General features: G+C 40.5%; 5 protein-coding genes and 2 pseudogenes across 11 annotated transcripts; 5 read left to right on the top strand and 2 right to left on the bottom strand.

The window, feature by feature from the left end:
• Window positions 1–2,983: 2,983 nt before the first annotated feature.
• Window positions 2,984–5,896, bottom strand: LOC308078298 (coiled-coil domain-containing protein 39-like; the record flags this gene model as incomplete). The annotated part of the gene is made up of 1 exon (XM_080419417.1): window positions 2,984–5,896. The coding sequence occupies one exon, from the start codon at window positions 5,894–5,896 to the stop codon at window positions 2,984–2,986; it is 2,913 nt and encodes a 970-aa protein (XP_080275543.1).
• Window positions 5,897–12,192: 6,296 nt separating this feature from the next.
• Window positions 12,193–38,690, top strand: trappc13 (trafficking protein particle complex subunit 13). The gene is made up of 13 exons (XM_080419910.1): window positions 12,193–12,318; window positions 14,193–14,261; window positions 19,022–19,121; window positions 19,411–19,495; window positions 20,825–20,952; window positions 21,661–21,733; window positions 22,664–22,708; window positions 25,192–25,209; window positions 30,680–30,816; window positions 33,426–33,624; window positions 36,906–37,006; window positions 37,552–37,699; window positions 38,365–38,690. The coding sequence occupies exons 1-13, from the start codon at window positions 12,273–12,275 to the stop codon at window positions 38,470–38,472; spliced, it is 1,257 nt and encodes a 418-aa protein (XP_080276036.1). The 5' UTR covers window positions 12,193–12,272; the 3' UTR covers window positions 38,473–38,690.
• A 4,319-nt stretch (window positions 38,691–43,009) lies between these two features.
• sgtb (small glutamine rich tetratricopeptide repeat co-chaperone beta) lies at window positions 43,010–56,932 on the bottom strand. The gene is made up of 11 exons (XM_080420518.1): window positions 56,912–56,932; window positions 55,223–55,329; window positions 52,952–53,055; window positions 52,190–52,265; window positions 51,322–51,421; window positions 49,976–50,080; window positions 48,763–48,901; window positions 47,848–47,913; window positions 45,334–45,371; window positions 44,907–44,990; window positions 43,010–43,626 (listed from the first exon to the last, which is right to left on the bottom strand). Exons 2-11 carry the CDS (start codon window positions 55,320–55,322, stop codon window positions 43,515–43,517), a joined length of 924 nt encoding a protein of 307 aa, XP_080276644.1. The 5' UTR covers window positions 55,323–55,329; window positions 56,912–56,932; the 3' UTR covers window positions 43,010–43,514.
• A 4,772-nt stretch (window positions 56,933–61,704) lies between these two features.
• nln (neurolysin (metallopeptidase M3 family)) lies at window positions 61,705–122,381 on the top strand. Of its 3 annotated transcripts, none has more exons than XM_080418573.1 (14): window positions 61,705–61,815; window positions 66,221–66,471; window positions 67,522–67,670; window positions 69,021–69,125; window positions 69,559–69,661; window positions 70,136–70,296; window positions 73,322–73,457; window positions 74,573–74,715; window positions 77,023–77,246; window positions 80,253–80,454; window positions 81,749–81,935; window positions 83,189–83,317; window positions 92,567–92,703; window positions 94,086–94,269. In XM_080418573.1, exons 2-14 carry the CDS (start codon window positions 66,243–66,245, stop codon window positions 94,233–94,235), a joined length of 2,055 nt encoding a protein of 684 aa, XP_080274699.1. In that variant the 5' UTR covers window positions 61,705–61,815; window positions 66,221–66,242; the 3' UTR covers window positions 94,236–94,269. The 3 variants fall into 3 exon arrangements, with proteins under 3 accessions (XP_080274699.1, XP_080274698.1, XP_080274697.1); XM_080418572.1 differs by lacking the exon at window positions 94,086–94,269 and adding an exon at window positions 122,198–122,381 and having other exon boundaries at window positions 61,761–61,896; XM_080418571.1 differs by having other exon boundaries at window positions 61,761–61,896.
• LOC308078190 (pyrin-like) lies at window positions 95,695–97,414 on the top strand (annotated as a pseudogene). The gene is made up of 2 exons: window positions 95,695–95,826; window positions 95,979–97,414. The product of its transcript is annotated as a pyrin-like (transcript).
• LOC308077706 (zinc finger protein RFP-like) lies at window positions 104,134–143,227 on the top strand (the record flags this gene model as incomplete). Of its 3 annotated transcripts, none has more annotated exons than XM_080418575.1 (2): window positions 104,134–104,208; window positions 141,572–143,227. In XM_080418575.1, the coding sequence occupies exon 2, from the start codon at window positions 141,581–141,583 to the stop codon at window positions 143,225–143,227; it is 1,647 nt and encodes a 548-aa protein (XP_080274701.1). In that variant the 5' UTR covers window positions 104,134–104,208; window positions 141,572–141,580. The 3 variants fall into 3 exon arrangements, with proteins under 3 accessions (XP_080274701.1, XP_080274702.1, XP_080274700.1); XM_080418576.1 differs by lacking the exon at window positions 104,134–104,208 and adding an exon at window positions 128,556–128,626; XM_080418574.1 differs by lacking the exon at window positions 104,134–104,208 and adding an exon at window positions 140,583–140,660.
• Window positions 130,134–132,186, top strand: LOC308077707 (E3 ubiquitin-protein ligase TRIM39-like; annotated as a pseudogene). Its single transcript has one exon. The product of its transcript is annotated as an E3 ubiquitin-protein ligase TRIM39-like (transcript).
• Window positions 143,228–144,179: the final 952 nt, after the last annotated feature.

Below are 144,179 nucleotides of genomic sequence, written 5' to 3'. Positions count from 1 at the left end.
TCCTAGGTGTAAAACAAACTCAAAAGCAAAACACAATAGATAAGAATATCATTAATATATAATAAAGAACTAAAACATATAAAAACAAGCACTAATGTAAATGAGATCAGTCTACATGTTTTCACATGTATTGCTACAAGTTCATCATTCGTTTTTCCCACAAAGCCTCAATTCAATCAGAATGTCCTATCTTCTTTTTGTTTGCCAACATATGATCAAGAAACTGCATCTGTTGTGTCCTCACTCACTCCCTCCCTTTACACATTATACACAAATGACTGTATTAGCCCCTCAACCACCAACATCACATACTTTAAATACTCTGATGACACTGCCATTCTCGGACAGCTTCATGACAATAACTCTTTTACAGAGTGGTGTACTGACAACTATCTAGAGTCGAATGTGGACAAAACAAAATAACTGGTCATTGAAACAACCTACACTGGACTTAACCCACTCCTCATTCATGGTGAAACAGTAGAACAGGTTGACAGTTTCACGTATCCTGGACTCACTTTGATAGAAATAGATTTAGGTTTGATCGACACATTACATCTACCCATACATGTTTTCAGTAAGTTAAGATCATTATCTGTTGTCCCTCATCTTCGGTTATTACAAAAGCATTATTCAACGGCCTGTTCTGTTGTATTGTTCGGTTGATATGAACAATAAGGCCATCACACGCTTAGCACTTTCACATCAAATGACACTGATCATCCCCTGTCTCGCTACTTCGACCTCATGCCATCTGGGCGAAGATACAGAACCTTGAAGTGGGAAAAGGTTCGTTTTAGCAGGAGTGTTGTCCCCTCAGCCATTGCGGCATTAAACATACTGCCCTGTCGATAGGATGTTTTCTGTGTACAGTGGGGACCTCATGTATTGTCTTGGTGATATGTTGTTTTGTGCTTTATGGTTATGTGTTGTTTTTGGTTGTTGTTTTTGAACAGACTGTGAAGACAAATATCCCTTCGGGGACAATAAAGATTATTATTATAATTATCTTAAACTAAAACAAATGCATATTTATTTCAAAACTCTAATTACTCTGGTGTGTGTGTGTGTGTGTGTGTGTGTGTGTGTGTGTGTGTGTGTGTGTGTGTGTGTGTGTGTGCGTGCGTGCGTGCGTGCGTGCGTGCGTGCGTGCGTGCGTGCGTGCGTGCGTGCGTGCGTGCGTGCGTGCGCAAGCTTGCGCGTGCATGTGCATGTGTGCGTCTGCCGTCATTAACAAAAAATACCCACCAAACCCATGGGCACAAGGCTCTCAAAGTCCTGCTCAGTCCTGCTTCTCTGGATTGTCACGGCCCAAACAGTCACACCAGCTGAGACTTGAGTGACAGGTAACCTTGGTCCTGCCCAGTTATTGCTTCTACTGTACTTCTAGCTTTGTTTAATTATTAGCTTCCTTTGGTGTGTACGAGGCTTAAAGGGATACTAGGCAGGATCACAGATCTGCGAGTACACACACTCCCCCCCTCCCCTCTCTGACAGGTATCAAAGTGATCGCTGTCTTTGATGCATTCATTGATTAGAGAGAGCACTAACGAGGTTGACACTTTTATGGCCCAATCAATCAACTCAGTGCGCAACCCCTTCGAAGTTCAAAAGGATCAATTAAGAGCTCCAGCCGAGTCCCCCCTCTCCCCCCACAGACATTTCAGTCCTTGCAAAGGGGTGAATGTCAACATAAACAGTGGAACAAAACCAAAATAGGGATGTGACTTTCTGCAGGAAAACACACCTGCATAGTAATTATATATTGGCTGATAGAGGGGGGGAAATGCTAAATATATACTGTATATATGTATTTTAAATTTAGGCTCAAAGTTACCTAGTCTGCCTTTAAGTTCACCAAGTGATCTTGCCTACTATGCGACCAACCTCTGGTTGTGACCCTGAAAGGCCACCTCTGTGACCCTGGACACCCAGGTCACCTCCACATCAGAAACATGATTCATGATTCATGATTCATGATTCATGATTCATGATTCATGATTCATGATTCATGATTCATGATTCATGATTCATGATTCGTGATTCATGATTCATGACCCATTATTCATGATCCATTATTCATGATCCATGATCCATGATCCATGATCCATGATTCATGACTCGGCATGACAATCTAAAGCCTGTTTATATTTCGTCATATGCCAACGAAAATCTGCGACACGTTTGAGCTTATAGATCAGCTTTTTTCGGTCTGCAACCTTATAAAACAATCATTCATATCATAAATCAGGCTTCATTCTCATTGAAGGGGCAACAGTGCCAACTCCCCTTGGAAAAGACAGCTCTCTTCCATGTGATTCATCTATATTTAGCTCTATGAAAACTATGAATACTAAATAAAAACTAAACCTGTCAATTCCTAAAATAAAGCTAACAAAAACTAATCTGAAATCAAACACCAAACTGAAAAATTAAATAAAAACTAAAACTAATTAATATATCATAACTACAGGTCTGCTTAAAGAAACCACAATCTAAAACGAACAGCAGAAGCACTACACAGGTGCAAACAAATGTAGTTAACTGTTATTAAAAGAACTGTCATTGATCAGGAAGTCAAGTCAGGTCATCTTTATCTATATAGCACATTTAAAATAAACATTTAAAAAGCTGACCCAAAGTGATTTCCAATGGAAACATCAAACCATACGTAGACCACTGTTCATAGTCCACAAAAGTAAGACTAAAATATCAAATACATACATTACAATGACATTCTAAAATCAAAAACACAGTAGCAAAACAAACTAATTAGGTGGAGGTAAAAATAGATGAACATTCGTCGGACTGCAAAAAACAGACCGTATCCTTACAAAAACTATGCTAACCTTAACCTCTCAAAAACTATGCCTAAACCTACAACAAACCTAACCTTAACCTCACAGAAACTAACCTAACCTCAAAACCACGGCCATCCGAGGTGAAACCCTCGTGAAAGAGCGAGACTGGTTTTCTGCAGCTCTCAGCCCCTTCCCCTCCTCTGTGCCTTTGAGCTTCTGCCGCCCTGTTGCTTGGTGCTGCCATTGCTGCTGATGCTGCTGCTGCTGCCAGTGCTGGTAGTGCCACTGCTGCTGTTGCCATTGGAAGCACTGCTGGTGGTCAGCGGAGTCACGGAAAGCCCCAGCCCCAGGTCAACAGTGGGCTTAGACGTGGGAGACAGCACGAGAGATGTCGGGGGAGCGCTGCTGCCGCCGGCTGGAAGCCGGGACGACGGCCTCAGAGAGGCCGCGCTGCGTTGGGAGCTGGTCTTACAGCTCAGTCTGACGCTGGGAGTGGATGTAAGAGATGGAAGGAACATCTCCAATGGCAGCTTAAGCTCTGGGTTGTCCTCGACGACGTCCAGGAGCATCACGTTGACCTTCCTGCCAAAGTCCCGCCACTCGCTCAGGGTGATGTCCCTCTCCGTGAACGTCACCTCTCTGGTCCTACAGGCCGAGCGCACCTCCTTGGTCGCCCAGGAGCACTGCTTCGTCACCCTGACGAGTTTCTCATTCTGAGAGACCAGGTCTTTCCTCAGGTGAGCGATGTGTGACTCTATCTGCTGTATCTGCTCTCTCTGCACGTGCACGTCCTTCTCCAGAACGCTGTCTAGGTTGCTGTTCATCTCCTCTATGGCGGCCTCCAGCCGTCTGATCTCCATTCTCTTGTGTTTGACCTTCTCCTCGGCCGCTCTCTGTTGATCCTCCAACTTCAGCTTGTTCTGGTACTCTGCGCTCGACTCCTCTGTCACTTTGGTGAAGGCTTTGCGGTATGTCTCGTTGTGGCTGAGGGCCAACTGCACGTAGTTCTCGAACGCACTATTCTCTATCTCCTTCGTGCGGACCTCTTTCCACAGAATGTCCAATTTCCGCTTGAGCTCCTCTTTGACCTTCTCCGCCTTTGAGAAGAAGTAAGCCTTTGACTCTTCTCCGTCTGGAGCGGGCATTGGACAGATCAGAATCTCGTAGCGCTTCCGCATTATGTCGATCTTAGGCGCCGTCTCGTGCAGCTTCATGTTGGCTCCCTGCCTCTCCTGGTCACCGATCTTGATCTGTTTGCTGAGTGTATCCCGGTTCCCCCTGATCTCCTTCTCGGCCTGCCTGACCACCGCTTGCGTCTGCTGCCGCCTCTTCTCCTGGGACAGGATGCCTTCCTTGTGGTCGTACAGCAGGTCTCTCTGATGCCTGATTTGCAGCCTCAGAATCTTGTCTTCCACCATGGTGTCGTGTTTCTTGCGCCTGAGGCTCTGAAGTTCCTTGGCTTTCCTTTGGTTTAACAGTTGGACCTCCTCTACCTTGCCACTGACCTCTTCCTTCTGAATTATTATCCTCTCTACTGTTCTCCTCACGCGGATCATGTCGTCCACCAGCTGTTGGAGCTCGGCCTTCAGCAATGTGTCCGTCTTCTTCCTCTCATCGAGGGCCTCGCCCAGCTCGCTAATCTTAGCCTCCATAATCTCCTTATCCTCCGTGTTCACATCGGCTTCCATCCTAGACATTTTCAACTCCAGCAGTTCGATCTCGTAGCTCTGGTTGTAGATGGTAATCTCCTGCGTGTAGAACGTCTGGTCCAGTTTGCCAAGATCCGTCTCCAGGCTCAAGAACGCCGCAGTGCCCCCTATCAGCTGGGCACTCAAGTCTTTCTCCTTTATCTTTAGGGCCGCCAGGGTCTGGTTCTCACGGAACATGACATCCCTCTGGCCTTGTAGCACGACCTCCAACTCCTTCATGACCTCCTCTTCATCTTGGAGGATCTCATCCAACTGTTGAGCCCTCTCCTCCATGCTGGCGGTTGTATGCACTGCCGTATTCAGTTTGTCTGTCAGTGCAGCACTGTTGCGCTTGGCCTCCACTAGCTTGTTGCTTTTGACCTCAATGATTTGATTTTGATTGGCTATCTTCTGCCTCACAGACTCGATGTCCATGTTGGTTCTGTACAGCGTGTTCTTGAGACACTTCAGCTCGTTATCCAGGTCGATTCTGGCCTTCTCTAGCTCCTTGTATTCTAGTTTCCGTCTGTCTGCCTCGTTGTTTGTCGTTAGAATCTGCTTATTAAGTTCATGGCTGTTCTGTATCATGTTCTCCAGAAATGTTGTCTTGTCTTTGCGTGTTTGGCTCCTCACCCTGATTTGCTGGTTGAGTTGGGCAAGCTGCAGTGAACACTGTTGCATCTCGGCATCCCGGTGCCTCATCTGTGTGACAGTGTTTTCCCACTGAAGGATTAGTTCGTGCCTCTCCGTGTGGGCCTGTCGAAAAGCATCCGCCATGTTGTCCAAGTGGAGTTGTGCCGCGATCGTCTCGGTCACTTCTTTGTCCAGTATCGTGTGCTTCTTAATGGCCAGCAGTGCTTTTTTCTCTATAGCCGCGGAGAGTATCTGGATCCTGCTCTCGTCCTGCTGGGCGTACTTGACGATGGTCATGGTGTCCTGGTACTTACGATCGGCCTCGTCCAGCCAGGCATTCAGCCGGTGCTGGTCCCAGTTCAGCTGGTTTCCGAGCTCCTCTAGTTTCTGGCCTACCCTGAAGATTTCGTTCTCTTGTGTGTTTTTATCGTCACTCAAGCCACAGCGGTAATTCTGCAGCTGTGTGATCTCCTGTCGTAGGTGACCCGTCTCTCTTTCTGCGAGGGCTCTGAAATGGTTATCCAAGTCTGGCTCTCTTTCTCGAGCCTGGCAAAGGGCATGAGTGTGTGACAGGGCCTGATTGCAGCGTTTCAATTGTTCGTCCATGGCGCCCAGTATGTCCTTGGACTCATGAAGTCTATACTTCCACGCTATGCTCTCCTTTTCCTTCCTTTGAATCTCCGCTTCCAAAGCTTTGTTTTCAGCATTTGCAATGGGGAGGGCAAAGCCATCAACCCAGCCCACCTCAGTCAAAAGCATGTTACTAAGCCACATTTTGCCCAAGTAAAATGTTTACACAGGTATGTCTGTCTCTATCTTGTCAAACTACCTTGCAGTACAAGGAGTACTACAAAAATAGTACAAGGAGTACTATAAGTGTTCTGGTCCTAAATACATAATTAACAATGTAGAATACCTTAATTAGTCTACCTAGCTCTGGTCTGACGTCACACACTGCATAATAGCGTTGCCTAACACCAATTTGCGCAGGCGTGAATTTGCCGTTGCATGCCCATAGTTTGCTGGCCTGCACTGTGGGGAAAATGGTGTTAAAGGACAAAAACAAGTGTTATTTTATTAGTTTGTAATGATAATAATTAAAAGATGAGTATTAAAAAAATCATGTATTGCTTTCTATCGTTGTAGTGATTTTAGTGATTTTTAACTGGGGGGCGGGGACATTTGGTCCATTGGTAAATAGTCATGAACGCAGCCTCCGATTTCCTATAACTCTTCAGTGCCACCATGAGGCTGATTTAAAAAATGTAGGGTGGCGTTTCTTCCTTGGCCTAGTGGGGATGTGCGTACAAAGTTTCATGGAAATCGGAGGCTGCGTTCATGACTATTTACCAATGAACAGAATGCCCCCGCCCCCCAGTTAAAAATCACTAAAATCACTATAACGATAGAAAGCAATACATGATTTTTTTTTTTACACTCATCTTTTAAGTATTATCATTACAAACTAATACAATAACCCTGGTTGTAAAAAAACTAAGTTATCCTTTAAAAAGGGGTGGACATTTAACTTTAAAACACTTCTGGGGTCATCTTAACATCTTCTCAGGCTTTTGTGGGCACCCCAGACACCCCAGTTTTTAATTAGCTTAATTCAATATTTAGATAATTGATATAAATTGTATCAGACATGCCTCCCTCTGTGTTTCCACCCAGAAGAGCAACAACATCATAATAAAGTATGCCAATGACACTGGGCCTTATTAAGGGAGGAGATGAGTCAGTGTACAGGGAACAGGAGAACAACATCATCAGCTACGGAGAGGACAATGGCCGCGTCCTCAATGTGGATAAAACAAAGGAAGTCATTCTGGATTTTAGGAGGGGACCTCCCACACTGCGACCCCTCACAATCAAGGGGACAGAGGTGGAGCAGGCAGACAGCTTTAAGTTCCTTGGCCTTCATGTGTCAAAAAAATCTGAGCTGGACTGAAAACACTGTTGCCACAGTGAAAAAAGTACAGCTGCGGCTGTACTTCATTAGGATGCTGAAGAAGGACTCAGTCCTCAGCCCCTCACTCTGGCCTACAGAGGACTCGTTTGAAGCATCCTCACCAGCGGTATCACGGTGTGGTTTGGAAACACTATCTAAGCTGAGAGGAAATCTCTCCAACGAGTTATCAAAACTGCAGACAGAATTATTGGATCTGATCTCCCTGCCATGGACACAATCTACACATAGCGCTGTAGGAGGAGAGCAGAGAGCATCCTTAAGGATCTACGTCATAAATGGTAAATGGTGCATTTATATAGCGTTTTTATCCAAAGCGCTTTACATAGATTTTACATTACATTCACCCATTCACACACAGATGGCGGAGGAAACCATGCAAGGCACCAATCTGCTCATCGGGAGCAAGGAGGGGTTCAGCATCTTGCTCAACACTTCGACACTAACTCTGGGGGAGCCCAGGATCGAACTGGGAACCTTGTGGTTCTCATCCGGCCGTTTTACCGGCCACTCTACCCCTGAGCCATTGCCGCCCCTATCATCCTGCTCATCCTTTGTTGGTGTGGAGGGACTCAGGACACAACCTGAGACACCACAGGCCAGAGAGCATCTCCACCCACACTACACGCTTAGAGCTGTTGTGTGGAAATAAGAAAAAAGTCCCCCCCCTTCTATGTACTTTTGGCTGAGGGGGCGGAGACAAAAGTACTCCCTGCGTATGTCACTGATCACATGACCTCAATCAATTATCCAGTTCTAGGCAACATAGAAGGGAGGGGGGCTTTTTTCTTATTTCCACACAACAGCTGTATTAAAGACATAGTTTAATGTTGAAAATGAGTGGTTTTCCCCTTTAAGGACGGTAGCCAATGACTGATGAACTAAATCATTACAGATGAACTGAATCATTGATGAATTGCACTATTATTTGCACTGTTTTTACTTAGACTATGAAGTACATAGTAAATATTTATTCTATTTGCGTTTTAAAGAGTATGATAAGATTGTAGGATGTATGTTTTCTCTGTCTCAGCTCCAAAATGTCCTATGCACTCGAGCAAATAGCAAATACATTCTATTCTATTCTATTCTAATACTCTTCGCCAAAAAAGCTCACAATGCATCACGTTTGGCTATTCAGCTATCTTCGCACTCTCTTCCACCCAGAATGGGGATGCGAGGGTTCAAATAGTTACTGTAAGTGATAAACAGTGTCCCTCTAGGCATGTCATATTAGACGAACGTATGTCGAAAATAGGTTATCTACAAGCTAATGATGCATTGAACCCACGATGCATGTATATATATACAGTTCTATATTCTGATATTAATCATTGTTATGTAGTGTTTGTTCAGTACAATTTACAATTGAGCATTTAGCAAGTCGCTCTTAATCCAGAGCGATTTACAGTAGGCAACATGATGTAATACATCAAATGCATTGAAATAGTAATCTAGGATCATAGGTAAACTAAGAACCTAGCATCAGTATAATATCAAAAGAATCTATAGTCTGTACACTGAAACTATACACACTATAGGATGACAGGTCTACAAATGAACCTGGCTAATGCCTCTAATACATAACATGCTATCTAAATGACATTTTAGCCTTTTCAGAAGCCTGCTAGGTCGTCAAGGCTAGGGCAAGTGCTACGGCATGTGCAACGGGCTAAGGTGTAGTCTGAAGCGTGAGTCTTCAGATTACGCCAGAAGATTGGGAGTGAGTCTGCAGTTCTAACTGCAATGGGGAGTTCGTTCGACAGTTTGGGAGCCAGAGGGGAGAAGAGTCTGGGACGCGTGGAGCGTTGTCCCGAGTGTTTTAGGGAAGGTTCTGACAGCTTCCCTGTGTTAGCTGATCTGAGTGAGCGGGAGGGCTTGTAGGTTTGGATCAGGCTTTGAAGATATGGGGGTGCCATACCTTTGGTTGCTTTGCAGGCCAACGTCAGTGCTTTGTACTCTGTGCAGGCAGTAACATGGGAGCCAATGGAGGGAGTGGAGAAGGGGGGAGACATGTGAACATTTTGGCTGGTTGAAGACCAAGCGTGCTGCGATATTCTGGATCATTTGGAGGAGCTTAAGTGCACATGGCGGGAGGCCGGTAAGGAGCGAGTTACAGTAGTCAAGTTTTGATATGACTGATGTCTGGATAAGGAGGTGGGCTGACTCCTGGGTGAGGAAGGGTCTGGTCCTGCGGGTGTTATAGAGTGTAAACCTACAGGATCGAGTGACCGCTGCAATGTGTGCCTTGAATGAGAGCTGACTGTCCAGGACAACGCCAAGGTTCTTGGCCGTTGGAACCGAAGTCACCAGTAACGGGGGTCTCCCTGTGTCTCCTGCTCTTTAGTAAACAGAAATTTCATTTTCAGGTCAAGATATCTATTTCATCCAATCAGGATTAAAGAATACAGGATACAGGATAAACAAGTGAAACTGGAAGTGATGAAACGTACAAAATGAGCACACAATATACAATTGAAGCTGATAAATGGGTTCTCTCTCCTGATTGGATGAAATCGGTTAGCCACCCGATAATGTGTTTTCTAAAGAGCAATCAACAAATCCACCTGCCTGTATCAACTTCCCCTGATTGTCTGCTTCTTGGGAAGCCGTTGCTAAATGGTGATCCATATTAGCTGAGATCAACAGGCATCGGCCTCCTTGATCGGCCGACCCGACCCATCGGCTTTGTGGATTGGTCAAACTTTATGTGATGTTTGGGCCGCTGAACGATATAAATGGTGACGCGTTCATTAACACTCCAACTGCAAGACTTCAATAAATTGCTGTTATACCGTATTCCTTCTGGTGTGAGAAATGTTTTTCTGGGCGGTGAATCAGAGAAGAGGAAAGCCATACTATCATGTTTCTGTAGCAGTGGAACACAACGTGTATTCCTTTGGAGGGGACAGGGACAAGAAGGACACGGATCAGATTGAGGTTCACGTCTTCAACAGCGTGTCTTTACGCTGGATGAACTTACCGCCAGTAGCAACTGGAAGAGGAGAAGATCACCCTGAGGTTCCTTCCATGCGCTACTCTTATACAGCTGTGCTGATAGAAGATATCATCTACATATGGGGGGGATGGAATAACACAAAGGATGAGGTCTACAATGTGCTTTATGCATTCGATGTCGACACCCACAGATGGTTCAAGCCCAGGACTTCTAAAACTGGAACTGTTCCAGAGGGGCGGAGGGGCCACTCAGCCTGTGTCTTGGGGAAGGTCATGTATATCTATGGAGGATACACCAAAGGGACTGGATACACTAATAACATTTACAAGTTAGACACCTCCACATTGGGCTGGTCTTTAATTAACACCATTGGCACTCCACCACCTGTTTCATCGTGTGACTCTGCAACCATCATCGGGACAAAGATGTTTGTATTTCGGGGCTATAGGGACTACAACAACAACCTCAATGTGTTTGACACAGAGACCAACTGCTGGCTAAGCACACCTTCTGTAGTGCGTCTTCCAGACAGACCCTGGCGTCATTCAGCCTTTGCCTACAATGGAGAGCTGTACATTTTTGGTGGCAACAAAGAGAACCAGTTAATAATCAATTATATGTGGAAATTCAATCCAGGGACCTTCTCCTGGAAGAAGGTTGAGCCCAAGGGGAAACTCCCCGATAGGATGACTAGTATGGGCTGTTGCATGGTGGGAGATCGTATCACCTTTACAGGAAACAAAAGAGAGAACTACATGTACATCTTAGATTTTAGTCCTAGTCTGAAGGCACATTGCAAGCTGGCAGTTATTCAGCACGGTCTGAAGTTGTTGGGACTCCCACACAACATTAGGTGGGAACTGGCAGCCATGACTAACCAACAGATGGATGGACGGACGGACGGACAGACAGACTGACTGCTTCTATGAGCATCTCATAGAAATCTAGCTAGCCTCTTTCAGAATCATGCTGTAAAATGCAATTACTTTTTTCTTCTTTTTTTTTATCGGTATGGTAGTTTGTGCAGACAGACAGACAGACAGACAGACAGACAGACAGACAGACAGGCAGGCATGCAGGCAGGCAGGCAGACAGACAGGCAGACAGACAGACAGACAGACAGACAGACAGACAGACAGACACACGCACACACACACACACACACACACATATACACACACACACACACACACACACACACACACACACACACACACACGCACGCACGCACACACACACACACACACACACACACACACACACACACACACACACACACACACACACACACACACACACACACACACACACACACTTGTGAAGACTTGTGAAATGGGACATTCTGCATAATGAGTACTTTTACTATTGTACTTTAAATATATTTTGATACCAATACTTTTGTACTTTTACTCTAGTACATTTTGAATTCCGGACTTTTACTTTTAATAGAGTACTTCTACATTGCAGCATTGATACTTTTACTTAAGTAAAAATTTGAGTACTTATTCCATCACTGAAGCTGTCACAAACCAGTAGATGGCGGTAATGTACCGATTATGGATACTAACTGAAGGGAGTTTTTATTTAACTCCAGCGTTGCCATGTCCGCTTATTATAAGCGACTTTGGGCTTCTTTTTCTGTTAAGTTGCTAGTTGCGGGTTGCGATAATTTTTTGGGCTTGTTTTTGTTCCCCTCCTTTATTATTATTATTTTGAAATAATAGTTGCTTATTTGGGCTTCTTTCCTAATGTTCTTTAATCCAGTGGTTCTCTAACATTTTTATGTCAAGGTATTTGTCCACGGACCTCTCCATCTGAAAGTATTTTATGCCAGGGGACCCCCTAAAACGTTTGTGTTGTTGAAATATTTCAAAAAATATTTCTAGTATTATGTGTCACTTTTTCCCCCCACGATTACACGAAGTAAAAGTATTGACAATTGGAAATACTCCAGTAACGTAAAAGTACCTCTAAATTGTACTTAAGTACAGTACTTGAGTAAAAATGTACGTAGTGACTTTACACCACACTGGTCCAGTGAGTCGCTTCTTTTGGGCTTGTTTTCATAGACCCTGGTTGCTTATTTCTCTCGCAAGATCTGGCAACACTGAGAAGAAGCTTCTTTTTTTTTTACATCCGGGTCAAGCTAGCATTAGCCACAGGCTAACCAACAACAACAACATCACAGGAGTTCAGCTCAATGAGCTTTTAAAGTGTAAACCATGGAGGTAAACCAGGCCAAACAGGAGCACCTGCTGGCATTAAAAGGTATGCTGTTTGTTAAATTAATGTAAAAACTGTACAGATAACGTTGTTGGTCAAACATTGGTCATAATAATAAACTAATAGCTAGTTTCAACAGCATATATCTGGTTGTTAGGGTTTGGTGTTATTGCAACACAATGTTAATACATGTTATTAATGGCTTATAAACACACACACACACACACACACACACACACACACACACACACACACACACACACACACACACACACACACACACACCGTGTAGCTGTGTCGTTTGTGTTGTATATGATATTATAATAGATAAGGTTTGCCCTCAGAAGCAGTCTCAAGTGCTTTATGGATGTAATGATAATTATTAGTTATTATTATTATTACAACAACCCCCCCCTCCCCACAAAAAAAGATTATATCATTATTTTGAGTTATTATTATTATTACAACCCCCCAAAAACAAGATTATATGAATAAACTATTATTAGTTATTATTATTATTATTATTACAACCCCCCAAAAACAAGATTATATAAATATAAATATAATTAATTATTGTTATTATTATTATTATTATTATTATTATTATTATTATTATTATTAATATTATTATTGTTGTTAGTATTATTATTATTATTATTACAACCCCCAAAAAAAACTAGTTTAAAAACAGCATCAATTCAGTATGAATCATACTGTATGATTATACCGTTTCAGACACAACCCACAATTAGACCAAGAGGGAAAAACTAAAACTAACTCTTCTGGGTCTTGTGATTCAGTGGTTCGTAAACCTTTTAATGTCATGGACCCCCCCCCCCCCCAGTTTGATATGCATTAGGCCACGGACCCCCATAACTGAGAGCGTAACATTTGTTACACTCTCTCAGAGTTACAGACCTGTAAAGGTCCATTTGGTTACTAACTATCAATCATTTAGCTGGGGACCCCTTGGAACCCTTCCTAGGACCCCAGTGGGTCCCCGGACCCCACTTTGAGAACCTCTGCCATAACTGAAGGCTGACTGCAGCTGTTGGATATTGCAGGCCATCATAACCACAGCACTATAGTTAGTTATAATGGCATATATGCGTTTTTCAATCCGGGAACGCATCAACAAAATCCTAACAGTTTTGCTACGATATCAGTGGTTCTCCAACCTTTTTCATGTCAAGGACCCCCAAAATGATATGTGTTTGGTCGCGGGCCCCCATCTCAAAATATGTTGTTCCAGGGACCCCCCAGAAGCAAAGATTTGAGTTAAAAAATGTTGGCTTTAAAAATATATATATTCAAAGATTTGCACACATTTTCAAGATTTTTCAAAAATAGCAGATCTACAACTGCTATTTTTGAATAGCCAAAGTATAAAATAATGGCTATAGCTCAAATCTAAAATGACACAGATACGTTCGAGGATTGAATGGGTTAAAATGTGATACTAAAGCAAGGCATGCTTTCGGGGCTTGTGTTTGGGTTCTACTGAGTGAAGCCCCACCCCTCGCTCCCACACCAATATATATTATGAAAATAGAGTATAGCAGATCTACAAGCTATCTTTGCATGCCACCATTGTACAACGAAGTATAACGCATGTTTTAGTTCATTATTAAAAGTTGATTATTCGATTAAGACTAGATGAGCAATTAAGTTGGCTATTGGTTCTAAATGTCGATATATTTATCGGTTCAGTAAACTCAAATTTGGTGCGTAATCTTGGCATAATAATCTGTAATAAAATAACGTGTGTGTGTGTGTGTGTGTGTGTGTGTGTGTGTGTGTGTGTGTGTGTGTGTGTGTGTGTGTGTGTGTGTGTGTGTGTGTGTGTGTGTGTGTGTGTGTGTGTGTGTGTGTGTGTGTGTGTGTGTGTGTGTGTGTGTGTGTGTTTCTGTCGTTTACAGTGATGCGGCTGACTAAACCCACTCTGTTCACGAACATGCCAGTGACATGTGAAGACAGAGACCTGCCAGGTAAGACCGGACATGATTAGGGCGGTCAGGATCATGGCATTTTACCATTAATACAAATAATTGCGATAAACAATTTAAAGGTATAGGGTAAGTGATATTGTTTGGTGAAAACAAAAAGTTCTTGTTAAAAGGTTAAAGCACTATATTCTGATAGTAATCATTGCTGTAGAGCGTTTGTTCAGTCACAGGGGGCTCCCTGTCTCTCCAGCTCTTTATTAAACAGAACATACATTTTCAGGTAAGTGACAATATTTCAGCCAATCAGGAGAGAGTACCCATTTATCAGCTTCATTTTTATAGTGTTCCAGCTCCAATTTGTTCAGCTCATTTCTTTGTGTCATCACTTCCAATTTCACTTGTTTAATCTGTATCCTGACTGAGTTCTCTATCCTGATTGGATTAAATTGGCATTCCGACCTGAAAATGCATTTTCTGTTTAATAAAGAGCTGGAGAGACATGGAGACTCCTGTTACTGAACAAACACTCTATAGCAATGAGTACTGTCAGAATATAGAGCTATTTAACACTTATTTTAACCATTGATTGGAACATATGATTAGAACATATGCTGTATATAAAAATTACATTTGGCCTTTTACGCTTTGTAAACTTCTATCTACCAAGAAATGACTCACAATGACCACATAAATAATTTACAATGGCCAAAATAGGCCTTATTTAATGATTTTATACTTTCAAAATGGTTATAACATAGTCGAAATAGCCGATCTTCCAGCTCCGAACTTATTTCTGCAAGGCATTGTGAGCTTTTTAACTTTCTAACTTGTTGTTTTAATCAAAATAGGTCTGTTCAAATGTTTTTGCCACAGCAAATGTATTGAACCCTGTAATTGTCAAGAGTACATATTTAAAGGCAAAATATGTAAGTTGACTTGAATATTTATCTTTGTATCTTCAAAAACATAATTAGTTTATTTATATTTATTTGCAACGTGTTCTCAACAAAATCAAAGGTTTTCAAATCGATTAGGACAAAAGTTATAGGCCAAAGGTGAAGCGTCCTGTTATAGCGCCATCATGAGGCCAATTTGAACACAAAGAAATGAGGTGGAGGTTCTTCCTTGGCCGACTGGGAGTGTGCGTGCAAAGTTTCATGCTAAATCTGTCCAGCGGTGCTCGAGATTAGCTGCTCACAGACAAACCGCTCTACAGTATTCGCTGTCGGGTGGAAACCTTGTATGTCCAAAACTGTCACTTTTCAGGAAATGTGAAAAGGAACCTGTGTGCCTGTGGATCCAATTTAGTTATAATTTAGTCACAAGCTCTCGTTAATACTTTTCATTGGAACTCACAGACACACTTAACAACTTTTATTTTCAAGTTTTTTTTTATCCCATTAAGACCGGGAACGCATCTGTGTGTCATTTTTAGATTTATTTGGCAATTAAAAAATAGCAGATCTTAGCGCGGCACTCTATCTGCTATTTTTTTTTAAGTGTGAACATTTGTGCAAATCTTTGAATATATTCTATAAACAGTTTTTTTAATTAACTTTTATGTTGCTATATCCAGCGGTGCTCCAACTTTTCCATGTCAAGGACCCCCAAAATGATATGTATTTGGTCGCGGACCCCCTATGTTGTTCCAGGGACCCCCCCCCCCCCCCCCCCCCCCAGAAGCACAGGTCGGAGTTAAAAATGTTCGCCTTAAAACATGAATTTGTATATCTGATATTTTTGCATAGCCAAAGAAATCTAAAATGACACAGATGCGTTCCCGGCTTTAATGGGTTAAAACGCAAAAATATAAATGTTTTTGCTACTTTTGTGCACCGTTGCACGAAGAAGTGGGGCATTCATTTACGAAAAAAAACTAAACATTTGAAATATGGAGATAAGAGGTTTCTGCCCGACAGCAACGACATGTGAAGTGTTTTGAGACACTGTTTGTGATTCGGCACTATAATGGAATTGAATTGAGTCGAGTTTGCGTCTGGATAATCAACTTTAATGTTATCAAAATGTGGCTTCCGCCCCGGCTTCCGCATGACATTTTATGATGCCGCGCGCACCACTGGCAGTGTTGCCAGATTTAGCAAGAAACAAGTGGCCAGCTCTACAAAAACATGCGTGTATATACATCAGCTATTTGAAAATAGCAGATCTACAAGCTTGTGAGCTTTTAGATTCGCTTTTTTTTTATAATCTTGAAAACAAATAATAATGTTGAATGTATTTGAAACATTTTAAATAGATATATTATATATATCTTAGGGATTCCCTGGAACAAAATATTTTCAGATGGGGGTCATATTCATTTCGGGGTCCTTGACACAAAAATGTTTGAGCATCACTGGATTAGGAAGCAAGCCCAAATAAGCAACTGCGCTTTAGAAACAACCCCAAAAAATTGTCTTGGCAATACTGACCACTGGTATAACATTAACTCTGTTCAGGTCCCATTTTTAACAGTTATTTATTCTGGGGAGTTTAGCTGAGAGCCTTTCATTCTGGCTGCAGCAGTAGTAATTCACCCTTTTGTCGTTGTTGCCCAGCCTCTACGGTTAGATGGCCTTTCTCAAAGTTTTGCTTGAAAAGTTTGATGTGCTTGATTAAGCCACAGACCCCCATAACTCTGAGAGAGTACAAATGGAACCAAATGGACCCGTCCATTTGTACACGGCCAGAGTTACAGACCTTTTAAGGATCCATTTTGTTGCTACTTTGACCACTGCGCCACCCGAGTGCCTTGGTTCTTAATAACCCATTAAGACCGGGAACGCATCTGTGTCATTTATAGATGTCTTTGACTATTCAAAAATAGCAGATATACAAGCTCATTGTGCGGCACTCGGTGCCGCACAATGAGCTTGTATATCTGCTATTTTAAAAAAAAGGAAACGTGAAAATCTGTGCACATCTTTGAATATATATATATAGATATTTTAACTCAAATCTTTGCTTCTGGGGGTCCCTGGAACAAAATATATTGAGATGGGGGTACGCGGAAAAATACAATATATATTTTTTTAAATACAAATGACACAGCTATGCGTTCCCGGATTGAATGAGTTAACTATCAATCATTTGGCGGGGCACACCCTGGAACCCGCTCAACTTACAGTAATGGGATGAAAACCCCCATCCAATTTTGTTCGAGGTAATAAATATTGTAATATAACAACTTCTCTGTTGTGCCAACTAAGAAAATAATAGTTTCTCACCACCTTTACCCAAAGTGTTTATTTTCTGTTACTGTTTATTGTTTGTTAAACAATGGATTTGAAAGAAATATCTAAAATATATGCATATAAATGAATTAAAATATACTTCATCAGCTTCATTGAGTCCTGCAACAGAACAGTTCAAGTTGAGTGCGATACAGGTATTATGCTGGGCCATTAGCTGCATTATGTTTTGGTTGCAGAAATGAGGCACCAGATTAGCTCGATTAGATTAGCCTTCATCATATGACCTTTGATTATGTTAGATCCAGCTCCCAAATTTAGATGCAGGGGCCTGACAGGAATTTATGGTGTTAGTTTTAACCAGAGGTGGACAAAGAACTCAACCCCAGTAGTCAAAAGTATACAGTAGAGACTCCTGGACAAATATTACTCAACAAGTCAAAGTTGCTCAGTATAATTACTTGTACTTGAGTTAAAGTACTGGAGTACTTGCTTTTATAGTACGGATTGATTAACCACTTAATTGTTTCCGCCAGGCCGAAAGGCATGGCCGAGACTATGTTTTGCACCCTGTCCGTCCGTGTGTGTCTGTCTGTCTGCGAGTAGCTAATCTCTGGCACCGTTGGCCCGGTCGCCGTAAAACTGTGCACACACACTCCCTGGATGCCAAAGCCGAACCTTCGCCATTTTTCAGATTTGCCTGTTATAGCGCCACCAGGAGGCCGATTTTTGCACAACACATTTTTTTCACAAATTTCTTTTTCATGCAAATCGGTACACAGTATCTCTAGTCATGTGATCAACACGGATCTGTCCGATTTTCCATATTCCATCCTGATTGGCTACGATTGGCTTCCAAACTTTGCAGGATTGGTTAGTTTTGAACAAAATGCCTCAAATCATGAACGGAGCATGCGATTTTCGTGAACTTTTGCACGCACATTCCCACTAGGCCGAGGAATAAATGTCACCCTTTTCACATTGGCCTGTTATAGCGCCACCAGCAGGTCTAATTTAGAAAAACACATTTTTGGAACAATATGCCTCAAATCATGAATGCAGTGTCCGATTGCCGTGAAAGACCTAAGAATAAATGCCACCCTTTTCACATTGGCCTATTATAGCGCCACCAGGAGGCCACAATAACCTACCTGACCTGGCGGAGACCTGTGCTCCGAGGAGCGCTCTTTCTAGTTTACACCTATAAACATGTAATGTGACAAATGTGACAAAAACGAATAGGCTCTATCCACAGCAGCCATATTGGAAAGAAATGGGGCCTCGTCCTTTCTTCCTTCACAGGTGTTACCAATTATGCTAATGAAGGCTTTGTTCCATTCTGGTCAAACAGAGTCAGGGTTCGGATAGTGTGCATTCTGGCTCACTGGAAACACTCTGCTACACCAGTGGGTCTCAAAGTGTGGTCCAGGGACCCTCATGGTTCCGTAAGGGGGTTCCAAATGGCCCCTTACCGGTGTTTAACTCTGAGAGTTACGGGTCCATTTGGTTCCATTTGTCTCAGGCTTCCATTGAAAATGATAGCCTGTAGCTTTGCATCGGCCAGTGTGAACGCAGCATTAGCATGTCGTGTATGTTTGTGTGTGTCCACAGGGGATGTGTTTGATCGACTCATGAAGGAGGACCCGTCCACTATTAAAGGAGCTGAATCGCTAATGCTGGGAGAGATGCTAACTTTACCTCAGAACTTTGGGTAATAAAAAGACCAAATGACCATCTTCTTCTTGTTCAAATGAGTGAATATACAGCAATTTTGAATAACAAGAGGCCCATACCTGGCCTTAACCAATGGCATATAAAGTTTATATTCTATAAATGTATCAGATTAGTTTCAGCATTGGTTTTACGTTGGTGTTCTCTATGGTCAAAACGGCAATAACAAACTTTCGACTCTGGGCGGTGTTATTAATTGATTTATTTAATAATATTTGTCAAGTTCAATCACATGGTACATAATCTCAAACAATATGTGTTTTCAACAGAAATATTTTCCTTGGCGAGACCTTCTCCAGTTACATCAGCGTTCACAATGACAGCAGCCAGATAGTGAAGGACATCCTCGTAAAGGTACTGCACTTGTTCCGTTGGCTCCCAGTGAAGCGTAGAGTGACATTTAACGCATCTGCGTCATTTTAAGATTTCTTTGGCTATTCAAAAATAGCAGATATACAAGCTCATAGCGCGGCACTAAAGAAAGTGAACATTTTTTACTTTTTAACATTTTTAACTCAGAAGCAAACTAATGTTTGCTTCTGGTGGGTCCCTGGAACAAAATATTTTGAGATGGGGGTCCGCGGCCAAATACATATCATTTTGGGAGGTCCTTGACAAATGTTTTAGAACCACTGATATTATAGCAACATAAGTTATTTAAAAAACTGTTTAGAAGACATTTGTAGAATCCCCAGAAGAAAAGATTTGAGTTAAATGTTCACTTTAAAAATATATATATTCAAAGATTTGCACACATTTTCACGATTTTTCGAAAGTAGGAGATCTACAAGCTCATAGCGCGGCACTCGCACTATGAGCTTGTGGACCTCTTGGACCAGTCTTCCAGCTCTAGGTCACTTAGATCTGACAGTATTTGAGGTCAGATGTATTCCACCTTAGGGAATTTTAAAAGCATGCTAAAGACCCATCTATTTACTGTAGGAATGTGTATGGATGTAGTCATGTGCATCTTTTGCAACCATTCACAGTACACAGCGATGCGACGCGTTGTGAGCTTGTAGATCTGCTATTTTCAAATAGCCAATGTTTAAATAGGGCTGAAGTGGTTAAAGGGTTTTTGTCGCATTCCTAAGCCAATAATTTGATGACCGGCAGCGGTTCTGGTAGGAGACACAAAGAGTCTCCTTTGTGTCTCCTACCCGAACCGCTACCTACCGGTCCGCTGGTCATCAAATTATTGGCTTAGCAATGCGACAAAAACAAAAAGAAATCCATGAATTCAAGTCTTCATGGGGTGACTCATCAATAGAAAAAAAGTCATTTTAGGGGTGAACTATCCCTTTAATGTATGTTTTGTAATAATAATCAAAATCTACAAAAAGGAACTAGTAACTCAAGTTTTATTTTAAATAGTAGTGGAGTAAAAACTACAATATTTGTCTTTGAGGTGTAGTGGAGCAGAAGTAAAGGTATAGAAAATTGGAAACACTCCAGTAAAGGACGCGTTGTGAGCTTGTAGATCTGCAATTTTCAGACATTTTAGTACTTTTACTTTTGGTACTTTAAGTACATTTTTATGCCAATACTTTTGTACTTTTACTCAAGTAAATTTTGAATTCCGGACTTTTACTTGTAACAGGGAACTTCCACATTGCAGTATTGATACTTTTACTTAAGTAAAACATTTGAGTACTTTTTTCACCACTGTTTGTCTGTTTGTAGGCTGACCTCCAGACCAGCTCCCAGAGGCTGAACCTCTCAGCGTCTAACTCCACTGTCACGGAGCTGAAGCCAGAGAGCTGCATCGACGACGTCATCCACCACGAAGTCAAAGAGATCGGAACTCATATGTGTGTCTTTATGGTCAACATGTAGACAAATGATACATCATATCATCACCTAGGATGATGAAACCTTGGATGTCTTTTAGTTTTAACCCTTTAAGACCTGAGGCGATTCTTAAAAATGTTTTCTAAATCAGAAAACAGTTTTTTGAAAAAAATCTAATGTTTCAAGATTTTTCAAAAATAGCAGATCTACAAGCTCATAGCGCGGAACTCGGTGCCGCGCTATGAGCTTGTAGATCTGCTATTTTTGAATAGCCAAAGAAATCTAAAGTGACACAGATGCGTTCCAGGTCTTAATGGGTAAGGAAATGGGGGGGGGGGGGGGATTACCTGTGTTCCAATGGATCCAATGTAGTTATTATTTAGTCACAAGTGCTTTTTAATACTGAATCTTTATAAAACCAGACAGACTTTTACTTTAAAAAAAGATATTATTGTCATGAATGAAAAATAGCAGATCTTCAAGCTCACAACACGTCACAGTGATGGGTTGTAGACTTGTAGATTGGCTATTTTCGCTACATGTGTGCGACCCTGTTGTACGACAAAGTAGAGCTTTAATTTACCCCCCAAAAAACATAAAATGCTGTATGAGGTCAGTGGTTACTACCTGACTTTTTACACACTCAAAGGGTGAAAGAATGAAAGATATATTACAGAATAATTCTTTGCTATGCTGAACTTGTTTTTCTCTCTCTCTCTTTTCTTTAGCTTAGTGTGTGCAGTCAGTTATACAACCCAGTACGGGGAGAAACTCTATTTCCGAAAATTCTTCAAATTTCAGGTGAGTTATGCTTGAACTATCTCCACGCGTTGTGTGATGAAAGTTTCAGAACAACAAAGAATGGAACCAACGACCCGTAAGGGTCCATTTGGTTCCATTTGTACACTCTCTTGAGTTACTGACATGTAAGGTCCATTTGAAACCCCCTCAAGTAACCCAGCGGGTCCCTGGACCTCACTTTGAGAACCACTATAATAAAATGTACTGTATGCAATACTGTATGTACTGTATGGTTGAATTTGTGTTGATCAAAAATTATAACGAAGGCCAAAATTATATATTTTGATGCTTTTGTGTGACACTGTAGTATGGTCAAGTAGGGCGTTAATTTACGAAAAAACACGGAAAAAAATATGGAGATAAGAGACAGCAACGACATGTGTTGTGGTTGGAAGTGATCTCCCTACTCTTTCCATTGAGACATTTACACCCCTGGTGTGTGGTTAGGACACCAACTGGTGGACGAGTAGCACTGCCTTAAACTCATAAGTGCAAAGGCCCCCCCCCCCCCCCTTGACCCAAGCATGGTTTTCCCTCTGGGCTGAGTGGTATAGAAATTCGGTCTCACGTGTTTACGGACTGAGGCTTTAAAGCATGTGTTGATAGGAGTCTGAGAAATGTCACAAGTCTACAATAGAGCGAAAACCAATTAGCATAGAAGCTATGGGCTTTGTGCTGCTGGAGAGACACTGCACTCTCAGTGTGAGAAAGGATTCCCAACTTCACGTCGTAGACAGTTAGTTGAAAGAGTAGCAGTTCAGAACTACTTCATTACATTTTACTCTTTCAGTTTCTTGTCTTTTGATAGGATTTCTAATGTTAATAATACATTACTAGACACTGTGTATTTTTATTTAAATCCTTTGCTTTTGAATGGAGGAACACAGTGAGAAACCAACAGCGTTTAGCTTGCAATCTATCTTCAATCAGGTTTTGAAGCCGCTGGATGTAAAAACCAAGTTCTACAATGCAGAGGTAAGCTTTTTTTTTCAAAGTGGGTGATGTCTATGTTAGGAACTGTGTATTGTGAAGTATGGCTGGCAACAGTGGTGGAAGAGGTACTTTTTACTTAGGTAATAGTCAGTGTTGCAATGCTGAATTGGAACGTGGTTGCACTGTCTTTTAATGACGTGACGCGCACGTCGCTTAACACCTACACTACAGGTCACACAATGGACAATTGATATGCATCTAGGCTCATTCCTATGTTAATGTACCTGGTGTGAGTCGGGAGCCATTGTAAACTTTGTTGAGGTGTGAATTTAAAGTTGTTTTAAATCTCTGCGTGTGCCTGCGCGTGCTCCTGGTCAAATAGGTTCCTGCACGCCGTGCAAGACCGTCCCACGAGCAATGCACCCCTGGTAATAGTATCAATACCACACAATTACTCTGTAAAGGCCTGTATATAAAAAATTGACCTGAGTGAAAGTACGAAAGTAATGCCATCAAAATATACTTACGGTACCAAATTCAATAAAATTTTACGCATTGTGAACTTGTTGATCGGCTATTTTTGAACAGCCGAAGTATAAAATGGCGCTTAATCATGTTTTATATTAATACTCTAAATCTGCGAAGTAACTAGTAACTAAAGCCGCCACGTAATTGTAGTGGAGTAAAACGTTCAATATTTGCCTTTGAAGTTTAAAGTAGGGTAAAAAAAAGTACCTCAAAATTGTACTTAAGTACAGTGCTTGAGTAAATGTACTTAGTTACTTTCCACCACTGGCTGTCAACAGTGATTTTGTTGTACCCTCATCTCTCACCATGGCTTTCTGCCTGTTAAAACTGTACTTTTATTTTATTAGTTTATTTATAATAATTGTCATTGCACCATTACTATCAGTGGTTCTCAAACAACTTCATGTCAAGGAACCCCCAAATTAATATATATTTTGCCGCTGACCCCCATCTGAAATATTTAGCTCCAGTGGGACCCCATAAGATTTGTGTTGTTAAAATGTTTCAAAAATATAAAAAAAAGAATCACATTTGTTTCAAGATTTTTTATTTTATTTTTAATAACAGATCTACAAGCTCACAACGCAACGTGTTGTGTGTAGATTCTGACGCTATGTTAAAGGAGTAGTTCACCCAAAAAATACTTATTTTCTATCAATTACACACCCCATGAAGCATTGAATTCATGGAGATTTTTTAGTTTTTGTGGCATTCCTAAGCCAATAATTTGATGGCCGGGTGTATTTCCAGTAGGAGACGCAAAGAGTCTCTTTTGAGTCTCCTACCGGATACATTAGCATCTTCCCGCCGGTCATCAAATTATTGGCTCAGGAATGCGACAAAAAAACAAAAAATCTCCATGAATTCAAGGCTTCATGGGGGTTGTAATTGATAGAAAACAAGTCATTTTCTGTGGGAACTACTCCTTTAACTAATTTTGATGGGGACCTTGGGGGTCCCCGGACCCCACTTTGAGAACCACTGCGTCACATAACATGCCTCATGACATATTCACATTCTGTGGTTGGAACCGTTTTCCAAATGCTAATATAGAGAGTAGTATGAGACACATGTCCTGTAAAAACCTTGTATGTCTAGCAACAAAAAAAAACTGATTTCACTTTGTTTTACACAGTTTATATAACGTCACTGTCGGGTGGAAACCTTGTATGTCCAAAAGTGTTAATTTTCAGGGAGAAAAAAAAAAGTACAAGAGTATCAAAATGTATTTAAAGCACCAAAAGTAAAAGTACTAAAATGTTTGAAAATAGCCGATCTACAAGCTCACAACGTATCGCGAGCTTGTAGATCGTCTATTTTCAAATAGCCTACTGTAGGTATAAAATAGGGCTAAAGTGGTTAATGTATAGTTAAAGAAGGAAGTGCCAGTTTCCTCTCTCGGATTTCGGGAAGTGTAGTTCCAGAATAGTTGTCTGGCTACGCGAGACTACGCTCCCTTTGTCCAGTCTATGGTTGTCACTCCCCACTCTCTCCCTGTTTCCTGTTGCTTGTAACTATCAATAGGCAAGAAAGGCCTGAAAAAACAAAAAAACAAATTAAGAATTAGAAGATTTTCAGAAATCATGAAAATAGATTGTGATGCAACACATTGTGAGTTGTAGAATATCTGTGGGTTATCTTTGCTATTTTTGGTGTGACACTGTCACGCGTCAGACGTATAGAATATTACATTAATTTCTGAAAAAAATATAAGAAGATGAAAAATGGAAATACAAGGTTTCTTCTGTCCAACAGCGTTGAATATAATATAACAGTTGTTCTACACAGTGAGAGCAAAGGCATCTTTTCAATCACCACAGTTGGAGACGCAAGGTTTTTCCAAGGCAAAGAAATTGAGCTTTTATCCCCATTTGTTTTTCATTTGCATACCTGCAGCATTTTGTATTGTAATGCAAGTTATTCATTCATGGTCATTTGTCTTTGGCATGTAACTTCATTCATGTTTATGATGTCTTGTATTTTATTTTCTCCATTAGAGTGACCTCAGTTCAGTGGTAATTGTTTTTTTTTTTTTCTCTGTTCTCATTCGCTGAACATTAATTAGCTTCAATTAATCTCCACGCAGCAGCGTTTTGTCTTTTCTCTGGGGCCGCTAAGAAGGAGCAAAAGTAGGGGGGGGAATATGTGGAAAATAATTTTAATATATATTCATGAAAATACATATAAAACACTAACTCCTGTATTAGCGTCCCTATTCTGGGGCAAACATGAGGCGTAAATAGCAGATCTACAAGCTCTGTTGTGAGCTTGTAGATTAGCTGTGCCATGCGTGTGTTTCCAATGAGTCTTAACTGGTCAACATGGAGTTTGACGATCAATGGGTTTATATAGGAAGTACTTTGGTACATGACGACGTGGACTTTCCACCATATTTAGCTTTTGCTCTTTCTTTGAATGCTTCTGCACTCTTTTTGCTAACTCATTTCACACAGCAGGGCTAACGGTCTAATTAACTGTTTAATTACTGGACTCTTTTTGGGCTTGCTGCTAAATTGCAGAGGGCTGGGATGATTGCATTGATCAAACACTGGGGGAACTTGGCTGGTTTGTGTTACGATTATTGTTGTTGGGATTATTATTATCATCATTATTGTTATTCCAATGTGAATGAAGGTACTCAAATTTCAACTTAATCGTCCCGCCGGAATTTTGTTAAAGGACAATTTCACCCATTGTCAACCTATCTTAAATTTTCATAACTCCATCCCGAGTCCACCGCAGCTAAAAACCCAAGCGGACGGTCCATGCGCTAGATCGCATATTTTTATCGCTCAAATCTTTTCTTTTTTTTATATATATGACGTTCATTATGACAGAAACCTGGCCACAGTATTTTTTGTCCCAAATGGCCCGCCGTAGTGTTTACAAGCGGCTTGGATGAAATCACGGGTCAAATCTCGTCTTGCGAGACTTCTGGAGCATCTAACAAACGCGGTGGAGAGTTTTCTGTCATTATGAAAGTCAGATATCACCAAAAAAAGCTACATTTCCACAATGAGGTATGTTATAAAAGACTCGGGATGGAGTTATGAAAATGTTCTACTGTACCACTCGTCCTAGGACATAATAACATCACTTAAAGGTAAGGAAAAGGCGAGTACGGAATTCTCCTTTAATAATTGGCCCTCACTAATGCTCATTATAAGATGGCACCATTTCTGTCTACTCATTCTGTCTCATTGGAGGGCTGTGGACAGTTCAGAAACCTGCCTACCAGTGACATCATTGGTAGGCTGCAGATGTCAGTGATTTCAAACCTTATTTATGTATTTATTTATTATTTCTGCAAGAACAATGGCTTCTATTTCAGCGTGCTAACTTTCCAGGAAGAGAAAGTCTGTCGTTTCTTTTAGCTCGGTAACCCCATCGATGACGTCATTGGTAGCCGGGTTTCTGAACTGTCCACAGACCACCAATGAGACACAAACCCAGTAGACAGAAATGGTGCCATCTTATAATGAGCGTTGAGGACAATTATATAAGGTTGAAAATGGGTGAAGTGCTCCTTTAACATTTTTAGCGACGTCATCAATGAGGTGCTCCAATCATTTGACATGGTTTCTTAACCCTTTAAGACATCTGTCATTTTCAATTTTAACCATTCAAAAATAGCAGAGATAAAAAAAAGCAGATCTACAAGCTCATCTATGAGCTTGTAGATCTGCTTTTTTTTTAAAATCATGACAAAATTTGTGGAAATCTTTGAATATATATATTTTTAAAGCGAACATTTGTAACTCAAATCTTTGCTTCTGGGGATTCCACAAATGTCTTTTTTTTTTTTTTTTACGTATATGTTGCTATAATCAGTGGTTCTCAATCTTTTTACATGTCAAGGACCCCCAAAATGATATGTATTTGGCCACGGAACCCCATCTCAAAATATGTTGTTCCAGGGACCCCCAAGAAGCAAAGATTTTATTTAAAAAAAATCGCTTTAAAAATATATATATTCAAAGATTTGCAAGAAAAATCACAATTTTTCAAAAAGAGCACTCGGTGCCACGCTATGAGCTTGTAGATCTGCTATTTTTGAATAGCCAACACAATCTTGAAATGACACAGATGCATTCCCGGTCTTAAAGGGTAAAAGGATGAACGTAGGGTGAAACACCTTGCAAGTCAAACAAGCAGAAAATAAAAAATATAATGTATATACTGTAGTTATTTTGTCTCAGATTTGACGGTTGGGTGTAAGGTTTATGAGGTAATGGGACGGAGGAGCTATAAGTTCTATGATTATTTTTTTTTAACATGAATTAACCCCAGTCAGAATATTGGTCTGTGGTTCCTCTGCAGGCATGAACTAATCTTTGCTTCTTACTCATTACTGTATACTAGAGGTTGCACTGAGAATTACAGCAGTTGACTTATAATCCAGAACCTTCCAGAAACCTGAAACTTTACAAAACCTGTGAAGTTCTGTGAAATGTTGTTTGTTTACGTTTCCATAATCAGGTATGTTATAAAATAAGTCAAAATATCAGATATGCTATTTGTTGCCATTTTAGAAATACATTAACAAGTATAAGTTCTATGTTCTCGTTTCCGAGAACCAGTGGTGGACAAAGTTCTATTTTTTAAGTAAAAGTATCAATAAATACCACAATGTAGGAATACTTTGTTACAAGTAAAAGTCCAGTATTCAAAACTGACTTGAGTAAAACTACAAAAGTATTCGCGCAAAGTACTCATAGTGTTCAAAATGGCTAAACGATCTTTTGAAAATAGCAGATCTACAAGCTCACAACGAGCTTGAGCTTGTAGATCGGCTATTTTCAAACAGCCAAATTTTAAATGGGGCTGAAGTGGTTAATGTATGTCTTGTAATATTAATTAAAATCTACAAAGTTACTAGTAACTAAAGTTGTCAAATAATTGTAGCGGAGTAAAAGTACAATATTTCCCTCTGAGATGTAGAGGAGTAGAAGTAAAAGTACTGAAATTGGAAATACTCCAGTAAAGTAAAAAAAGGTGTGTACTTAAGTACAGTAAATGTACTTAGTTACTTTCCACCACTGCAGAGAAGTCAGAGTCAGTACCTGAAGTACTCAAGTAATTGTACTTCGTTTACTGTCCACCACTGTAGACAACTACTGTAGCTAATGTTGAGTAGACTAACAGTTTAGATATCATCTAAAAGTTAGCTCAGTCTGAATATGATTGGACAAGACACACACGTGTTCCATGAGGCCATGAGGAATTATTTGTTTAACCCATTCAAACCGGTAATGCATAAACCACTTTATTTTATACTTTGGCTATTCAAAAATAGCAGATATACAAGCTCATAGCACGGCACTGAGTGCCGCGCTATGAGCTTGTATATTTGTTTAACTCAAATCTTTGCTTCTGGGGGGGAGGGGCGGGTCCCTGGAACAACATTGAGATGGGGGTCCGTGGCCAAATACATATAATTTTGTTTAAAAAAAGATTATATTTGTTGAATCCCCAAAAGCAAAGATTTGAGTTAAAAATGTTTGCTTTAAAAACTACATCAAAAATCAGCCTGTGCGAGAAGACAGTCCCTGGGATACGGCGGGACACATATATTCAAAGATTTGCAAAAATATTCATGATTTTTCAAAAAATAGCAGATCTACAAGCTCAGCGAGCTTGTATATCTGCTATATTTGAATAGCCAAAGTATAAGATAATGGTTAAAGTGGTTAAAATCTAAAATGACAGATGCTTTCCCGGTCTTAATGGGTTAACTTTACTTATCATTTAAATACAATTTTAAATGCGACTAGTTGGCGTTGTATGTATTACCGATGAGGACAAAAGTAAATAAATCATCACCATAATAGTTAGTGCAACCCCTACTGTATACCATGTTGGTCAGCACTGTACTAACTGCACTGTAACCCTGAAGATACACTGAGCACCGTTTATGAGGTTTGTAAAGGTGGTTTAAGTGGTATTCTTTTGTTAAAATAAGTGTTAAATAGTTCTATATTCTGATAGCAATCATTGCTATAGAGTGTTTGTTCAATAACAGCGGTCTCCCTAGCTCTGGTCCATAGCGTTAGAAGGAGTTCTCCTTAACGCTATGGGACTTTCGAGCCTTTGCGCTCGCACCACAGGCAGCGTAGCCTCTCGTCTGTAGTAAAAATTAAAAATACGCTTTCGCTACTCACCAAAACAAAGACGGTTTTATGAAGTTGAAAGCCTACTCTACTTAGTGAGAACACTCTGAGCCCCCCACCTCACGTCTAAAATACACTTTTTGACCAGAAAAGAAAATATTTCACCGGAAGGAAAAATATGGTCAATAGAAAAATTCCATTGACAACATCTGTAGAGGGCGCAGTGGAGTAACCAAAAAAAAGTTTTCCTTCCTTTTACTACAGACGAGAGGCTGCGCAGCCTGTGCTACCGCGGGTATGAGGGGAAAGGATCGAAAGTACAATCGCGTTTAGGAGAACTCCTTCTAATGCTATGGACCAGAGCTCGGGTCTCCCCCCCATCTCTCCAGCTCTTTAATGAACAGCAAATACATTCTCAGGTGGGAGACCAGTTCCGTCCAATCAGGAGAGAGAACCCATTTATCGTTATAGTGGTCCAGTTCCAATGTTGTCAGCTTGTTTTACATGTTTCATCTCTTCCAATTTCAATTGTTTATCCTGTGTCCGATGATGCTGTTCTCTCTCCTGATTGGAGGAAATTGGTATCCAGATCCGGAAATGTTTATTAAAGAGCTGGAGAGACGGGCCGACCCCCCGTTACTGAAAGATACTACTCTTTAGCAATGATTACTATCACAATCAGTGTTGATTTTGACAGCATATTTTGATTCATTTTTAGTCATAGTATTTTGAATAAAATTCCATTTCATTTTCATTTGAAATGTTTTAGTTTTTGTCTAGTTTTAGTCGACTAAATCTACTGTTGATTTAGACAACTAAAATGTGTTTTGGCGGTGCCTTGATGGCGCCGTAATGGCTGATTTTACACTTGGTTGCATACTGAAAATGGCAGATAGATCTGCTATTTTCAGAACCAAACATAAAATGACTTGTCTTAGTTCTGGATCTCTTCTCCACTAGTCTCTCCCTAACATTTTAGTCTAGTTTTTATTTGTTGACGAAATTGTCAATATATTCAGTCTTAGTTTTAGTCATATCTTGGTTTTTATTTCGTTTTTATTTCGTTTTCGTCAGTGAAAAAAGGTAGTCGACGAGCATTTTTCGTCATAGTTTTAGTCAACGAAATCAACACTGATCAGAATATAGAGCTTTTTAAAAATATATCACTTATGCTACCTTTAATTCCCTGAATCTCAGCTTCACTTGTGATCCTTTAACTCTTAATTCTTACACGTTATGAAGAGTACATTCATTCATACTTGTTACAGTTTACTACTAGAATAATTAAAGTCAATGCGCGACCTTGTAGGTTGTTGTAGTTAGCGGTTAGCAGCTAGCTAACGTTGCGGCGTTGGCACGTTGTGGTCCATTGCAGACAGACGAGGTGTTCCTGGAGGCTCAGATCCAAAACATCACCACCTCTCCCATGTTCATGGAGAAGGTCTCTCTGGAACCTTCCATCATGTACAACGTCACAGAGCTCAACACGGTGGCATCCACTGGACAAGAAGGGTAACTACAAGCATGGGCTTAATAATGAGTGTGTTAGGTGTGTACTAACCTCGTGTCACCAGGCTTTCCACCGCAGAGGAAAGCCTGGTATTCGTTCCAAACTGGGCCGTGTGATCTGGTTTAGAAGAAAAAAAAATGTATCCGGTTGTTGTCGCATTGTTTTTGTTCCCCACATAATGCAAATCAATTAGTTTCGTCTCGCTAGTCGCGCCACGAGTAAGAATAAAAAACGGACATGCCAAACGATTATTATACCAAATGAAACGAATATACCAAATTTAACACACTTTAAACGAGGGGAATCATTTTGGAAGTGCACGGTGCCGGAGGTTCCGGTCGTGGGTTCCGTCCGCCTAATGACGTAAAGTTATTTCCTCTCCGACCTGATCAGATACCCGAAAATGGTAATGATCCCAGGCTAGGTGTGTCCAGAGCATTGACACACCTAAAATCAAACACACCCATTATTCATTTGATTAGCTGCAGCTGTGTTGCTTACATCACCGTGTACCATTAGTACAGTGATTATGCAGAGTTTTTAACCTGAAGTGGATAATAATAATAATTATTATTATTTATTTATTTTTTAATATTTTTGCTCCCGTTTTAGGATTATTACGGTCATTTCCGGGTCGCGCGGCCCAATTATTGGCTACGTTAACGTTTGGGCTGGGATGCTTTCCAGCAGTGGCGTAATTTACACAGGGTTGCTGGGTTAAAACAGTGAAACGTCCCCCCCCGGTCTGGTCCGGGGGGTGGTGGGCCGGTTCGGACCAAAAGCAAAGCTGGGACCCCCAGAAGCAAAGATTTGAGTTACAAATGTTCGCTTAAAAAATATATGTATTTAAAGATTTGCACAAATGTATGATTTTTCTAAAATAGCAGATATACAAGCTCATAGCGCGGTACTCGGTGCCGCACTATGAGCTTGTAGATCTGCTATTTTTGAATAGCCAAAGAAATCTAAAATGACACGGATGCGTTCCCGGTCTTAATGGGTTAATAATGAGTGTGTTAGGTGTGTCCTAATCTGAGTTCCCAGAAGTTTTCGCCAGCTCGGCGAGGAACTTCTGGGCCAGAGCCCTGGTATTTGTGGGCGGGATGTAATTTACGCTCAGAATCTGATCGGACACGCCTCTTACCGGTCTGAGAGCTGTGCAACTCGTCTAAAAAGTCCGACAAGAGGCAAACAGCAGTACACAACAATGGCGGCCGCAATTTCTCAAGGGGAAATTGCTTCCCGTCGATCCTATTTAGATGCAACACCCAGTGCATGTGGATCCCGCCCCCTTTTCTTCATTGGCTGTTGATTTGAATCACAACGCAGTGGCCGTGCCCCTGCTGTCCAAGCTCCGACGCAATGCCTCCCAGACTAGGTGTGTCCTAACCTCGTGTAACCAGGAGCAAAGATTTGAGTTACAAATGTTCGCTTAAAAAAATATGTATTTAAAGATTTGCACATATTTTTTTTCAAAAATAGCAGATCTACAAGCGCACTCGGTACCGTGCTATGAGCTTGTAGATCTGCTATTTTTGAATAGCCAAAGTATAAAAGGTTAAAGTAGGTTAAAGCCCACTGCGTACTCCAGGCGACGCCAAACATCTCAGAGGTGCGAGAACAGGCGAAATAAGTTGGGATGTATTTCAAATAAAGATACAGTATATACAGGTTGTGTGGTGAAAGCAGATATGTACGTGATATTTAGAATGTTATCATTATATGCAGGTGTGGCCATTTTTGTTTGTAGAACATGGAAAGGTAAAAAAAAAGTTAAAGGTAGGGTAAGTGATATTCTTTGGTTAAAACAAAAAGCTTTATGTTAAAAGGTTAAAGCTCTATATTGTGATAGTAATCATTGCTATAGAGCAGAGTTTGTTCAGTAACAGGGGTCTCCTTGTCTCTCCAGCTCTTTAATAAACAGAAAAAACATTTTCAGGTAGTTGACAACATTTCAGCCAATCAGGAGCGAGTACCCATGTATCAGCTTCATTTTGATAGAGATCCAGTTCCAATTGTGTCTGCTCATTTCTTTGTGTCATCACTTCCAATGTCACTTGTTTAATCTGTATCCTGACTGAGTTCTCTATCCTGGTTGGATAAAATTGGTATCCCGACCTGAATATGCATTTTCTGTTTATTAAAGAGCTGGAGAGACATGGAGACTCCTGTTACTGAACAAACACTCTATAGCAATGAGTACTATCAGAATATAGAGCTATTTAACACTTATTTTAGTTAAAGAAAATCACTTACCCTACCTTTGAAAAAAAAAAAGAAACCTCAACATTTGTAACCTCAACAAGGTTAAAAACCGGGAAAGCATCTCTGTCATCTTAGATTTTTGCGTTGGCTATTCAAAAATAGCAGATATACAAGCTCGCAGCACTTTACATCTACAATTTTTTTTTACAATTTCTTTTTAAAATCTTGAAAGTGTGAGAACTACTGATTTAGACGGCATTTTTGTAGAATCAGCCTCCCGTCTTAAATGGTTTGAAAACCACCTCAGGCGGGCGGGTTTCCATCTATCGTGCGAGCGTTTTGCCGTTTCTCATGGTGTCTTCTTTGTCCTGTGTGACGCTGCCCCCCCCCCCCCCCCCTCTGTCAGAATGTCTACGTTCGGTAAGATGTCCTACCTGCAGCCCATGGACACGAGGCAGTACCTGTACTGCCTCAAACCCAAGCCCGAGTTTGCGGAGAAGGCCGGAGTCATCAAGGGAGTGACGGTGATCGGCAAGCTGGACATCGTCTGGAAGACCAACCTGGGGGAGAGAGGCAGGCTGCAGACCAGTCAGCTACAGAGAATGGTATTTATTCATTTCTTCCTTCATCACTTTTTTTTGTGAATAAAATGGTATCTGTATGGTTGAGTATGTTTACCTATTAAGACCGGGAACGCATCTGTGTCATTTTTAGATTTCTTTGGGCTATTCAAAAATAGCAGATCTACAAGCTCGTAGGTGCCGCGCTACGAGCTTGTAGATCTGCTATTTTTGAAAAATCCTGACAATTTTGCAGATCTATCAAAATATTTATTTTTAAAACGAATATTTGTCTCCGCCTGGCCGAAGGCATGGCGAGAAAGTATGTTTTTTTGCACCCTTTCCGTCTGTCCTTCTGTCTGTGAACAGCTAATCTCCGGCACCGTTGGCCTGATCGCAGCGAAACTTTGCACACACACTCCCTGGATGCCAATTCCGAACCTCTGCCCCAAATTTTACAACATTTTCACATGGGCCTGTTATAGCGCCACCATGAGGCCTATTCTACCTGACCTGGCGGAGACCTGTGCTCCGAGGAGCACTTTTTCTAGTTGTAACTCAAATCTTTGCTTCTGGGGGTCCCTGGAACGAAATATTTTGAGATGGGGGTCCGCGGCCAAATACATATCATTTTTGGGGGTCCTTGACAGGAAAAAGTTTGAGAACCACTGATTATAGCAACATACGTTTTTTTCAAAAAACTGTTAGGATTTAGAAGACATTTTGTAGAATCGGCCTCATTGGTTCAATATTTATAAAACTAAATCTATTATTGCTACTTTTGTGTGACACTGGCAATTGGCAGTGACCCTAAAATAGGGCATTAATTTATGAGAAAACATAAATAGGTGAAATGTGGACATACTGTATTATACGATATTCTGCCTGACAGTATGTGAAGTTTGGCCGATGGCTCAAGGCTCCAAAAAGGTTGACAAAGTCCAGAATGTAGGTTTGGGTGTATTTATTTCTCCCAAAACAACAAACACCAACAGTCCTGTGCAGTATTTACAGTGCAGGCCTAAATATTCAATAAATCAATCAAAACAGTGATGATACAATATCAAGAATCAACTTTCACATCACAGATTTACAGGTGTGTAATCATCATTTTTGTTGTTCTACAGAAAAGGGACAAGAGGAACAAAGAGGGGGGGGGGAATCGAGCATGCCAAAGAAAACCTAAACAAATCTAGATATCTACATATATAGACCGAATCATCATGACATCATGACATATTTCCGGTTAGATAACTCTGGCTGCGTCACATTGGTGCAGTATTATGCATTAACCTTATTTCTGGAAGAACAGGACACTTAAAGGAGCATTTCACCCCTGGAAGAAACTGCAATCACTCAATGGTAATAGTATTTGTAGTAGATAACAGTAGCACAATTTAAAATTTGCACCCTATGGCCAGAAAAATAATGAAATCTGTGTGTTTGACTAGGGTTTGACTGGACTGCTGCATTACTACAATGACCATAATGCTTTGGTGCCTTGTGGCAGGGGAGGTTCCATGTGGGTGTGATCTCCAACAATAACATCCAAACAGCATGCCAGTGTCGCCATGTCTGCTTATTATAAGCGGCTTCTTTCTAAAATGTAGTTGATATTTGGGCTTGTTTCCAAATGTTTTGATTGCTGTTTAAACCAGTGGTTCTCAAACATGTTCATGTATTTTTCCACAGACCCCCATCTGAAATTATAATTTGTGGCAGGGAGCCCCTAACAAATATGTGTCAAAAAAATTCCACATTTTGAAAAGCAAATAAAAATATTTTGCAAAAAAAAAAAAAAATCCACATTTTGGACTTTTTCCCCCTCAAGATTTTTTTGTAAATAGCAGATCTACAAGCTCACAATGGGTTGCGAAGTGTTGTGAGCTTGTAGATCAGCAATTTTCAAATATATAATATCCCATGTCTAGGTAAAGTGCTCTTGGCATAGTTATTTTTCTTTTGGGCTTGTTTTCATAGACCTGGCTGCTTATTTCTCTCACAATATCTGGCAACACTGGCTGTCCTCGCAAACGTTCATCTAGTTACATATATGTCCAAGGATTCGTTAGTGATGTCATATCACTGGGACATCCTTAGTATCTTCATGCAGTTTCACTTCCGTGTCGCATAGTATTGACATCACTGTCACATCCTTGGTATTATGATCTTAGCCTTTCGTGACGGTGTTTGTTTACCAGCGCTGCTACTCCACGCTGTATTTTTTTTTTCAAGCTTGCGCTTATGAAACACTACACAGGATTATTATTTCATGTCAACATTCAAGTACAACTATCAGAAGATAACTCAGGTAAAGTAATGCCTCACTCTGCAAGGGCCGCTGGCCGCAGCTAATGGGAGTGGCCGAGTGGGGAAAGAAGGTTGAACAAAGTGTTACGGACACCCCATTGGGGCTGTCTTTTGAGATGGTCTGACTGAGACACGCCGAGACATGTAGTGCGGAAAGGAATGAGACCAATCTCTCATGACGCAAATAACGTCACGAATATTGCGAAGATTACTAGATATCTAAAAACACAGATTATTCACAAAAAAAACCCAGGATCTTGTTTCTTGACTCCTAAACTTCATTAAAAGACCGAAAACTTCTTCCAGGGGTGAAATGGCCCTTTAAGATATTGTTATTGACTATTATAACTATATTATTGTGTTCTAAATATCCACAGGTTGACAAACTAGACATAGCTAATGTTCTGGACACTTTATTTTAGGAATACCTAGAAATACCTGTTTGTTTACAAACATTCAAGCATTCTGGTCTGGTCTATACAGCAGGAATCTTCAACAGGGGGTCCGGGACCCCGAGTGGGTCCTCAGCGTTACTACATGGGGTCCTCCAAATGTTTGTGTGATGGGGAACATTAGCCACAAATAGCTGAGTGCTAGGCGTTGTGAGACTTGTAGATGTAGGCTATTTTTGCAGAGTTAATGTAGAGGGAAAAAGAGCAGACCAAGCACAGATCCAATGGCCAATGGACTGAATATTGAGGGTTTAAAAGGTTAACTGTCTGAAAATACACATTAACATGAATCCAACATATCAATAGAAAAGATGTGTGAACATTAAACAAACAAACAAAACATTAATTGACACAAACATTTTCACTTTTTTACAACACTCTTGTGTGATGAAGGACGTTAATTTACAAAAAAAAACATACAAATGTGAAACCCGGAGATACAAGGTTTCTGCCTGACGACAGCGATGTCCACACAAAAGCGTCTGGTTTTGTCATGTGTTCAACTGTACTGTGTTTTTCAACGCGAGGATATCTGATATTTGTGTTGTGGCGTGTGTCCTCCAGGCTCCTGGCTACGGGGACATCAGGCTGTCACTGGAGATGATCCCAGACACCGTCAACCTGGAGGAACCGTTTGACATCACCTGCAAGATCACCAACTGCAGGTCAAACCTTCACTCTTACGGATTTAACCCATTCAATCCGGGAACGCATCTGTGTCATTTTAAGATTTCATTGGCTATTCAAAAATAGCAGAGTGCCGCGCTATGAGCTTGTAGATCTGCTCTTTTTGAAAAATCTTGAAAATGTGTGCAAATCTTTGAATATATATATTTTTAAAGCGAACATTTGTAACTCAAATCTTTGCTTCTGGGGGGATTCTACAATGTCTTCTAAATCAGTTTTCTGAAACACCTATGTTGCTATAAAATCAGTGGTTCTCAAACCTTTTTCATGTCAAGGACCCCCAAAATGATATGTATTTGGCTGTGGATCCCCATCTCAAAATATTTTGTTCCAGGGACCCTAACAAGCAAAAGATTTGAAAATGTGAAAATTGCTTTCAAAAATATATATATTCAAAGATTTGCACAAATGTTCACGATTTTTCAAAAAGTGCGGCTCTCGGTGCCACGCTATGAGCTTGTGCCGCGCTATGAGGATATCACTTCCAGCACTTTACCGTATTGTACTGACATTGTGTTGACAGTGAGAGAACCATGGACCTGGTTCTGGAGATGTGTAACACCCGGTCCATCCACTGGTGTGGCGTATCGGGCAGACAGCTGGGGAAAGTCGGTCCCAGTGCCTTCCTCTCCCTGCCTCTCAAACTGCTGTCATCTGTCCAGGGGCTGCAGGTTAGAATCCCAACTTTCTGCTTGACACTAGTCATAAATCATTGGGTGCGTTCGGAAGTACGTACTCTGAGAATCTGCTCTGATTTCGATGTCAATGTTCTCTGAATGTCAGTTACTTTTATGATCAATCAGAGATTAACATGGCCCTTTTCATCTTTTAAAATTAATTCAGTTCATCCCTTGTCTAAACATGATTATTAGCTGTTTCTATGTACCAATTTAGTCATTACTTTTACTTCTACTCCACTACATCTCAGAGGCAAATATTGTGCTTTTACTCCACTACAAGTATTTGAAAACTTTAGTTACTAGTTACTTTGCAGATATAAATGATTACATTATAAAACATACATTAACCACTTTAGCCGTATTTTATACCTAGGCTATTTGAAAATAGCCGATCTACAAGCTCACAACGCGTCGCGATGCAACGCGTTGTGACCTTGTTGATCGGCTATTTTCAAACAATTGCGTACTTTTACTTTTGGTACTTTAAGTATATTTTCATGCCAATACTTAAGTACTTTTACTCAATTAACATTTTGAACACGGTAACAGGGTATTTTTATATTGTGGTATTGCTACTTTTACTTAAGTAAAATATCTGAGTACTTCTTCCACCACTGCTTACTGTTGTGTTTTTGTTTGTATCTTCTCTCTTCCAGAGTATTTCTGGACTCAGGCTCACAGATACGTTTCTGAAGAGAACGTACGAATACGACGACATCGCCCAGGTGTGTGTGGTGTGTCCCTACACCACCCGAGAGAGCTAAAGATCAGTGATGTGAAACCCATCTGGTAGCATGTGCCACAAGTTGACCATCGTCAAGGACATATTTATTTTCTTTATTATTATCTCTATCTTTTTTTTATTGTTTTCAAAATGACATTATGTTTAACCCAAGACCGGGAACGCATCTGTGTGTCGTTTTTTGATTTCTGTGGCTATTCAAAAATAGCAGATCTACAAGCTCATAGCGCGGCACCGAGTGCCGCGCTATGAGCTTGTAGATCTGCAATTTTTTAAAAGTGAACATTTGTAACTCAAATCTTTGCTTCTGGGCGTCCCTGGAACAAAATATTTGACAAATGTTCGCTCAAAAAAATATATATTGAAAGATTTGCAAAAATGGCAGATCTACAAGCTCATAGCGCGGCACTCGCTATGAGCTAAAATGACACACACGCGTTCCCGGATTCAATGGCTTAAAGGACCCACTCCTTTAAAAATCATATTTTCCTTTTGGTTAATGTCTTTTCAAAGCTTACCAAATTATAAATGCAGACAGCAATAAGTACATCTTCAACTTAAATTATTGTAAGAGGATATCAATGTATGAACACATAATTTAAATGCTTGCATTCTGCACTTTCGTATTCTGTAACAACTGAGAAATGGCCGTGCGTTACTTGTGGCACATTCTATCAGACCCTGAAAATAGGATTTTTCATGAAACCAGGCATTTTACATTTGAATGGACCAACTGCGGATTTCTGCACGTATACCCTGAACTTCTCCCATGTTTCACACATAATCAACCTTTGTACTTGTTTTGATGAGCGTGTATATAAATCTGTTAATGTGCAAAAGCTGAATAAAAGCACTAACTTGATTTCATCGTGATTTGTACAAACATTTCAATAATCCAGTTTCCAGTAGTGGTAAAAAAATTATGTATTAGGAACCAATGGAAAATGCCATCTTTGGTTCCGTGTTGTGTAACGTTTGGGGAAATCCTGCAAAACATTGTGAATGCATTTGTAATATCTCTGGTATATCTCTGATGCTGATAATAATTATATCTCGAATTTATATAGTGCTTTTTTAAGTACCCAAAGACACTTTACATGGGAGAGAAAACGACAAAAGAAAGTTATTGGGAAGAACACAAAGAAAAGGCTAAGACTAAAGGAATAAAATCAATAAAAAACAGTGGATCAGGGGTGTGCAGTTAGCTGGGGAAAGCAATATTAAAGAGGTGGGTTTTGAGAGTGGTTTTGAAGGATTAGATACGGAAATGTATCCACAAGTTTCCTATGGCGTTGTGGGCATCGCTTCCTGTCGATTTGATCCCTGATACCTGATCAAATCGACAGGAAATTATGCCCACAACGCCCTAGGAAACTTGCGGATATAGGGCTGAAGTGGGTAATGTATGTTTTGTAATAATAATCCAAATCTAGAAAGTAACTAAAGTGTTCAAATAATTGTAGTGGAATAAAAGTACAATAGTTGCCTCTGAAATGTAATGGAGTAGAAGAAGTAAAAGTATTGAAAATTGGAAATACTCCAGTAAAGTAAAAATACCTAAACATTTTACTTAGTACAGTACTAAGTAAATGTACTCAGTTACTTTCCACCATTGCTCCTGAGTGCCCGGTTCGTCTGTTTTTTCTCATGTTTGATCCTGTTTGATCCGTTAGCACCATTGACACTTTGAACTATTGTTACGTTTTTCTTTCTCCTGCGAGCACCTGGTTGTTCTGTTTTTTCTAACTTTCACTCGTAGTTGAATAATATTTGACCATGAGTATCTGATACTTTGACTCAAGCACTTGAGTACATTGTCCGGCACTGATCATAAGACATAAGATGAGACATTTTGTCAAGAAATTAAATTTGAAAGAAATGTCCCAACTAAAGGAAAAGTGAGATGCACATGGAAGACGAACGTAGGCTGAGAAAACGGTTCAATTGTAAGACATTTATTGACATGTTTTAGACAAAACAAAGCCGCTCTAGCATATTGATTTGCTTCCATGAAGCATCTTGGCTACAAATATCAGATTTCAGAGCATGCAAAATGAACCCTCTGACCCAGTTCTACACTAGTCAATGAGCAAGGAAATAGGCAAAAAAGGGCAATAATGGCATTGACGTAATGTTTGCTATAAAGTGCAATAATAACGTTTCAGGGTTGCAAACATTGTTCTCTACAGTGATGGAAATTCTTGTCAGGAATATAAAGGAGCATTCATTAATTAAAGTGAATTATTCCATCTGTTCAAGGATTTAGACAATGTAAACAATAGTTTCATAGGGGGAAAAAAACATTTACAGAATGCATTAAAAAAAAATTAAGGTAGTGTAAGTGATATTTCTGGTTAAAACAAACAACAGTTGTTTTTGTTAAAAAGTTAAAGCTCTATATTGTGATAGTAATCCTTGCTATACCGACATGGAGAAAAAAAGTATTCTCTGTTTACCAAAGAGCTAAAAAGACAGGGGAGACCTCTGTTACTGAACAAACACTCTGTAGCAATTACTACTATCACAACGTAGAGCTATTTAACACTTATTTTAACAAAGAATATCACAGCACATTTAAAGGTAACAGTGTGTGTAGTATGCGAGCATTCAGTAGAAACGTTTCTTGCAGTGTTTTGGGAAATTAACCCTTCCCAGTCCCGACTGGATAACACCCATAACCATGAAGTACACGAGCAAGGCGGTATTTTCCAACCTTGACACAACGGCACAAATATAAAACACACAATCCCGTCAAAATGAACCACTTGAACCCTAGCGTCCAGTGGCGTAACGCAGAATCGCGGGGCCTCCCCGCGGGAGTTTCACGTGAGGCCCACGTACATGCACGCGCGCTGCGTGCACAACCCTGCGCGCAATTTCGGGTCTAATTCGGGTCTAATTCGGTCTAATTCGGGTCTAATTCGGTTCTATTTGACCAATATAAATCAACTTTTTTCTTTTTTTTTGCTGTAAAAATATTTGTATCAGCGCAGGCGGGGCCCCCCCCCCCTGCTGGTGGCCCCCCCGCACCGCATCGCTTGCTACCCCTCAGTTACGCCACTGCGTCCCCAATAGGCTCTATGCACAGCAGCCATATTGGAAAGAAAGAAATTGGTCCTCTTCTTACTTCCTTCACAGGTGTTACCAATGATACTAATGAAGGCTCTGTTCCATTCTGGTCAGGGTGCTGATATTGTGCACGTCGGCTCACTGGAAAGAAAAACTCCACTTTGGTTCCCAAATGGCCCCTTATGGTGGGTGCGTAACTCTGAGAGTGTACGGGTCCATTTGGTTCCATTTGTACACTCAGAGTTATGTGGGTCCTTGAAAATAAGACAACCACTGTGCCACACTAAATGGAACAGAGCCTTAATTAGTATTATTGACACCTGTGAAGGAACAACTTAGTGTGTTTTGTCTATGTCAGTGATTCTCAAAGTACGGTCCGACAGGGACCCTCGGGGTTCCTTGAGGGGGTTCCAAATGGACCCTTACCAGCAGTGGTGCTCAAAGTGGGGTCCGGAGACCCCCAGGGGTCCTTTGGGGGGGTCCCCACCAGAAAGTAGTTAACATAGCATCAACAATCATTTCAACCACTTTATCCATTTACATGTTGGCTATTCAAAAACAGCAGATCTACAAGGTCACGGCACCGCTATTTTTGAATTTCTCTGAAAAGTATAGAAAATGTATGGGAAATTTGGAATGAATTAGATTTTTCTTAACCCAAAAGAGAAGATTTGTGTTAAAAAATTCAAATTCATTCCAAATTTCCCGAACAGGGTCCCTGGCACAAAACATTTTCAGATGGGGGTCCACGGCCAAATCGATTTGGGGGTCCTTTGACTTGTAAAAGTTTGAGATCTACTGCCTTACAGGGTCTGTAACTCTTAAGAGTTACAGTATGGCGGTCCTTCAAATAAAATAAAAAGTTTGAAAAAAAAGTTTGGTCTATTATGAAATATCTCATGCTCTCCTATATGGTTGCGTTCTGCAGTTTGCCCTGACTTCTGCATGTCTAGAATCTCGATTCCTCTCTGCGTGGGTTCCTAGTACCTCAAAGCCTTAGTTCTCACGCTTAAAGTGCCTTCAATCCCATCCACGGTATGTCTGTTCATTGCAGCTATATACGCTATGCTGCGGTTGTGAGTTGAACAAAAATGGGTACAGAGATCGCGTAATCACGTCCTTATGGTCGCCGCCTTAATCCACGAGACCGGGAACGCATCCGTGCATTTTAAGATTTCTTTAGGCTATTCAAAAAATAGCAGATCTACAAGCTCATAGCGCGGCGAGTGCCGCGCTATGAGCTTGTAGATCTGCTATTTCATTTTAAATCGTGAACATTTTAGCAAATCTTTGGATATGTGTATATTTAAAAAAAAAATGTGTGACAAATACATATCATTTTGGGGGTCCTTGACATGAAAAAATGATATAGCAACATACTACAGAAAACATTTTTAGATATGTATTTGACCGCGGACCCCCATCTCAAAACATTTTGTTCCAGGGACCCCCCCAGAAGCAAAGATTTGAGTCAAAAACTTTTGTTTAAAATATATATATACAGAGATTTGCACAAATCTTCACGATTTTTCAAAAATAGTAGATCTACAAGCTAGTGCGCGGCAAATAAATCTTAAAATGACACAGATGCGTTCCCGGTCTGAATGGGTTAAGTGCAAATACATGCTCCTTCCGAACGTTTTCGGAAACAGAGGATGATATAACTACAAATCGACATAATTCGGAACTTCCGATGGGCGGTCTCAGAACTTCAGTCTCCGAACTCCTCCAACCCCAGAAGTTGACCCCGACTCTCCCAAATAGCTCGGAAAGCCTGTCCGTTTTTTTTTTATTATCCGATATCAGAAGGAGGCGCCAAAAAGAGCATGCATTGGGCCTTTAGTTTGGTAAAAAACGTGATAACTGGAATTTTTAAAGGGAAAAAAAGGATGTTATTTGTATATCGTTCAGTGATATTTCTTTATCAATCCCCCCCACATCATTGCTGTCACATTTTGGGTCTTTCTGTAAACGTCCTTGTTGTTGTTTGGAGCATCATGAGTGTTCCTCTGCGCTGCCGCTGAAGGAACGACTGCGGATGTGGTTCCTTAGCTGTTCTATCAACTCTGGGTTCTGCTGCTGGATCTGCTGGGCAAACTGTTGTCCTCTGTGTGAGAGAGTGTGAGAGAGAGAGAGAGAGAGAGAGAGAGAGAGAGAGAGAGAGAGAGATACAGAGAGAGAGAGATACAGAGAGAGAGAGATACAGAGAGAGAGAGAGAGACAGAGAGAGAGACGGAGAGACATAGACAGAGAGAGAGACATACAGACAGACAGACAGACAGACAGACAGACAGACAGACAGACAGACAGACAGACAGACAGAGAGACAGAGAGAGAGACAGACAGATATACAGAGAAACGTTTAACTAGGCGTGTGTTTTGGGCATGTGATAGGGGTATAGGGGTATAACGATACCCCTACCGTTACAATGCATCGATTTTAATTTCAACAATTGAAGTATAATGCGAAGTCTTTCGCTTTAAATCATATTTTTGAAAATGTTCTGTGTAAATAAAGCAAATAAATTAAATCTGTGTGAAACGTGTGGATAGTGCAGTTTTTTTAGGGGAAACATTTATTATTATGGATATAAATAAGTAAACACAGTGATTCTTGACATGAACACAGAGAATACACACATTTATCGATAGACCAAGTGTAGCTATTTGGAATGGAAAAGTAATTAACCCCTCTTTCTCTTTTCTTCTTAAAATTGCTAAATACAACGCACAAGTACTTACAGTAGTATCGATATTTGAACAGCAGCATAATATCGTATCGTTTGACTTTGTATCGTATCGTTTTGCAATGCAAATATCGATACTAAGTTCTTGTGCGTTGTATTTAGCAATTTTAAGAAGAAAAAAGAGAAAGAGGGGTTAATTACTTTTCCATTCCATATAGCTACACTTGGTCTATCGATAAATGTGTGTATTCTCTGTGTTCATGTCAAGAATCACTGTGTTTACTTATTTATATCCATAATAATAATGTTTCCCCTAAAAAAAACTGCACTATCCACACGTTTCACACAGATTTAATTTCTTTGCTTTATTTACACAGAACATTTTCAAAAATATGATTTAAAGCGAAAGACGTGAAAACTGTACGTACAATGTAGAGGCACGGATTTGGGTTAATAAAACATGAATGATTGCAACTTGTCCAAAACCTTAATACTTTTCAGGATCCAAATTCAAAAAATAGCAAAAGTAGCCGATCGACAAGCTTGCAGATCTGCTACTTTTGATGCTTTTGTGTGATGCTGTAGTGTGATCAAGTACGGCGTTAATTTACAAAAACAACACAAAACGTTAGAATATGGAGATGAGAGGTTTCTGCCCGACAACAACGATGTGTAAATATGACATAGTTCCTGTACTTACGCTTCAATCAAACTGGAAATGTCCGACATCCCCCCCACTCCCGCTGCCGGACCACCCACTGCGTTGGTCATCATGCCTGACATTCTGATTACAAACAGAGACGGAGGGAAGAAGTATGGTATTTATCATGAATTGTTTAACCCAGTCAATCCGGGAACGCATCTCTGTTTTAGGTGTCTTTGGCTATTCAAAAATAGCAGATCCACTTGTAGATCTGCTATTTTTGATAAAGTATATTTTTCTATATAAAGTATATAGAAAAATGGACGTACTCCAAGTGACATAAAAGTGCCTTAAAATTGTACTTAAGTACAGCCAGCAACTTGAGTAAATGTACTTAGTTACTTTCCACCACAGGGATTCAACGCACATCAAAGTCAAATTAATTGTGACAACTTAAAATAGATCAAACACGTGGCACACTCACAGCTGTTGTACTTGTTGGTTCTGCATCACACTGGCCGCCTGGAAATAGACACGCAGAACACGCGCACACACACACACACACACACACACACACACACACACACACACACACAAGCACAGCGTTCAGTCATTTGTCTTATAAAATGTGCAGACGTGACATTTACTCAGTGGTGAAGGGAGGTGTATTCCAGTGGGGGGGAAAAGTACTCGAATGTTTTACTTAAGTAAAAGTATCAATACTGCAATGTAGAAGCACTCTGTTACAAGTCAAAGTCCAGAATTAAGAATTGACTTGAGTAAAAGTACACAAGTATTGGTATCAAAATGTACTTAAAGTACCAAAAGTAAATATACTAAAATGTTTGAAAATAGCCTATGTATAAAATAGGGCTAAAGTGGTTAATGTATGTTTTATAATGTAATAATGTATATCTGCAAAGTAACTAGTAACTAAAGTTTTCAAATAATTGTAGTGGAGTAAAAGTACAGTATTTGCCTTTGAGATGTACCGGTAAAAGGTAAAAAGTATACATAAGTTCACATGAAGCCGCCTTTAAATAGACACACAGCACCGCACAGCGCTCGGTCATTTGTCTCATAAACGCGCCGAGACGCGATAGTTACTCCATAGCCTCCATTTGCCAAGAATAATACCACCTGACGTTATTAAAGTAACTCTTTATTGCTTTATCTCAATTCGGAGCTGTCACATATAAACGTGTGGTTATTGTATTGTCTTATTAGTGGCTGTCGTGAAAAGGAGAGGACTTTCTTGTAAAAGTCATTCTTTGCCCGGCGGGCATTCTCAAATGTCACACTTAGGGCAGTCTGCACCTGTTCTAACCTGCTGCAACCGGTCTCTCTGCAATAGCATTGGTTGAGTGGCGCGCTAACCTTAAATCACAGGGTCAATCAGGGAAGAATCTCCCCTGTCCTTATCATAAACACCACAAAATGGCCTCCATGAGACATCTGTGTTGAGGGTGAGGGTTGTCAGATTTCGTGAGAGGAACAAGCGGCCAGGTCTACGAAAACAAACTCAAAGGAAGCGACCAGTTTTAACCCTTGAACCTCATAGTACATTTGCTATTTTAAAACAAATCTAGAAAAAAGTGTGAAATATTTGGAATTCTTTTGAAACACAAATCTTGTATGGGGGTCCCTGGCACAAAATATTTTCAGATGGGGGCCCGCAGACAAATTCCTATTAATGGGGACGTCCTTGACATGAAAATGTTTGAGAAGCACTGGTTTAAACAACATTAGGAAGCAACTACACTTTAGAAACAAGCCCCCCCCCCCAAAAAAAACGCAAGCGACCTCTTACAGAAAAAACAAACCCATAAGTAGCTTATAATAAGCAGACCTGGCAACACTGGTGACATGTCACTGTAGTCATTTAAGGTCCCAGTACTAGTATAGAGCACAAGTTATTAACCTCTTTCACCCTGGCCACCCTATTTCTGGCATGTTGTATTATGTTGTCAAAAATCACACCCAGTGTGAAGTAAGAGGTGCCTTTGATGAGCAACAGTACTACTCTATTTAGGTGTGTGCTGGTATTCAGGCAGTGCTACTCTACGTGATTGTGTGCTGATATTCAGGCGGTACTACTCTGTTTGAGTGTGTGCTGGTATTCATGTAGCTTGTTGTCTACATTAGGCCTACTAAGGAGAGATTTGTTTTGCTTGTTTGTTTTGTATGGGTGCATCAATGGGAGGCCGCATGTCAAGCAATTCACTGTATCTGTCATGTTCTGTGGAAGGAAATAAAACAATGATTGCTTTTGGTCCTCGCAGCTGCCTCACGCTGTTATATCTAAGTGGGAGTAGTCTTATCAAACTGGCTATTTACCTTTGTGTGTGAACGCATCTAAAACAGACACCGGACAATGTCGGGACATTGTCCGGTGTCTGTTTTAGATGCGTTCACACACAACCTGATTCCCCAACATTTTCCAGTTTTCAAACGAGAAAGCAGCTTATGTGAGTGTGTGCTGGTATTCAGGCGGTACTACTCTATGTGAGTGTGTGCTGGTATTCAGGCGGCGCTACTCTATTTGAATGTGTGCTGGAATTCAAACGTTGGCGGTATTACATCTCAATGTCAAAACAACCCATAATATCAATGTAAAACATCCCATATTACCATCCCACAAAGTCCCTGTCTGTGTGTGTGTGTGTGTGTGTGTGTGTGTGTGTGTGTGTGTGTGTGTGTGTGTGTGTGTGTGTGCGTGCGTGCGTGCGTGCGTGCGCGCGCGCGTGCGGTGCATATTGTGAGTGGTGCAATGTGCCTCTTGTTTCTGTTGAATTTGTGTAATTTGTGTAATTATCTGTAGCTTTGTGTTGCAATCAGATGCAGCTGTTAGTGCAATGCTCAGACAGACAAAGTACACACAAGGTCTCTTGTAGAAGCGGCCTGCACCACAAAAAAAAAAAAGAACGACGGCTATTTTCACCGTACACTTCAGCGCAAGAGGAAGCACATAAGGATGTGGGTAATGTTATGCACTTACCATGCTAATAAAGGCAGGGTTGTTGATCAAACTGGCCATATCAAATCCCAGTCCAGCGGCCACCATCTGCGGGCGGAACATTTTGAAATAAGATCATAGCAATCGATTCAGGGTAACAGATGCCATTTTGCTTGCATATCGATGCTGTTGGGCAGAAACCTTGCATCTCTTAACAAAAATGTGTTTTGTCGCAAACAAGCAGTGGTGGAAAAAGTACTTCAATAAAAGTATCAATACTGCAATGTAGAAGTACTCTGTTACAATTAAAAGTCCAGGATTCAAAATGTACTTGAGTAAAAGTAAAAAGCTATTGGTATCAAAATGTACTTAAAGTACCAAAAGTAAAAGTACAAAAATGCTTGAAAATAGCAGATCTACAAGCTCACAACGCGTCGCGATGCAACGCGTTGTGAGCTTGTAGATCGGCTATTTTCAAATAGCCTAAGTTTAGGGCCAAAGTGGTTAATGCATGTTTTATAACGTAATAATTTATATCTGCAAAGTAACTATTAACTAAAGTTTTCAAATAATTGTAGTGGAGTAAAAGTACAAAATTTGTCTCTGAGATGTAGTGGAGTAGCAGTCAAAGTATAGACAATTAGAAATACTCCAGTAAAGTAAAGGTACCTCAAAATTGTACTTAAGTACAGTACTTGAGTACACCACCGCAAACAAATGCCCTACTACTTCATCCTACAAGAGTGTTATGCAAAAGTAGTGAAGATAGCCGATCTACAACGCTCACAACGCGTCACATCACGACGCGTTGTGAGCTTGTAGATCGGCTTTTTTCACTATTTTACCCTTTAAAAAAAAATTCAAAAAGGAAAGGTTTTGGACATACAAGTTTTCCACTTGACTGTGATGATTTTTTGACATGAATTCTAACAGTAAACATGTTGTTATTATTCTTACTGGGCTGGTGGCTTCCCTCTGCTTCTGCTCTGCGATCTTCAGGTTGGATTTATAGGTGTCATTCTCCGGGTCTAGAACCAAGGCCTTCTTAAAGTAGGAGATGGCGTCTGGGTATTTGTTCATGGCCGTCAAAGCCAGTCTGCACACAGAGACAGACAGGAGAAGAGAAGACAGCTTGTCACTGACATATTACTAATGGTGCATATACTATACAGTACCTGGTCTTCTCTTTGTTCCCTTTACACCAAACCTCTTTGCCTAAAACAGCCGATCTACAATCTTGTAGATCTTGTAGATCAGCTGTTTTTGGCTAATGTTTCCCCCAGAATAGGGATGCTACAGGATGAAAAGCTATGAAAAGCGCAATTATACTGTAAGTGTGATGTATTATTATCCCATTTTGGGCGGGAACCCCTATTTGTAACTATACCTTTCAGGACGGGAACCCCTTTTGGGGTAAGTAAGATAAGATGCCATTTTGCTTGCATATATCGATGCTGTCGGGCAGAAACCTTGCATCTCTTAAAAAAATAATGTTTTGTCGCAAACAAACAGTGGTGGAAAAAGTACTCAAATGTTTTACTTTGATAAAAGTATCAATACTGCAATGTAGAAATACTCTGTTACAATTAAAAGTCCAGGATTCAAAACCCTCTATATTAACGGACCTGTAAATAGTGCATTTAATACACTCTTACTTCAATCTACACAACTCGATTCACCAAAAATAGCAGATCTACAAGCTCACAGATCTGCCATAATATCGTTAATCGCAATAATTTTTTGCCACAAAAATAGTGACATGTAATTTTCATATCGTCCCATCCCTACACAGCAGCCATATTGGAAAGAAATTGGGCCTCTTCCTTACTTCCTTCACAGGTCTTACCAATGATACCAGCAACGAAGGCTCTGTTCCATTTAGTGTAGCGCCGTGGTTCTCAAACATAAAAATGTCAAGGACCCCCATAACTGTGAACCAATGGAACCGAATAGACCCGCATGTGTACACTCTCAGAGTTACACACCTTTAAGGGGCCATTTGGAACCCCCTCAAGGAACCATGAGGGTCCCTGGACCACACTTTGAGACCCACTGGTATAGCAGAGTGTTTCCACAGTGAGCCAACATGCACAATATCAGCACCCTGACTCTGTTTGACCAGAAAGGAACAGCATTCATTGTAAGAGGATGTATTGGATCTATAACTCACCCCATCCTCCCATAGGCTTTACTGTAGGAAGGGTCGATGCCTATGGCTCTCTCACAGTCTCCAGTCGCTTCTGTGTAGTTCCCCAGTTTACTGTGTGCTGCAGCTCTGTTCATATACAGTAGAAATACCAACACACACACACACACACACACACACACACACACACACACACACACACACACACACACACACACACACACACACACACACACACACACACACACACACACTGAGCATTCTGAACTTCTGTAAACCTTTTCCTTCAGAGTTTTAGTTTTCCTTCATATGTTTTAGTATTTAAGGAGAACGTCACCCATTTTCAACCTTATTTTCATATAACGAGATTTGGTTGCCAGACAGGAAATGGTGAACAGTCTCGCGATACTTGGCACGTTCAGAAACATACTTTGTGCTCTTTAGATACATACCTCTATACAATTATACAGTGTACACATCGAAAAGCAACACAGCAGAAAACAATGTGTGATACAGTATGTGTTCTTTTATTTTCCTGAGCCGAGTATTTTATAAAGGTCTCAATCGTTCAGAAATAGTGTTTGTTGATAAGCTATCCAGCCGGCTCTCATAGACTCCAGTGTTATTTCACCACTTCCGGTGTTAGTCTGCCACCCAGTGCGACGAATCTGCCCGGCTGGAATTGCATGGTAGAGAAAATGACGTTGGCGTCTCTTCCTTCTAAAAATTAATTCCTTGGACATTCCCGGGACAAATAAGCGAACCTGGGGTGACGGGGCTTTCTCGTGGCCCCGCCCCCTCACTGTGGAAGTCACTCCCAGCTCACCCCCACCCTCGCCACGTTTAAAACCACACTCAAAACCCGCCTTTTCAGTCTCGCATTCCCTACATAAATCCCAACCCCCCTTTGTTTACCTTTCTTTTATAGTTTTAACCTTTTTAACAAGTATTTCCTTATAAAGTTGTTTTTATTTTGTTTCTGTAAAGCGACTGAGTACCTAGAAAAGCGCTATATAAATCTGAAGTTGTATTATTATTATTATTAATGAGCATTAATGAGGACCAATTATGAAGATAATGTCATATGAAGATAATTGTCTTGTGAAAGTTCAAACAACGGCATTGATGAGCTATTTTACAACACAACCAAAATGCACACTTTATGCACAGCATTTTAGCTGTTTTAGCTATTTCCTGCCACTGTAGCCTGCATTTTGCACACATGAAATTATTTGCCCTCTGCATTCACAATCCGAAATATTAGTAGCAGTAGGCGCCTGGGGAGCAGTTAGGGGTTAAGTGTCTTGCTCAGGGAATACAACGGAAGCATAAACACTAAAAACTGTTTATAGTATGAAGGTAATAAGTACCTGTTACAGTAGTAGACGGCATTTCTTAGGTCCAGGTCAATGGCTTTAGTGTAACAGTCCACAGCACAGCTGTAGTTCTCCTCCTTCATGTGATTGTTACCTGTTAAAAAACAACCAATCACAAACAATATGTTATTAAGAGCTTTTGATGACACGGCAAGGGCTAAGACCACAGTGTTCATTTTGTCGACTAAAACTATGACAAGAAAATATCCCTTTTTTCACTGACAAAAACTAAATAAAAACTGTATAAAAACTAAGCTATGATGACCAGTGGTGTAAAGTAACTAAGTACATTTACTTAAGTACTGTACTTAAGTAAAATGTTGAGGTATTTTTTACTTTAGTGGAGTATTTCCAATTTTCAATACTTTTACTTTTACTCCAGTACATCTCTGAGGAGAATATTGTACTTTTACTCCACTACAATTATTTGAAAACTTTAGTTACTAGTTACTTTTTAGATGTAGCTTTTTATTACTTAACAGCATTAGCCACTTAAGGTCTATATATATTTTGTCTATTTGAAAATAGCAGATCTACAAGCTCACAACGCGTCGCATCGCGACACGTTGTGAGCTTGTAGATCTGCTATTTTCAAAAGATTTCTATACATTTTGAAAACTTGAAATGGGATATTTATGCATAATGAGTACTTTTACTTTTCGTACTTTAACATTTAGCTTGACATTTTGATGCCAATACTTTTGTACTTTTACAAGTACAAATACTCAAGTAATTTTTTCATATTGAACTTAAGTAAAGTAAAAAAATTATAACTTTTTACACCACTGATGAAGACTAAAACTGACAAAAGTAGACAATTTCAATCTGACAATTTCGTCATAAATTTTGTGATTATTAATACCTTCATTCTTGAGTTGCTCTGCTCGTTCAATGTCTTCTGGCGATGGGGAGCTCTCTGGTATGGTTAGGATATCATTCTATGGAGTTTACATTAAAGATGAATTGAAGACACATTAAAAGATTGCAGATAAATTGAAGACATTGTTCTGATGCATTTGTAAACAAACGTATGTGTAAAATAGTGATTGTACAGTATTAGTCCTATAATACTGTACTATGTGAAAGATAAAACGTACATTTGTGCTTTTATATAAGTCCTACGATGCACTTCAGTTGTGTAATTACGCCATTGTTTCACATACGGTCCGGGGACCCCCACGGGGGTCCTTGAGGGGGTTCCAGGGGGTCCCCAACTTAATGATTGATAGTTAGGAACCAAATGGACCCTTTCAGGTCTGTAACTCAAGGTTACAAATGGAACTAAATGGACCCTTACAGGTCTGTAACTCTGAGAGGTTACAAATGGAACCAAATGGACCCTTACAGGTCTGTAACTCTGAGAGGTAACAAATGGAACTAAATGGACCCTTACAGGTCTGTAACTCTGAGAGTGTGCAAATGGAACTAAATGGACCCTTACAGGTCTGTAACTCTGAGAGGTTACAAATGGAACTAAATGGACCCTTACAGGTATGTAACTCTCTGAGAGGTTACAAATGGAACCAAATGGACCCTTACAGGTCTGTAACTCTGAGAGGTTATATCCTTGATAATAATAAAAATTAAAAAAAAGTATAGTATTCTCATACTATACATTACTTACTTTTAATAGGTTATTATGGAATATTTCTGTCAGGGGCTGTGGCACAGCGAGATGGCAGTCACTGGAGCTGATCTTGAACGTCGTCTCCAAACATTGTATGGCAACTGTACAGTTACACATGATAGGGTTCATGTTAAATCAAAGTGTTTCTTTATGACAATCGTGAAAACAATGAAAGACATCATAAGCATCCACAACACCACATTGCATATGAAATCACAACGCATCACAACACAACGCCTTGTGAGCTTGTAGATCGTATATTCCGGAGAAGAGATTTGCTGTTGAGGGGTTGAAAAAATGAGGGGGAACCCCAGACAACAAGTTGCATAGGGTTTAAGTGGTTAACCACTCCTATTATCATAAACATTGTCCTTGTTTTCTGTTTGGGGCAAAATAGGGATTTTTGACTCCGTGTAAATCAGGTTGAGGTAACGGTGACCACTGACCGAAGGCATGTCAGGCCAAATGATTGCCCATGAGATGCATCATGGGAATCGTAGGACCAAAGAGAAAGGTCGAAACAGAAAATATTATGTATTGTATCATAAATATAGTTTCTATATAAACTATGCTGAATGTGAAGTGGCTGGGATGAGGATCAACATCTCTATATTTGAGGTCTTGGTTCTGCAGCAGGAAACCAGTGGACTCCAGGTAGGCCTTAACCAAAAGTGAGGGTATAGGATGGAGCAGGAGATCAGCCAGAGAATCGGAGCAGCAGGACCCGTATTGCAGTCGCTGTACGGCACAGTTGTGAGCTAGCTGAGCCAGGAGGCAAAGCTCTCCGTTTACTGGGCAATCTTAATTCCTACTCTCACCATGTGGTCATGAAGTGTGGGGTCATGACCGAAATGCGGATACAAGCGGCCGAAAAGATTTTTCTCAGACGGGTGGCTGGTGTTAGCCTGGTAACCCCCCCCCCCGGAAATCTCATTTGTATTTGATTTCAGGAGTTGGGTCTGGCCTGAGAGCATATCTGGGCGTTTCTGTGTCAAAATGGACTAGCCTATCAGCGTCCTTGCTCATTGTTCTGTGATTGACAGACGTTGACGTTGGCCAATCAGGTGGAAGCCGAGTGAAGCCGAAATTTCCTCCGCTGTATTTTAAAACTTCAAAACGCTCTCAAACTTATTTTTTGTGGCACGAGTTTACTTTTAAGATATTATTCGGATAGCGTTTAGTTCAGCATTTAGTAACTTCATATATGTGGTCAATTAATCATGACAGAGCCTATTTAAAAATTAAAATTCAGAGAGTCGGCAGGGGCGGACAGTGATACTCATCTGTATAAGGCAACCTATTTTCGGCATGGCCCTTTCAAATGTCCCCTTGCTCCTACGTTGCTCTGTGGTGGTGGTGGAACGAACTGCTGATTGGCTGAAGGGGTTGTCAGTCAACGGTACTACTCCCGCCCACAGCCAAAAAGCCAAACAGACTTTCATGCCAGACGAACTCCTGAAATCAAATACAAATGAGATTTCCGGAGGGAGGGGGGGTTACCAGGCTAGGCTGGTGTCTCCCTGCTTAGCTCCCTGCAAAGCCTACTACTCCCTCAGGAGGTTCAGTCATCTGGGAGAGAACTTGGAAAACGAGCATCAGGAGGTAAGGTAGTTCGGGCTTCTAGTAGGGATGTCTCCTATGGGTGCCTGTCCAGGGAGGTTTTCTAAGCACGTCCCACTGGGCCGAGGACCAGATGGGGGGGATTATATCTCTCCACACTGGCCGCATTAGTTAGCTAATGTGGCCTGGGAAAGAGAGGTCTGGGGTCCACTGATGGAACTGCTGTTGAGCTCATAGGACTAGATACTGTATTACAGTCCCTTAGATTAATCAGCACTTGGAATTGAGTGGGGTAGGGGTTAACGCTTCACTGGGGTCTTCAGGCGGGCACCCTCCTTCATTGGTGTTTTGTTGATATAGGCCCACGACACCTCCGCCGGGGTCTTTTTTCAGCCCAGTTGGGGTCCTACATCCAAGACCGGACTTCGGATAAGTGGTTGAAGATGGAGGCATATAGCTTTGGCGTAATCCTGTCCCGTTTAAAGCGGTTGTAAACTAAACCAGCAGTTAACATGTTTCCCTTGGAGCCCCCCCCTTCTTATATCTGACAAAGCTGAGACCCCCAAAAGTTTAATCTGCAACACAATTAAGTGGGGGTCCCTGCCTCATCTCTCACTTGGCCTGGAAAACCTTCAAGAGCACCTGAACTACAGAGACAAGGACGGTGGAAGCAGTGGAAGAACAAAAACATGTTTTTGGTGCACGTACCTTCCAGGCTCTCCTGCTCGTCTGAATTCAACACTCCACAATGCGTCTGTTCTCGCAGGAACTGCACTATAGAGAACGCCAAGCGCTTCTCCATCGCCATGGTTACCCTGCACACCAGCGGAAACAACACCAACAAGAGCTATATGAGTGCATCGCAATGTGATGTCATTGGTTCTCAAAGTGGGGTCCAGGGGGTCCTTGGGGGGGTTCGGTGCCGCGCTATGAGGTGTAGATCTAGCTATGAGGTGTAGATAGGTGTAGATCTAGCTTGACATTTGTGCAAATTGAATATATATATATATTTTAAGCAAACATGTTCTACTCAAATCTTTACTTCTGTGGGGGTCCCTGGAACAAAATATTTGAGATGGGGGTCTGCAGCCAAATACATATCATTTTGGGGGTCCTTGACATGAAAAAGTTTGAGAATGTGTATAGGGCTAAGTAATCCTTGATAACAATGTAGAAATAATGCAATAGATTTAGCATAATAATCTCTCAAATTTGGAGTTGACCGTGATGCTGGGAGCGGTAGCCGGATGAGTGGGCACCTGAGAACACTAGTGGGCACCTTTTCTTTCCATTTATTTATTTTATATTTTATTGTATATTTACATTTATTTCATAAATGGGGGCCAAAATAAATACGCATAATTTTGTTTTTAGATTGCTACAAATATCTACAAAACAGCAGTCATTTGAAGGGTAAATTGATGCTGAAGCTATCTGATGATTTAAAGCATGCATGTTCAACGCATGTACATAATTTCCGACCCATTTCCAAAGCACATAAAGCAGTGGTTCTCAAACATTTTCATGTCAAGGACCCCCAAATCAATATGTTATCCCCTGCGGACCCCCATCTGAAAACACTTTGCGCCAGGTACTCCCACAAGATTTGTGTTGTCAAAATACTGTTTTCATAATTTGTCACATTATTTTAGATTTTTTTTTTAAACAGCAGATATACACGTTGTGAGCTTGTAGATCTGCTATTTTCAAATAGCCTAGACAGTAAAGGTGGCTTAACTGATTGTGATGCTACACTAACACATTCAGCTGGGGACCCCCTGGAACCCCCCCCCTTTGGGACCCCTGGTGCCCCACTCTGAGAACCACTGCCGTACATCATAATAAAGCAGGTATCCATAAAAACAAGCCCATATGGCATTGACACACACAAAACGCAGTTTGATGCAGAAAGAAAGCTGTGATGTAATGCCATAAATAATATTATGGGATATACACGGGATGCCCACTGTTACTGTAGCCAGTGCAACACAAGCACACCAACCAGGCTCCTAATGTTATGAGATCATAACTGCTTATAATGTCCATCGCCTTGTGTTATTATAAGCCTATTATAAGCCTGTTATAAGCCTATTATAATTCTGTAATAAGCCTGTAATAACATAGCATCCTGATCCTCTTGGCAACAGAAGGCAATCCGTGCATTTTGAAGCTATATGGCTGCTATATTATAGCCTACAGTATGTGACGTTGTTGGCTGTCATAATCAAAGCATGCCATGGCTTACTACAGACAGATCCCCCCCCCAACAATTATTAATTTCTAGACAGTAGATTAATAACATCAATAGTAACCTAGTATCGGAAGGATGCTATATGGAATGGATGGCAGCCCCCGCCCACCACCCACCACCTTAGCGCCCATCACCCTAGCACCTACCTGATCTATTTTGCAGCTCTCTCTCCTCTCTCTCTCTCTCTCTCTCTCTCTCTCTCTCTCTCTCTCTCTCTCTCTCTCTCTCTCTCCTCCTCCGCGTCATCGGAACATGACTGATCGCGTCGGGCCGTGCGCAAGCGCGCACCGGCGGGGTACGGTACGCAAATACAGGGCAAAAGCCCGGGTTTATATTTCGGTTGCGGGTCGGTGTCGCGCGCCCTGAAATGTGCAACACCGCCTGTCCCTTTAAAAAACAGATTCCACATGATCCTATAGCGAGAGAGAGAGAGAGAGAGAGAGAGAGAGAGAGAGAGAGAGAGAGAGAGAGAGAGAGAGAGAGAGAGAGACGGACGGACAGACAGAGTGTGTGAGATTACGTAACGTGAGCCGCTGGCCGCGAACCACTGGTAAAGTGAGCCCCCGTTCGAATTTCGTTGCGCATTAACTAGTGTAATTACGGTACACGCGGCTCCAAAAAGCAGGCAAAGGTCCTGAAAGATACACAGCAGCATATCACTTCATTCATCAACACGATGCTCCCTAAAGCTGGCCTGGACCTGCTTTATAATAATAATAATAATAATAATAATAATAATAATAATAATAATAATAATAATAATAATAATAATAATAATAATAATAATAATAATAATAATAATAATGATAAGGGTAATAATAATAATAAGAATAAGAATAATAATAAGAATAATTATTATTATTATTATTATTATTATTATTATTATTATTATTATTATATTAACAACAACAACAATACAAAATTTAATATGTATTACTATTGTTGTTATTATTATTTTTTAATACAGAACCTATTGTTGGATTGTAGTTGACATTTTCCATGTGTGGCCTGTTTGACTCTATTTAAAAGAATAAAAGAACAGCTTTGCTCCTCAGTGTTTAAGTTTACTTAAAACACAGACATTACAGGGTACACGACTGTTCTGTTCTGTTTATGAATGATCTTAATATATGCCATCATATCATATTGGAGCATGCAATCTTGGCCTAACTTGGCCTAATGGGGGCGGCAGTGGCTCAGGGGTAGAGTGGCCGGGTATAGTGAACTGGAAACTGTAAGGTTCCCAGTTCGATCGAAGTGTCCTTGAGCAAAAGCGCTTTGGATAAAAGCGCTATATAAATGCACCATTTACCATTTTACCATTTAACTCAATCATGTTCAATGATTGACATAAGAGGTGTCTTGTCTTTGCTCCCCAAGCCTTGAACTTAGTTTTATCTCCTCTCTGGGAGCCATTGTCTGAACTAATTTGCCACCTGAATGTTAGATAAGGTAGCTGATAGAGCAGTTTTTCCTTATCACCCATATAAAGTACCGCTAACTTTCAGAAAGGCTTTCAAGGAAATGCAGACGGAGACAGGCAGCCATTGGGTGTAATGAAATATTGTATTTTCCATTCAGACATGAGAGAGTATGGGAAGGTTTACAGTATCAACAGGTGGCACGCATCATCTGTCGACCTCTCAAATCCGAGAGCAAGAAAAGTACATGGGTTTTAACAACGCCCGTTATCAGTTTGGTAACATAAACAATGAATGACATTAGGATGTGACATAGATGAGTTTCCGGGCGAAGGTGAACTGGATGAGAGTGATGATGATATGTCGTCGTCAGTGGTGGCCATCTTGGTTCGTTTCCGTGGCAACCACTTTCCTCCAAGCTTATTTCGACTCAAGTTCATGTTCTGTGTCCCAAGTTGGTGTGACCTAAATGTTCCTAAAACAATCCGAGATTAACCTCCTAGTGTTATGGTTAACATACCAGGCTGGACCCATCAGAGCAAAGCAAAGTTAGTGTCAGACTGAAAAGGAGAGGATGTTATCATGTTATGTTAGAAAGGAGCCAGCAACATGGCCTTGCACACAGAGAGAGAGAGAATAGGAGACTAGAGAAGCACATTTAACATGACTGAATTATAGGCCAATGACACCATTACATTAATTTGTATAATCAATATTGTCCACAAAAATAACTCTATCAGTAGCAAATGTTTACAGCAACAGGTCATCACGAACTTTGGGTTACCACCATAACAACAACTGATTGATAAGTGCCATAGCCATTAATGTATAAACAAATGGTGTCATCTTTGTGGAACCACGGTACGTTGCCCTGGTTACCATTAGGCTACTGATAAATGTGGTTTAAATATGTCTGCCATTCTATTCCACACAGGGGCGGATATTTGCACTAGGCAGACTAGGCACTTGCCTGGAGCCCGAGGCAGGGGAAGCCTTCCTGCCCCAGAAAAATAAATATATATATATATATATATAAATTATATATAGGCCTATATAATATATATATATATATATATATATATATATATATATATATATATTATATATATATATATATATATATATATATATATATATATATATATATATATATATATATATATATTCTTTATTTATAATCTCATGAAATTACATTACAGTGTGAAATCGTGCAGACACCCGACTTAATTGTTTTGAGGGCAGTAACAATGATAAATTAATACATTAAAAAAATTATGTTTCTCACCAAACATTTTTTCGCGCAGTGGGGGGGGCCCCGACCCTGAGCTTTGCTTGGAGCCCCTAACTTCTAAAACCCGCCCCCTTAAACACACACACACACACACACACACACACACACACACACACACACACACACACACACACACACACACACACACACACACACACACACACACACACATAACTACAATCCAAATTATGTCACTGAGCTAATACAAAAAAAAATACAAAACTTGAAAGGTGCTGTTAATTATATAAATAATAATAATAATAATAATTATTATTATTATTATCATTATTGTTATTGTTATTGTTTAAAAAGAAAGATTGAATAAGATACGTTATGTATCTTTCAGGACTTTCGTCAAAGCCACCGCGGGCCACTCAGACCCGTTGAAGAGAGAGTTACGTCACCATCATATAGACCCCTTATTTTTAACTCTATGATAGACCCCCATCGTAAGAATGGAATGCGGAAATGCAATGTCTATCTCAAATGAGGAAGTTCCGATGTTTGGAACTACAGCGGCGAGATCAGAGCGTGACGGAACTCTCTCTCTCTCTCTCTCTCTCTCTCTCTCTCTCTCTCTCTCTCTCTCTCACTCTCCTCTCTCTCTCTCCTCTCTCTCTCTCTCTCTCTCTCTCTCTCTCTCTCTCTCTCTCTCTCTCTCTTCTTTATCACTGGGGCCACTGAGCAGATCTTACCGTAATTGCACTACTTAATGCGCAACGAAATCCGGGCCGGAAGATCACACTATACCAGGAGTAGCGACGGCTCACGTTACCGCAGTCGAGCGAGAGAGGGGGCAGCTTGGGGACAGACAGACAGACAGACACAGGATACACTGACTGTAGCGAGGGTAGGCAAGTGCACACATGCGAGGCTACATTGAATCGAGACGGGACAGCTTGGGGACCGTTTTGGAGACAGACAGTCATTTGTATCCACAAGAAGAGGGAGGGGTGCCGTTTTGGGACAGATATGTTGTATCCTGAAGAAGAGGGGGTACAGTGTGCCTACTGTTTTGTGACAGAGAGTAGCCTACTAATTTGTGACAGTTAAGAGAGAGTAGCCTACTGTTTTGTGACAGAGAGTAGCCCACTGTTTTGTGACAGTTAAGAGAGGGTAGCCTACTGTTTTGTGACAGAGAGTAGCCCACTGTTTTGTGACAGTTAAGAGAGGGTAGCCTACTGTTTTGTGACAGAGAGTAGCCCACTGTTTTGTGACAGTTAAGAGAGAGTAGCCTACTGATTTGTGACAGTTAAGAGAGAGTAGCCTACTGATTTGTGACAGTTAAGAGGGAGTAGCCTACTGATTTGTGACAGTTAAGAGGGAGTAGCCTACTGATTTGTGACAGTTAAGAGAGAGTAGCCTACTGTTTTGTGACAGAGAGTAGCCCACTGTTTTGTGACAGTTAAGAGAGGGTAGCCTACTGTTTTGTGACAGAGAGTAGCCCACTGTTTTGTGACAGTTAAGAGAGAGTAGCCTACTGATTTGTGACAGTTAAGAGAGAGTAGCCTACTGATTTGTGACAGTTAAGAGGGAGTAGCCTACTGATTTGTGACAGTTAAGAGGGAGTAGCCTACTGATTTGTGACAGTTAAGAGGGAGTAGCCTACTGATTTGTGACAGTTAAGGGAGAGTAGCCTACTGTTTTGTGACAGAGAGTAGTCTACTAATTTGTGACAGTTAAGAGAGAGTAGCCTACTGATTTGTGACAGTTAAGAGGGAGTAGCCTACTGATTTGTGACAGTTAAGGGAGAGTAGCCTACTGTTTTGTGACAGAGAGTAGTCTACTAATTTGTGACAGTTAAGAGAGAGTAGCCTACTGATTTGTGACAGAGAGTTGACAGTTATAGCCTACTGTTTTGTGACAGGGAGTAGCCTACTAATTTGTGACAGAGTAGCCTACTGTTTTGTAACAGTTAAGAGAGAGTAGCCTACTGTTTTGTAACAGTTTAGAGAGAGTAGCCTACTGTTTTGTGACAGTTAAGAGAGAGTAGCCTACTGTTTTGTGACAGAGAGTAGCCTACTGTTTTGTGACAGAGAGTAGCCTACTGTTTTGTGACGGTTAAGAGAGAGTAGTCTACTGTTTTGTGACAGAGAGTAGCCTACTGTTTTGTGACGGTTAAGAGAGAGTAGCCTACTGTTTTGTGACAGTTAAGAGGGGGTATAGCCTACTGATTTGTGACAGAGAGTAGCCTACTGTTTTGTGACAGTTAAGAGGGGGTATAGCCTACTGATTTGTGACAGAGAGTAGCCTACTGTTTTGTTACGGTTTGGGGGGGGGGCAGTGTCAGTGACATTGTATCAAGGGGACATCCATCAAGAAGAGGATTATTTCTGCTGTACGCATAAAAAAAAACGCATGAATTTTGTGGCATGTTTCCACCGCTGAGAATGGTTACAGTGTGCAGAGCGCTTCGCAGGTGTGTATGCTGTTGCTAGTTATTATTACAATATATGTAATAACTTACAATATATGTAATAAGTGGCTTATTACACAGTAATAAGACTCTACAACTCTGAGAGTGTCAAAGCATATCTTGAAGTTCCAGAATGATGAATTAAGTGAGGATTTTAAATAAATGTCAGGTACAATTCTGATGATACTGTATAACATGTGGCTTCACCAAGCCTATGAAAGCTTTAACTACATTCATACAATTGCAGTGGTGGACAGTAACCTTTACTTGAGTATGCTGTTCTTAAGTAATACTTTGGAGCGTTTGTTTTTTGCAAGCACACAACTTTCACTCTGCTACGTTTCAAATAGAAATATTGTACTTTTGACTCCACTTAGGGACCCGACCTTACAAAAAAATATGTAATGAATGAACCACTTAAGCCCTGCTTCAAGTATAGTGAAAAGAGCTGATCTACAAGCTCACACTGATCTCACAATGTGTGACACGTGTGACACGTGGTGAGCGTGTAGATCTGCTTTTTCTTTTTTTATAAAAACATTTTACCTTGTCCGCCACTGCATATCCGTTAATTAATTACTTTTAGTTTATGTTGTGTGTGTGTATATATATATATATATATATATATATATATATATATATATATATATATATATATATATATATATATATTTTTTTTTACGATTTAATGCCTTATACCACATGTTTCTTAACTTGTGTAAAGTTTCCATAACAAACTGAGAAGCCGCACATGGTGGTAAAAGTTGTGCATTTTAACATTTAGAAACAATGTAAAACACGCATGGTTGACGTTCCCAGCCTGCCTGACCTTCAGGAATTTATTGCTTCTTAGGGGGGTGATGTCAACATGAACCAGACATTAGACACACACACCACCACGGAGCAGGCTCATAACTTAAAGTAAATGTACACAACTAAATAGTAGACCACCTGGACCTGTGTTCATTTTGACAGCAATTATTATTTAGCTGTACTACTGCTGTAGTCATATTGTTGTAATCTGAAATGTTTTTGGGTTTTTTTCAGTCTAGTTTTAGTTGACTAAATGTCATCAGAGTTTAGTCGACTAAATCTACGGTTGATTTAGTCGACTAAAACTTGTTTCGGCGGGCTGTGATAGCATCGTATCCTGATTTATACTTAGCTGTGTGCCAAAAATAGAAGATCTACAAGCTCACAACTCGGAGCACGACACCCGTGCGCAACCAATCATAAAATGACTTGTCTTAGTGCTACTGGATCTCTTCTCCACTAGTCCCTCCCTAACAGTCTAGTTTTTATTTGTTGACAAAATTGTCAATATATTTAGTCATAGTTTTAGTCAGCATAGCTTAGTTTTTATTTCGTTTGTATTTAGTCAGTGAAACATTTGTTGTCATAGTCAACAAACTATAGACTACCAGATCTGAGTTAATAGATTGCTTGGCATTGCTTTGGCTATACTTCTTTACTCATTTATTTAACATCTGCCCATTATTAAAAGGCTAATGAGAATCTCATTAGTCCAATAATGTCCAAATAAAATGCCACTAATAAACTAATGAAGTACTAAAGGTGCAAACTGTGCTGACCTTTGTGCTGACCTTTGTGCTGACCTTGTTAAAAGTGTTAAATAGCTCTATGTTATGATAGTAATCATCGCTATAAAGTGTCACCAACACTCTAGAGTCTATACCATAGCAATGATTACTATCTCAATACAGAGCTTTAACTTTTTACTGTCGGATGGAAACCTCATATGTCCAATGCTGTTACCTTTCAGGATTCAAAAAAAAAAATAGCAAAAGTAGCAGTTCTACAAGCTCAAACGTTTTTGAGCGTATATCTGCTACTTTTGATGCTTTTGTGTGACTCTGTAGTCTGATCAAGAAGGGTGTTAATTCACGAAAAAACTCAAAAAGTATGGAGATAAGAGGTTTCTGCCCGTCAATCTTTACAGCAACGAAATGCTGTAAAGATTTCTAAAAAATGTAATAAAACTATAGCAATCTCCCTCAGAGTCACATGACGTGCCATGGAGGCATTGCTCTTCTTTCTTGTTAAGTGTGATTTACGCTGCGTCGTGCGACCGTGCGTAAATATAAATTAAACATTACACTTCTGACACGGACACGGTTTCTTCCTCGACCTTTGTCCTTTGCCTTTGAAGTGGCGTGGACATTCCATTCCTCTCGCCATGTCTGTCTATGTCTGTCTGCCTGTCTGTGTGCCTGTCTGTGTGCCTGTCTGTCTGTCTGTCTGTCTGTCTGTCTGTCTGTCTGTCTGTCTGTCTGTCTGTCTGTCTGTCTGTCTGTCTGTCTGTCTGTCTGTCTGTCTGTCTGTCTGTCTGTCTGTCTGTCTGTCTGTCTGTCTGTCTGTCTGTCGGCATGTCATAGCACACAGGCTTAACCCATGTGTGACCACCACACACTTGTATAGTTGTGTAACCCTGTCTACACAAGTAGACACACTTTTTTTAGCTCGAGACCCGGGACCCAAACTAGTGCTTGTAGATCTGCAATTTTCATTACTTGTTAAAAGTATAGAAAATGTATGGAATTTCTTTGATTTCTTTGTGAACATGTATGAAATTCAAAAAAAAAAAGAAAATCACTTTTTTTCCCTGAAACATTTAGATGTTTTGTAAAAATAATTGAAAACAATTTGTATTAAATGAAGAAAAAAATAACGATAAAATGGGTCCCGCAACCCAAACATGGGTCCCGCCCCAGTGTTTGGGAAACACTTGCCTACTTTGGATCGCAAAGAAGCCTGTCAGGGAAAAAGGATTAGATGGCCATGTCTGGTCTTTTTTTGTTCGGCATGCTGGTCATGTTGTTTTGACTGGGCTTGGATGCATTGTTTGTGGCAGTCCATCAACTCCTACTGTTGTCATTGTTGTTGTTGGCACATACTTTGTGGACCGCACAACATTGCATTTGGCTTCTTGTATGAGTATTGACAAATACAACCTTCTTGATTCCTGATTCTTGACAATAAAATGTTTATAGACCCAGGGATTTTATTGTTTCCCAAACACTGCGACCCATAAAAGTTGCAGACTAACTTTTATGGGTCGCGAGTAAACCTTATTTTTTTCTTTGTTCCCTGCAATTTTAATATAAAATATTTTTTTAAGAAGAAATTAAACATTTTGTGAATAAAAATTGTCAAACATTTGTCAAATGAAATGAATAGATTCCATTATAAAAATGATGCAACATTAGGAGTAGTGACAATAGCAGATCTAAGAGCTATTTTCACTAGTTTGGGTGCCAGGGACTGGGAGACATAAAATGTCTCTTTTCGGTCTTGAGCTAAAACGTTTTGGAAGTACTGCACTAAACGCCAATGTACAAGCGTGTGAAGGAACCCAGGAAACCCTAGACGCAAGTTTTAACAGTCTTTCAAACTTAAGTGATATTTTTTGGTTAAAACAAAACGTTGTGTACCAACAGGTTAAAGTACTATTTTCTGGTAGTAATCGTTGATTGCTGTAGTGTGTTTGTTCAGTCACAGGGGTCTCCCTGTCTCTCCAGCTCTATGATAGACAGAAAATGCATTTTCAGTTGGTTTGCAAAATTTCAGCGAGACAGGAGACCATTTATCAGCTCCATTTTTGTATTGCACTTCTTTGTGTCATCACTTCCAAATGCACTTGTTTAATCTATATCCTGTCTGAGTTCTCTACCCTGATTGGATAAAATTGGTATCGCGACCTGAAAATGCCTTGTCTGTTTACTAAAGAGCTCATGTCACTGAACAAACACTCTATAGCAATGATTACTCTCAGAATATAGAGCTATTTAACACGTATTTTAACCAAAGCAAATCACTTACCCTACCTTTAACAGCAATATTGATACAGATACAACCCTTTGATTTGAACTGAAAGAAACCTAATTGTTGTCCAACGTGTTGGTTCTCAAAGTGAGGTCCGGGGACCCCCAGGGGTCCTTGGGGGGGTTCTAGGGGGTCCCCAGCCAAATGTGTTAATATAGCATCACAATAATTTTAACCACTTCAACCTTTTATACTTTGGCTATAAAAAAATAGCAGATCTACAACCTCATAGCGTGACACCGAGTGCCGCGCTATGAGCTTGTAGATCTGCAAAAAAAAAAAAATCGTGAAAATCTTTGAATATGGTATTTCTTAAAGCGAACATTTGTGACTCAAATATTTGCTTCTGTGGGGGTCCCTGGAACAAAAATATTTTGACATGGGGGTCCGCAGCCAAATACGTATCATTTTGGGGGTCCTTGACATGAAAAAAGTTTGAGAACCGTTGGTCAAACGTGTGTTGATGTGTGTGTGTACTGTGTAGAGTGTCTGCACCCTGCCTGAGGATGACCCTGCAGAGTGAGGCTCTGGTTCCCGCCAGAACCAGCAGCTCCTCCCAGTCCAACGGGAACCCTCTGAGATGGGACCTGACCCCCCAGGACATCAGGAGTAAGACAGACACCCTGGTCAGGAGGATCAAGAAGCTCTACGACGACATCGGCTCTCTGAACATAGACAAGGTGTCTGTGGAGAACACCCTGAAAGCATTAGCTCTCGCCAAGATGGAATACTGCTGTAAGTGTCACCTAATATAATGACTGAATGAATGAATGACTGACTGACTGACTGACTGACTGACTGACTGACTGACTGACTGACTGACTGACTGACTGGCTGGCTGGCTGGCTGGCAAGCTCATAGCGCGTCACTTCGTGCCGTGCTAGGAGCTTGTATATCTGCTATTTTTGAACATTTTTGAAAATCTGTGCAAATCTTTGAATATATATTATATTATCTTATATCTTATATCTTATATCTTATCATATCATATCATATCATATCATATCATATCATATCATATCTATATATATATATATATATATATATATATATATATATATATATATATATATATATATATACACACTACTATAATATACTACTATAATTCGTCCGCACAGGATAACTCCACATGCCTCCAAGACCCGCCACAGACTGATGATCAGAGCGATGGCTATGATTTAGGCATCTTACCCCACCTCGATCAGTGATCAGACTCTCGGCTTGATTTATTCTCTGATTTGCCTATCAGACCCTCAGCCTGATCTGGCAGGTTGCCATAGCAACCAGATATAGGAAGTCTGACCTCTTTATCACATGACCGAGGTTGGGAGGTTGGGAGGTTAGGGCCGCAAAGCAAAGCAAAGCGGGGAGGGAGGAGAGGAGAGGCCAGAGGGGCCGGACTTCGTATGACTTGTGTGCAGAGTGACTAGGCCAGTGCTGTCTGGACCAACCTCGGATCAGGCCTAGATGTGAGGGCCGCGAAATGTGTCATTTTACATTTTTTTTGCTATTCAAAAATAGCAGATATACAAGCGCTATGGCTATGAGCTTGTATATTGCTATTTTTGCAAATGTGTGCAAATCTTTGAATATATATATTTTTAAGCAAACATTTGTAACTCAAATATTTGCTTCTGAATGTCCCCCTGGCACAAACTATTTTTGAGATGATGGGGGTCCGCAGCCAAGCACATATCATTTCGGGGGTCCTTGACATGAAAAAGTCTGAGAAGCAGTTATTTATGGTAATCTGTCATTGAAGTGATGAATTGTACCCCCCAGCGTCGCGGCATGTGCTGGACTTCCCCCAGTACGTGTCTCCTTGTAAGGAGGTCCGCTCTGCGAGCACCGAGGCTGACAAGAAACTCTCCGAGTTTGACGTGGAGCTCGGTATGAGAGAAGACATCTTCAACAGAGTTATAGCGTTACAGGTATACCAGTACAAATGATACCATCTTAGGTTCTCAGCTCATAACATCCCACACAGGCACGTTTTTCAGTGGTATGATTAGTGCTGTTCACTCAGGTTGTTAAAGGAGTAGTTCACCCAAAAGTTACTTATTTTCTATCAATTACACACCCTTAAAGGTAGGGTAAGTGATATATTTTGGTTAAAGCTCTATATTCTCATAGATTGCTATAGAGTGTCTGTTCAGTAACAGGGGTCTTCATGTCTCTCCAGCTCTTGAAGGGACAATTCACCCCGATTAGTCACCCCATGGAGACTTCAACTCATGGATATTTTTTTGTTTTTGTCGCATTCCTAAGCCAATAATTTGATGACCGGCGGACCGGTAGGCAGCAGTTCTGGTAGGAGACACAAAGGAGACTCTTTGTGTCTCCTACCGGAACCGCTGCCGGTCATCAAATAAAAAACAGGAAAATATCCATGAATTGAAGTCTCCATGGGGTTACTTAATCCATAGGAAAAAAAGTCATTTTGGGGGTGAACTATCCCTTTAAATAAATAGAAAGAAATCAGATGTGTTGGCCGTGAACGCTTTTGAGATTCCCTAGTCGTCCCTGATCTAGAAAAAGGTTTGAGAAGCACTGGTTTGAAGCATACAGTAGGTCCTACTGTAGGCCGTGTGCTGCTATATAAAGCATACACAGTGTGTGAACGGCTATCATTTGACACTGTGGGTTCACATTTAGCTTAGGAGAGACATTTGATCTCATTAACTCCCTAATAGCAGAAAAGCTGTAAGTTTACACCTGAGGCATCCGTGTCACCGTAAATCACATCTGACAGAGATTTATGAGTGTACACACACATGTAATAATAATAATAATTATTATTATTATTAAGTACCCAAAGTCGCTTTACATAAAGAAAAGGAAGGAACCAACTATTTCACTAGCAATTATTCTATCGATAACTTTTTTTAATTAATCGAACAACCGAGAAGCATGTTTTTTTTACATTTAAAAATATATATATTCCAATGAATCGATAAACCATTTAAGCCCTATTTATACATTGTTGCAAAGCGGTGTCATGCTAAATCTTTGAAAAAGACCAATCTACAACGCATCACTTTGCGACACATTGTGAGCTTTTAGATCTGCTATCATTTGAAAATGTTAGGATTTCTTTCTTTCCTTTCCTTTTCATATAATGCCATGCCCAAAATAGGGATTGATTATTGTATTAATTGATTGATTGGTTATTGCTGTTTTATAACTGTACAGCATTATGCCAAATGGATTCAGCTGCGTTTGTACATTTGCAATTGTATGATTTTGCATTTCTATTTTTTATTTTATTACATTCTTTTCAGCAAAAGTACCAGGACGTCCTCACACGTGAAGAAAGGAGATTTTCAGACAGAATTATTACGTTAGGAAAACGTAATGGACTGCATTTGTCGAAGGATATACAAGAGGTAATGTAGTCTTATGTCATGCTCAAAGGACAAAATGTTGTTTTTTTGGTGAAAATTCTAAATGTTTGCAAGTTGTTTGTTAAAGCTGCACTATGTCACTTTTTAATTAATAAAATGGAATTTTGTCCAATCTGTATGGTAGAGTATGTTAATACAATATAACTTATACAATTGGGGTGGTTGTATTTTGTCTCCCTGCTCTTCCGTTGAGACATTTAGATTGTGTCAAAGGTCATGTCTCACCTAGACACACAATTTGACACCAATTTTGACCTGATAGTCAAGATTTAAATTTCCCCTGAGCAAGCAGGGGATATTAGCTCAATGGTAAAAATGTCAGCACTTGCGCAGGAAACCGGCGTCAAATCTGGGGTAGAAGTTGAAAGTTACATAGTGCAGCTTAAGTAACATTCTCCGATTTGTTTGTTCCAAGCAAATAGAAAGGACCTCCAAACGTTTAAGTGAACTGGCCATTGAGTTTAACAAGAATCTAAATGAGGAGAATACCTACCTTGTGTTTTCTGAATATGAATTAGGTGAGCTGATGTATTACATTTATCGTTTGGTCTGCATGGCATTTTTCTCATTTGATAACATCTTTGAGTTGTAAATTGCAGTGGTGTACATGTATTTTACTCCACTACAATTATATGAAAACTTTAGCTACTAGTTATTTTGTAGATTTTGATTATTATTTCAAAACATACATTAACCACATATTTATATTTCGGCTATTTGAATTGTGAGCTTGTAGATCTGCTATTTTCGAAAGATTTGTATACATTTTGAACTTGTGAAATGGGACATTCTGCACATTGAGTACTTTTACTTTTGGTACTTTAAGTATATTTTGATGCCAATGCTTTTGTACTTTTACTCAAGTACATGTTTAATACAGGACTTTTACTTGTTACAGAGTAAATCTACATTGCGTGTCGATACTTTTACTCAAGTAAAACATGTGAGTACTTCTTCCGTCACTGGTAAATTGGTGCTTCTTCTCTATAAAGGTGGTCTAGCAGACAGCTATCTGAACGGACTGGAGAAAACGGAGGATGGCTGTTACAAAGTCACACTAGAATATCCTCACTACTTCCCCTTAATGAAGAGGTGTCACGTCCCGGAGACCAGGAGAAAGATGGAGAAGGCCTTCCACAGCCGCTGTCAAGAGGTAGAAATATAATTCTAACAACAAATGTGGATATGATTTATTGTAAGATCATAGATTTATTGCAACACAGTGAGGATTGTGAAGCCAAGAGGCTGAAGGTTTCAGCGCCTTCATGAAATGAGCGTTGCGCTTGGCACAGTCATGTGCAGAGCAAGTTCTGCCAGGGAACTCAGTGCAGTTGTTGGCGGCCGACCATTGGACCGCCTCAACTCCACGTTCACATCCACACATCCACTCACACTCATTTCAGACCGCTCTATTTAAAGGTTATATGACATTCATTTTCACTTTTTTTTTTTTTCCTGTTTTTTTTTTGTTTGTTTTTTTTAGACCCCAAAAAAACGGAACTTTAAACATTCAGTGGATTTTCTGTGGTCTGGAGTTTTCTGAATAATTAGGCTGAAAAGTAATCTGTGATTGGCCCCTGGACTTTGATGTCACAGTCCATTAATCCCATCCCCTCTCCTCTCTACCACTCCCCTCCCCTATCCATTCCTTTGGGGGGGGGGGGGGGGGGGGAGGCGATGATTGACAGTCAAAATCCCTCAACAGCGACAAAGATTTCTTTTTTCATTTAATTGCAGTTGAAAAGGCTTTAGAAATCTGAGAGAAAAACATCCTGCCATGGATCACTGGAGTGTAGGGGTGTGCCGATATATCGTCCCGCGATATATCGCGATACGTTTTCGTGACGATATGTATCGTTTTGGGGGAAAAAAATATTGTTTTGATTTTTTTTTTTACAATAATAATAATCAGGCATGCAAACAGCCCGAGGTGAAAAGGGTGACAACATGTTGTTGTTTTTTGGGTCAGGTGTCACACTATTGCCCTATTTGGATTCAAAACGGCTATTGTAGCTGAAAAGCTACAAGTTTGCATGTCTGAATAATGCAAAAACAGAATTATTTGTTTGCATTTGCTTTTTTATATATATTATTTGCTTTATATATATTTTAATAATAAAAAAGTGCGTATCGTATCGATATCGTATCGAAGTTGTTAGCCCAATATCGTATCGTATCGTTTCGTGAACCCCTACTGGGGTGGATTTTTCTGTTAAAACTTTTAGTACACGTTTGAAGGACCATGATAAATACTTTTAATTGTGTTGTAAAACTGAATGTCATGAAACCTTTAAGCTGGAAGTTTGCACTTTTCATCCTGCTTGCTTTTGCTACGCTCATGCTGTTGCTGCTGCTGTCACTGCTGTCACTGCTGTCTTGCTAAAATTGCTGCTCACCCTCCACCACCCCAGCTACCACCTGACTCACCCTCCACCACCCCAGCTACCACCTGAGTTACCCTCCACCACCCCAGCTACCACCTGACTCACCCTCCACCACCCCAGCTACCACCTGTCTTAGCCTCCACCACCCCAGCTACCACCTGTTGTTTTGGATCTGCTGTTTATGTACGGGGGTTTCGGAGTCCCTATGGTTGGGAGATGCGTTTTATCAGAGTACCTAAAAGCAGATCCAATTCATCGCCACACCATAATAAATAATATTGCTCATTTTATATTCAATACAAATATCTTATCCTTTGTCTTTATCCATTTATGAGTTGTCCTGACAGAAATGCAAGAATGATACTGGACAATGCAGCTGTTGGTGCAACAATCCTAAGAGTTTTCTGAAAAACCTATGTTGCTATATCAGTGGTTCTCAAACCTTTTTCATGTCAAGGACCCCCACAAACGTATGTATTTGGCCGCGGACCCCCATCTCAAAATATTTTGTTACAGGGACCCCCAGCAGCTAAAATATATGTATTCAAAGATTTGGACACATTTTCACGATCTTTCAAAAAATTGCAGATCTACAAGCTCACAAAGTAACGCGCTATGAGCTTGTATATCTGCTATTTTTGATTCGCCATGGTTAAAGTGGATAAAAATGATTGTGACGCTATATTAACTACTTTTTCTGGGAACCCCCTGGAACCCCCCCAAGGACCCCTGGGGGTCCCTGTACCCCACTCTGAGAATCAATGTGCTATATATATATATATATATATATGTATTGTAGGAAAGGTTTGTGTTAAACACTTGAGCCCTTTTTAAAAATAGACAATCTATGATGTTATGAGCTTTTACAGTAGATTTGATATTCTTGAACATTTCAGGAAACCTTTGAACATTTCTGGACAGGTCTCTTCAACAGGGGTCTTCAGAGTTGCTACAGGGAGGCCTCCAAATCCACCAAATCAAATACAAAAAAGACTTGTAAACAAACAAACACAAACAAACCAAAAACATGAAATGTACACAACACTGATGATAGTGCTGTCAAACAAATGTATGAAGCCATCAAACTGCAGCATACAGTTTCATACAATATGTAGTTGGGGTCAGTGTTGCCATGTCCGCTTATTATAATCGACTTTAGGCTTGTGTTTTCTGTAAAGTCGCTTGTTAATATCGATTAGTTGCGGGTTGTGTTTTTTTGGGGCTTGTTTCTAAAGTGTAGTTGCTTATTTGGGCTTGTTTCCAAAATGTTATATAAACCAGTGGCTCTCAAACATTTTCATGTCAGGACCCCCAAATGAATATGTAACTGTCCGCGTATCGCCTTCTGAAATTATTTTGTGCCAGGGTCCCCCGTACCAGATTTGTGTTGTTAAAATGTTTCAAAAGTTTTCACTTTTTTTTCAATATGTTTTTGAAAATAGCAGATCTACAAGCTCACAACACGTTGCGTTGTGAGCTTGTAGATTAGCTATTTTCAAATAGCCGATGCATATCGGTTTTTAAAGGCTTCATGTGGCCTATAGTCGCTTCTTTTGGGCTTGTTTTCATAGACCTGGACGCTTATTTCTCTTGCAAAATCTGGCAACACTGGTGGGGGTCCCTGCTTCGTCTCTCTCTCTCTCTCTCTCAGCCAAGGAAAAACGTTGAAGACCCTTGGTTTAGAAGAAATTCAGAAAAATGTAGAAAAACATCTACTCTAATGACAGGTCCGACTCCATACTTGGGACGGCAGAGGGGTGAGAGTGTGTTATAACATCTTGTTGTGTTGCACAGGTGAACACAGGGATCCTTGAACAGCTTATCGAGCTGCGGGCGAAGCTCTCCAGCCTACTGGGTTTCAGCAGCCATGCCAATTATGTGCTGCAGATGAACATGGCCAAGAATGACACCAACGTGGGGGTCTTTCTAGGTATGTCATCCACTCCACTCTCCACTCTCACACACACACACACACACACACACACACACACACACACACACACACACACACACACACACACACACACACACACACACACACACACACACACACACACACACGAATACCAAAAAAGGATTTGAATAGACGAATATTCGTGGGTGAAATATCTTTCTTTTTTTTAATCAAATACAAACGAGCAATTCTCTGCATTAATCATTAAAATGCAGTGTTGCAAGAGTTGTGCTTTTTTCTGCCGTTTAATCTTGCTGGCATGAGTGCTGTCGTTTTAGCGCCCCACCTGCATTGAGTGACACAACATCACATACACAGTATGAAATTATTTGACAATCTGACATCAACCATGAATGGATTAGGAGAACTACCCAACAAACACTAGAGCCCACAGCTGCATATCTGCCGTAGATATATTGTCACTGCTTATATATATATATATATATATATATATATATATATATATATATATATATATATATATATATATATATATATATATATATATATATATATATATATATATATATATATATATATATATACATATATATATATATGTGTATATATATATATATGTATATATATATATATATGTATATATATATATATGTATATGTATATATAAACATTTTAATAATATCAGCCAATATTCAATTTTAATGTACGGTGTCGAATAGTGGTTTTGATATTCGAAAAGTCTAATATTCGATTATTCTGTGAAACCCCTAACACGTGCGCGCACAAAGTACTGATATAGTAAATAAAATAAAACTAATTAATAACTTCTGTATAGTTGTATTTATTGCAATACAAATGTGTGGTTGTCCACGTAATTCCAAGCCACACATGGACTCGTCTCGTGTGACTTACAAAAAGACTATAATGTGTCCTTTCAAATTCACTGGGGATATCAAAAGCAGAGGCTGCCTCCCCCCTCTTTTGTGTGGTTTGACAAACAAACAAAACATAATCATTTTACTAAACCCATATTTTACAGATACATTCTATGAGACACTATAATATTATTTACTATTAATATTTGTATTAAACCATATTTATAATACTTTTATTTACCCATATTTTTACAGATACATTCTATGAGAAGCTGAAGCCGGTGGGAGAGAAGGAGAGGAAGTACATCCTCTCTCTGAAGAAGAGAGAGAGCTTGATGAAAGGACTGCAGTTTGACGGACAGATCCACGCCTGGGACCTGCCCTACTATATGAACCAGGTGGAGACTTGCAAGCTCTCTGAGTAGACGTAGTGGTTCTCAACCTGTGGGTCGGGACCCCCAGGGGGGTCTACTCTCCACGTGATTGTTTTTTTTTTAAAGAAAAAAGTCCCCCCCCCCCTTCTATGTTGCCTAGAACTGGAGAATTGATTGTTGGGGTCATGTGATCAGTGACATATGGAAGGTGTACTCTTTGGCCCGCCCTCTAGGCTGCTGCATTCAGCTGAAACAGTGTGACTTGAATATAATTCCCTGCCAGACTTATTTCTGGCTGTGTTTGCCCACTGCCAGCGATTTAGTGTTTTTTATAACTTTATAAATTTATAAACTTTTCTTCATTATGATCGCAAGTCCAATCGTTTATAAACACACCGGCGATACGTGCACGTCGCTCAGACAACAGACATTCCGATCGGGGCGGAGTCTCCGTCCACCAGCCCAGCGTAAAAACACCATGTTTCGCCATGTGAACGGAAAACACACTTACTTTTTCACCTCGCCACAGACCTCGCTAAATCCCTTATGATCGCGTGTTCAACTGTTTGTAGACAGGGGTAGTTGTGTGAGTGGCCCAGAGAAGAAATTTTCAATCTGCGACATTCCATTTTGCAGTAGTAGCAGTTTCTAAACAGCGTTTCTAAACAGCGTTCCACGGCAGAGAAAGACAAAGCCGAGATAATGGCGATTTAGCGGAAGGTTTAGAGCGGCGGCAGGCGGAAACGGAAATCTTCAATTAACGTCATTGTTTTTTACGTCAGTGGCAGTGAATGAGTTAAGATATATAAAGTCAAGAAAGTGATATATAACCATATGCCATTATAAACTACTACAAGTCGCACTGCTTCAGCTGGAAGTGAGATTCCCCATTCTAGTGAATGAGGCAGCCTAGAGGGCACCTCTAAAGAGTACACCTTCCGTATGCCACTGATCACATGACCCCAACAATCAATACTCCAGTTCTAGGCGACAGTTATTTCCACACAACAGCTCTAAGGTATATTATGACATGGTTCAATGTTGAAAATGAGTGGTATTCCCCTTTAAAATGACTTTTAAGACATTTTTAATACCTAAAAAAAGAAAGAAAAGAAAAAGGCCATTACTGCCTCAAAAGTAATCAGCAAATTATACAATCAAAAGTGTTCAGACATTGGCCAAATTGTTAAATAATATAAGAAAGAGGATTTTATTTTTATTTTTTTTAATTATTATTATAGCCGATATGCAAGGCTATTTTCTCAATATTTATCTGTGGAACCGAGTCAAACAAAATTTCATCCCTCAACTCCTACAATTCCAAGGGCTTATCATGGTGGGGGGCTTGTAGATCTGCTACTATTGCTATTTTTGAATTTGAATCCTGAAAACGTTTTGGACATCCATCCGAAAGAGACGATTTGTGTTTTTGGATAGTTATGACATTCACTCTACATTTCAAAGACACATAATTTTGACTCCACTACATTTCTAGGAAGGGAGAAAGTACTTCACAAATTAACCACTTTAAGCCCGCCTTTAACTCTTTGACTGCCGTCGACGCGTTATCGAGTCAATTGCTAGTTTGTCCTCTTGGCCGTCGACACGCCGTTAGACACGCGTTTGTAATTATTGTTATTTTAGAGAAGATCACGGTCTAATCTTGTATCCGAAGGGAGCAGTAAAACTGTTGCACAAGCGGATACGGAAATAATGGATATAGCGTCATTCCGTTCCCGTCGACTCCATGTTTGTAGTTTTTTTTCTTTCGCCTGTATCTCTGTTCTTTTTTTTTGGTCAATTTTTCCGAGGAGACACGTGTTTCCAACGGCCTGTAGCGAAGGGGACATTAGCTCCGGGTGCAATGTTTTGCATCCGGAGCAATAGTCAGAGACTCCTGCTCCGGAAACACACAGTGAATCGATCGATAAATATGGATCTAAACTTTTATGACAACTTTAAAACTACTAAAAACACGAAAATCGCTCGAAAATCGCTTGGCACTGGGTGAGTACATTATGAAAATACTCTGGCAGTCAAAGTTAAGATATAGTGTAAAGTGAAAATAGCAGATCTACAAGCTTGCGGCGTGTCACATCACGGCGTGTTGTGAGCTCGTAGATCGGCTATGTTCACCATCATTGATATGTTCCGTACTTGGTAATTTGAACTTTTGAGTATTTTTAAAAGCATGTATTTTAAATATTTTTTTTAAAGCAAGCACTCCAGTACGTTAACTCAAGTACAAATTTGACAGAGCGACTTTCACTTGTACTTTGACTTGTAATATTTGACCAGGAGTATATCTCTCTCTCTCTCTCTCTCTCTCAGGTAGAACAGTGTAAGTTCTCGGTAGACAAGGACAAACTCATCGAGTATTTCCCCCTGGACCTGGTGACGGAGGGTCTGCTGGACATCTACCAGGACCTGCTGGGCCTGACCTTCGCCAAGGTCAAGCACGCCCCCGCGTGGCACGACAGCGTCAGCGCGTACTCTGTGGTGGACACGGCGTCAGGAGAGGAGATTGGACAGTTCTACATGGACCTGCATCCAAGGTTTGGGCTATGGGTGTCGTCTATTTAACCCACGAACTCCATTCAATCCGGCAACGCATCTGTGTCATTTTAGATTTCTTTTGCTTCGTAGATCTGCTATTTTTGAAAAATCGGGAAAATGTTTGCAAATCTTTGAATATATGTATATATTTTTTTTAAGCGAATTTAACTCAAATCTTTTCTTCTGGGGGTCCCTATTACAACATGTTTTAAGATGGGGGACCACGGCCAAATACATGTAATTTTTGGGGGTTCTTGACATGAAAAAGTGAGAATCACTGATTATAGAAACCTACGTTTTTCAAAAAACTGTAAGATTTAGAAGACATTTGTAGAACCCCCAGAAGCAAAGATTTGAGTTTCAAATGTCTGCTTTAAAAATAAAATACATATTCAAAGATTTGCAAACATTTTCACGATTAAAAAAAATAGCAGATCTACGAGATTTTTTTTATTAGCCCAAAGAAATCTTAAAATGACTCAGATGTGTTCCCTGTCTTAAAGGGTTAAGACCGGGAACACATCTGTGTAACTATCTATATTTTATACTTTGGGCTATTCAAAAATATGAATTTGAGCTCGTAGATCTGCTATTTTGTTTAAATCGTGAAAATGTGTGCAAATCTTTTTTATCTCAAATCGATGCTTCTGGGGGGGTCCCTGAAAAGTTGGAGCACCACTGTTATAGCAACATGCTGTTTAGAAAACATTTTTAGATATGTATTTGGCCGCGGACCCCCATCTCAAAATGTTTTGTTCCAGGGACCCCCATGAAGCAAAGATTTGAGTTACAAATGTTCGCTTTAAAAGAATGTATATAATTTGCATAAATTTTCACGATTAAATAAAAAGAAGTAGATATACAAGCTCATAGCGCATCATTTGTATTGTATTGAGCTTGTATATCTGCTATTTTTGAATAGCCAAAGAAATCTAAAATGACACAGATGCGTTCCCGGATTGAATGGGTTAATATCATAACAAAGAAAACGTCAAACAAACATCTCTACTAGTCTGTTATACCATTGGTTCTCTAAGTGGGTTCCGGGGACCCCCAGGGGTCCTTGGGGGTGGGGGGGGGGGGGGGGGGGGGGTTCCAGGGAGTCCCCAGCAAAATGTGTTAATAGAGCATCACAATCATTTTAACCTCTTTATCCATATGTTGGCTATCCAAAGATAGCAGATTTACAAGTGTACATCTGCTATTTTATAAAACAAAAATAAGAGAAATGTTTGATTATTTTGATTATTTTCCAACACAAATCTTCTCCTCTGGGGGTCCCTGGCACAAAACATTTTCATATGGGGGTCCGCGGCCAAATACATATAATTTTGGGGGTCCTTGGCACGAAAAGGTTTGAGAACTACCGATTTAGAAGGCATTTGAATCAGCCTCAGGTCTTATGGGTTACGGGCACAAGGCCAAAATGAGGGCCTAGGGTGACCATGGCCTCCATGGCCTCCGTGAAATTCCTGCCCTGAATTGCATTCTTCACATCGTGGTCAGGAAAAACAAACCTAAGTGACGTAAACATGAGAACGAGTGACCCTGATATGTGTGCATGGCACTGTAGCCGTGTCTTGGTCAATCGCTAGCATCAATCGAGGAAGATAAACATCTGTGTTCCTTCAGAGACTCAGAGAAAGCGATTTGTATTCTTTTCATTAGGGTCACACACAAGTTCAACAACAAAAACAACGGTATTATCCCTATTTTACCCCCACTAGTGTAGTTATGCTAATTCCGGATAGAAAGCTATTTTTTATGATCTAGTAAAATTAATTGTTCTGGGCTTTGAAGTTGATTTAAATAATTGTTTTGTGTCATATCCACACATTATTTAAAGGTAGGGTAAGTGATTGTTTTTGGGGTTAAAACAAAAGGTTTTCCGTTAAAAGGTTAAAGCTCTATATTGTGATAGTAATCATTGCTATAGAGTGTTTGTTCAGTCACAGGGGTCTCCTCATATCTCCAGCTCTTTAATAAACAGAAAATACATTTTCAGCCAATCAGGAGAGAGTACCCATTTATCAGCTTTATTTTTATAGTGTTCAACAGCGACGGCGCCAGGGGGGGGGGGGGGGGGGGCTAGGGGGTTTTGTCAGCTCATTTATTTGTGTCATCACTTCCTATTTCACTTGTTTAATCTGTATGTCCTGTGTGAGTTCTCTCTCCTGATTGGATGAAATTGGTATCCCGACCTGAAAATGCAATTTCTGTTTAATAAAGAGTTGGAGAACAGGGGAAAACCCTTGTTACTGAACAAACACTCTATAGCAATGACTACACTCACTATATAGAGATATTTAACACTTATTTTAACAAAGTAAGATCACTTACCCTACCTTTAATGATATGTGTGAAAGTAATAAGAAACATTAACATAGAGGAGTAGAACATTTGTGAGTGTGATATAAAATGTCGAGTGGAAATGTCCAAAACTGTCACTTTTTAGGAAATGGGAAAAAAAGAACCTGCATTCCAATGGATCCAATGTAGTAATGTTGTTGTCCCTAGGTCTTGTTAATACTTTTCATTGGTTCTATATTTATAAAATCCAAAGACTTAAAAAAAGAAGAAAATATAGGTAATCTACAAGCAAGCTATTAACAAAACAACAAACTAGGGCATTCATTTACAAAATAATATGAAAAGTTGTGATGATATGAAGAGGTTTCTGCCCGACATTAACAACATGCTATTTGAGAAGGTAATACGACACATTATCAAGGAAGACTTTAACCACCTTAACCCCAGCATGCTTATTGCGCTACAGAGCGACGCGTTGTGAGCTTGTCGATCTGCTATTTTCAGCGAAAGCCTTCCCCACCACCATAACAGAAAAGACACTAGTACAGAGCCCTGAGGGACTGTGCGTGTGCGGTCAACCATACAGAGTCTAAGGTTAAAGGCTGTTAAAGAACGTTTGTCTGTAAAAACTACTTTGGTTCGTGGTTGCGTGACATTTGTGACCATTTTGTGTTTGTTTTTTTGTTTTTTTACAGGGAAGGGAAGTACGGCCACGCAGCGTGCTTCGGCCTCCAACCGGGCTGCGTGGGGGCTGATGGGAAACGGAGTATTTCGGTGGCGGCCATGGTGGCCAACTTCACCAAGCCCAGTAAAGGCTGGCCCTCTCTGCTGCAGCACCACGAGGTGGAGACGTACTTTCACGAGTTTGGTCACGTCATGCATGAGATCTGCTCCAAGGTGAGAGTCTGGGGAGAAGGCCACAGAGAGAAGGGGGGAAAATGAATGAATGGAGATTTTTTTGTTTTTGTTGCATTCCTAAGCCAATACTTTTATGACCGGTGGCGGCTTCGGTAGGAGATACAAAGTGTCAACTTTGAGTCTCCCACCAGAGACATTAGCATCTTTCCGCCGGTCGTCAAATTATTGGTTTAGGAAAGCGACAAAAACAAAAAAATATCCATGAATTCAAGGCTTCATGGGGCGTGTAATTGATAGAAAATAAGCCATTTTTAGGGTGAACTATCCCTTTAAGTAAAAGTATCAATACTGCAATGTAGAAATACTCTTGTTACAAGTAAAAGTTTTCAAATGTATAAAAATCTTTTTGCATGGTGACACATTGTGAGCTTGTAGATCTGCTATTTTCAAATGGCCGAAATGTACATGCTGAAGTGATTAATGTATGTTTTGTAATAATAATCTATATCTACAAAGTAACGAGTGACTAAAGTTTTCAAATTGTCGTAGTGGAGTAAAAGTACAATATTTGCCTCTGAGATGTAGTGGAGGTGAAGTAAAAGTAATGAAAATTGGATATACTCCAGTAAAGTAAAAAATGCCAAAACATTTTACTTAGATCTGTAGATCTGCTATTTTTGAATATCCAAAGTATAAAATAATGGTTAAAGGTAGGGTAAGTGATTTGCAATTATTCAAATAATTGCGAAATGGGTCTATGTTCTGATAGTGCTCGTTACTATAGAGTGTCCTGTCCATATAAGGAGTCTCCATGTCTCTCCAGCTCTTTATAAAACAGAAAATGCATTTTCGTTTCAGTTTCAGTTTCATTTCCAATTTTATCCAATCAGGATAGAGAACTCAATCAGGATATAGATTAAACAAGTGAAATTGGAAGTGATGACACTAAGGAATGTGCAGGAAAAATTGGAACTGGAAAACTATAAAAATTAAGCTTAAAAATGGGTACTTTCTCCTGATTGGCTGAAATTTTTACACCTACCAGAAAATGTATTTTCTGTTTATTAAAGAGCTGGAGAGACGGGGAGACTCCTGTTACTGAAAAAACACTCTATAGCAATGATTACTATCAGAATATAGTGCTTTAACCTTTTAACAAAATACCTTTTGTTTTAACCCAAAAATATCACTTACCCTACCTTTAAAGTGGTTACAACGATGCGTTCCCGGTTTTAATGGGTTAACTATAACAACCCTGGTTTGAATACCGACAATTGATTTGATAACGCATCAAATCGAATCTTCTTTTGTGCTATTGTGTTTTATCTTTAAGGCGACGTTTTCAGAGTTCAGCGGGACGCAGGTGGAGACAGACTTCGTGGAGGTTCCGTCTCAGATGTTGGAGAACTGGGTTTGGGAGGAGGAGCCTCTCAGGAGGATGTCGGGTCACTACCGGGACGGCAGCCCCATCCCCGACCACCTGCTGACCAAGCTCATCGCTTCACGGGTGGCCAACACCGGTCAGACACCATGCGTTACTATGAATATGACACGGGAAATGATTTGGTTACACGTTGAAAAGCAGCGGTGGAAAAAGTACTCAAATGTTTCACTTAAGTAAAAGTATCGATACTGCAATGCAGAAGTACTCTGTTACGAGTAAAAGTCCGGAATTCTAAATTTACTTGAGTAACGGTACAAAAGTATTGGTATCATGATGTACTTAAAGTAGTGCGTTGTGAGCTTGTAGATCGGCTATTTTCAAATAGCCTGAGTATAAAATAGGGCTAAAGTGGTTAATGTATGTTTTATAATGTAATGATTTATATCTATAATTATATATAAATATCTATATTTATATCTTATAAGTAACTAGTAACTAAAGTTTTCAAATAATTGTAGTGGAGTAAAAGTACAATATTTGCCTCTGAGATAGTAGTGGAGTAGAAGTAAAAGTACTATAGCCTACTTTATCCATATTTTATACGTTGGCTATTCAAAAAAAGTGTGAATATTTCGAATAGTTTGGGATTTCTTAACATAACTCTTCTCTTCTGGGCCAAATATAATCAATTTGGGGATCCTTGACATGAAAAAGTTTGAGAACCACCTGTGAAAGTGATGTTGGGTTAAAACAAAATGTTTATTGTTAAAAAGTTCAAGCTGGCAATTGTAAAATGTTAAGTTCTATATTGTGAGAGTAATCATTGCTATAGAGTGTTTTTTCAGTAACAGGGGTCTCCATGTCTCTCCATAGTAATCAGAAAATCTGAAAAATACTTTTTTCAGGTAGGGATACCGAACATCTATCAGCTTGTGTTCCAGTTCCAAATATGTCTGCTCATTATTTTATTTTATTTTTCATCACTTCCACTTTCACTTGTTTATCCAGTATCCTGTTTCAGTTCTCTCTCCTGATTGGATGAAATTGGTATCCCCACCTGAGCATTTATTTTCTGTTCACTAAAGAGCTCAAGAAACTCTATAGCAATGTTTCAGAATATGAATATGATAAATATCACTTTAATATCACTTTAATCAATATACACAATATACAGCACCTTTAATCAATATACATTGTGTTTAAATTTAAAATAAAAACATTGTTCACGCCACGTTTCGAGCTTGTAGATCTGCTACTTTTGATGCCTTTGTGAGACGCTTTAGTATGATCAAGTAGGGCGTTAATTTACTAAAAAAAACACATAAAGAGTAAAACATTTGAGTACTTTTTCCACCACTGATGTCCATTACATCTGTGTCGTTTTTGCAGGGCTCATGAACCTGCGTCAAGTGGTCCTCAGTAAAGTGGACCAATCGCTGCACACCTCGTCTCATGCAGACACAGCACAGGTGTTTGCCAAACACTGTCAGGATATCCTGGGAATTCCTGCTACTCCAGGTAAATAATAATGATAATTTTATTTGATCCCGCGGGGGGGAATTCAGATTCAGCTTCACCCAGCTGATTGCTGCTCTAGTGGTCAGACTTGAGCGTGAGGGAGGAGCGGTTAGAGTAAGTGTCTTGCTCAGGGACATCTCCCTACACATTGATGGGGTCGGGAGTCAAACCTGGGACCTTTTGTTTCCCAGGCGGCCTCTTCCCGTTCAGCTATGGCCGCCAAGATACGCTGGGATTAAAGGAGAGTACTTAAAGGGATATAGTTCACCCCCAAAATGACTTTCTTTCCTATCGATTAGTCACTCCATGGAGACTTGAATTCATGGATATGTTTTTGTTTTTGTCGCATTCCTAAGCCCAATAATTTGATGACCGGCAGCGGTTCCGGTAGGAGACACAAAGAGTCTCCATGGTGACTTATCGATAAAAAAAAAAGGTACTTTTTTGGGTGAACCATCCCTTTAAGTAAAAGTATCAATACCACAATGTAGCAAAAGTACAAAAGTATTAGCATCAAAATATACTTAAAGTACCAAAAGTAAATACTCATTATGGAGAATGTCCCATAATCATGACGCGTTGTGAGCTTGTTGTTCCGCTATTTTGGAATAGCCAAAGAATATTGTTTAATGTATGCTTTGTAAAAATAATCTAAATCTACAAAGACATGTTGTAGGATAATTGCGGTGGTGGAGCAGTAGTAGTAGAATAATAAAGCATTGAAAAATGTACATACTCAAGTAAAATAAAAGGGAAAGCACCTCAGAATTGTTGGGGAATACCACTCATTTTCAACATTGAACCAAGTCATTTATATACGTACCTTAGAACTGTTGTGTGGAAATAAGAAACAAGCCCCCCCCCACATTCTGCGTTGCCTAGAACTGGAGAATATGGGGTCATGTGGTCAGTGACATACAAAAGGTGTACTCTTTGGCCCGCCCTCTAGGCTGCTGCATTCACATAGAATGGGGAATCTCACTTCCAGCTGAAGCAGTGCGACTTGAATATAAAGTTAAGACTTGTTAGAGCATTTTTAGCCAATTGATTTCTATTATCTACAAGTGTCTTGTGAAACATGATATATAACCATGGTCCATATGCCTACAAGTCGCACTGTTTCAGCTGGAAGTGAGATTCACTATTTTAGTGAATGAGGCAGCCTAGAGGGCGGGCCAAAGAGTACACCTTTCGTATGTCACTGATCACATGACCCCAACAATTGATTCTCCAGTTCTAGGCAACACAGAAAGGGGAGGACCTTTTTTTATTTCCACACAACAGTTCTAAGGTACTGTACATTAATGACATAGTTCAATGTTGAAATTAGTGGTATTCCTTAACAGTGCTTGAGTTAATGTACTAATTACTATCCACCACTGCTACAGGGAAAAGATGTCCAGTTTTCATAATAATTTTCAAAGGTGCTCAACTGCTTTTACAACATAAGATATAGTTTTTTTTTTACCACATATTCATTTTGTTTTAACCACATTGTTATGACATACACCGGCAGAAAACACATGGCAGCAATGAGCCACCATAGTACCATAGTACTAATGTGCTTTTCAATGGGATATCGTTGTTGTCGGGCAGAAACCTCTTATCTCCGTATTCTAGCTTTTTGTGTTTTTCCGTAAATGAACGCCCTACTTGATCATACCACAGCGTCACACAAAAGCATCAAAAGTAGCAGATCCACAAGCTCGAAACGCAGAGCGAAGCGACGTGTTTTGAGCTTGTAGATCTGCTACTTTTGCTATTTTAGAATTTTCATCCTGAAAAGTAACAGTTTTGGACATAATGAGGATTCCAGTCGACAGGGACGATATGCAAGAACAAAAATCCTAACATCATAACCACTTCATCATATGGAGATTTTATAAAGAAGAAAACAACAACATTTGTTCTCTACAGGGAGATCAGAGATCTCGTAACTTTATTGGTTATCATCATGACAGAGTTACCAATACTTCTCAGTTGAGGTTACACTGAGGTTACCCGTTTGCTGTGTTTGTCATGGTGTTTCGGATCCACTCCCTGTAATGGCAGACATCCGCGATTCTAACTGGCAAATTTTCATCAGCTGTACAAATAACACCATGAATCGTGGCGATGTTAGCGCCATCCACCGTGACCGCACCTCCACCTGAGTCACCCTGAGAGAGAGAGAGAGAGAGAGAGAGAGAGAGAGAGAGAGAGAGAGAGAGAGAGAGAGAGAGAGAGAGAGACACAAACAGCAACACATCACCTTCTGAGAAACATTGTCTCTCAATCAGATCTACTTTCACAGAAATTAGAAAACAAAATGTCATCTCAAACGGACTCCTTTTTTAAAAACTATTCTGTTTCCTCCACATACAGCAATCTCTGATATATTTGTATAGGTATTCAAATATAAACAAAACAAATAATAATGGGCTAAACATTATGGTGAAGTCAGAATGAATGAACACATGGGACCAAATAGAATTCAGATGTATTGTGAATTTTAGATGTAGAGTTTAATACTCCTTTGACAGTGATTAGCACTTTGTTGCATTAGAGATTGTATTTATTATAGCACATTGTAAAAGCAGAAATTGGTTTGTAGTTGTTGTATGTTAAAGGGATATTTCACTTTCAAAAAAGATTTGGGTCATTTTATCGTCTACTCAGGCTTTTGGGAGCACCCCGGACAGTTTTTAAGTTGCTTGATTCAGTATTTAGATATTTGATATTCATTTTATCAGACACGCCCCCTTCCTATATTAACCCATTGTAACTTCAAACTCCATTTCAACCATGTTAGATTAATCGGAAACACCCGTCCTTGGTTCTGGTGACTGATATTGTCCTTCTAATTCGTGAGGAGACCGTGTTTTTTCAATTACTTTTTTCATTTATTTTGTATCTATTTTTTGGAAAATGAAAAAAATAATAATACAATAGAATAATTAAATGAAAAAAATGAAAAAAGTAATCGAAAAAACACGGCCCCCTCACGTATTAGGAGGGCAGGGGGGGGCTCACAAAAGCCTGAGTAGACGATAAAATGACCCAACATTTTTTTGAAAGTGAAATATCCCTTTAAGATGTGTACTCACTTGAGATGCATTATCAGCTCCATTGCCATCAGGAGCAGGAGCAGCACAAAACAGTCTTGTTAAGCTCCATTCTAGGTTGGGGCTATCGGCACACTCATAAACGTTCAAATCTAAACAGTGCAATTCATTTCCCGGCGGTTGTACACCAGGACCTGTTGAGAATCAGACTCAGAGTTTATGTTCACAGCTGACAGCTAATGCAAACTCAATCACATGGTAAACAGTATATTAAAATCAGTCCTGCTGCAACTGTTCAATGATAAAACCTAGTTTTTTTTAATACAAACTCTATGCATTATGTAAACTAAAATATCCTCAACCAGCAGTGGTGTAAAGTAACTAAGTACATTTACTCAAGTACTGTACTTATGTACAGTTTTGAGTTACTTTTACTTTAATGGAGTAATGGAGTTTAATGGAGTATTTCCAATTGTCTATACTTTTACTCCACTACATCTCAGAGGCAAATATTGTACTTTTACTCCACTACAATTATTTGAAAACTTTAGTTACTAGTTACTTGCAGATATAAATTATTACATTATAAAACACAAATGAACCACTTTAGCCCTATTTTATACATAGGCTATTTGAAAATAGCCGATCTACAAGTAGATCTGCTATTTTCAAACGTTTTAGTACTTTTACTTTTGGAACTTTAAGCACATTTTGATACCAATACTTTTGTACTTTTACTCAAGTACATTTTTTATTTTACTTGTAACAGAGTACATTGCAGAATTGATACTTTTACTTAAGTAAAACATTTGAGTACTTTTTCCATTAAAATCAGTCAGTCCTGCTATAACTGTTCAATGATCAAACCTAGTTATTTTTTCTTTACTAAATTAATCCTCAACCAGTAAAAGTAGGTATTTGTAGGAGGTTACATTATTGAGAACTCACGTGCATGGCCTGCTAGTTGAACTCTTCCTGGTCTAGTCTTACACTGAGCTGCAGTAGGAAGAGCTATGGTGTGTGGGGCCCCAGCGATCGCTTCTGGTAACTGCAGTAGCATGATGTCATGTGGTCGGTTTATGTTACCGTTATCGTGGATGAAGTGTTGTGTGATTATTGTCCCCGGCGGATTTGCGCCTGCCACGAATGGGTGCACACCTATCACTGCACGAAGACTCGCACCATTCCTGCCAAAATAGAAGAAAGGAAGGTTTTCATTCCAAAACACTCAATCAGTGGTGGAAAGTAAATAAGTACATTTACTTAGGTACTGTACTTAAGTTTAAAAAAAATTGTTTACTTGAGGATTTTTCCAATTTCCAATACTTTTACTTCTACTCCACTACAACTCATTTATTTTACTCAACATTTATTTGAAAACTTTAGTTACTAGTTACTTTGTAGATTTTGATTATTATTACAAAACTTACATTAACCAGCCCTATATACATTTCGACCATTTGAAAATAGCCGATCAACAAGCTCACAATGCGTCGCGATGCGACGCATTGTGAGCTTGTAGATCTACTATTTTCAAAATATTGTTATACATTTGAAAACTTGAAATGGGACATAATGCATAATGAGTACTTTTAATTTTGTTACTTTAAGTTCATTTTGATGCCAACACTTTTGTACCTTTACTAAAGTAAATTTTGAATTCCGGACTTTTACTTGTAACAGATTATTTCTACATTGCAGTATTGATACTTTTAAGCAATTGAGTACCTTTTCCACCACTGCACTCAATACTAGCCGTACTCTCTATATACCCAACCTAAGAGGTTACATATCACATCATGATCATTTCTTACATTTTATGTTAAAAAGCAAAGGGCTAGAGATTAGTGCTAATTTCTTCTTTTTTAAAGTTCATCAGTATTATTAATTTGAATATATGAGAGAGGTTAAATGAACAGATAGAACAACTCAGTGGATACTCCTATTGGCTATAGGGACAGTCCCTCGCTTCATGGATTTCTTTGCATGGACAAAGTTATGGCATTTGTGTCTAAAACAGCCTCAAACGTACAAATATACATTATGAATTGATTAAAAGAAATCATGAAAATAGCCGATCTAAAAGCTACAAATGTATGGAATTTGCTAGATTTGTTATTGTTCGTGTTGAATATATCTGAATTTCTTGTTTTTAATTTCTTGTGTGTGTGTGTGTGTGTATATATATATATATATATATATATATATATAGAGAGAGAGAGAGAGAGAGAGAGAGAGAGAGAGAGAGAGAGAGAGAGAGAGAGAGAGTTTCCCTGCGATCTTTTGTGAGTATTAAAGTAGAGTAATTCAGTAGACTCTACTGTGAGAGAAATAGATCAATAGAGTAGCTACAGCAGCTAAATGTTTAAGTAACCCCTCTTACCCCCTCCCGGCCAACAATGACCTGCAGTTAGAATATATCTATTATGGATCAGAGAGCCTCCACAAACTAGGTTCCCATGGGCGTCTGTCAGTTTGACATGGTACAGCCGTTGATTGTCAGGACAGAGATGACCGTTGACGATCCTCTTTTGTAAACTGCCTGTTGTGACATCTGCAGGAGAGTGACACAGTCCTCCATCAATTGATTTGCTCATACGGAGCCAAAGGAAACAATGCAATGTCCTTGAGAGTTGAAGTATACTACAGGTGATGTGGCCACAATTGATTTACCCTATAGGCTGATTTTGTAGTTTGTTAAGACTGACAAATCAAACTACAAAATCAGAGAGGGGAGGAAGGAGAGCGAGAGAGGGGGAGAGAGAGAGAGAGAGAGAGAGAGAGAGAGAGAGAGAGAGAGAGAGAGAGAGAGAGAGAGAGAGAGAGAGAGAGAGAGAGAGAGAGAGACGGTAAGCGAGAGGGTAAGCGAGAGGGTAAGAGAGAGAGAGAGAGAGAGAGAGAGAGAGAGAGAGAGAGAGAGAGAGAGAGAGAGAGAGAGAGAGAGAGAGCAAGTGAGACTGTGAGAGAGAGTCATGAAAATCTGGCACTAATTGCATAACAAACTGAACAATGACAGTTTCAGACCAAAATAAATAATATTTTTAAAATGCATAGAGCTGTATTTTTGTATAAATACTCACCAGCCCACAGCAGCAGAAGGAGGAACAGCATTGGAGGAGTCATGTTTGTCACTGATCTTCCAGTGACTGTGTCCTCCCGTTGGGACGGTAGAGACTTTTTATATGTAGTCACACTACCTTATTGGCCTTTCAACCACCAATCACCATGGCCAACTTTATCACCACTCTTCCATTGGCTGTGACCTGGCTGAACATATACAAATTACTTTTATTATATATATATATATATATATATATATATATATATATATATATATATATATATATATATATATATATATATATATATATATATATATATGGTATCCTGAATGTTACTTGAAAAAAATACAAAATGTATCTTTTTCCATCATTTCATTGTGTCCAAACACATTAGCCTATTGTACAGCTCATTTCAGAAAACTCAGCAGAAAATGGACAAGCTAGTATTAGTGCTTTTGCAATGCACATGCTCCATATCAGCCATGTGAAATCTGTGATCTATACTAAAAGTAAAACTCATCATCATTATGGGACGGCAGTGGCTCAGGAGGTAGAGCTGCCGCTTGGGAACCAGTTCGATCCCGGGCTCCCTCAGTGTTTAGTGTTGAAGTGTTCTCGAGCGAGACGCTGAACCCCTATTTGCTCCTGATGAGCAGGTTGGTGCCTTGCATGGTTCCCTCCGCCATCGGTGTATGAATGTGTGTGTGAATGGGTGAATGTAATGCACAATCATTGTAAAGCGCCTTGGATAATGGAACTTTATAGATTTACCATTTACCATTTATTAATACTAATAATAATAATAACATCTCAAATGTATATAGTGCTTTTCTAAGTATCCAAAGGAGGAGAAAACAACAAAATAACAACTTTACAAAAAAGAAACACTAAGAAAAGGCTAAGACTAAGGAATAAAATCAATAAAAACAGTGGAATGAGTAAAGGGGGTGCAGAGTTAGCTGGGGAAAGCCATATTGAAGAGGTGGGTATTAAATATATTTGCAATACTTGAATGAGTATTTTAGGAGGATACTCTGGTCGTTGACGCTACCTACATGTATGCACACCTACACTGTACTTCTTATTTTCTTCATAATTATTGTTCTAATATTGTTCCATGTTATTCTCTGATTACCACTGTAGGCTACTGTATTATCTCTGCACAATTCCTGAATTTTCAAATGGACCCACAAGGGTCCATTTTTGTTCCATTTAAAACTCTGGATTCTACTCTGTACGCAGTGTTCTGTATCTTAGAGTTTGCTCCTAAAACAATATCACCTGCATTCATCTAATGTGCTGGGATGTTTTTATTTATTTATCATTATAGCATTTTTTTCAACAACATCTTCCCCTACATCCCTAAACCACTACACCCCAAGTACATATTCCTTTATTTTAGTTTTTAATTATTCTTGTTTGAAGAAGAAGAAAAAAAAAACATAAATTAAGAACAAATTCAAAACATTTTCAAAATATTCCATTATTAGAAAAAATAGTGTGGTGAAAATAGCAGATCCACAAGCTCACAATGTGTTGCATTACGCAACGCCTTGTGAGCTTGTGCCATTTTCACTAGAAGACAGCACATTTTTGTTTTGGGTCTCAAGCTAAAACGTTTGGGAACTACTGTTCTAGACTCTTCTCCCTCCTGTGGAATTACCTCTGGACCCCCCCCCCCCCCCCACACACACACACACACACACACACCCCCCCGCAGTACAGTCCCTTTGTGTTTTGTTTCATTTGCATGAAGCTGACACTCTATGAGTGAACTATTCTATCGTCACTGTCGGGTGGAAACCTTGTATGTCCAAAACATTTACTTTTCAGGAAAAAAAATATAGTAGCCTGAGTCTATTTGAAGATAGCTGAACTGCAAGCTCAGCTTGCAGTTCAGCTATCTTCACTACTTTTGCGTGACGCTCTTGTAGTTATTCATTTGTGAAAACACAAACAAACAAAACAAACATAAAAAGTCTAAATATGGAGATAGAGATACAAGGTTTACGCCCGACAACAGCAATATTTGATAAGACTTTATTCAAAGAAGTTCATTCACTCGGGAGAGCTATGGAGCCACTATTCAAATGTCTTACTGTATCTAGCAAAAATGTTATCTGTGCTCGCTTTGCTTAAAATGTCCTTTCAGCCAGTTAGCTTTATTCAAATGTAACATGAGATAGTGTTACATTAACCCCCCCCCCCCACGTATCGTGACCATTTACTACTATCGCTTGTTTACACTTACACTTGTAAGTCGCTCTGGAGAAGAGCATTTGCTAAATGCTTAAATTGAATTCAAGCAGGGACGTGCTGGCCACTGAGAGATTTGGGACAATTCCAGAAAGGCCTCTCCATTCCAGGCCGACCAGGCCGGCCTTTAAAAAAAAATAAAAATAATAATATTTAACTTTTTTTTTTTTTTTCACTTTTTGGGTCTGGGCGGCCCACAAAGTAAATATAACTCATGTAATTGGCCCACTGGCTTGTCTCTCATCTGAAATGGCCCAACAAAATCCTTACGGGCCTCTCTATCTGAGATTCCCAGGCTGAATTAGGGGCCCAGCACGTGCCTGAATTCAAGAAACATCTCAGTACAGTCCCTTTGTGTTTTGTTTCATTTGCATGAAGCTGACACTCTACGAGTGAACTATCCTATCGTCACTGTCGGGTGGAAACCTTGTATGTCCAAAACATTTACTTTTCAGGAAAAGGAAAAAGTAGCCTGAGTCTGTTTGAAGATAGCTGAACTGCAAGCTCAGCTTGCAGTTCAGCTATCTTCTCTACTTTTGCGTGACGCTCTTGTAGTTATTCATTTGATTTGTGAAAAAACAATACAAAAAAAACATAAAAAGTTTAATTATGGAGATACAAGGTTTACACTCGACAACGGCAATATTTGACTTTATTCCAAAGAAGTTCATTCACTCGGGACAGCTATGGAGCCACTATTCAAATGTCTTATCTAACAAAAATGTTATCTATGCTCGCTTTGCTTAAAATGTCCAGCCAGTTAGCTTTATTCAAATGTAACATCAGATAATGTACACGTCTGACTCACATGAAATATGACAGGTCTTCTGTTGCAGAGCAATAAAGTTGTCCTGTGTCTTAATGAAGAAACCTTTCGTGTGGCGCAGGTACCAACATGCTGGCCAGTTTCAGCCACCTGGCAGGCGGTTACGATGGCCAGTACTACAGCTACCTGTGGAGTGAGGTCTACTCCATGGACATCTTCTTCAACCGCTTCAAAAAGCAAGGCATCATGAACCCACAGGTGGGACTGATTATAATGAACACGATTAAAGGTAGTGTAAGTGATTTGCAAAGTTTCAAATAATTGCAAAATGGGTCTATGTTCTGATAGTGCTCGTTACTATAGAGTGTCCTGTCCATATAAAGAGTCTCCATGTCTCTCCAGCTCTTTATAAAACAGAAAATGTATTTTGTAGTTTTTTTTTTTTTTTTTGTAGTTTCATTTCCAATTTTATCCAACCAGGACAGAGAACTCAATCAGGATACAGATTAAACAAGTGAAATTGGAAGTGATGACACTAAGAAATGAGCATGCAAAATTGGAACTGAAAACTATACAAATTAAGCTTAAAAATGGGTACTTTCTCCTGATTGGCTGAGATTTTGACACCTACCGAAAAATGTATTTTCTGTTTATTAAAGAGCTGGAGAGACGGGGAGACTCCTGTTACTGAACAAACACTCTATAGCAATGATTACGATCAGAATATAGTATTTTAACCTTTAAAAAAAATACTTTTTGTTTTAACCAAAAAATATCACTTACCCTACCTTTAACTTGATTTTAACCACTTAAAGGGATAAAATAAAATAAAAAATCCTATCGATTAGTCACCGCGTGGAGATTATTGGCTTAGGAATGCGACAAAAACAAAAAATAATCCATGAATTTAAGTCTTCATGGGGTGACTAATCAATAGTAAGGGGGGGGGGGGGGCAGGGAGAGGAAGAGCAAGGGAGAAAAAAATCTAACAAATAAAGAAGCACAAAAAGATCAAGATATATAATAGACATAGCATAAGACCAGCAGATATACAGTATGTACATGAGGTCACCCATAAGGTGCTAAACTGATAAATAGCCGAATAGATTAATTAATTCATTATTTTAAAAAATAAATCTTTTTTTCAGCACATTTTTGCTGAAAATAGACGATCTACAAGTTCACAACGCCTCGGGGTCCTTGGAGTTACTACAGCCAAATCTTTGTGTGATAGCAACTTATTTTGTTTTGTTTTAACATTAACCTGAACCCTAGCATATATTCTGAGGGAAATAGCCGATCTACAAGCTCGGTAGAAAATAGCCGATCTACAAGCTCACAATGCCTCGCAGCGCTTTTTCGGCAAAGAGGTTTGGTGTAGAGGGGGAAAAAAGAGCAGATCAAGTGTAGAGCCAAAGGTCAAGTTTACTAAGTGTTGAGAGTTTAAATGGTTAAATGTCTGAAATAAACAAAAAACATCAGTTTACTCAACACTGAGTAAATGAAGCAATCTATGAAAAAAAAGTTTAATCTGCAACACAATTGTGTACAATGTACTGCTTCATCTCTCTCTCTCAGCTAAGGGGTCCTTGACCTGAAAAGCATTGAAGACCCCCTGCTTTATATGTTGTTATTTCCAGGTTGGAGCGGAGTACAGGAAGGTGATCCTGGAGCCTGGAGGTTCTGCAGATGGACTGAACATGATCACAACATTTCTGGGACGTGAACCACAACAGGACGCATTCTTCCAATGCAAGGGACTGAGCAAAATAGAGGAAATGTCCAAATAATCATTGACACTGATAATAATTCATCATTAGCGTTAGGTATTTGATATTACCTACAGTCTGGGTTCCCAAATTTTTTCAGCTCGAGATTGAAAAGAGAAATGTGGTTGTCTTCCCGTGATCCAAACTTACATTATGAATTAAGCACTTAAGCCCTATTAAATAATACACAAATAGCGGAAATAGCAGATCTACAAGCTCACAGCACATTGAATCGTGACGCGTTGTGAGGTTGTACATTGGCTATTTCTACTATTTAATTTTTTTAGAACATTTCAGGAAACCTTTTTATTATTATTTGGAAAATGTTTCGAAACTTTCTATTTTTAATTTTGAACATTTCTGTAAACGTTTTTCATGTTTTGGGGAGTTTTGTGAGAAATAAAATGCACATTTGTGACCCATGAAATGTAGTTTACTAAATGCTTATGAATCTGTAACAGTAATCATAATTTAAAAATAACAAGGTATGTACCCAGGGGGTTTCCTTAAAAAAGTGTTAAATCGGCTTGCTTAATGCAAGTTATTAAAGATATTAGGTTGTAGGTGTGGACACAACCAAATTGTGGGTATGAATATACTTCACATAACTTAATTTTATTTTCATTTTGGAGGTAGGCTATTATAAAGGTCTCAAAAGTCCTTAAATTGTCACTTCATGAATGTGCAGATACCCTACACTCACTGTATGTTGGTTTGTTGAGTGAGAAAACACATGATCTGGGACCCCCCCCCCCCCCCCACAGTTTGACCACTGACCTAGACAACAGCACTGGTTGACAGGAATGCAAATTAATGTTGTAAAAATGCCTCATCATCATCATCACCACCGTCATCGTTTTATGATGAAGCAGTAGCCTTGCTTTGCCACAATAATAGCAAGGAAGCAAGATGGGGTCGTCTAACTAACTGTGACAGTGGTACATTGACTGAGGTCTTTTTACTTGAGTATTTACAAATGTAATACTCCACTACATCTCGGATCCAAATATTGTACTTTTCACTCCACTACGTTTATTTGAAAACTTTAGTTAGTACTAGTTACTTAGAAAATTATGCTGACTGCAGATCTCTTCCAGGCCTGGTTGACTATCCAGGTCCTGCAAATCATAGCCAATTGATCGGAAATAATCTGAAAAATCACGCCGATTATAGCTGCTCACAGAAACACAGACACACAGACGGACAAGGGCAAAAACATGATTTCCGGCCAACTAAACTAAACTTTTATTCTCAGTGTGTAGAAATGGCGTCCGCCTGCAGTCTCCTGTCTGAAGAGCAGTTCCTGTGTTCTATCTGTCTGGATGTGTTCACTGATCCAATCACCACTCTATGTGGACACAACTATTGCAAAACCTGTATCACACATTACTGGGACACTAAGGATGTGTGTCAGTGTCCATTATGTAACAAAACCTTCTATACGAGACCAGAATTCTCTGTTAATAAGATCTTCTCTGAGATGGCTGATCAGTTCAGGAAGTCAAAGCAGCTGAGACAAACTTCCAGCACAAACCAAGATCCTGCTGAACCAGATGAAGTGTCCTGTGACGTCTGTACTGAGACCAAACTCAAAGCCCTGAAGTCCTGCTTGGTGTGTCTGATCTCCTACTGTGATACTCACCTGGGGCCTCATCTGAGACTCACAGGGTTAAAACGACACAAACTAATCAACCCTGTAAAGAACCTTATCTGTGAGAAACATGACAGCTGTTCTGTAAGACTGACTGCATGTGTGTTTGTCAGTTCTGCACCGAGTCAGACCACAAGTTCCATCAAATTGTCTCTCTGGAAAAAGAATTTGAAGAAAAGAAGGCTGTGCTGGGAAAGACAGAGGCTGAAGTTCATCAGATGATCCAGGAGAGACAAGTGAAGATTCAGGAGGTTCAACACTCAGTAGAGCTCAGTAAGAAAGATGCAGACAGAGAGATAGCAGACACTGTGCAGATCTTCACTGCTCTGATCAGCTGTATTGAGAGAAGCCAGGCTGAGCTCATTGATGTTATTGAAGAGAAGCAGAAAACAACAGAGAAACAGGCTGAAGGCTTCATCAAGGAGCTGCAACAGGAGATCTATGAGTTAAAGAAGAGAAGCTCTGAGCTGAAGCAGCTCTCACACACTGAAGACCACCTCCACCTCCTCCAGAACTTCACATCCATCAACACCCCTCCACCCATCAAGGACTGGACAAAGGTCAATGTCCACCAGTCTTCATATGTGGGGACAGTGAGGACAGCTGTGGCTCAGCTTGAGAAGACACTCAGTCAAGAGATGACAAAGCTGCGTGATGATGAGCTGAGGAGGATCCAGCAATATGAAGTGGGTGTAACTCTAGACCCTGATACAGCACAAGGAGAACTCATCTTGCCTGAGGATGGAAAACAAGTGAGTTGTGGAAACATAAAGAAGAATCTCCCAGACAACAAAGAGAGATTCTCATATTGTCTTAGGAAAACAAAGCTTCTCCTCAGGAAGGTTTTACTATGAGGTTCAGGTTAAAGGGAAGACTGGCTGGAATTTAGGAGTGGCCAGAGAGTCCATCAACAGGAAGGGAAAAATCACACTGAACCCCACCCATGGTTACTTGTCTATATGGTTGAGTAATGGAAATGAGTACAAGGCTCTTGCTAAACCTCCTGTCCTCCTCCCTGTAAGAGAGGAGGTCCAGAAAGTGGGAGTGTTTGTGGATTATGACTGGGTCTGGTCTCATTTTATGATGTGGAGACCAGAGTTCATCTCTACTCTTTCACTGGCTGCACCTTCACTGAGAAACTCTATTCATACTTCAGTCCCAGTCTTAATTATAATGGAAAAAACTCACTTCCTCTGATCATCTCTCCTGTCACTCTCACAGATTAGACTAATCCTTGGCTTTACATGAAAGGTTAGTTTTCATATAAGAAACAAATGTGTGTATAGAAGGGTTCATTTACAGGTTTATTATCATAAAAAAGAGATTGATGCGAGGTTTATTGTCAGTCAAGCTATTGAACTCTAATACATGCATTCTATTGAAACACAAGAACTTAACTTTACATGTCTGAATTACAACCAAAGACTATTGTGGTAAAATTAGTGCTTAATTTGATTAAGTATTGAGCATACATCCCTTTCTGTGAGACTATATCCATATGTCTTTGGTACAAGTAAGTATATTTAATGGCATTCAGGTTTAAGTTAAACTTAAAGGAGGAGTTCACCCAAAAAATGACTTATTTTCTATCAATTGCACACCCTATGAAGCCTTGAATCCATGGATTCTTTTTTGTTTTTGTCGCATTCCTAAGCTAATAATTTGATTCCCGTCTCCTACCGGCTAATGTATCCGGTAGGAGACACAAAGTAGATTATTTGTGTCTCCTACCGGAAATACACACGGTCATCAAATTATTGTCTCATGTATGTACTGTAGTTATGTTCTCAATTATAGAAGATGGAAATTGTGATTCTTTAAAATAAATCAGTTATTGTAATAATGTGCATAATTACGCGCATTTATGTGAATTATTTTCTCATCACAGAGTTGCATACATTAAGTTTGCGTGATTTGGGTTTTTTGGGTTATGTTGTCACGTTAAATGGTGCATTTATATAAATAAAATGCACCATACATTCACGTTGATGAATGTATATTTTGGTGTAGTGTACATCTTACGAGGAATTGTGCCAACATGTTTTGCATGTCTGGGATTTGCTAGAGAGGAAGAGTTCTATGTTTGAAACAACGACAATAACATATTATTTGGTGGTTTTATAATAAATATTCATAGGAGCATTATCCAGTGTGCAGACTCTATTTTTCTGTCTTTCACCCGTTCTTCTGTCCTGCACCTGGTATTTTATTGTTTGGATGTGCAGTAGGCTATATGTATTATTTGATGTTAATGTATTATTATTACGAAACATCCTATGACCCCAGGCTACAACACTGATGATACGTCCCAGGTGCATCCATGTGATGTTTTTTCGTTATAGTTATTCTATTTATAGTGGCTCATAGGAATTTATAGACTATGTGACAACCAGGAATAGATTGGTGACCACCGGAGAGACGGGTGACAGCCGGAATGTAGACGGCATCCGGGAGCAGTTTGGGTTGGCGCCCCAGTCTGTGTCTTCCGTGAGGAAGAAGCCCAACAAATCCACGGTGAGGCCTTTAGGAGGACCATTCAAGCAAGACGCAAAGGGAGCCTGCAGTACCACCACGGGCCAAGACACCATCACACCAGAATGAAATGTTTGGAGCGGGGGAGTCTGGTGCAACGCTCAGGTCCTGGACCTGGTGAGACGGAGGAGGAGCCCGGCCAGGAGGCCATCCACAGAGCCTAGCCCCTCCACGTGCCAGAGCCTCTGCTCTCCCCCATTCCTGGCAGAGTAGTTTCGGACAAGCGTATTGAGTGGCCCTGTCTTTCCCTATTAAGCGTGCCAACGTGTCGTCACCAGCAGAAGGGGCAAATCAGCCTGCGGGGCGAGGCATTGGGCAATGTTAAGTCAACCTGCTATTTACCCCTCAAAGATGTCCGCAGCTACCAAAAGACACTTGTTGACGCCCCCTTCAGGATTTTTGGCACGCTTTATAGGACTGACTGTGGGTAGCTATCTGGGACGTAAGTCGGGGCTTGATCAACCCTGGCTGGGTCACCTGGACGAGGGTGTATGTTGCGAGACCCGAAACATCCTATGACCCCAGGCTACAACACTGATGATACGTCCCAGGTGCATCCATGTGATGTTTTTTCGTTATTATATTTATATCTTATCATTTTGATGTATAGTACACGTTTTTGTAAACTTTCTGCCCTGCCACAGAAGCATTGTCATTGGCTAGTCAGTAGTTTACAGTAAATCGAAACAAATTGTTTTTGGGGATCCCCAGATGATTAGCTTGTTTTCTCACTCAACAGTAAACAGTAAACAAACCAACATACAATATAAGTGTATACAGAGTATCTGCACATTTCTGAAGTGACAATTTAATGACTTGTAAGACCTTTTTAATATCAAATTGGCCAAATTGTCAAATATTATGTAGGAAAGAGGCAAACATTGTGAAAATAGCTGAACTACAAACTCACATAGATCATCTATTTTCACAATATTTATCTGTGGAACCGAGTCAAACTAACTGTAATATAAAAGAGCTTGTCAGGGTGGGGGGTCCCCAGTTCAAATATGATTATTTTGGGGCGGCCTGAAAAGTTTTGGAACCCTGAGGTAGATCCCATATGCCGGACAGAGAAGGCGACCGATTGGCTTGTCAGAAACCTCATACTTCCCTTACCTCGGCCACATTAACTACTTCATCCTAGGGGATTCTTAGACGTTCCCAGGCCAGCATGGAGATATTATCTCTCTCCCCCCATCTGGTCCTTGGTTTGCCAGGGGGTCTCCTCCCAGTGGGTGGTGCACCAAGAACCTCCCTTGGGAGACCCCGGGAGGCATCCGTACTTGATGCCTGAACCACCTTAACTGGCTTCTTTCAACAATATGATGTACAAACAAATCCAGACACCAATTAACAGGTTTGAAATCTATCTATCTATCTATCTATCTATCTATCTATCTATCTATCTATCTATCTATCTATCTGAGAAGGAAGAGGCTTACAGTACTGAAACTATTCCCATGTGAATGTATTTCAGTTCAGTGTGAATGCTAAATATGTGTTGATTTCTTGTTTCTCTGTGATACTGTGATGTCCACCAATGCGGAAGAAAACTCAATCTTTCCTTATAGAATGGATAGTATAGGAATGAATGAATAATTGAGTTTTCATAGAAGGCTTGCATCGTATTGATCCAATTCAGAGACATAAAATAATATAACAAAATGCCAGATGATATTAGAATTTCATGGGTGGCCTCAATGAGATATTAAGAACATTAATACAGCATACAAAAAAGACACACACACAATGTAATAATTTATTTATTTCCACATAATAGTAATCCCAAATTGTTGGAAGCCTCTTAGGGCCAAATTTGTCTCTGAGATTAAGTAGATTAGAAGTCAAAATTATCACAACATTTTACTTAAGTATAGCACTTAATTTCTACCATTAATTTCCACAACAACGTTACATGACAAATGCACATGTTGGACCTGTATGGGTCCATTTGGTTCCATTTGTACACTCAGAGTTAAGGCAGGTACAGACTGCCCGACCTTAAAGTGGTCGGGGGGTCATCTGATCGTTAAGCATAACACACTGCAGGAGTTTATTTCTTGAAATCGGCTGTCATAATATCGTTGTGGTCTTCACAACAGGATTGATCCCCGACAAGGGCTGACACACTGTAGGATAGTTCACTAGGATGCTATCTCCAGAGTCAGACCCAATACATACATTTGAGTTTATTCCAATTCATTTTAATCGACGTATCCCGTGATATGCCTCTCCCCCTCTCCCTCTCCCCCCTCTCTCGCTCTTTCTCTCTCTCTCCCTCTCTCTCGCTCGCACGTCAAAGGGTACAGCCACACATGATGGGATGGGATGGGATAGACGGGCGGAAGTCCCATACACACCCATGTTATCGCGACCGTTCTTCCGGTTTTAAACTTAACATGGGTGTGTATGGGACTTCCGCCCGTCTATCCCATCCCATCCCATCATGTGTGGCTGTACCCAGAGGGTACATACACACATGATGGGATATATGTACGGGCGTGTGTATGCACGGGCGGAAGTCCCATACACTCCCATGTTAAGTTTAAAACCGGAAGAACGGTCGCGATCCGCGTCCGGTTTTAAACTTAACATGGGAGTGAATGGGACTTCCGCCCGTGCATACACACGCCCGTACATATATCCCATCATGTGTGTATGTACCCATCGGGTGCATACACACATGATGGGATGGGATGGGATAGACGGGCGGAAGTCCCATACACACCCATGTTAAGTTTAAAACCGGAAGAACGGTCGCGATAACATGGGTGTGTATGGGACTTCCGCCCGTGTTACGACGGGAATCCCATCATGTGTGGATGCACCGTGCGCAGAAGCGGTCAGTGACAGAGTTGCCATGTCCGCTTATTATAAGCGACTTTGGGATAGTTTTTCTGTAAAGTTGCTTTTTTGGCCTTGTTTCCTAATGTTGTTTGAACCAGTTATTCTCAAACATTTTCATGGCAAGGACCCCCAAAATTATATTTGTCCGCAGAGGCGCAGACCTCCCCCTTCTGAAAATATGTCGTGCCATAGACCCTCATACAAGATCTGCGTGGATTTGGAAAATATTCCACAATTCCCCCCCCCCCCCCAGATATCTTCTTTAAAAATAGCCTATCTACAACGTGAGCTTGTAGATCGTCTATTTTCAAGTATCCAATGTATTTATTTATATATATATGCTTACAGTTGTTTGGCTTGTTTTCACAAACCTGGTTGCTTATTTCTCTCGCAAAATCTGGCAACACTCACTCACAGACAAACACATACACACACACACACACACACACACACACACACATACATACAGATCGCTCGCTCTCTGTGTGTGTGTCTCTCTCTCTCTCTCTCTCTCTCTCTCTCTCTATCTCTGTGCAATAGTCTCAAATAAACAGCCCCCTTCGAGCACGCTCGCTCACTCTCATTCTGTTTTATAATAATGTTTAACTTAATACAGGACTGGACAGTAACTATGCGGGGGAGGGATCTGTTTGTTGTGGTCAGGCCACGGTGGCTGTAATGTGCTCTCATTGGCTGTAGCGTGCATCTCCTCGCAAGGTGGTCGCAGCCCCGTTCATAGTGTATGATATTGTCTGCTGTCCTGTCCCAGACAGAGCTGAATATCTAACATGGTAGTTATCTGAAAACGGTCGGAAAGCCGTCGCAGAGCGGATAATCGCGGCCATATCGTCTCGCGGAACCTTTCACACACAGCGAGCATTATCTCGCAGATCAAAGGCCGATCTGCGTCAGATCGGGAGGTTTTGTCGGCGAGCGCCAAAAAATGTCGGCGACAGCAATATCGGACCAAATCTCCTGCAGTCTGTACGGGCCATTATGGGGGTCCTTGAAATTAAAAGGTCTGAGAGCCACTGTGCTACAGAGCCTTCATTAGTATCATTGGTAAAACCTGTGAAGGAAGTAAGGAAGAGGCCCAATTTATTTTCAATATGTCTGCTGTGCATAGAGCCTATTGGTCTTTCAATGTGGTCTCGAAGGTGCACAATCTCCTGGGTTTTCTTAACCTGTTCCACTGGCATCTGGCTCTGTTTTGAGGGGAAGGGTGGGTGATACGGTTTACCTGTGATATACAGTCATCAATCGAAAATCCCTTGTCAGCCAATCACAGCCATCTCTTCTGTCAGCATGCCTTGGAGGCCTGACAGCTTAAACAGCTCTTTGTCACTGATGGAGCCAGCATACAGGTCTGAAATGAAGGTGACTGCTCCATGAGGTGCCGTCCCATTCGCCAATCAGGCCCTTCAGGGTTAGCCTGGTATCCAGCCTGCTTCGCTACGTTCGGCTGACTTTTTTTTCTCTCTTCGCTTCTCAGTCTGGAAAGCCTCCCATTGGAAGGTTTTGCAGAACTACACTGGAACTACATATGTTACGTTGGGCAACGTCGTATGTTACGTTGGGCAACGTCGTTGCTGATTGGATGTTGTTCAAACGAATGACGAATCACAACGATCACACTGTTTTTTTGGTCCCGCCCCGCACCACAGACCAATCAGAAGCCACGTTAGGTTTCGAAGCTTTTGGCATGTCCCGCCTCCCTTGGAGATAGGAGGCTTTCCAGACTGAGAAGCGAAGAGAGAAAAAAAAGTCAGCCGAACGTAGCGAAGCAGGCTGGATACCAGGCTACTTCAGGGTGATATGAGACTGTAGTTTGAGAACAGTTCACTTTGCTGAGGCAGACTTTCTGGCTGTTGGCATCTCAGCTGTGTGCAGTTAACAATTACCTACCAAATCAAAGTAACATCAGAGATTATTTTTCACACGTTTAAGTGATAACCAGTCAGAATGAGTAATCACAGTTCTCAGGTTTTAATAATGTCATAACTGAACTGGAGAGATACTTTCAACATTGACTGTGTCTCTCTGCTACTGCTCTGGGCATGCTGCTCACACAACATGTACACCAGAGTTGAGTGACCAAGAAAAACAGTTTCGCCGTCAAACCAGTTCTCCATTGCGCAGAGACGAGCACCTCTCCATTCAGAAATGTAATAGAAGAAGAACCGTCGTCCTGAAACACCCTGCCCCGTGCCTAAACCGGCGGCCTCGGTCCGCGAAAAAAATGGGGCAGTGTGTTTTGGGACGAGCGTTCCGTTTTCCACCCGGAATGGCTCGGTAATTCTCAATAGACTTATCAGCCGTTGTTGTGCGACCCCCCCTTAACCCCCCCCCCCTTGGGGGGAGGGGGGTTTAAGAATCTGGCCCGGTCAACGTTAGAACCCACCATACGCCAGTGACGCCAATTCAGATGTGGTTGGTTCTACAGCAGTACTTTGATCAAATGACGGACAACGCGTACAGAGACAAAACTCAAATCAAAGAAGTGGGCGAAAATCTGTCTCCGTTCACCAAGATACTGTGGGACTCGCTAGCCCAGGGGTCTTCAACATTTTCATGCCAAGGACCCCTTAATTGGCTGAGAGTGAGATAAAGTAGGGACCCCGATTATATATTGTATAAGATTTTTAAAAAATCATAGATTTCATAGGCAGCTTCATAGACTTGTTTCACAGAACTATCATGTTGGATTCATGTTAATGTGTATTTCCAGACATTTAAACAGCAGGGGGTCCCGGACCCCCCTGTTGAAGACCTCTGCGCTAGCCTACTTCTTCCACCAGCCAGGTGTCAGTCAGTAAAGGGTTAACAGCTACAACACAAGGAGTTCCTGAGTGACGGAAATCTAGTGAAACGAAAGTTAAAAGTGAAAAGTTTGGTGGCAGCAACACACTCTCTACTAAACCTTTCAACACGACGTTTTACACAACTCTGACAACTTAAACACTGGTGAGTAATAAAGATAAAGATGTATTATTCATTAAGAGAGACCCGTTAGCCTAACTCTACCTTCCTAACACTGCTGCTTCATTTAGCCATGGTTCACATGACGCTCGTCTGTCACAAGCGTCATGGCGCTACTTGTTCCTGGTTTTTAAATGGTCTCCATTTACAGCCCCTACATCTACATAAACGTTCAGATTTCAAATATAAAGTAATGACCCCAATGCCACGGATGTTACAAGTTAAAGCGCCTGGGTCTAAGTACCCTTATCTTCCGTATTGTTCAATAAAAAGCATTTTAATCCGATCGGTGGCCATTTTCTCAGAATTTTCTCCATAAACGTTCAACTACGCGCCCTTATCGGTTGGGACGTGTATTGCACTCTGATGCATTATAACTATGAGAAAATGGCCGCCAATCGGATTAAAATGCTTTTTATTGAACAATACGAGAGATACGGGTACTTCGACCCGGGCGCTTTAACTTGTAACATCCGTGGCTTTGGGTCAGCACTTTATATTTAAAATTTTAATGTTTTTGTAGATGTACGGGAAATGGAGACCATTCAAAATCAAGGAACTAGTGGTTCCATGACTGTCATAATATGACAGTCATGTTAGGGCTACTGCAGTGCTTCATTGTGTCTATTACATTCCAAAGTCACTTTCTGCCTGAGTCATTTTAAGTCAACTTTTTGACTTGAACAGAAATTATTTTGAATGTAACAAGCACTCTGATAGATTAGAATGAGAACATAGTAAGGCAGGATGTAAATAAAGGCTGATAAACATGACTTATGCTAAAATAGTTTTCTTTTCTCATGATTGCCTAATAAGTCAACTAGAAGATCATTGGTTCACAAAGTGGGTTCCGGCGACCCCCAGGGGTCATTGAGGGGGTTCCAGGGGGTCCCCAGCAAAATATGTTAATACAGCATCACAATCATTTTAACCCCTTTATCCATTTATATGTTGGATATTAAAAAGAATAGCAGATATACAAGCTTACTTTGTGTCACGCTGCGAGCTTGCACATGTGCTATTTTTGAACATTTTTTAATACATTTGACCCCCATTTTAAATTGGGGATCCTTGGCACGGAAAAGTTTGAAAACCACTGAACTAGATGAGGCATATAGTGATTTTTTTATTTCTTCTTTCCTGAATACCTTAAAAATATGACTTAGAAAATTATGCTGACTGCAGATCTCTGCCAGGCCTGGTTGACTATCCAGGTCCTGCAAGTCATAGCCAATTGATCGGAAAGAATCTGAAAAATAACGCCGATTAGCTGCTCACAGACACACAGACGGGCAAGGGCAAAAACATGATTTCCGGCCAACTAAACTAACTAAATTTGTTTCACTTTTATTCTCAGTGTGTAGAAATGGCGTCTGCCTGCAGTCTCCTGTCTGAAGAGCAGTTCCTGTGTTCTATCTGTCTGGATGTGTTCACTGATCCAATCACCACTCCATGTGGACACAACTACTGCAAAACCTGCATCACACATTACTGGGACACTAAGGATGTGTGTCAGTGTCCACTATGTAACAAAACCTTCTATACAAGACCAGAATTCTCTGTTAATAAAGTCCTCTCTGAGATGGCTGATCAGTTCAGGAAGTCAAAGCAGCTGAGACAATCTTTCAGCACAAACCAAGAACCTGCTAAACCAGAGGAAGTGTCCTGTGACGTCTGTACTGAGACCAAACACAAGGCCCTGAAGTCCTGCTTGGTATGTCTGACCTCCTACTGTGAGACTCACCTGGAGCCTCATCAGAGACTCACAGGGTTAAAACGACATAAACTAATCAACCCTGTAAAGAACCTGGAAGACTTTATGTGTAAGAAACATGACAGACCTCTGGAGCTGTTCTGTAAGACTGACCTCATGTGTGTTTGTCAGTTCTGCACCACAGAGTCAGACCACAAGTTACATCAAATTGTCTCTCTGGAAAAAGAATTTGAAGAAAAGAAGGCTGAGCTGGGAAAGACAGAATGTCAAGTTCAGCAGATGATCCAGGAGAGACAAGTGAAGATTCAGGAGGTCCAACACTCAGTAGAGATCAGTAAGAAAGATGCAGACAGAGAGATAGCAGACAGTGTGCAGATCTTCACTGCTTTGATCAGCTGTATTGAGAGAAGTCAGGCTGAGCTCATTGATGTGATTGAAGATAGGCAGAAAACAACAGAGAAACAGACTGACTGTTTCATCAAGGAGCTGCAACAGGAAATCTCTGAATTAAAGACGAGAAGCTCTGAGCTGAAGCAGCTCTCACACACTGAAGACCACCTCCACCTCCTCCAGAACTTCACATCCATCAATAGCGGAGCAGATAAGTGCTACGATCTTTCAATTTATGATACAAGCGTGAAAATTGGCATGAGCAGTCTCCATGGGTCACTTGACAAGAAAATTGTCCGAGGCAGTTGTAATTTCAAGATGGCGGCCATTTTTCAAGATGGCCGACACCTTAGTGTGCAGTTAAGTGATATGATGGTTTATTTGGTGATACAAGCATGAAAATTGGCATGAGCAGTCTCTGTGGGTCACTTGACAATAGGCCACCCACAGCTACTTGAAATTTCAAGATGGCGGCCATTTTTCAAGATGGCCAACACTTTAGTGGAGCAATTAAGTTATATAATGGTTTATTTGGTGATACAAGCATGAAAATTGGCATGAGCAGTCTCTGTGGGTCACTTGACAATAGGCCACCCACAGCTACTTGAAATTTCAAGATGGCGGCCATTTTTAAAGATGGCCAACACTTTAGTGGAGCAATTAAGTTATATAATGGTTTATTTGGTGATACAAGCATTACAATTGGCATGAGCAGTCTCTAAGGGTTGCTTGTCCCATACTTTTTTGCCAACAACAATGTGAATTATGCTCGTTGGCTTCCAATACACCTTCGAGACATGATGTGCATTGAGGAGCAACATCCAGAAGTTGCTGCAGAGTTCCACAAGGGGAACTTTGTAGTACATAAGTCAGACAGGGCTTTCTCTGCAGTGGCAATTGATCAGGCTCATGAATGGCTCAATGCTGTGATCAAAGGTGATGGGGGAGCAGTCGGGCTGACAGAGAACCCATCAGCACTGCGAAGATGGATGTTAGCAGGTCCAGAGGTGAGCCGTTTAGTTAAGAACTATGAAGCTGCGTCAGGAGCTAAAGATGTGAAGAAAGGTAATCATCACCATGAACAAACAGAGGCTGCTCAAAAAGCATTTTTGGAGAAAGTGAAACGACTCACATCAGTCATGAGGGAAATGGGTAACCCTTTCATGGAAGAATCAGATGATCTGCTTGTGTTGGACACAAAGGACATTGTTGATGCCAGTTCAGCTGAGCTGATAGCCGTGCATCACCAACAAGGCAGAGAACAGTTCAAGTCTTTCATGACAGATTTACAGAGCCTCGACAGTCCATGCTCTTTCTACAAGCCTATCAAGAAGAATATGGTAACTTTCTTCAAGCACAAGCCAGTTGTCAGTGGAACAAACTCCAAGATGAAGGAACTTAAGGATGACTACCAACTTTTCTCCCGACTATTCATCTCTTGCCAGAACAGGCAGTGTGACTTACAAGAGTTCTTCAATCATGAGAACCAATCAGCTCCCGCCGCTCTCAGTGATGGAGGGAAACTCCGCACGTGTACCAAATCACACCTGGCTGAGATACTACAAGCGAAAGTGACATTGCCTGAAAAAAAGCCAGAATCAGATGTTCTTATAGTGGATGGATCAGCTATGGTGAATACACTGCCACCACGTTCAAGCAAGACGTTTGATGAATATGCAATAAGTGACATACTTCCAAGAATAGAGACATACAGCCATACATACAGGCGGACGGACATCGTGTTCGATGTTTACTGGAAGTCCAGTCTGAAGTCTGAGGCAAGGTCAAAACGGGGAAAAGCAATCAGGAGGAGAGTAACAGGCACAGGCAAAACTCCGTCAAACTGGCAAAGCTTCCTACGGGATGAAAACAACAAGCAGGAATTGTTCCATTTCCTTGCTGATAAAGTTACGGAAATGAAAACAGCCAATATAGTCATTGTGACGAAGGGGGAAGATGCTGTTAGCAACCAAGCTGCTAACCTGGATGCAGTAGCCCCGTGTAGTCATGAAGAGGCAGACACGCGTATTTTCCTTCATGCCCAACATGCAGTGAAACAAGGACACAAATCCCTGATGATCGATGCCAATGACACAGACATTGTAATCATAGCCACTTCTGTTATGCCCTCTTTGATGCAACTTGGCCTTGAAAAAATTTGGGTGACTTTTGGCAAAGGAGAGAAGACAAGATGGATCCCAATACATGAGGTCGTTTCAGCCATAGGACCAGAGAGAACACGTGGTATCCTCTTCTTCCATGCCTTCAGTGGTTGTGACATTGTGTCATCCTTCCATGGCAAATCAAAGAAGTCTGCCTGGAACACATGGGACGTGTGTGATGAGGTGTCAAACACATTTGCAACACTCAGCGAATGTCCCTCTGCAGTGGAGGATAGTGACCTGCAAGCTTTGGAGAGATTTGTTGTGCTCATGTATGACAGGTCCAGCGATGTCACAACTGTGAACGAGGCCAGGCTTGATCTCTTTGCCAGAAAGCAAAGACATTATGACTTGATCCCACCAACTCAAGCAGCACTCAAAGAGCATGCCAAACGTGCTTCTTATGAGGCTGGATACGTGTGGGGACAGGCATTGAAGTGACATCCACAAATGCCGAGCCCATCTGACTGGGGATGGGTGGAACAGGACGAGAAGTGGAAAGTCTTCTGGACTCCACTTCCACCTATTGCGGAGAGTTGTTGGGAGTTGACCAAATGTGGGTGCACCAAGGCATGTACTGGAAGGTGTAAGTGCTTCAAATATGGACTCAGTTGCACATGCCTATGTAGTTGCCCCTGCTAGAACCTATTTGCATGTTTATTTTGCCAGAGTTTTTCCCCTTTGTCCTCTTTGTTTTCAAGTGTAGGCCTATGGCTCGGCTTCCCCTCGCCACATCGGTGCATCATGTTTTACTTTGTCACCAGTCTATTAGTGTGTAATTTTCAGTTGTTACTTTGTAACATTGCTTCCACTGCCTTCCACTGCCATACGTAACAGTGAAGCACATTTTCAGTTTAGTTCCTTACTATAGTTTGTCATGGTTCCGTGGCTACTGCCATTCAGTATTAGCCATTGCTCAATTATAATTTTGGAGCACTGTCCGTTCAGCACCACAACTGTGCTAATCAGCACCTCAACTGTGCTAATTTATTAGTCATATTTTTTGTTCCCCCATCTCTTAGTATTTATTTGACACATGTAATGGCTGTTAGTTTAAATAAAAAAAAAATAATAAAAAAAATCCTCCCTTTTGACTGTTACCGTGTCGTGGTAAGGGAGCTTGAGTACCTCAGTGAACCCTGAGAGCTATGCCAGTGGGAGGCAACTCCTGACAGGTTTTACCAAACTGGACAGGTCGTGGGCGAGGAGTCAGACAAAACACAGTTAAACAACCTCTCTTGACAGAGCTTTTTGAGGAACCCAATACATTTCTATGAGAAAAGGTATCATTTAAAGATCCACATGGCGGACGAAAGTCATCTTGAAATTTCAAGTGGTGGTTGTGGGGTTTCTTGTCAAATGACCTTTTGAGACGGCTCATGGCAATTTTCATGCTTGTATCACCAACTAAATGATTTAAGCTTAACTGTGGTGGTTTTTCATCTTAAAAAATGGCCGCCATCTTGAAATTTAAAGTAGCTGTGGGTGGCTTATTGTCAAGTGACCCACAGAGACTGCTCATGCCAATTGTCATGCTTGTATCACCAAATGAACCATTATATAACTTTAATGCTCCACTAAAGTGTCGGCCATCTTGAAAAATGGCCGCCATCTTGAAATTTCAAGTAGCTGTGGGTGGCATATTGTCAAGTGACCCACAGAGACTGCTCATATCAATTTTCATGCTTGTATCACCAAATAAACCATTATATAACTTAATTGCTCCACTAAAGTGTTGGCCATCTTGAAAAATGGCCGCCATGTTGAAATGTCAAGTAGCTGTGGGTGGCCTATTGTCAAGTGACCCACAGAGACTATTCATGCCAATTTTCATGCTTGTATCACCAAATAAACCATCATATCACTTAACTGCCCACTAAGATGTCGGCCATCTTGAAAAATGGCCACCATCTTGAAATTACAACTGCCTCGGACAATTTTCTTGTCAAGTGACCCATGGAGACTGCTCATGCCAATTTTCACGCTTGTATCATAAATTGAAAGATTCTGCCAGAAAAAAGCATTTAGCCGCTCCGCTACAACACCCCTCCACCCATCAAGGATTGGACAAAGGTCAATGTCCACCAGTCTTCATATGTGGGGACAGTGAGGACAGCTGTGGCTCAGCTGGAGAAGACACTCAGTCAAGAGATGAAGAAGCTGTGTGATGATGAGCTGAGGAGGATCCAGCGATATGCAGTAGATGTAACTCTGGACCCTGATACAGCACACTGTGAACTCATCCTGTCTGAGGATGGAAAACAAGTGAGTCTTAGAAACATACAGAAGAATCTCCCAGACAACATAGAGAGATTCTCTCCTTGTGTCAATGTCTTAGGAAAACAAAGCTTCTCCTCAGGAAGGTTTTACTATGAGGATCAGGTTAAAGGGAAGACTGCCTGGAGTTTAGGAGTGGTCAGAGAGTCCATCAACAGAAAGGGACAGATCACACTGAGCCCCAACAATGGTTTATGGACTATATGGTTGAGGAATGGAAATGAGTACAAGGCTCTTGCCTGCCCCGGTGTGGGAGTGGGAGTGTTTGTGGATTATGAGGAGGGTCTGGTCTCCTTTTATGATGTGGAGACCAGAGTTCATCTCTATTCTTTCACTGGCTGCACCTTCACTGAGAAACTCTATCCATACTTCAGTCCATATCTTAATGATGATGGTAAAAACTCAGCTCCTCTGATCATCTCTCCTGTCAATCATACAGATTAGACGAATCCTCAGCTTGACATGAAAAGGTTAGTTTTCATGTAAGAAACAAATATGTGTATAGAAAGGTTCATTTACAGGTTTGTCCTAATGAGGAGATTGATTTGAGGTTTATTGTCAGTCAAGCTATTGAACTCTAACACATGTATTCTATTGAAACACAAGGACTTACATGTCTGAATTACAACCAAAGACTATTATGGTAAAGTGAGTGCTTAATTTGATCAAGTATTTAGCATACATCGCTTTCTGTGAGACTGTAGAAATGTCTATATGTCTTTGGTACAAGTAAGTATATTTAATGGCATTCAGGTTTAAGTTAAACTTAACATTTGTTTTCATGAATGTGCAGGATTCATATCTATCAGGAATAAAACAACATTTTATTGTCAATACTACTACTACACACCACCACCAACAGATTTTGCAATGATTATGTTATTAATTGTCTCTATTATGTACTGTAATTATTATGTTATCAATTATAGAAGATTCTGTGCAGATTTTTTTCTCATCATACTTTAAGTTTGAGTGAGTTTGCTATTTTGGGTTGTATTGTCACATTGATGAATGTGTATTTTGGTGTACATCTAACGTGGAATTGTGCCAACATGTTTTGCATGTCTTGGATTTACTAGAGAAGAAGAGTGAAACAATGACAATAACCTATTATTTGGTGGTTTTACAATAAATATTCATGGGAGCATTATCCAGTGTGCAGACTAGTCTATTTTTCTGTCTTTCACCTGTTCTTCTGTCCTGGACCTGGTATTTTATTGTTTGGATGTGCAGTAGGCTAGATGTATTATTTTATGCTGCACTGTGATTGGCCACCCATTGTACCCCCCTAACCCTGCACTGTGATTGGCCACCCATTGTACACCCCTAACCCCTACACATTCAATGCAAATCTATACTTTTCTTTAAAGGTGCCACACCATGAATTTCATTTTTTTTTTTTTGGGGGGGGGGGGGGTATTTTTTGGGCTCCCCAGTGTCTCTTGTACCCCAAAAAATATATTCTTTTAACATTCAGTCATTCATTCTCATTTCAGAGATTTTCAGAATGGGCGTGTCTGAACAGGCCATTTCAGAATGGCAATGCAAGTGACATCACTTGCATTGCCATTGCATTGATGCTGGCCAGACAGAATTGCTCAGTAGCCCCCCCCCTGCCCAAGAGGACGTTTTGGTATTGCAGCTGAAAGTGCTGTATAAGCCAGAGACAATTGACTTGGGATGAGTATATCTGAGTGATGATTTAGGCTCAAACCTTTTGAAAAAGGTTTGAGGGACATACACCATTATGATATTAAATATCAAATATTTTTTTTAAATTCATGGTGTAGATCCTTTAACACATTCCATGCCAGAGTTTAATCTCATAATGTACTCACCAGTGCCAGCGTTTTATTGTTGTTTTTTTGTTTTTTTTCATGTCGCCACAGACCTCGCTAAATAAGTTAAAAGTGCGCGTTCATTTGGTTCTAAACACACAGCGGATCTGTGAGAAACGGCCAGCGAAAATAGTTTCCAAATCCGTGCCGCCATCTTGAAGATACAGCCGATCAACGGTAAACAGTGATCAGCGAGGAGAAAAACAACAACCGAGAAAATCGAGTTTTAAACAGGATCCCAGACAGGAAGCGGATCCGATCGAAAAAAACGGAACCCGAATAATTCTGTTTCCGACCGGAAACCGGAAACGGAAATGGATCAAAAAAATTCGGAAAGTGCACCTGGGGCGATTACAATGGGAATCGGCGGTTCGCGTAGACTGGCACGCTGCGGCTTTAAATAGGTTCGCGTAGATCTACGCGATTGGCATTCAATGTGTTAAAGGCATACTAGGTAACGTTTTCAACAAAACTAAAGTTAAATTGTATATCTTTTGTGAGTGGCAAAAGTTTCACAACACTCACTCCATGAATTTCACCCCCGGAAGCCTTTTATTTATATATTTTCTATTGAACGTGTACGGGGGGGACTTTCCCGGGAAAATGACGTTCCTGGACAACGTCATGACGTCGTGGCCGACGTCCTGGCCGACGTCATGACGTCGGCCAGGAACTACCGCAACGGTTTCCTGTTTGGCCAGGAACTAACGCGCTAATAACAAAAAGGAACCTCACGCTGATTTTAAGAGAATGTAGGATTGGAAGATCGAAAAAGAACAGAAAAAGAAAGCACAGCTCATGGTAACTAATGCTCCACTGGCTAAGAGAAACGATCCGTAGATAGTATAAAACAATTAAAAGATCGCTTTTTGAAACGCTTCCGGCTTCCGGTGAAAACGAATGGAATTCTGGGTAATCGAGGACTACGGAAATTGTATGCAGTGACGGTAGTGACCAGCAGAGGTTGCTAAAAATCGTTATTTGTGATTCTGCATTGTACAACTTTAAGTGAGCTTCCATCACTGTGATGACCACTAGCTGCACTGTGATTGGCTGACTCTATTGGCTGACTATCCAGCACTGTGATTGGCTAGCGAGACATGATGAAATTAACAACTTATAAATAGGACTATGCACTTAAAAAAAACACATTTTCTTTAAGTGAGCTTTTAAAAAAAAGGTGATGACCACTGTGATGACCACACCGCCCACTTCACACTGGGTGTGATTTTTTTTAATATCATTTTGATGTACAGCACATGTTTTTGTAAACTTTCTGCCCTGCCACAGGAGCATTGCCATTGGCTAGTCAGCAGTATACAGTAGATCAGTGGTTCGGTCGGGACCCCCAGGGGAGTCCCCAAATTATTTTAGGGGGTCCCCAGATGAGTAGCTTAATGTGCAACATTGTTTTCTCACTCAACAGTAAACAAACCAACATACAGTATAAGTGTATACAGGGTATCTGCACATTTCTAAAGTTACAATTTATGACTTTTAAGACCTTTTTAATACCAAATTGTCAAATATTATGTAGGAAAGAGGCAAATATTGTGAAAAAAACTACAAGCTCACACAGATTGCTATTTTCACTATTTATCTGTGGAACCGAGTCAAACTAAATGTAAAAGAGCTTGTCAGGGTAGGTGGTCCCCAGTTCAAATATGATTATTTTGGGGGGTCGCGGCCTGAAAAGTTTGGAAACCCTTGCAGTAGATCCCATAAGCCAGACAGTAAAGGCGGCTGATTGGCTTGTTAGAATCCCTTAACTCGGCCACATTAACTACTTCATCCTAGGGGATCCTGAGGCATTCCCAGGTCAGCATAGAGATATTGTCCCCCCCATCTGGTCCTTGGTCTGCCAGGGGGTCTCCTCCAGGTGGGACGTGGACCAAGAACCTCCCTTGGGAGACGCCCGGGAGGCATTCGTACGAGATGCCTGAACCACCTTAACTGGCTCCTTTCAACAATAGTGATGTACATACAAATCCAGACACCAATTAACAGGTTTGAAATCTATCTAATCTATGACAGAGAAGGAAGAGGCCTACAGTACTGAAACTATTCCCATGTGAATGTATTTCAGTTCAGTGAGAATGATAAATATATTTTGTTTTATTTGATGATGCTTCATGTCCGTCCATCAATGCGGAAGAAAACTCAATCTGTCTTTATAGTATAAGGAATGAATGAATGATTGAGTTTTCGTAGAAGGCTGATACCGTATTGATCCAATTTCAGAGACATAAAATAATATAATAAAATTCCAGATGATATTAGAATTTCATGGGTGGCCTCAGTGAGATATTAAAAACATCAGAATCAGAATCAGTTTTATTCACATCAGTCACATCACAGGTTTACAAGGTAAAAAAGTGGGTGAAATTCGTTTTGTACATCGTTCCCATCGCAACGTTAATTTCCATAGAAAGAAGAGGGGGGGGAGAAGAAGAGGGGTGGGGGGCAAGTGGGAAGGAGATCAAAACAAGAGAACAACAGAAGGCCAGACAAGTTATCTACATATTTACAAAGTACCTGAGATAATAAAAAACTAAGGTGCCTGAGCATAGCAGCAATGTATGTATACTGTGCATGTTATACTTATACTGTGCATGATATACATATGGACGTTAAGGTGCTTAGAGAAAAAAAGAGCACAATAAAAAAGACAAAAAAAGTCAGTGCGTTATACATGGGATTAAGGTGCAAAAGGTCAGTGCGTGTCCACCTAGGGTGGACTGACCCTAGTATAATCCGCAAGTAGCTCCATGAGGGAGTGCAACAAAAAGTCATTTGTACCTGGTGTAGTCCACAGGTGTGTCCGAGGGGGAGCTAAGTCCAAGTCATTTGTCCCTGGTATAATCCACAGGTGTGTTCAGGAAGAGCCAGAAAAGTCTGCACCGCCTGTTGTCAGGCTGCTGAACAAGGCTTATGCCTCATTCAGCATTCTGACAGCAGCCGGATTAAAACTGCACCAGTACCTGGTGGTGGAACTCTTGATACTGCGGTAGAGCCCCTTGCCCGGTCGCGGTCGTTGTAGGGGTTTGAACAGTCTGTGACTTGGGTGGTGCTTGTCCTTGATGATGCGCTTGGCTTTGACCACGCATCGCTTTTTGTACAGTTCCTGGAGCGCTGGGAGCTCGCCTCCCATTATTCGCTCTGCCGATCGCACTACTCGCTGTAGGCTGATCTTTTCTCGGGCAGTGCAGTTCCCGTACCAGGCCGTGACACAGCCTGTTAGGATGCCTTCAACAGAACTGTTGTAATACAGCCTGAGGATGCGATGTCCTACTCCGAGCTTCTTCAGGCGGCGGAGCCAGTACAGTCGCTGCTGAGCCTTTTTCCTCACGTGTGTGGTGTGTGTCTCCCATTTGAGGTCCTCCTCGATGTGTACTCCGAGGAACTTGAACTCGCTGACCCTTTCCACTGCAGCACCGTCGATGAGGATGGGTGCATGGTCTCTCCGCGGCCTCCTGAAGTCCACGATCAGTTCTTTGGTCTTGTCGACGTTAAGAGCGAGGTCGTTCTCCCGGCACCAGAGTGCCAGTGAGTTGATCTCCTCTCTATAGTCAGACTCGTCGTTGTTGACGATTCGGCCTATCACTGTCGTGTCGTCCGCGTACTTTATGATGGTGTTGGAGACATGTGTGGCTATGCAGTCATACGTGTACAGGGAGTAGAGGAGAGGGCTCAGCACGCATCCCTGGGGTGCTCCGGTGTTGAGGGTCAGGGGGTCGGATGTGATGCTGCCCATTCTCACCACCTGATGTCGGTTGGACAAGAAGTCCTGTATCCAGTCGCACATGCTTGGGTGTAGCCCTAGGTCTCTGAGCTTTTTGTCAAGTATTGCTGGGACAATGGTGTTGAATGCTGAGCTGTAGTCCACGAACAGCATACGTACATATTTGTCCTTCAGCAGCTTGTTGTCCATGTGCGAGAGGACGGTGTGGAGAGCCATGGCAATAGCGTCGTCGGTGGATCTGTTTTTGCGGTATGCATACTGCCACGGATCCAGCGAGGCAGGTAGCGTGGAGCTGATGTATTCCCTCACCAGTTTCTCGAAGCACTTGCTGACGATCGGGGTGAGAGCGACAGGTCTCCAGTCGTTCAGGCATGTCACTTTGGCCTTTTTGGGAATGGGCACAATGGTTGACATTTTGAACCCTGCAGGGACCACAGCCTGGGAGAGGGAGAGGTTAAAGATGTCAGCGAAGACACCTGCCAACTGGTCTGCACATGCCTTAAGGACCCGGCCTGGAATCCCATCAGGTCCGGCTGCCTTGTGGATGTTGACCCGTGTGAAGGCTGTACGCACTTCTCTCTCCGAGATGGTTAGAGGGTTCTCCTCTGCTGGTGCTGCTGATGGCCCCGCTTGGCTGCCGCGGTTGGGGCTGATCTCAAACCGGCCGTAGAAAGTGTTCAGTTTGTTGGGGAGGGAGGCAGGCGGGTTCACCTCGCTTCTGGTTCTTGTTTTGCAGTCTGTCAAGGTGTGTACCGCCTGCCATGTGCTCCTGATGTCGCCATTGCTGAGTTGGTCTTGCATCTTTTTTGTGTAGGCCTTTTTCGCCTTCCTGATGGCGCTGTTTAGGGCCACGCGCGTCGTGTTGCGCGTTTCCACGTCGCCAGATTTGAAACCAGCATCCCGTTCATGCAGATGTGCACGTACTCCGCTGTCCATCCATGGTTTCTGATTGGGATAGATCCGAACTGTCTTTTTTGGGACTGTGTCATCTATGCACTTACTGATAAAGCCAGTGACTGACATTAATACGCTGTACAAAAAAGACACACACACACACACAATTTAATAATTTATTTATGTCCACATAATAGATACAAATACAAGGACACAAATATTTATACGGTGCTGTATAAAAATACGTTCAGCTAATCCAAGACAAATACCCAAACAAACAAATGAACCAAGTGACAGCACAGAGTTTTTCAAGCCGTTTGGCTGTTTTTGGGGATCCCAAGTTGTTGGAAGCCTCTTAGGGCCAAATTTGTCTCTGAGGTGAAGTAGATTAGAAGAAAAAATGACCACACACTTTTACTTAAGTATAGCACTTGAGTGAAAGTATTTGTAGTTAATTTCCACCATTTATTTCCACAACAACGTCACATGACAAATGTACATATGTTAGACCTGTGAGGGTCCATTTGGTTCCATTTGTACACTCAGAGTTATGGGGGTCCTTGAAATTAAAAGGTTTGAGAGCCACTGTGCTTGCTACATGAAATGGAACAAAGCCCTCATTAGTATCATTGGGAAAACCTGTGAAGGAAGTAAGGAAGAGGCTCAATTTCTCAATTTCGCCCTTCAGGGTGATATGAGACCCTTTATAGAGAACAGTTCACTTTGCTGAGGCAGACTTTCTGGATGTTGGCATCTCAGCTCTGTGCAGTTAACAATTTACTATCAAAGTAACACCAGAACTTATTTTTTCACACATCAAAGTCATCCCCTAATGCAACATTTAAGTGATAACCATTCAGAATGAGTAATTTCTCAGGTTGTAATAATAATAACTGGAGAGATGCTTTCAGCATTGTCTGTGTCTGTCTGCTAGCTAGCCTACTAGGCGGGTGCATATATGAAAAAAGAGCATCTTACCCCCAAAAAAATTGAACAAAAGGTTTCTCAACTGTTTTTTGTAGTATGTGGTGTCCTGAATAACATACTAAAAGTCTACCAAAGTTTGACCACTTTTAAGGTGTTATTTTCAAGATGGCCAAAAAAACGTTAAAATAGCTTAATTCCTTCATTATTTATCCTAGACAAGTACTTTTTGTGTCTAACCCTATGTTTTGGGGGCCTGGGAATCCATTGGACTTGTCCAAATTGCAGAGATACAATTAGATAATTGTGAAATCCTATATTTTGTTTGAGACTATTAACACCCTCTGAAATGGTCACCCGTTTCAAGTTAACTTAACTAATTATATAATAAATGTCCAACAACTTGTATTTATTTTTTACTGGAACAAGGCTTTAAGATATCCTCAAAACACAACACAACTAATAGTCACAATTTGCTGAAGGTGGTGGCAGAGAATATTGTCAGTTGCAATATAGTATTGTTTTCAATATTGCCCAAACTAAACTTTGACTATACACCCCACCCAAAAACAATTTCTTGCATTTTGAACCAATCTCTCTGCACCCCTCCCCTTACCCACCCCACAGGAACTTCATAACTCCTCCCCTCATACACGAGAATATTTATTTTTCTCGTGGACAAGCGCAGTGTCATCTTGTAGACACATGATTTTGAAAAACATTGAATAGATGTTTAGAGAACTTTTTAACACATTAGGAAGGCAATCAGTGTGAGTGTGCAAAGAGGGATGGGGTGGTTATGGAGGTTAGATAGAGCTGTCAGAACTGGGTGCCTAGACAGAGGGGAGTATGCGGGGTGGGTCTGGTCTAGAGTTTAGTGGGCCTAGGGTTCCCCTCAGGTGGGTAGAGGGGAGTATGGGGGTTACTGGATTGCTCCCTGGGCACTTGGAGCACAGAAGAGCAAAGTTAGGAGCCAAGGAGACCCTGAGCTTCTGATCTCCCCCATGTCCGATGTGCAAAACCTCCAATAGAAATTATACGCCATTTCAACGAAGACAGTTCAGCAAACGATACATGAAAGATAAACTTCTTTGCCAGATCTCACTCCAAGTGGCTTAGGGAGCCTGCGCTCTCCTCGTTCTCAGCTCCTCCAAAAGCAAATTAGCATTTGGGATGCAAACGATTTCTAAGCCACGGCACGCTGGAGGACGGAGTGAGGAGGAGGCAGAAATTAAGGTATTGGAATTTAGCTAATGTGTGAGGCTGAGAGGAGTGTCCCTATGTCGCCTGGCTCACTGGATAGTCCCACTGGTCCCAAGTGGACCTCCACGCTGGCTCCCGAGATAGGCACTCCCAAGATAGGCACTCTTGAGTTAGCATAGGTAGCCAGTGGTGGTGGTTGTAAGACCTCCACATGTTGCAAGACTGTGTCAGGCAGACAGTCGTGTCCCTATGTATGCTGGTCCCAAATGGACCTCCTGGCGGGTCTGGCTCCTATGCCCGAGATAGGCACTCGTGAGTGGGCATAGGTAGTGAGGAGGGTCACCCCCCCCCCCCCCATAGTGGTGGTTGTAAGACCTCCACGTGGTGGTGCATGACTGTGTGTCAGGCAGACAAGGGTGTCTATGTCAGACTGGCTCACAGGAGAGTTGGTGGTGGCTGACCATTAATATTCCCAGGGGCCCCCATTGACTTATCATTATGGCTCAGAGCGTCCTCTCCCCTCTCCAGAACAGCTCCAGAAGAAAAAATTGGTTTATGCTGAAAGCAATGCTTGTTTGTTGGATAGCAGCAGGGACACAGCCCCTTATGGGCGTGGAGGTCGGTTAGATTGGGATTCTATGGGGAGACTAGGGCCCAGGGCGTCATGGGCTGTCCCCTATACGTACCTTCTTGCTGTTACAATTATCCAGAAAAAAAGATCAAGGTTCAAGCTTATTGCCAGCAGTACCAATCACGAAACAAAGAAATGTGAAATAAATGTTGCACTAAAACCTCACACAACTACTCACAGGAATAAGGAGATGTCTGTGACAAGCAAATCTGAACCTTATCCATGCCACACTCCTCCACCACCCCTGCCTAGACACCCAGTAGAAGACACTAGATACATGTTGTGATAGCTCTGTACTGACTTGCACACCCTCTCTAGGCCCACAAGTGGCCATTTTTTTCCTACTGAGTGTAGCGTTGTGAGCTTGTACATCGGCTATTTTCACAATGTTTGCCTCTTTCTTACCTAATATTTGAGATAATATATATAGATAATATAGTCTTAAGAGTAATTCAATTGTAACTTTAGAAATGTGCAGATACCCTGTATATACACTTATACTGTATGTTGGTTTGTTTACTGTTGAGTGAGAAAACAATGTTGCACATTAAGCTACCATCTGGGGACCCCCCAAAATCATTTGGGGGACCCCCAGTTTGGGAACCAGACACCTTTACAAACAAATTGGTGAAGACATTTCTCGGTAAGGAATTTCTTCCAAGATTTGTGTAATATTCCCAGTCTATTACTTGGCAGCCATGTTTTTACAAATGTCACAGTAACACCCAGTAATAATGAATTTATTCCTTATTGGTATCCAAAGAAATTTTGAAAGCTTCAACAGAATGTGAATTACATGTGTAGGTGATGAATTCACCAATCCTGGGCATTATGGCGTGTAGAAAAGGGAGAAATGTCCAATTACATTGTTAAATATGCTTATAACAATTGCTTCAATATTTAATTGTACTTATAATCACTTGACTATAATGTATATATGCTAATTGGATTCCTATAGATCACCAAAACATGGGGTTAGGCACCATAATTACTTGTGTAGGGCAAATAATGAAGGAGTAATGGTCTTTTAAGGAACTGGTGGCGGCCATAGACTTTTGATATGTTATTAAGTACACCTGATACTACAATAAACCATTAAGAAACCTTTTGTTCCAATTTTTTGGGGGTCAAACCATATTTGCACCCGCCTATACTGCTCTGCTGCTGCAGTAGCAGCAACATGAAGACTGCACTGCCCTCTACTGACCACTGGCAGTACGAACTAGTCCATTATGTTCTAATAATATGGAGTTGAATAAATTGGTTTATTCAGAGAATGCATTCTGAGACACACAGAGTAAACCAACAGTTTACAGAAGTCACTCCCCTCAAAGGGAGAGAGAGAAAGAGAGAGAGGGAGGGAGAGAGAGAGAGAGAGAGGCAGGAGTGAGAGAGATATATATACAGTATTACTAATATTAATAGTATGACTGTGGTTTCAACTTTGTTACAAAGCTCAGTTGAGAGCTTATAGATCTGCTATTTTCACTGAAAGTCTTGAAGAAAATGTGACAAATGTTGAATATTTTAGAAACATGTTAACAACACAAATCTTGTATGGGAGTCCCTGGCACAAACATCATATATCACAAATATCAATTCATTTAGCGGTCCTTGACATGAAAACTTTTTGTCTTAATGAAGTGGCCCCTGGGGGTCCCCAGCTAAATGTTTGATAGTCAGGAACCAAATGGACCCTTTACGGGTCCATTTGGTTCCATTTGTACACTCTCAGAGTTAAATTAGCATTGATGACATTAATTATACAGTGTAGATAGGGGACCCAGAGATGTATTTTTAAAATGGGGGTCTGTGGCCTAATCTAATAATCAAAGTGGGCGTCCATGAAATTAAAAAGGTTTAGAATCACTGCTATAGCCGTGAAAAAACTCTTCCCTTATGGGGTCCCTAGTGTATCTTTTCAAATGGGGGTCCGCAGGGCTAACATGTGTCAATTTGGGGGTCCTCGACATGAAAAGGTTTGAGAACCACTGGTTTAACCCAATAAACAAAGAACATTAGTTTTACACAAAACTGAGTAAATGAAGCTATCTATGAAATCTATGAAAAGGTTTAATCTGCAACACAATTGTGTACAATGTAGTAGGGGGTCTCTGCTTCATCTCTCTCTCCCAGCTAAGGGGTCCTTGACCTGAAAAACATTGAAGACCCCCCTGCTTTATATGTTGTTATTTCCAGGTTGGAGCGGAGTACAGGAAGGTGATTCTGGAGCCTGGAGGTTCTGCAGATGGACTGGACATGATCACAACCTTTCTGGGACCAGAACCACAACAGGACGCATTCTTCCAATGCAAGGGACTGAGCAAAATAGAGGAAATGTCCAATTGATCATTGACATTGATAATAATTCATCATTAGTGTTAGGTATTTGATACTACCTACAGTCGGGGGTCCCAAACTTTTTCAGCTCAAGATTGAAAAGAGAAATGTGGTTGTCTTCCCGTGATCCAAACTTACATTATGAATTAAGCACTTAAAGGGATACTTCACTTTCACATAAAATAAACATTTAAAAAATATATTAAAAATAAATGTAAAAAGTAATGGAAAATTCATGGCCCCCTCACGCATTAGAGTGTCCTACTAATGTGTGAGGGGGGCTTTATTTTGCCATAACTTCTTTCATTTTTTTTAATATATTTTTTTAATGTTTATTTTATGTGAAAGTGAAGTATCCCTTTAAGCCCTGTTAAAGGGATTGTTGGCAACATTAAGCCTAAATTTGAAAAATATCTATATAGATATATTTTGCATTTTTTCCCCTCTATCAGCCACTATATAATGATGCTGGGGTGTTTTCCTGCATTGAAACACAGTCCTCTTTCTGAAATCCGTATTTTCCCTACTGTTTATGTTTGTCTCGGGCCGTAAATTAACGCACGCATGTGCGCATCCGTGCACGTCCGTGTCCGTGTTTTTACTTTCGGTTTTAAAACGCTCTCAAACTTCATTTTTGAGGCACATAATTTACTTTTCAGATAGCGTTTGGATAGAATTTAGTTGTTTAACTTCATATATGTGGTCAATTTGTCATGAAAGAGCCTATTTTTTTTTTTAAATCAGAGAACCGGCAGGGGCGGGCAGTTCCGCGAATTGTATCCGAATAAAGCAACCTATATTCGGCATGGTCCGTTTAGAAGTCCCCTTAACTCTATGGAAGTCCTCCCTGCGTCACCCCCTGGTGGTCGGGGAAACGAACTGCTGGAATTTTTTATTGAAGGTTTTTTATTGAATATTTTATTAGGCAAAAAATGTAAAACAGCACAGTTACATTTAAAATACTTTGTCTAACAGGTCCGTTCATAAAAGTCCTTGCGGACTTGTTTCCAATGAGGGCCTTGGTATTCAATTCATAGGCATATATAGTGGCACCACAGTTCAAATATCATTACAAAATAAACAGCAAAAAAAATAACACTATGTACAACAAAACAAAATTAAAAGAGGGGGGAAAAAAAATATGTACAAGAACAGGGGGGGAAGTCTGCTGTCTAACGGGAAAATGGTACTACCTCCTCCTTTGGCCTCCTGAAAGGTGATTTTTTAAGGCTCTTTTAAATGAGCCCAGCAAACTGCATTTTTTTAGGGATGGAGTTAGACTATTCCAATCCTGGGTGGCAGTGCTGTAGAAGGAGAATTTGCCCATGTTTGATTTATGGGTGGGTGGTACCAAATTGTTGTTAACGCTCCCTCTGGTATTGTGACTGTGGGTGTCGCTAACCTTTTGGAGGTATTTCCTCAGATATGCGGGAATAGGGGGCATATCGGGCGAATTTGCATTTACAATTTTGAAGGCCAGTCCCATTTTTTGTTGTTTAACCCTGTCTTCCACCCTGAGCCAGCCTAGGCTGGCAAAATGGGTGGGAGAAAGGTGGGTCATGGGCCCCAATCCGAGGAGTAGCCGAATCAGTTTGTTTTGGGAGGTTTGAAGCTTAGTCTTCAGTGACACTGAGGTGTTGGAGTACCTGGAGGTGCAAGCATAGTCAAAAAGTGGTTGAATCAGGGCCCCAGAGAGGGTCCTGAGGGCCTGAGGGTTGACAAAAGAGGAAACTCTGCCCATAAATTTGGTTCTCTGGTTTACTCTTTTGACCACCTTTGTAGCCATGCTTTCACCTGTCAGGTATTTGTCAAGAACACAACCCAAATAGGTAATCTCTTCTTTGCTAGAGATAATTGTGTCATCGACTTTGACCTTGAAATCATTTACATCCATCTGTCTGAGGGAATGTTTGGTCCCAAAGAGAATGGATTCAGTTTTCCCAAGGTGTAGTGACAGTTTGTTATCGGTAAGCCAAGTACGTATTTTTGAGAGTTCAGAGCTGAGCGCCTCCTCAACTTGCAACTTGTCCTCTCCCGAGATCAGGAGTGCCGAGTCATCAGCGAACAGGAACAATTTGCAGTTACAGGCAGCACTCATGTCGTTAATGTATAGAAGAAACAGTAACGGCCCTAGAATGCTGCCCTGAGGAACCCCACAGCTCACCGGGAGGGATGAGGACATGGTTCCGTTGATGTCAACCACTTGTTCTCTTCCCTCCAGGTAAGATCTCATCCTTTGTTTATCTCTGAATCGCCTACAATCCCTTTAAATAATACACAAATAGCGGAAATAGCAGATCTACAAGCTCACAGCACGTTGAATCGTGACGCGGTGTGAGGTTGTGCATTGGCTATTTTTGCAAAAATATTTCAGGAAACCTTTTTATTATTATGTTATTTTCAAAAAGTTCTGATTCTTTTTTATGTTTGAAAATGTTTTGAAACTCGAATCTTTTTATCTAGAACATTTCTGGAAAAGTTGTTCATGTTTTGGGGAGTTTTGTTTCTTGAGAAATAAAATATTATTGCGGCCCATGACATGTAGTTTACTAAATACTTATCTGTAACAACAGTATTCATAATTAAAAAATAACATAGGCTACAAATCAAGATATGTACCCAGGGGGTTTCCTTAAAAAAATGTTAAATCGGCTTGCTTAATGCAAGTTATTAAAGATATTAGGTTGTAGATGTGGACAAAACCAAATTGTGGGTATGAATCTATTTCACATTATTTTATTTTATTTTCATTTTAGAGGTATATAAAGGTCTCAAAAGTCCTTAAATTGTCACTTCATAAATGTTCAAATACCCTACACTTACTGTATGTTGGTTTGTTGTTGAGTGAGAAAACACATCACCTGGCACCTCATTTGGGGGACCCCCCTGGGGGTCCCGACCCACAGTTTCACCACTGCCTTAGACAACAGCACTGGTTGACGGGTATGCAAATTAATGTTGTAAAAATGCCTCATCATCATCATATGAAGCAGTAGCCATGCTTTGCCACAATAATAGCAAGGAAGAAAGATGGGGTCGTCTAGCTCTAACTGTGACAGTGGTGGAAAGTATTTAATACTTAAGTAGAATTTTGAGGTATTGGTACTTTAAGTACATTTTTGATTTCTACATTATACATAAACATGATACTTTGTACTTTTTCCACCACTGGTCCTAAGTATTCCTACGACAATTCAGATGTGGTTCTACACAGTACTTCAAATGACAGACAATGCCTAAAGATACAATAAACTCCAGGAGTACATCAAAGAAGTGGGTGAAAAGTCTCTGTTCACCAAGGTACCCAACACTGCAGGGGCTCACTAGTCTACTGTAGTCCATTGGTTCTCAAAGTGGGGTTCGGGGACCCCCAGTGGTACTTGAGGGGGTTCCAGGGGGTCCCCAGCTAAATGATGGATAGTTAAGAACCAAATGGACCCTTATGGGTCTGTAACTGTAACTCTGAGAGTGTACCAAATGGACCCGTTCCATTTGTACACTATGGGACTGTACACAATGGGACTGTAATCTCTCAAGAACAGGGCGCTGTTTTTCCTATTTTATTTGGCGATGGGTTCCCAGATTGGTGGGACTGGGAACCGGTGCGTTTAGTGGCACCATACGTAGAGTGACAGACTGAGTTTGCCCAGGTTCCCCGCCCACTTCCTCGTTTCACGGCGGGTCGTTTGTTTGTGCTCATAGCGTCGAAGCCTTTGTTTTAATGATGTAGCGTGATCTGTTTTTAGTTTCATATGTCAACATGCTACAAGTTATTTATGTACATCTTTATCTCTTCTTAGACGTGCGCCAACTAGAGCCCTGTTAGAGAGAGAGTGTGTGTGTGTGTGTGTGTGTCTAGAGGTAGGCTGTCTTTTTGTGTTGCAACAGTACAACTCGTTTTATGAATGAAATGAATGAGTTCTCAGTGAGAACTCATGAGGGAATGCCCAGGTTGTGGGGGGCTCACGCTGGTGTATTTTGTCATACAGGCGGTGCTAGGACCGAGCGGACCGTTCACACTGTTTTGCACCGACAACCTGGGCATTCCCTCACATGTTAATAGGGTATGTGTTGATTTTAAGGATAAACTTTGTAAAGTACATTGACTGCATTTTACTGATACTTGTGAATTATTGTAGATGTTTAGATGCCGAAGTGGCAGTCAGAATGTGATTCTGATTGCAACCAGACATCTATAGCACCAGGGTAGAGCGTGAGACTAATTCAAGGTTTTGTTTTATTACAGATTGTGCCTGTTGTTGTACTGTTGACCGCTGTTCTTTTAACCTTTTTGTTTTTATGCTTTATGTTGCTACCTTTTATTATTATTTGAGCACTGCTAGTGAGAGTGCTACAGCCCCTGTGGCTTTAAACGTATAAACAAACTGTCCAACCACAGGTTTAATTCGGCTACGGCCTGAGACAGATACTTGGCTAATAGTTATACTGCAGATTGGCACTTAATTGATTGCTGTCTCCTTTGTGGTGTTCATGGCTTTTGGCCTTTTTGAGTGTACATTTGCAGTGATCTTTAATGCCAAATTACACATGGCTGTGTTTATATCTTGCTGATTTGCAGTGTTTAACTTAACTTAAATAAATATATTTTTGCATTCCAAACCGACCATTATTTGTTCACTTAAACGGAACACTTACCTTTGGGAAAGTTGACTGGATATAATAACCTGTACCTCGGGTCTCCCACCCTGTAATTGGGAGTGGCGTAGTCACACTGTGTATAAAGGAGTACTCGGTGACCCCATCTGGTTACATTAACATTGATTTTACAATATGAATTGGGGTCTCAGAGATAGAGATGCCATTAAATGGGGGTCTGTAGCCTAATGCATGTCAAACTGGGGGTCCTTGAAATTAAAAGGGTTGAGAATCACTGCTAGAGCCTTAAAAATCTTCTCTTATGGGGGTCCCAGGCATATCTTATCAAATGGGGGTCCGTGGGCGAATACGTGTCAATTTGGGGGTCCTTGACATGAAAAAGTTTGAGAACCACTGCTCTAGTCTACTCCTCACTGTCTACACCTCCTACGCAGGTGTCAGTAAAGGGTTAACAGCTACAGCACAAGGAGGAGTGACTGAGGACTACCGAGTGAAACGTAAGTTAACAGTGAAAAGTTTGGTGGCAGGCAGTGTTGGAATAGTTACTACAACATAGTAATATGTTACTTATTACATATTACTTGTTTAAAAAGTAATGTAGTTACTTTACTTATTACTCCCTGCCAAAAGTAACTAGTTACTTATTACTTAGTTACTTTTTTTTCTCGCCCCCAGTAATTGCATCCTTTCTCCCCAAAAGTCTGACTTTGCATTTTCAACATTAGCAGTTGTTTTTTTTCTCTTTTCTGCAGCCTACATTGTAAAATCCTCATTGTTGATTTAACTCTGAGTGTTCTGCACACATGACGGGTCCATTTGGTTCTATTTGTACACTCATTTCAATTATATTAACACTAAGACTTTTACTGTGTATGAATTCATAACTTACAGACTAAATGAAGACCATTTGACTATGAATTGAATACTAAGGACCTCAATGGAAACAAGACCGCAAGGACTTTTTTGGAAGTATTTTAAATGTATTTCATGTATTTTTTGCCTAAAACAATTTTCAAATTCTGGGCGCAAACAGATAATGACTCATCATGAGACACAACCTTTGAACAACTTCTGTTGTTTATTAAACAAAATGTATTCTATATATATACATATATGCCACAGTCAGTGACCTATATATATATATATATATATATATTGAAAATAGCCAACCTACAAGCTTACGGCGCGTCTTCATTGGTTAACAAGTCGCTTATAATAAGCAGACATGGCAACACTGTTTGATCCGGTTTAAGGCCCGCCCTTCCGCAGCTGATAATTCACACATAGACAAGTGCGCAACGTTTCCGTATCCGCTCTAGACCGGATCAGCAAGCAGCCTGCATAGCAACTGGATCCCAACCAGTCTACCATTATATCAATTGACCAAAAACAACACAGGATCAAATAAACACACTCAAACCCAGAGTACCACCAAGGCTCGTGAAAAAAAGTAATAAGTTACTTTTTGAAAAAAAGTAAAGGTAATAATATTACTCAAAACGTGAAAGTAATTAGTTACGTTACTAGTTACTGGGAAAAAGTAATAATATTACTTTAAGTTACATATTACTTTAGTTACTTTCCAACACTGGTGGCAGGCTGGCAGCAACACACTCTCTACTAAACCTTTCAACAGGACGTTTTACACAAATACTGACAACTTAAACACTGGTAAGTAATAAAGATAATTATGTATTATTCATAAGAGATTATAATATTTACATTAAAATGGATCCAGACATGATCTTGCCCTATTTTCGTATTCAATTCCCCAGTCTAATCTTTAGTAAAAAACGAAGTACAGAATTGTGTCAGTTAATATGACCCAGATCAGATTGATAACTAGAGAAGTATATCGTTAGCCTCATAGGCAATTATGCTAAGTAATTTTTTTGACATTTCTGCCTAACTCTACCCTCCTAACACTGCTGCTTCATTTAGCCATGGTTCACATGACGCTCGAGTGTCTGTCACAAGCGTCATGGAACCACTTGTTCTGGTTTTTGAATGGTCTCCATTTACAGCCCGCACATCTACATAAACGTTCAGATTTTAAATATAAAGTGCTGACCCCAAAGCCACGGATGTTCCATGTTAAAGCGCCTGGGTCTAAGTACCCGTATCTTCCGTATTGTTCAATAAAAAGCATTTTAATCCGATCGGAGGCCATTTTCTTTCGTTCAATAACGCGACCCTATCGCTTGGGAGGTGTATTGCACCCTGATGCTTTATAACTATGAGAAAATGGCCGCCAATCGGATTAAAATGCTTTTTATTGAACAATACGGAAGATACGGGTACTTAGACCCGGGCGCTTTAACTTGTAACATCCATGTGAACGTTTATGTAGATATACGGGTTGTAAATGGAGACATTCAAAAACCAGGAACTAGTGGTTCCATGACTGTCATAGAATGCCTGTTACATTCCAAAGTCACTTACTGCCTGAATCATTTTAAGTCGACTTTTTGACTTAGGCAGAAATGAATTTGAATGCAACAAGCATTCTGATAGAATGAGAACATAGTAAGGCAGATAAACATGACTTATGCAAATAGTTTTTTTCTTCTTCTCATGATTGCCTAATTAAGTCAACTATAAGATCATTGGTTCCCAAAGTGGGTTCCGGGGACCCCCAAGGGTCATTGAGGGGGTTCCAGGGGGTCCCCAGCAAAATATGTTAATACAGCTTCACAATCATTTCAACCCCTTTATCCATTTATATGTTTGATATAAAAAAATAGCAGACCTACAAGCTTACTTTGTGTCACGCTGCGAGCTTGCACATGTGCTATTTAACATTTTTGAAAGATCTAGAAAGTGTTTGAAAAATTGTGAATACATTTGACCCCCATTTAAATTGGGGGTCCTTGGCACAAAAATGTTTGAAAACCACTGAACTAGATGAGGGCATGAGGCATATAGTGATTTTTCTTCTTTCCAGAAAACCTTAAAAATATGACTTAGAAAATTGTCAGGCCATTGTCTCTGCCAGGCCTGGTTTACTATCCAGGTCCTGCAAGTCATAGCCAACTGATCGGAAAGAATCTGAAAAATCACGCCGATTAGTCCAGCGGTGCAAGAGATAAGCTGCTCACTGAAACACAGACGGGCAAGGGCAAAAACAAAATTTCTGTCCAACTAAACTAAATTTCACTTTTATTCTCATTGTGTAGAAATGGCGTCTGCCAGCTGTCTCCTGTCTGAAGAGCAGTTCCTGTGTTCTATCTGTCTGGATGTGTTCACTGATCCAATCACCACTCCATGTGGACACAACTACTGCAAAACCTGCATCACACATTACTGGGACACTAAGGATGTGTGTCAGTGTCCACTATGTAACAAAACCTTCTATACGAGACCAGAATCCTCTGTTAATTAGGTCTTCTCTGAGATGGCTGATCAGTTCAGGAAGTCAAAGCAGCTGAGACAAAGTTCCAGCACAAACCAAGAACCTGCGGAACCAGAGGAAGTCTCCTGTGATGTCTGTACTGAGACCAAGCTCAAAGCCCTGAAGTCCTGCTTGGTGTGTCTGACCTCCTACTGTGAGACTCACCTGGAGCCTCATCAGAGACTCACAGGGTTAAAACGACACAAACGAATCAACCCTGTAAAGAACCTGGAAGACTTTATGTGTAAGAAACATGATAGACCTCTGGAGCTGTTCTGTAAGACTGACCTCATGTGTATTTGTCAGTTCTGTTTGTTAGAGTCAGACCACAAGTTACATCAAATTGTCTCTCTGGAAAAAGAATTTGAACAAAAGAAGGCTGAGCTGGGAAAGACAGAATGTCAAGTTCAGCAGATGATCCAGGAGAGACAAGTGAAGATACAGGAGGTCCAACACTCAGTCGAGCTCAGTAAGAAAGATGCAGACAGAGAGATAGCAGACAGTGTGCAGATCTTCACTTCTCTGATCAGCTGTATTGAGAGAAGCCAGGCTGAGCTCATTGATGTGATTGAACAGAAACAGAAAACAACAGAGAAACAGGCTGAAGGCTTCATCAAGGAGCTGCAACAAGAAATCACTGAATTAAAGAAGAGAAGCTCTGAGATGAAGCAGCTCTCATACACTGAAGACCACCTCAACCTCCTCCAGGACTTCACATCCATCAACACCCCTCCACCCACCAAGGACTGGACAACGGTCAATGTCCTTCAGTCTTTATATGTGGGAACTGTGAGGACAGCTGTGGCTCAGCTGGAGAAGACACTCAGTCAAGAGATGGAGAATAACCTACGTGATGCTGAGCTGAAGAGGATCCAGCAATATGCAGTGGATGTAACTCTGGACCCTGATACAGCACATCCCTCTCTCATCCTGTCTGAGGATGGAAAACAAGTGAGTCATGGAAACATAACGAAAAATCTCCCAGACAACCCAAAGAGATTCTCTCCTTGTGTCTGTGTCTTAGGAACACAAAGCTTCTCCTCAGGAAGGTTTTACTATGAAGTTCAGGTTAAAGGGAAACCTGGCTGGAGTTCAGGAGTGGCCAGAGAGTCAATCAACAGGAAGGGTGAAATCACAGTGAGTCCCAATGATGGTTACTGGACTATACAGTTGAGGAATGGAAATGAGTACAAGGCTATTGCTAGCCCTCCTGTCCTCCTCCCTATAAGAGAGGTCCAGAAAGTGGGAGTGTTTGTGGATTATGAGGAGGGTCTGGTCTCCTTTTATGATGTGGAGACCAGAGTTCATCTCTATCCTTCACTGGCTGCACCTTCACTGAGAAACTATATCCATACTTCAGTCCCAGTCTTTATAATAATGGAAAGAACTCTGCTCCTCTGATCATCTCTCCTGTCAATCATACAGATTAGACTAACCCTTGGCTTTACATGAAAGGTTAGTTTTCATTTAAGAATCAAATGTGTGTATAGAAGGGTTCATTTACAGGTTTATTGTCCTAATGAAGAGATTGATGAGAGGTTTATTGTCAGTCAAGCTCAGTTGAACTTTAACACATGCATTCTATTGAAACACAAGAACTTAACTTTACATGTCTGAATTACAACCAAAGACTATTGTGGTAAATTGACTGCTTAATTTAATTAAGTATTTACTATTTAGCATACTGTACATCCCTTTCTGTGAGACTGTAGAATTGTGCATATGTCTTTGGTACAAGTAAGTATATTTAATGGCATTCAGGTTTAAGTTAAACTTGACATTTTTGTTTATTAATGTGCAGGATTCATATCTATCAGGAATAAAACAACATTTAATTGTCAATACTGCTACTACACATTTAATTGAAACTATGCAAAGATTTTGCAATGATTACGTTATTAATTGTCTCTATTATGAAAAAAGTGGGAGTGTTTGTGGATTATGAGGAGGGTCTGGTCTCCTTTTATGATGTGGAGACTAAAGTTCATCTCTACTCTTTCATTGGCTGCACCTTCACTGACAAACTCTATCCATACTTCAGTCCATGTCTTAATAATGCTGGTAAAAACTCAGCTCCTCTGATCGTCTCTCCTGTCAGTCATACCAATTAGACTAATCCTTAGTTTGACATGAAAGGTTTGTTTCCATGTAAGAAACAAATGTGTGTATCCACCTGTTTCCGCGGGTAGTTTCCTGATGTGTGGGAAACTTCCTGCGGGGGGACCGGAAGTAGAAAGTAGCGGCTCAGTGTGTTTACATTTGCCAGCAGAACGTAGCTGCAGCTTCACAGGTCGCATAGCGATTCTCCAAGACGTTTGTTATTAAGACTCTGCTTTTCTTAACGTCACAATGAGCTCAGGGACAACGTGTGCTGTGCGTGGCTGTCATTACAACCGAACCAAACTAAATGAATGGCTTAAACTAGAGTGCTTCGTGTGGGGCACTAGTACACATGTGCATTAACACATCATGCATGTGTTAATGCATGATGACGTTAAGAAGTGGCCTCGTATCGCTTTGTGGCTTTTTTTTAAAGATAACCATCAGTCCCCGTGCTGAGGTCATATCATCAACAGCAGTAAAAATGCAACACAGATAGGTAGATCAATATATAATTAAACGTGCAGGCCCAAGCCAAGTGCTCCAGTATTTTATTTGGGTAGTCTATTTGGGTCGGCGAGGAAACACGTGCTGTTTGTTGACATTCTAAGACCACCTCATGGCTAATTTGCATATGACGTTCATATTATCCCACTGTCAACAAAGGAAAGGACTTGTATTGTGTGGTGGCTATTCTCACCTTCTTAATATAACTATGACTGTACAAATGAAAGCATGGTTCTATTTGCACACTCACAATTACAACTGGTCTGGATAATGAACACTGAGGATTTTACTGTGAGAGACGCTATGCGCACAAACACGGCTTACACTTACCATAACTAAGTAACCAAGTAAAAGTACTCATTATACAAAATGTCCCATTTCACAAGTCTTCAAAATGTTAAAAAGTATTTTGAAAATAGCCGATCTACAAGCTCACAAAGAAAGCTTGTAGATCTGCTATTTTCAAATAGCCGAAGTATGGGGTAAAGTTTTTAATGCATGTTTTGTAATAATGAAAATCTACAAAGTAACTAGTAACTCAAGTTTTCAAATAATTATAGTGGAGTAAAAAGTACAATATTTGCCTCTGAGATGTAGTGGCCTAGACATACAAGTACTGCAAATTGAAAATGCTCCAGTAAAGTAAAGATTCCTCAAATTTGTACTTAAGTACAGTACTTCAAGTCACCTCCAGACAGATGGTCTTCTTCAGCTCAGTTGCAGAGCCGATGTTAACAGGCAGGGCCAGGCAAGCCCAAGCCTACATGATTCAGACCTGAGCACACTCTGTCACACTGAACACAGCACTACACTCACCTGTAGGAAATGCAGGGTATTTTATGAAACCTACATCAAACTATCTCCAATCCAAGCAGCTACACTGACGGAAGAAACCAAAACACCAAGTGCTTCACAGCTATGGCATGATGACAAAGTTGCCAGCTGGTCGTCTGGACACCAAGTGAGCACATAGAAGTGGACGTCCCATTTAATAAAGACTACACTGATGGACATGTGCAACAACTGCAGAAGTTCTACTTCTTACACATGCTACCTAAATTGGCTGATGATTTTACTGAGAAAAAGTTACATCTCTGCCAAAAGTATATGGCTCTCTTTAAGTAAATGGATCATACACACACACACACACACACACACACACACACACACACACACACACACACACACGTAAACCTACAGTACACAAACACTGCGAAATCTTTCATCAATGTATTTGTCCTAGGACACAAATCATCTTTCATGTTAGAATTTGTGCAGCCCTTGTAAATCTGAGAGGAGAGTTAATGTAACACAATGTAGATCACAATCACATCACTGTTAATTGTATTTTATGTATTTCCGTTTTGACAGGCCTGAATAAATGCTTATGTAATTTCTAATGAGATAATCCAGAAACAGTATTGTCTAATTTCCAATGAGATAATCAAGTTGAATTCATTTTTCGAAAGTATTTTGTCCATTTTAGGGACAATATTAATGGGCACAGAGTTGTTGGTTATGAATCTGTTGCTACAGTAACAGTTCCCACCATAAGCATCTGAAATGTACATAATGACTCCAGATGGCGCAATTACAACTAGATATTTCACAGCATTACAAGCATAGTAGTGACTGTAAGATTAGGTTCTTGAGTCCAGATTTTTTGCTTTCTGCAAAACACTTTCTCTACAGTCAATTACACTGACTTTGTTTGGAAAGTTCTCCAGAAAAACCTGTGGCATAGTAGCTTCTATGGTTTCACGAGGCAGCCATGGAATTAGATCCTTAGTGTGCTCAGCAATTACATCTATCCAGAATGACAATGTTTTACTAGCCTGACTATGTGACCTTTTGAAGCGTTTTGCTGAATCAGGTTTCATTAATGTAATTAAAAACATTTGATTGATTGAAATTTGTATTAGGCAAAAGAATGTAAAACAACACAGTTACATTTATAATACTTTTGTCTAAAAGGTCCGACCAAAAAAGTCCTTGCGGACTTGTTTCCGTTGAGGTCCTTGGTCCTTGGTCCATCTACAACAAGCATTGTTGATGTGCGGGCAAAGCTTTGTAAGCATGACACAAGAGTGTTGAATTCAAGTAGAGGAATCCCTGTGTAGAGAAGACAGTCTTCATCATCTTTTAGGAGATCCTCTGCAACAGACTGTGAGCTCTCAGGGGATGGTTCAGTCAGCTCGCTAGATGTCCTGGTAGGTGGAGCTTTGGCATAGATGTGGTCCTCCATTCCTGGGTCTGACCACTGTGTCTGGACATCATGTGAGCTCTTTGCCACGGAATGTGGGTCCTCTGAAGCCTCCATTGCAACTGGCTCGTCGTCTGCGGGTACAGACATATTTAATTAGTGTACAATGAGATGTATTGCAGTAGTTGTTATCGATTGAGACAGATGTAATTGTACATGTTTAACACACCACCATGCTTAAGGCACTGAATTAAACATACGATTATGACACATTGTTTTTTGTTTTTTGGAAAAATAAAAACTTTGTTTATTGCATATTTTTTGTCTTTAAGGTTGTACCGTCACCTTCCTAAAATAATGGCCTACATCTTTCTTTTTGGGAAATTATATTTTTGCCTAAAGAGTTGCTTGTGGCTAGAAATAGGCCTTTCCTTCTGCAAGGTGCAGAAGGAAAAAAAAAACAAGCGCTGTGCGTGGGTGTGACACACACACACACACACAGTGACGTTACAAATGACAGATTAGTACATGTGTTTGTGATCATAAATGCGTTGCAACTTTTTGTTTGCGATAGGTTGAATCGCTTGCGACACAAATAAATCACAATGAGCCCTGCCGTGGACCGCGGTTCACGTTCAAGTTTCTTAGCCAACTTCTTTTCAAATCGGATGCGATGGAATTTTGACGTTAAGCGAGAGAAAAGCAGAGATAAAAGACTTACTAACAAACGTTCTTGGAGTCAGAATCGCTAGGCGACCTGTGAAGCTGCAGCTACGTTCTGCTGGCAAATGTAAACACACTGAGCCGCTACTTCCTGCTTACGGTCCGTCCGCAGGATGTTTCCCACACAGGATTTTTGCTCCAGTAAATTCCTGCGGAAACAGGTGGATAGAAGGCTTAATTTACAGGTTTATTGTCCTAATGAGGAGATTGATGCAAGTTTTATTGTCAGTCAAGATATTGAACTCTAACACATGCATTCTATTGAAATACAAGAACTTAACTTTACATGTCTGAATTTCCACCAAAGACTATTGTGGTAAATTGAGTTAATTAATTTCATTAAGTATTTACTATTTAGCATACATCCCTTTCTGTGAGACTGTAAATTGTGCATATGTCTTTGGTACAAGTAAGTATATTTAATGGCATTCAGGTTTAAGTTAAACTTGACGTTTTTGTTCATTAATGTGCAGGATTCATATCTATCAGGAATAAACATTATTGACAGAGTATTGACATTTCATTGTCAATACTACTACTACACAGCATTTAATTGAAACTATGCAAAGATTTTGCAATGATTACGTTATTAATTGCCTCTAATGTACTGTAGTTATTATGTTCTCAATTATAGAAGCTGGAAATTCTTCAAAATAAATCAGCTATTGTAATTATTTGCAGATTTGCATAGTTGCATACATTCAGTTTGCGTAATTTTGGGTTTTTGGGTTATGTAGTCACGTTGATGAATGTATATTTTGGTGTACATATAACTGTCTTGGATTTGCTACAGAAGAAGAGTTCTATGTTTGAAACAACATATTTGGTGGTTTTACAATAAATATTCATGGAGCATTATCCAGTGTGCAGACTCTATTACTGTCTTTCACCTGTTCTTCTGTCCTGCACCTGGTATGTTATTGTTTGGATTTAGTAGGCTATATGGATTATTGTATATTAATTTATTATATTTATATTTGATTCATTCATTTTGATGTACATGTTTTTGTAAAATTTCTGCCCTGCCACAGGAGCATTGTCATTGGCTAGTCAGTAGTATACAGTAGATCAGTGGTTCGAGTCAGGACCCCAAGGGGAGTCCCCAAATTATTTTGGGGTGGTCCCCAGATGATTTGCTTAATGTGCATTGTTTTATCACTCAACAGTAAACAAACCAACATACAGTATAAGTGTAATACAGGGTATCTGCACATTTCTAAAGTTAAAATTAATGATTTTTAAGACCTTTTTAATACCAAATTGTCAAATATTATGTAGGAAAGAGGCAAACATTGTGAAAATAGCTGAACTACAAGCTCACATAGATCAGTTATTTTCACAATATTTATCTGTGGAACCGAGTCAAACTAAATGTAAAAGAGCTTGTCAGGGTAGGTGGTCCCCAGTTCAAATATGATTATTTTGGGGGGTCGCGGCCTGAAAAGTTTGGGAACCCTTGCAGTAGATCCCATAAGCCGGACAGTGAAGGCGGCTGATTGGCTTGTTAGAATCCCTTACCTCGGCCACGTTAACTACTTCATCCTAGGGGATCCTGAGGCGTTCCCAGGCCAGCATGGAGATATTATCCCCCCCATATGGTCCTTGGTCTGCCAGGGGGTCTCCTCCCAGTGGGACGTGCACCGAGATCCTCCCTTGGGAGACGCCCGGGAGGCATCCGTACAAGATGCCTGAACCACCTTAACTGGCTCCTTTCAACAATATGATGTACATACAAATCAAGAAACCAATTAACAGGTCTGAAATCTATCAGACCTGAAATCTGATCTATGACAGAGAAGGAAGAGGCCTACAGTACTGAAACTATTCCCATGTGAATGTATTTCACTTCAGTGAGAATGATAAATGTGTTGATTTCTTGTTTCAATAAAATGCCATAAAATATTAAAATTTCATGGGTGGCCTCAATGAGATATTAAGAACATTAATACGACTTACAAAAAAGACACACACACACACACACACACACCCAGAAAAATAACCAAACAAACATCACCATATATGGCGGCTAAGTGGGCAGCACAGAGTTTTGCATTTGCTTTTTTGGGCATCCCAAGTTGTTGGAAGCCTCTTAGGGCCAAATTTGTCTCTGAGATGAAGTAGATTAGAAGTAAAAATTATCACAACATTTTACTTAAGTATAGCACTTAACTTCTACCATTAATTTCCACAACGTTACATGACAAATGCACATGTTGGACCCGTAAGGTTCCATTTGGTTCCATTTGTACACTCAAGAGTTATGGGGGGTCCTTGACATTAAAAGGTTTGAGAGCCACTGTGCTACAGAGCCTTCATTAGTATCATTGGTAAAACCTGTGAAGGAAGTAAGGAAGAGGCCCAATTTCTTGCCAATACGGCTAGTGTGCATAGAGCCTATTGGTCTTTCAATGTGGACTGGAAGGTGCACAATCTCCTGGGATTTCTTTACCTGTTCCGCTGGCATCTGGCTGTTTTGAGAGGAAGAAGGGTGGGCGATACAGTTTACCAGGGATATACAGTCATCAATCAAAAATCCCTTGTCAGCCATCATAGTCATCTCATCTGTCAGCAGGCCTTAGAGGCCTGACTGCTTAAACAGCTCTTTGTCACTGATGGAGCCAGCATACAGGTCTGAAATGAAGGTGACTGCTCCATGAGGTACCGTCCCAATCAGGCCCTTCAGGGTGATATGAGACTGTAGTTTGAGAACAGTTCACTTTGCAGAGGCAGACTTTCTGGATGTTGGCATCTCAGCTCTGTGCAGTTAACAATTACCTACCAAAACAAAGTAACATCAGAGATAATTTTTCACACATCAAAGTGACCCCCTACTGCAACGTTTAAGTGATAACCAGTCAGAATGAGTAATCACAGTTCTCAGGTTTTGATAATGTAATAACTGAACTGGAGAGATACTTTAAACATTGACTGTGTATGTCTGCTGCTACTCAGGGCATGCTGCTCACACCACATGTAGACTGCACTGCCCTCTACTGACCACTGGCAGTATAAACTAGCCCAGGGGTCTTCAGCGTTTTTCAGGCCAAGGACCCCTTAGCTGAGAGAGAGGTTAAGCAGGCACTCTCACTACATATTGTATAAAATTGTGTTGCAGATTAAACCTTTTCATAGATTTCATATATAGCTTCATAGACTTGTTTAACAGCACTATCATCAGTGTTGTGTAAATCATGTTTTGTTAGTATGTTGGATTCATGTTCATGTGCATTTCCAGACATTTAACCACTTAAACTGTCAATTCTTAAAAGACTTGACCTTTCACTCTGTATTTGGTCTGCTCTTTTTCCCCCGCTACACCAAACAACCTCTAGCCGATCTACAAGCTCACAACCTGCGAGGCGTTGTGAGCTTGTAGATTTGCTATTTCCAAAAGATTTTTAGGCTATACATTTGAAAACTTGTGAAATATGGGACATCCTGTAATGAGTACTTTCTACTTTTGGTAGTTTAAGTAATGTTTTGATTTCTACATTGCAGTATTGATACTTAAAGTTTTTTAAAAAAGTACTTTTTTCACCACTTTTGTCCTTTACATAAGTATTCCTACACAGATGTGGTTCTACAGCAGTACTTTGATCAAATGACTGACAACGCCTACGTACAGAGACAATAAACTCCCGGAGTATATCAAAGAAGTAGGCGAAGAACTGGCTCTGTTCACCAAGGTACCCAACCAGTGGGGCTCGCAAGCCTACTTCTTCCTCCACCAGTTGTTTGATTGATTGATTGATTGATGCATTTTATTTAGTAAGACATGAGAACAACAGTACATGGAAGTACAAATTCACAATACAAGGTCTACTAAACTGGAAGACTCATTAAGCACTGAGCTTGTTTAAGATGAGATCCCCATGCACACAAATCATGATGACATATAAGAGACAGACAGATATACACACTACTATACAGAACGTCATACAATCAGCTTACAGGTTACTGGTATGAAGAGTGAAAAATATGTACAAGAGAAGAACAAAAATGGTGACTAAAGGTGTATCTTTAGTCTGGTCATTTTAAGTCAACTTTTTGACTTGGGCAGAAATTATTTTGAATGTAACAAGCATTCTGATAGTTGGGGGGGGGGGTAGGTTAAGACTTAGACAGGGGCCATTTTCGAATCGCAGCCTCCTGAAGGTGTATCTATAGGGCAGTTTTGAAAGTGAGTAGGGTTTTACACTCCTTTACTCCTTTTAGGGCATTCCACATTTTTGTTGAATAGCATGAGAACGAGTTCATTCCCTTTGTTGAGCCAAATCTGGGTTGAACATGATTCGTGGAGCTGCCTCTGGTGTTATGATCGTGGACTTCATTAACGTTTTGGAAGTATTTTGACAAATACAGGGGGATACCAATGTTGTGGTGTATCTTGAAGACCAGGACCATTGTAAGTTGCTGTACTCTGTCCTCAACCCTAAGCCATCCAATCCTAGCAAAATGAGCAGGGGTTAGATGGGTTTTGTGATCGAGGCCAAGAAGTAGCCTTACTAGTTTGTTTTGGGATGTTTGGAGCCTTGTTTTTAAGGCCTTGGTTGGTGGTGTTGTGATACCATGAGGAGCATGCATAATCGTAATAACCTTGTATGAGGGCCCCTGCAAGTGTGTCAGTAAAGGGTTAACAGCTACAGCACAAGTAGGAGTTCCTCAGTGACGGAAATCTAGTGAAACGAAAGTTAACAGTGAAACTAGTTTGGTGGCAGCAACTCACTCTACTAAACCTTTCAACACAACGTTTTACACAAATACTGACAACTTAAACACTGGTGAGTAATAAAGATAATGATTAATTATTCATTAAGAGAGAATAATATTTACATTAAAATGTATCCAGGCAAGATCTTCCCTGATTTCCATATTCAATTCCCCAGTCCAATCTTTGGTAAAACATGACGAGTTCCCATGAAGTACAGAGTAGCCATATGTGGGTCAGTTACTATGACCCAGATCAAATTCACAACTAGAGAAGTATATTGTTAGCCTCATAGCAAAATTGCCTACATAATTTTGTGACATTTCTGCCTAACTCTACCCTCCTAACTGCTGCTTCATTGTGCCCTATTGCCTATGACCTCAGCCTATCAGAACGCTTGTTACATTCCAAAGTCACTTTCTGCCTGGTCATTTGAAGTCAACTTTTTGACTTAGGCAGACATTATTTTGAATGTAACAAGCATTCTGATAGAATGAGAACATAGTAAGACAGGATGAATCAGCAGTGTTAGGAGAGTAGAGTGTGGCAGATATGAATAAAGGCAGATAAACATGACTTAGATTGCCTAATTCAACTAGAACATCATTGGTTTTCAAAGTGGGTTCCGGGGACCCCCAGGGTTCGTTGAGGGGGTTCCAGGGGTCCCCAGCAAATGTGATACAGCATCACAATCATTGTAACCCCTTTATCCTATATGTTTGATATTAAAAATGTGCAGATAAATGTAATATATATCAAATTGGGGGATCCTTGGCACTAAAAAGTTTGAGAACCACTGAATTAGATGAGGCATATAGTGACTATACAGGTCCTGCAAATCATAGCAGATCGGAAAGGAATCTGACCGATCCAATCGCTGATTAGTGCAACGGTGCCAGAGATTAGCTGCTCACAGACACACAGACGGACCAGGGCAAAAACATAATTTCCGGCCAACTAAATTTGTTTCATTTTTATTTTCAGTGTATAGACATGGAGTCTGCCAGCTGTCTCCTGTCTGAAGAGCAGTTCCTGTGTTCCATCTGTCTGGATGTGTTCACTGATCCAATCACCACTCCATGTGGACACAACTACTGTAACACCTGTATCACACATTACTGGGACACTAAGGATGTGTGTCAGTGTCCACTATGTAACGAAACCTTCTATACAAGACCAGAATTCTCTGTTAATAAGATCTTCTCTGAGATGGCTGATCAGTTCAGGAAGTCAAAGCAGCTGAAAACACCTTCCAACACAAAACAAGATCCTGCTGAACCAGATGAAGTGTCCTGTGACATCTGTACTGAGACCAAACTCAAAGCCCTGAAGTCCTGCTTGGTGTGTCTGACCTCCTACTGTGAGACTCACCTGGAGCCTCATCAGAGACTCACAGGGTTAAAACGACACAAACTAATCGACCCTGTAAAGAACCTGGAAGACTTTATGTGTAAGAAACATGACAGACCTCTGGAGCTGTTCTGTAAGACTGACCACATGTGTGTTTGTCAGTTCTGTTTGTCAGAGTCAGACCACAAGTTCCATCAAATTGTCTCTCTGGAAAAAGAATTTGAAGAAAAGAAGGCTGAGCTGGGAAAGACAGAGGCTGAAGTTCAGCAGATGATCCAGGAAAGACAAGTGAAGATTCAGGAGGTCAAACACTCAGTAGAGCTCAGTAAGAAAGATGCAGACAGAGAGAAAGCAGACAGTGTGCAGGTCTTCACTTCTCTGATCAGCTGTATTGAGAGAAGCCAGGCTGAGCTCATTGATGTGATTGAACAGAAGCAGAAAACAACAGAAAAACAGACTGAAGGCTTCATCAAGGAGCTGCAACAAGAAATCATTGAATTAAAGAAGAGAAGCTTTGAGCTGAATCAGCTCTCACGCACTGAAGACCACCTCCACCTCCTCCAGAACTTCACATCCATCAACACCCCTCCACCCACCAAGGACTGGACAAAGGTCAATGTCCGTCAGTCTTCATATGTGGGCACTGTGAGGACAGCTGTGGTTCAGCTGGAGAAGACACTCAGTCAAGAGATGGAGAATAACCTGCGTGATGCTGAGCTGAGGAGGATCCAGCAATATGCAGTGGATGTAACTCTGGACCCTGATACAGCACACTGCAAACTCATCCTTACTGAGGATGGAAAACAAGTGAGTCATGGAAACATAAGAAAGAATCTCCCAGACAACAAAGAGAGATTCTCTTCATGTCCCTGTGTCTTAGGAAAACAAAGCTTCTCTTCAGGAAGGTTTTACTATGAGGTTCAGGTTAAACGGAAGACTGGCTGGAGTTTAGGAGTGGTCAAGGAGTCCATCAACAGGAAGGGAGCGATCACACTGATATCCAACAATGGTTACTGGTCTATTGTGTTGAGGAATGGAAATGAGTACATAGCTAATGCTGGCCCTCCTGTCCTCCTCCCTGTCAGAGAGGAGCTCCAGAAAGTGGGAGTGTTTGTGGATTATGAGGAGGGCCTGGTCTCCTTTTATGATGTGGAGACTAGAGTTCATCTCTACTCTTTCACTGGCTGCACCTTCACTGACAAACTCTATCCATACTTCAGTCCATGTCTTAATAATGCTGGTAAAAACTCAGCTCCTCTGATCGTCTCTCCTGTCAGTCATACCAATTAGACTAATCCTTAGTTTGACATGAAAGGTTTGTTTCCATGTAAGAAACAAATGTGTGTATAGAAGGGTTAATTTACAGGTTAATTGTCCTAATGAGGAGATTGATGCAAGTTTTATTGTCAGTCAAGATATTGAATTCTAACACATGCATTCTATTGAAATACAAGAACTTAACTTTACATGTCTGAATTTCAACCAAAGACTATTGTGGTAAATTGAGTGCTTAATTTCATTAAGTATTTACTATTTAGCATACATCCCTTTCTGTGAGACTGAAGAATTGTGCATATGTCTTTGGTACAAGTAAGTATATTTAATGGCATTCAGGTTTAAGTTAAACTTGACGTTTTTGTTTATTAATGTGCAGGATTCATATCTATCAGGAATAAAACAACATTTAATTGTCAATACTACTACTACACATTATTTAATTGAAACTATGCAAAGATTTTGCAATTATTACGTTATTAATTGTCTCTATTATGTACTGTAGTTATTATGTTCTCAATTATAGAAGATGGAAATTGTGATTCTTCAAAAGAAATCAGCTATTGTAATTATTTGCAGATTTATTTCTCAACACAGAGTTGCATACATTCAGTTTGCGTAATTTTGGGGTTTTGGTTTATGTTGTCACGTTGATGAATGTATATTTTGTTGTACATCTAACTGTCTTAGATTTGCTACAGAAGAAGAGTTCTATGTTTGAAACAACATATTTGGTGGTTTTACAATAAATATTCATGGGAGCATTATCCAGTGTGCAGACTCTATTTTTCTGTCTTTCACCTGTTCTGTTCTTCTCTCCTATACCTGGTATTTTATTGTTTGGATGTGCAGTAGGCTAGATGTTTTATTTTATATTAATGTATTATATTTATATTTTATCATATTGATGTACAGTACATGTTTGTAAACTTTCTGCCCTGCCACAGGAGCATTGTCATTGGCTAGT

This window comes from Gymnoscopelus braueri, assembly GCF_963280865.1.
Source record: "Gymnoscopelus braueri genome assembly, chromosome: 22".
Taxonomy (NCBI): Eukaryota; Metazoa; Chordata; class Actinopteri; order Myctophiformes; family Myctophidae; genus Gymnoscopelus; species Gymnoscopelus braueri.
The sequence above is the reverse complement of the archived record's forward strand: the minus strand, read 5'-3'. Positions and strand labels throughout refer to the sequence as shown.

Bases quoted from the DNA above. Each gene is read 5' to 3' on its own strand.
- sgtb (XM_080420518.1), bottom strand. From the start codon at position 55,322: ATGGCGATGGAGAAGCGCTTGGCGTTCTCTATAGTGCAGTTCCTGCGA. The intron at 50,081-51,321 runs GTACTTATTACC...GTATATGAACAG, and splicing joins GCCGTCTACTACTGTAACAG to AGCTGCAGCACACAGTAAAC. The intron at 47,914-48,762 runs GTAAGAATAATA...TTCCGCCCGCAG, and splicing joins AGAGGGAAGCCACCAGCCCA to ATGGTGGCCGCTGGACTGGG.
- nln (XM_080418572.1), top strand. From the start codon at position 61,850: ATGTTTCCACCGCTGAGAATGGTTACAGTGTGCAGAGCGCTTCGCAG. The intron at 61,897-66,220 runs GTGTGTATGCTG...TGTACTGTGTAG, and splicing joins GTGTGCAGAGCGCTTCGCAG to AGTGTCTGCACCCTGCCTGA. The intron at 74,716-77,022 runs GTGGAGACTTGC...TCTCTCTCTCAG, and splicing joins TGCCCTACTATATGAACCAG to GTAGAACAGTGTAAGTTCTC.
- trappc13 (XM_080419910.1), top strand. From the start codon at position 12,273: ATGGAGGTAAACCAGGCCAAACAGGAGCACCTGCTGGCATTAAAAG. The intron at 12,319-14,192 runs GTATGCTGTTTG...TGTCGTTTACAG, and splicing joins GCACCTGCTGGCATTAAAAG to TGATGCGGCTGACTAAACCC. The intron at 37,700-38,364 runs GTTAGAATCCCA...TCTCTCTTCCAG, and splicing joins CATCTGTCCAGGGGCTGCAG to AGTATTTCTGGACTCAGGCT.